Below are 144,179 nucleotides of genomic sequence, written 5' to 3'. Positions count from 1 at the left end.
GTTTTCAATATCTTGCTCTCTCTCATCTTCTGGCACCCCTATGTTGAGTGTGTTTCCTTCCACGACTCGCGTGGAGTAGGGTTCGGTATCTGAAAGAGGAGCCGCACAGCAAATGAGAGAAAAAGACACGAGATAATTTTGCAATACTGGGGGACCAGGCGGCAAGTCCCGAAGGACTTCTCCTCTTCGTGCTCAGGCCTCACCAAGCTTTTATTGATCTGGGATGCACCCATAGCATAGCCCTAGGCAGGTGACCCCCTAGTAACAAGCAGACTAGCCCATCAGCAAGGATTTACATAATAATAAATGGGGGAGTAGTTTCATCTACCACTGTCTGGACAAACAGAGGTGGCACCTAGCTCCGGGCTTTGCTAGGGCTTCAAAGGCACCCAGCCTTCGGGGGTTTCGGGAAGTGCTCTGTCTATGCTTATCAGATAGTGAAGGCAATAAACAGTTTCCCACACCCCTATAATTCTGATGTTAGTACGCTTGAAGCTGTCCCAGAGGCTCCTTACACTATCCTCGCATTTTCGGATTCTTTTTTCATTTTGCTTTTCCAGTTGGGTGTTTTTTGCTTCTTCGCATTTCGAATCTTTGACTTGATTCTTGCGCTCCTCTGGTCTGCTGTTGGGTGTCTGTATAATATTCTTTATTTCAGTCAGTGTATGCTTAATTTCTAGTTGGTTCTTTATCACAACATCGAGGGTCTCATTAGATTTCTTGAGGATCTCACTACATTTATCGGCGGTCTCACCAGTCTTTTCGAGGGCCTTGCTAAGTTTATCGGCAGCTTCTAGACAGTTCTTGAGAGACCTTAAAAGTGTGGTTTTGAGCTCTATATCTTCCATTTCTGACATTTGTGTCCTGTTTCTTTGTCTCCGCATTTTTATTTCTTTTCTTGGTGCACCCCCTACTGGTCTTTGTGCGCAGTCTTGTAGTTAAGCCTTGATTGTTGTCGGTAATACCAGAGGTGATTTGACCTCCAGGCTAACTGGCTATGAGAGTCAGCTGTGTCTGCAGTGGGAGAGCTTCTGTGCTGGATCTCTAGGGCGGTGCTAATCTAGCCTTTGCCTGAGGCTATCCGACAAATGGCCCTGCGCAGGGCTTGGGCGGGGTGGGTCCCCGGGGATCTACAGGGCAGGCGGAACAAGCAGTTATGGCTGCTCTCAGTTCCGTCCCTAGGGGCTCTGCCTCTCAGAGTCCCAGCTGCAAACCTCAGAGAGAAAGCTGCCTTCGAGTTCTGACCAAAGCCAGATAGTCCCGCTTCTCCCATTTGAGTCTGGGTCCCCAGAGACTCGCCTGGATCTGGAGCTCAGAGTCTGAAACTTCCTCCCGATTGAAAACAACAACCGCACCCTCCGCCACCAGCCTGCTCTGCGCGCGCACTCCGCACCTGAGTATTTCACTTCGGTACTGCGCCTCCTCTGAGTCTGGGTATGATATTCTCTTTCCTCCTAGTTGTAGAATTTCCACTCAGCCAGCCTTCCTGTGGTTCTGGATGATGTCTGTTTGGTCCTTTAGTTATATCTCTGAAGTGGTTGTTTGAGGCAGCAATCTCCGGCATTAACCTATGCCGCCATCTTGGTTTCTCTATTATTCATTTTCTTACTTGCCCACTAAATTGTACATTGTGTAAAAGTACAGTGTTTAGTTTCCTTTATCTCTAAAGTGAGGGTGCTATAAATATTTTCCTCATCCAATTAAATGGCATAATGAATGTATGTAAGGCACTTAGCACAATGCCTAGAATGTTATATTATTACTGAAGACCCAGTGCCTGAAATTTGTGCACTCAAATTCATCCCCTCAACCCAGCCTGCACCCTCTTGCAGTCCAGGAGGCCTCAGGGATGTCCAACTGACGGTTTAGGCCCAAGCGGGCCTAAGCTGTTAGTGGACATCCTTCGTACTGCAGCGGAGGCAGGAGAGGTTTCCGCTGCTGTTCTCTTCAGCCATGAGCCCAGGAGCTGTGGGAGCGACTGACCACCAGGAGGAAGCTCCTGCATTGAGCATCTGCTCCCTGGTGGTCGATGTGCATCATAGCAACCGGTCCCTCCACCATTTGGTTGATTTGCATATTGGCCTTTTATTATATAGGATCATTGTGCTAACTCTCACTTTCATAACTGTGGCAAACACAATGCCTGGGTCATGATAGTCCCCCAGTGTTTCTGGGATAAATTAATGAAAACATTCCGTCTATAAATACAGATAAGGGACATCAGTTCACACTTGAACCCAGACCCTCATAAAACAGGCAATATTTTTGTTCTTGATCTTGTTATTCTCTATTATCCCAGTGCTTGGCACTTAGTGAAAGTTCAATAAACATTGGTTGAAATTCATTAAAAAACTGAGTGAAATCTGTACAGGGAGGAAAGACTTCTTCAGATTACTCAGGGGTCAGGAAATTTTCTTGAACCAATTCCCTCCCAAATTGAGAAAGGCAATACATTTGAATTTATTCCTCTATGCACCTTTATAAATACATTACTTTCTGGTTTCTTGGATGATTTCTGTAATAGTAAAGTCAGTTCAATTTTTCTACCTCTTTAGTAAAGCCAATTCATTTTTTCTAGCTTTTTACTCCATTAACTAAAGAAAAGGTACATGGCAAACATTACTATTAATTGGAATCTCTATCTTCTTGTATTTAATTATTTATCTTTGCATGTCTGAAGAAATATATTGATCTGAATTCAAAAGATTTTTGATCCGTTAAAGGGTTGCTCTTCAAAGTTTAACAGAGTTACCTTTTAAACACTTTGATTTAAAAACTAATTCTAAAACTTTGATGTATTATGTACAAAATATAAAGCATAACTTAAAAATAGGTCAGTAAAATTATTCAATATTATATTAGAACGTTTATTTAAGTGTCATCTAATAATGTTCATAACATTTCAGGACAAATTTCATTTTTTCCAACCAACAATGTTACACATGCTTCCATTTACTTTTAAATAATTATATAAAAGTAATGGGTCGTTTTCAACAAGTAAATACAAATTGCACATTGTATCGTATCATTTTTGGTTTGGGTACCAAATTCATGCATATGCATAGTACACTTGAATTTAACTATAATTATAACATCAAATATGTTTTCATAAACTGATCTTATAATCCTTTTTCTGAGGAAAAAAAAGGGTATATTTTTATAGGTTTTTTTTTGGTGCTGTTTCTAAATTAGGGGGTAGCATTTTCAGGCTGCTCTTTGCAAGTTATTTTCTAAAAATAATACACTGGGGACATTTGTTCTCCACAAATGAAAAGACAATTTAGATATAATCATCATAACATTTTTTTTCTTTTCAACACTTGTTTTGGAAAAACTGAAGACATCCTGAGATGCTATACAAGAATTTGGATTAGATGAAAGCAAATTATTGACCTGATGATCAAGCCATCTTGACACAAATTTTCAGAATTGCCATCATTTTTATACATTTCAATACTTTTTGTATTTGACCATCAAAATTTTTAGACAATAATATGTGCAGAATTAGATTATCAACTAGTACACATTAGTAGCATTCAGCTATGTGCTTGATTCATTTTAATATTCATCTGGTTGTTACCACACACTCCCTGGAGCGGAGGCTCTCAAATAGCCACTTTATTTTTTATTATTTTTTAAATCTTTATTGTTGAAAGTATTATATAGGTCCTCCTTTTTCCCCTATATACCTCTTCCAGCCTGCTCTGCTCCTCCCCTCCCCCAACACTTCCCTAACCCTCAGGACCACCCCATTGTCTGTGACCATGACTTATGCATATATGCATACAAGTTCAAGCCAAATTTTTTGTTTGTTTTTCTGTTTGCTTTTTTATTAAATATATTTTTATTGATTTCAGAAAGGAAGGGAGAGGGGGAGAGAGATAGAAACATCAATGATGAGAGAGAATCATTGATTGGCTGCCTCCTGCATGTCCCCCCACTAGGGATCAAGCCCCAAACCTGGGAATGTGCCCTGACTGGGAATTGAATCATGACCTCCTAGTTCTTAGGTTGATGTCCAGTCACTAAGCCATGCTAGTCAGGCTGATCTAAACTTTTGATGTTTCCCATTAACACGATTTTAGTGGTTCTCTTATTCAGCCTGAGTATTTATCACCATACATCTCCTCCTTGCCTTGGTCCAGCCTGTTAACTCATAAGGACATTCCTGGCAGTTAATCTCACCAGTCCAAATTCTAGAATTTTGTAGAAGTTGAAACTATATATATTTCTAAAACACCAGATTTCCAATACTTATAACCACGTTTAAAGGTCACCTACTAAAATAGCTTTTGCTTTATGCAATATGTGATGATTCAGATGTAGCCATTTATCAGAGCATATCCCTACCAGATTGATCTTCTAGTTAAAATGCTGCTTTCATTTTATCATTACTCTGCTCACAACACAAGTCTATGTCTGTATTTCAAAGCCCTGCATCTAACAATTCAACAAATTCAGTTCAGTTTATTTCCCAATAATAAAGTAGAGGTAGAGTCCTAAAAATTACAGACATTAAAGGGGCTTGTAATTAAGCAGAAAAGAACACCTAGGGAGTATAATCACATTCATTTATTAATTATAAATTAAGACCTGAGTATTTATATTTCTTAGTCAAAGTTGGCTAGAAAGTTAATGAAGAGTTCAGACTGAGATCTATAAAGCCAACAAATACACCATATCCATTCCTACTCTTATGGACTTCACTTTTTATGTTTTTAAAAAGAATTTTTTGATTGAAATGAGTTTCTGTATGTGTGCTCACAAAAAGCATACACCACACACACACACACACACACGCGCGCGCGCGCGCACGCACACACACTCACACACACACGATCCTACCTATTCAAATCTCTCATGTCTTGATGAATGATATCAATATCTCAGACTACCTCAATAAAGCCCTATTATAGGATTGGACAGTGTGCTAGATCAGGAGTCAAAGAGGAATTTGTAGCCTTTGCTCAATAACTGTCTAGTCATGTGAAAGTAAGCAAATGTCATAACCATTTTTGAACTTCAGCTTCCTCATCTATTGTCAAAAATGTCAAAAATCTTATCAGTTTGCATCATCATACTTAGCAAGCATAACCCTCTTCAGCAGGTTGATGAACATATAAAGTTACAGCTGGTACCCCTCCCCAGCTAATTACTTACTATCACAATGCCCTATGTCACACCTTTACTAACAGGAAGTTCAATAGCTCCTTCTTGATATGTTCTTTCAAACCTAAGCACTCCAGAGATTGATGTAGTTCAAAAGTGATTAGTAGTACTTCCAAACTCTAGATAGAGAGAACTAGAATGTCAGATCAGTCCTCTAACATTGTTGCATTAATTGCTTCCATTTAGCATTGCTGTTGAACCAGCACTACACAGTCCTATGACTCTTAATGTGCTGATTCAAGATGCTCCTGTTTGTTCAGAACTCACCATAAGCCACAGTTCTAGAGATTTTTTAAAAAGAAGCAAGTATTACTGGAATAAAAAATGTAATTAAGGCTTAAAAAGTCTCCCAGATTTTAATGATCTTAGAGCTTTGGGTTTCCCCAATTGCATTAAAAACCAGGATGCATGCTTTGTGGTGATTATGGAAACTGTGGAGTTTAGGTTCCCCTGTTACAGTTATTTGATTGAGAGAACTCTGGAGTGAGCTGTGAAGTATGTTTTTGAAAGTTGGTATTTATTTGAATTGGGCGACTCATGTTATTGAAAATACATCATGCCAACAAATGTACATATAAATGCCTAATTCTGCAGACAGTTCTTATGAGGGTAAGTGAGTAACCAGAGTCAAGGGACACTAACCAACACTCCATAGAGAATCATACTAGCTACTGAAAATAGAGATAAGACATTTTAAAAAATAGATCATGTCAAGCTGTAATACACACACACACACACACACACACACACACACACACACACACTCTAGAGGCCTGGTGGACAAAATTTGTGCATGGAGGGGGTGTCCCTCAGCCCATCCATACCCTCTTCATCCCGGGACCCCTCAGGGAATGTCTGACTTCTGGTTTAGGCCCAATCTTGCGGGATCAGGCCTAAACCAGCAGTCAGATATCCTTCTTGCAATCTGGGATCACTGGCTCCTAACTGCTTGCCTTCCTGCCTGATTGCCCTAACCACCTCTGCCTGCTGGCCTGATGCCCCTAACTGCTCCCCCACTGGCCTGATTGCTCCCCGCGGGCCTGATCTTGGCCATAACTGCGTGCTCCCCTACCGGCATGATTGCCCCTAACCACCTCTGCCTCAGCCCCCACTGCCATGGCTTTGTCTGGAAGGACATCAGACATCTGGAAGATGTCTGGTCAATCCAGTCTAACTAGCATATTACCCTTTTTATATATATATATATATATATATATATATATATATATATATATATATATATATATATATATCCTTGGAGGGTCCCCACCAAAGATCGAGCCTACAACCCGGCAATCATGAATCCAACTGGCAACCCTTTAGGGCACGGAAAGATGCCTGACTAATCTAGCCATATTGGCCAGGACTAGAGATAAGACATTCTTTTTATATCCTTGACAAGCTTTTAATAGAGGAGAATAAATATGACTTTACGTTTATTGTTTTCTAATTTCATCCTCTGTTCCCCAAAGCATGGTACAGCAAGAATGACTTGAGTCTTCCAATGATTTCCAGCCTCCATGTCATGGTGTGCAAAGCTAGTTTTGCTGCAAAATACTAAGATCAAAATACTAAGAGCAGGTCATTAACTGAGTCTGAGCCTAACTTTTCTCCTGGGGGTGGGGGTCCTTTTTGGTTAGGGCCACCGAGATCTATACAAAAATGTGATCCCCTTCTAAGAGCTCCTCATAAAAATCAATTCTTTCTCCTTAACTGCCTGGTTCTAGGGGCCTCTTATACAGTATGTAAGTATATATTGTGATATATTTATGCATTTCAATCTTCTATGATATGTTTTGAAACTTTATTTGTTATATTTTCATATCACTTCATATTATTATTTTTTAACAGTTTCTTAGTGATTTCTTCCTCTATTTAAACTGTCCTTTAGTTCTTTTATTTTTCTCTTTCATGGATGCCATGTTGTTTGGAAGTTTGTTTAGACCAAGTTAATGGCCTTTTAAGATTCCTCCACATGAATAGGAGTTCACTTTTTGAATAATAAGAATTATATGTTGGGGGAGGGGGTACAGGATTTTGGAGATTCTTAGGTGGGGCAGCGCCAAAAACAAGGTTGGGAGCCATTGCTCTATTCCCCAAAGAAAAGATAGTTACCTAACTAGGACAACTCTAGAGAAGCTTTCCAAAAGAATGTGTATCTTACTTTGAGAACATAGAAAAACAGCTGACATTTTAAAATTTTATGTCCTCTTACCTGGCTCCTTGTTAGATAATAGTTATTGATACAAAATAAACGTGTTTTGCAATAATAATAATATACATTATTTATGTACTGTTCCCACTTTCTTTCGTTTTATTTTTTTTATTGTTGGCACTATTATTGATGTCTCCATTTTCACTTTGCCCACCTCCACCCAGCCCCTGCCCTCCCTTCTCTCTGGCCTTCATCACACATGGGCTATGCCATGTATATTCTTTGGCTAATCTCAACCTTTTTTTATCCAGTCCTCCCACCTCCTGCCCCTCTGACATCTATTAGTCTGTTACATATATCATGCCTCTGGTTCTATCTCGTTTGTCAGTTTATTTTGTTCACTAGATTCCACATATGAGAGAGATCATATGGTACTTGTCTTTCTCTGACTGCCTTATTTCACTTAGCACAGTAATCCCCGGGTCCCTCCATGCTGTCAGAAAGGGTAAGAGTTCCTTCTTTTTTGCAGCCGTGTCGTATTCCATGGAATAAACATACCACAGCTTTTTTTATCCACTCATCTACTGATGGGCACTTAGGATGTTTCCAGATTAAAATACTAGAACACATTAAATGAACCAAAGAAATTAGCATGTGATGAGGCACTCACCTATGCCATGTAGGTTTTATCCCTAATTTGATTGTAAACTCTCTGGGGAGAGGCAATGTCTGTACTCTTCATAAGGCACTGACAGTGTCATAGTGGGAAGAACATGTAAAAAGCTAGAAACACTTGCCAATTTATTGATTTATAAGTACAAGTAATTGTTGCTATTTTCAAATTGTTTCCTCAGGTAAACATTTTGCATACAAGGCATATTTTTTGTTCATTAGATTCTTCAGTATGCGCTTTCTGCTTTAAAGGGAATGCGAGGACTTTTTTAAAAAAAATCTCATCTACATGTTCATTTATATGGCAGTTTCCTAGGTGGCCGTTCAGTAAATATTATTGACTCTGATATTTACATTCCTCACAGCGGCCACATGAAGAAGTAAGCCTTGACACACTCTTTGGTTTGCAGGGGACATTTCAAATAACATGAAATAAACCCCCACTATAGGAAAGTACACTTTACAACCTACCCTACAACCTTCCTTCAAGTAAATACCCCAACTGAAGAACTCAAATGCCACGTGCAAAAGTTAAGACCAAGCCTGCTACTGGTGTAGAGTAGTATGTAAGTACAGAGCTGGAGTGTTTTAACATCTAGCGGCAGTTTTTGTTCCTTGTAATCCTTACTTTAGTGTCATCTCTGTATTCAGCAATATCTTTTTCTATGCCACTACATATGAGAAAATTCATAGCTCCTTGCATGTAGTAGCTAATCACTGCATTCTGTTTTTCAGGTAAAGGCTGCATTTTTCACACAATGTTTAACTGACTCAAGTGTCCACAGATGTCTCTGCCTTGAAGTGGAAATACTCATATGGGCCCAAGCCATGCTCATGGGGAATTACATGAAGGTGAAGCTGTAGGGGAGGGATGTTATCCTGTTTTTTATTTCAACTCAAAAGCCACATTTTTACTTACTTACCAGGACACATAGCTAGTGAACATGCAGTTTAGCCTTGGCAGTGAACCAACTCAGGCAGCCCAAACACCCCATGGGATTTCTGCAGATAACATCAAACAGGACAAGTAGAGCAAAAAACTAGGGTGAAATGGAATGTGTCTTAGGGAGGAAAAAACTAATCAGGATCAGAGGTTTTATGAAAATTTTAGATAATACAAACATTGCTAGGTTCAGGGAGTTTAATGAAATATGTACAAACTTTAAGGTAGATAAAATTATATATATATATATATGTATAATAGAGGCCTGATGCACAAAATTCGTGCAAGAGTAGGCGTTCCTTCCCCTGGCTGCCAGCACCGGCTTTCCTCTGGCACCCGGGACCTAGGCTTCTCTTCGGCCGCTGGCAGGCACCAGAGACCTGGGCTTCCCTTGCAGCCCCTGCTTCGTCCAGAAGGTCATCAAGAAGGACATCTGGTCTAATTAGCATATTATGCTTTTATTATTATAGATTCAGGCTAAGCTTAGTCTGTAAAAATGCAATTTTGGTCTCCCAAACAGGTAGGTTGTTATTAAGGCTTGGAAGGCCTAGTTTTTAAATATTAAAAAGTACATTATCTTGCCAAGTGTTAAAATAAAAATTTCAATGATGTGTTGTGGGGAAAAAAATATTTTTTAATCAAAGATGAGAAGGCAATAAGAACTGTTTGATAAAATAAAGACAGGATTAGTCAGAGTTTATAGCAAATACAGAGAGGAGTCGGGGATGGAATCATTGGGAAGACCACACTGGGAGGCCAACGGAGAAGTGAGTGTTGTGGAGCCGGCCAGGGAGAACAGTAATGAGGGCAATGCAGGAATTAAAGATTCCACTCATTGAGAAACCAGATCTGTTAGGGACATCAGCCTCGCCTATGTAGGTCATTCTCCATGCTCAAACAATCTTCCACAATGAAACAGCTTTAAATCCCTCTTCCCCATACCTTCATATCCCATTGACGTCTGCTTAAAATTCCTCTCACAGAATTTAGTCTGAGATTACCCAACAGTAAGTAATATGATGTACAGTGCCTCAAGGGTAACATTATGTAAAGTTCATAGTCAAATAAAATTAAGTATATCAAATGAAAGATTTTTGTATGATGTAGAATACAGGGAACCTGAAAGTAAGCAAAAGATGAGAAGAAGGGAGAAAGGGGCTTCTTATGCAAGAAGTTGGAATTCATGGGAAGTTGCTGATTTTTTTAAAATGTACCTAGCATGGTCTGCCCAGAAATATGAGTGTTTTAATTTCATCATTAAGGGCCCATGTAGTAAGCACCTACTATGTGCCAGATCTTCTACTAAAGCCCTGGGCATGTACTGAAATACAGGTAGTGTACATTACCCCAATCTAATGAGAGAGACACATCAACAAATAACCCTATCTATAACTACACAATGCTATGGAGACCCATGAATAAATCAAGTGCATACAAAAATATGTGACTTCTTCAGAGAGGAGACTGTGGTTCTACTTCCATATTTTATTTATCCTCAAACTAGTTCAATCTGGTTTCCCCCACCACCACTACTTCACAGCCTAAAAACAGTGAATAAAGTCATGAAATAAAACACAAGTTGACTTAAAAAAGAAGTTTTCAACACTCATCTTACTCATTCTTCCAGATCCAGGTCAAATGCTACTTTCTGTGCCTAGCCTTCATCAGTTTGCCTTAGGGCGATGAGCTCTCCTCAGTTTCTCCTTAGGAAGTTGAGTGTGGCACCCCTGCACTGAGCTTTAGGTTCTGCAGGTGCTGAACATGTCTCTCAGAGAAAAACTCAGCACACAGCTGGTGCTCAGGTGGACACAAGACTGAAAGGAGAGCTGGAACAGCTGAGTTGACAACTAGTTCAGTCCTTACTTCATTCTACCATTGGTTCCTCAAGGTCATTCCTCGGTAATGGTCTGTTCCATTAATCATAGTGCTATTACTCTTTTATCATTTACTTATTTATTTTCTAGGACTCTGTATACAAAGAAACACCCTTTGCATTTTCTGTTTTCTTCAAAATTCTATCAATAATCACATTAGTGATCATCTATTCAAAAGGCATCAAATGAACATCCATGTTGCATCAGCAGCAAAGGCACTCCATCCTAAGGAAGTATTGCCAAATTTGAGCCTTCACAAACACCCCAAAAGTTTCTCCCATTACCACCCCTTTTGTCATCATTTTTCTCCTACTCACCCCTGTTCTACCTGTTAAGCAAGCCAAGTTGGAAATAATGAGCATCCGAGCATCTTAGGAAATAATTTTTACACAGAGACCAGATGACTTATTCAAAAATCTCATAATTTAAGCCTATATACCTGCGTTATGAACTGAGGTTTATAGGTCTCATTAGCTCATCAATTCAGGAGTAGCATCACCATTCTAAGACACAGGCCTTCCATCTTTAAAGAGAGGCTTAGGATGTAATAAGAGTGAATAAGAGTGTTCTGGGCATCTTGAAGCTTGTAAGTATTAAAAGAGAAAATCCAGTTATTTTCCCATTTCCACCAGCCCTGTTTTCCCAACACTTCATTCCATGCATTCTTGAGCTAAGCATTTTTCAAAGAGAAATAAGCACCAAATGCAGACCAGCAAGGGACAGGAAAGGATTTTTCTAGCATACCTTGAAAGTTTTTCCAGTCCATACATATATGATTCCAAAGGCGATATATATAGTTATGACCCTGTACTTCCTAGGCCCTACCAAAATGCCTAGGAGATAGAAAATATTTATTCTGTGATTGTTGAATGGACAAATACTAGTAAGAGGATTAATAGTATATTGGAGAAAGGGGAAAACAATGGGGGTTTTCTCATATCCATAGTCTCAAAAATAAAATAAGTAAATAATAAAAATATTATGATAAATTATATAGCATATTATTGAGAAATGACTATGAGAAGCAAATGGTAGAAGAAATGACCGACAACTATCATTGTCAGCTCAGTTAGTGTAACTCTTATTAATTCAATTTTAGTAACACATCTTGCCTCAGTTTCATGACCTATTTTAAGGGTAGTGCAATTATTGGATTTCTGTGATCTCTAAAGTCTTTTAAACCATAAAATTTTATGTGTTTTTTTTTAATTTGTTGAATATCAGCATGACATGGATTTTAAATATTTTTTTTTAGGAAGCATAATGATTTTTTCAAATGAACTTTTATGTAAAACCATCATTTAAAAAAATAAATAAAAGCCAATATTGTTGACGTTTGGGACAAAGCCACCATTAAGAAAGAAAAGAAAAGGAAAGGAAAGAAAAGAAAAGAAAAGAAAAGAAAAGAAAAGAAAAGAAAAGAAAAGAAAAGAAAGGAAAAGGAAAGGAAAGGAAAGGAAAGGAAAGAGAAAAGAAAAGAAAAGAAAAGAAAAGAAAAGAAAAGAAAAGAAAAGAAAAGAAAAGAAAAGAGAAAAAAAGAGAAAAAGAGAAAAGAGATAGGATACAAGATAGAGGTGGAATAGGTAGATGTTACATCCACCTCCTCCCAAAACCAAACTGGAATTATAACTGAAATATAGGATAATCAATCTGAATAACCAACAAAAAACTAGTTGAACAGAAGTCAGTACCCATCAGTAGATGAGTGGATAAAAATGCTGTGATACATTTACAGAATGGAATACTACTTATCTGTAAAAAAGAAGGAAATCTTTTCTTTTTTAACAGCATTGATTGACCTGGAGAGTATTATGCTAAGTAAAGTAAGCCAGTCAGAGAAAGACAAATACCTTATGATTTCACTTAATTGTGGAACTAATGAACAAAATAAACAAACAAAATAGAAACAGACTCATAGATAGAGAGAACAGACTGACAGTTGTCAGAGGGGAGGGGGATTAGAAATCTGGGTTAAAAAAGATGAAGGGATTAAGCAAAATAAAAAACAAAACATCTCATAGACATAGATAACAGTATGGTGACTAGCAGAGGGAAAAGGGATGAGGGGAGGTGGAAGAGGGTGACTGGAGGAAACTTGACTTTGTATTGTGAACACACAATACGATCTATAGATGATGTATTATAAAGGTGTACACTTGAAACCTATATAATTTTATTAACAAATCTCAGCTCAAGTAATTTAATAAATTAAAAAAAAAATAAAACACCACACTGCCTTGCCCTAGCTGGTTTGGCTCAGTGGATAGAACATCAGCCTCCGGACTGAAGAGTCCCAGATTTGATTCTTGTCGAAGGCTCATACCTTGGTTGCGAGCTCAATCACTGGCCCTGGACAGGTGCATGCAGGAGGCAACCAATTAATCTAAAGATATCCTCACTGTCTTAAAAAATACCACACTGTCTTAATTATTATAGCTTTCAATTACATCTTTGTATCTGAAAGTAATAAAGCTATAGTAATTAACACAGCCTTTTTCTTCTTCAAGATTGCTTTGGCTCTTCTTAAGTCTTTCCCAAGCTTGTCAATCTCCACCAAAATACCTATTGGGAATTTTTTTTTGAAGAAATTTTTTATTGATTTTGAGATGGGGGGGGGGATCGATCAAGGCTATGCCTATTGGCATTGTTTTGAAATTAGGATTACATTAAAATGATGAGCAATTGCCCAGCCAGTGTGGCTCAGTGGTTGAGCAAGAGTTCATAGATTTTATTCCAAGTCAAGTCATATGACCAGGTTGCCGGTTTGATCCCCAGTAGAAGCCATGGAAGAGATAGCCGATCAATGTTTCTCTCTCATCCATGTTTCTATCTCTCTATCCCTTTCCTGTCCTCTCTCTCTAAAATCAATAAAAAATATATAAAAATTATGAGCAATTAATTTAAAACAAACAAAAGAAGGAAAAATAGACCCCCAACTCCACACCCTAGAGCTTGAGAAATAAATCAGAAAAAAAAATCAAATAGGAAGGTAAAAATGGAGTTGAAGGGAGTGGCTATAACTGACTAATACTGACCGTCTAAATTAAGTAATAATAAAATTAGGCAGCACTGAACTGTGACAGAAGTCAAGTCATGATTGGCGTAAACAGATCCTCTGTAATTCCTTTGAAATTATAATATGATGTTTGATAATAAATAAACAAATAAAGAAACAAAATCTTGAGAAGCCTTGGGTCCTAAATTGCCTGAATAGTTTACAACAACCAAAGCAGGTGCCCCAATGAAAAATCATCATTTCTTTTCTCCAAAGACAACTTCCTCTATGAATCTCATGGTGCGGGGGAGGGATTGCTATTCCTTGTTTCACAATGTGTAGGAATGGTACTTTATCATTTTTAGAAAATTTCTACATTTTTGGATTGGAAATAAGAAAATATATTTTGCCTTAAAGAAGGTAGAAAACCTCCACAGAGTTCAAAAATAATTTTTTACTTTATTTCTTGTTGTAAAATTGCTGCTTAATTAAATTTTGCATGCTGAGATTTTTTATGATACTTAAAAATTTTCCTTAACCTACATAATAATTTATAATTTCAAAAATATGTACATATACATTATTATGAAAAAATGTAGGAATAAAACTTATAATATTCTGTTAAATTTTAATTCAGCCTAGGGTGGTTTCAATTGTGCATTCTTAAAAACCCAGATAACTTTATGAGGTAAATAATTATCTTTCTTCTTGTGCATGAGTGAAATGATTAAGATCATCATACTATATGAAGAATCAATCTTTATTGACCTAATTAGATACATACCCTTAACATGCTAGATCAGATTATCTCTAATTTCCTGCATTAACATACTTGAGGAAGAGTGAAGAAATGTTTTGTTTTAAATAGTGCATTGTGGTAAATCAGGAATCTTTTAAAAACTGGCCTCCCAATTGCAAATTTGGATAACATGGATAAGCAACTCCATCATATTGAGCTTTTCAATTCTTCCACTTAATAAAAATTTTATACCAACATAATGTGATTAATCATTTACAAATTTTATAATTATAAAATGGTTCATTTGAGACAGGGAGTAAGAATTTTGATAGAACAAAGCACAATGTAGTGGATGGAAATAATGGAAGGAAACATTGATGAAGTTAATAAACAACTAGGCATATGCAGTCATAATTCTGATCCATTGTTTATATATCTGAGAGCTAACTTTAGAGTTAATTTTTTTTCCAGGAGTCTAAGCTTATGATTCATATTATTTAAATAATCCTAAAATAGGTGAATTCTTGTGATTGATATAAAAACATAAGAATGTAAATTAAATCTAATAACAGGATCTAAATAGCCACTGCTGGAATTGATCTCAATTAATGTCATGCCACCTTCAAATCAATCATGGCCTTAAAATTAAAAATGCTTATTGAGAAATAAAAAGCATTATCTCTTAAACTGCAGGGAAATAGTTAAACTAAAGTAAAAAGAAGCAATGTTAGTAGTGAACACTGAAGGGAAATTCTTAAATAGACTCTCATTATGCCAATCTAATTATTTGTTTCCAAGGACAATATAGCCCCAGTGTCTATCCCAATACTTGACATAGAGAACGTTTTCATTGAGGCATGCAGATGACTGAATATGTGAATGGGTGACTTGAGATATTAATTACTCCACAACCAGAGATATAGATATATGGGCCCATGGAGGAGAGACGGCCAGTGTGTGTGGCTGTGGGGGAGGTAGTAGAACAGCAGAGATAAAGGACAAAATCTTAGAAAATAATTGCCACATTTTGGGAAAGGGATGAGGAATGGGACATAGTGAAGGAGAAAATAAGTTTCAGGAAGTACTACGCTATAAGGAGTATCAAACATGAAGAGTTAAAAGACAGTGAGAACTAAGGAAAGTTTCAGGAACTCTAAATAGCAGATTCAGGAGAGTCTTGGGAACAGGCATTATGTTGTCAAAAAGTAGACCTTGAGGGTAGTGAGGTTCCAGAGGCAGTGAGTGGAGAGGAGGACTGCAGAGCAGGCCTGATGGGGTGTGGCAGGGGGAAGAGAAGCTCAGTACTGGGGCTTTGTAAACAGCCCTTCTTTTCCAGAAACACCTTGCATGCAAAGAGCTGTACTCAGTTAAAGCCTGTGCATTATGGGTAAAGGAAGTCCATGTTCATTCTCAGTCTGAGGGAAACGAGTCACTAGGGAGATTCACAGCAAAAAGAAGGATCTTTTTTAAAAAAATTAAAATTGGAATAATAAGAGAGTGCAAATACGTTTAATAAACTTTATTATATGTTTAAAGTTGTAAAGTTATCTGCATTTGTTTGCCATTAACAGTGATTCTCAACCTTCTGGCCCTTTAAATACAGTTCCTCATGTTGTGACCCAACCATAAAATTATTTTCGTTGCTACTTCATAACTGTAATATTGCTACTGTTATGAATCGTAATGTATATATTTGATATGCAGGGTGGTCTTAGGCAACCCCTGTGAAAGGGTCGTTCGACCGCCAAAGGGGTCGCGACCCACAGGTTGAGAACCGCTGTATTAGAAGAAAGAGTCAACACCATAAGAATAAAACAAAACAAAAGCACATAAAGGTAAAATATCCAAATCTGAGCCAGGACCTTTTTTCACACAGAGTTAATTTCAAGGAAATAATTCATCAACCAAAAGTAATTTCAAAAATTAAATCATTTCTTGAGTTCCTTGAAGAACATTAAAAGAGATCCAATTCACAGGCCATACTTCAAAGCAACTCTCCTCTCAACTCAGTTCTTAGGCATCTTTAAGCTGCACCAGAGTTTTAGTCACTGACTCCTAACTCTCCACCAACTCATCTTCAACTCAGCCCTCTCCTAAGGGCCTCTCCCTTAGTGCTTCTCCCTGACACACACAGGATCTCAGACCTACCCCTTTCTTCTCTCAAGTCTGCTTCAAGAAAGCCAGGAATATCTTGGAAAACATTTATCCTTTGCATACAAAAGTAAGGGTGAGTCAAAGTGATTAAAAAAAAATTCCTGCACATGAAAGAGGGGATAACATCATAATACAGCTAGCACTTTCACTCAACTATCAGTTACTTCTCCATGTGGGAAATATTGCCAAGTGAACAAGGACTTCAAGCTACCCACAACTCTTTCATCTAGCTTAAATGGCCCTTAGAAACAATACATCCATTTAATTTCCTCTATTTGTATACATTCCTTAGCTACTGTCCATTTTAGCCAAAATATGTGTTTAAAGGGGGAAAGAGAACAAATAAACATGATGAATGGAAAAGGAACACATGACTAATGAGAATGTAAAATATATTAGATAATTCTATTCCCTTCCTATGGTGTACAAGTACATGCCTGTGTATGAATGTGTGTGTGTGTGTGTGTGTGTGTCTGGTAAATGAATACCCTGTTTTTTTCACTTGGATTAGGGAAATATAAACCTTCCTTTATGTCATTAAATTAGCTCTAAATGACCATATGTCCTTTTAACCTGAAAGTTTGATCTTAATGAAAAACAGAAATTTCACATGGATAAATCCATTACACAATTTTAATTAACCTCATAAAGATATAAAGTGACCCAACAAAAAGATATTTTTAATGAAAGCCAAATTGCTATTTTAAACTAAATTGAAGAATTTAGCATGTCTTGAATCATATATAATGCCTATTTTGCAGGATTAAAACCAAAAAAGTCTTTACCTCAGAATAGTAGTAAATTATAGTATTAACAAAAGTGCATCCTCCCCCACCCCAAACAACATAGACTTAAAGTTCAGATGGAGCCATTTGGAGTCACCACAGTAAAACAGATAAAAGACATTTTGCACAATAAAATTGCATTTTTTTCATAATAAATTACAGTCTTTTTATGTTACATGAGCTTAAGACATTGCATATAAGAAAAGACTGTGCAGGAATAATGTGGCTCATAATGTTTGGGATCCAGTTTTGCAAAGGTAACTTGCCAACTACAGGCAAATCTATTGATATGAAAGTATATATTGTCTTTCATATAAATATTGCCTGAGCAATATGAATATACAGTTCTCAATATCTAGCATACGTGGTCTTAGGATATAATAACTTCTCTGCTCTGCACAGCTCAAGTGAAATGATATTCAAATAATGTGAGCTCCAAAATAAATATAAAAATGAAGGGGCTCTACTGGCCTAAGATGTAAAAGGAATGGTTTTCATGCAAATGTCGAGGAAAGCAAAGTTAATCTTTGAGGGTCCCTTTATTTACTAATCTCCTTGCTTTTGTTAACTCCCCTTCTTCCTCACAGGTGTCATTGTTTTTATTTCACATAGGGCATCTCTGCCTGGGTCTCCCTGGGAAAAGATGATTCTCTGACTATACCCTATACAGTGGGGCCTTGACTTACGAGTTTAATTCATTCTGAGACCAAGCTCGTTAACTCAAATTACTCTATCAACTCAATGCAAAAAATTGGACGAGAGACAGCTGGTATCTCAAAAAACTCGTTAGTTGGGACACTCGTAAGTCAAGGCCCCACTGTACTTCTCATCCTTTCTCACTCATTTTTGTCCATCCAAATTATCTATTTCCCAGGTTTTATTTTAGCCTATTCAAAATGTACTTCTGAGAATAACTTGGAGCATGGTACTTGGATGGTTCTGGTTTAGCAAGGAAACATATGTAATAGAATAAAACAGGATAGTTATATGTTTCAAAGAAGATGATGTAGTCAAGTGAGAGCATATTAAGTGAGAAGTTAATGCAACTTGGACTATAAGAAGCCCTTGGAATTTTTGACAAAGATTTGAAAACCAGGTACTGTGCTTGCTGTCTCAAATGCCATTGGGCAATTGAATAGCAGTTAGGACTCTTAGATTCAAGTGAGTGGAATGCAACTCAACTAAAGTGACCAGTGTCCCTCCTATCCAAGAGGTGGAGGTGGTCTCAGGTGGTCCTGGGCCCATGGGCACAAACAGCTCCTCTGTAATGCTGCCCCTCATCCAACTCACACTCTCCCTTTATAGCCAGGTTCTTCACTCTTGTAGCTCTCTGTCTCCCATTTTGCTTATACTAACCTCAGTGAAAGAATCTAATTGGCTACTTTGGGTCACATAATTCATCTGCAACCTAATAAGAACACAATGCAATGCTATAATTGGTCCAGTCACAGCAGTATGTCCCTTCCTGAAGTCAAAGTTAATTTTCCAGAGAAACGGTTGGAGAAATATTGTGCAACAGACAAGAAGCAAAACCAATAACTAACACATTTCACTGTTGAAGGCATTAAATAGATAAATCACTGGTTTATGCTGGGTTTGGGGTTTAACCTGACCTTGAGAATAACAGCAAAAATGAGAGGAGGGGAAAAGCTTTCTATTATGGAGAGAGATGGACTGGGAAAGGGCAGATGGGGTTCTCATGGATACCTTTGTCAGACCACTCTACCCCTATGGAAAATGAGTCATTGTACAGAAATGATCTTTAACCACCATCCAACTCTAAAATTGTCTTTCTTTATGAGCCAACAATAAGAAACAAATTTGGCAAGTACAAGAAGAAAAAGCAAGAAGAGAGAGAGATGTGTATTATGATGGATCAGACTGTGTCTTTGCTCTCTGTTCTCTTCCTTGCTGTCCATTTCTCTTTCTTTCACTTGTATTTAAAAAAAAAAAAAAAAGTTCTGTGAGTGCTTTGACAACCCAGGGTTTTCCATTACCCTTTCATAACCACTCTGTCCATAATTTTTATTAACACTCATCTCACTTTTCTTCTTGCATTTTGTCCTACTGTTTCGAAAAAGGAAATAGATAAAAGTTGGGGTACATAAATATGCTTCCAATAGACAAAATCATAGAGAATAAATTTTAACTGCAAACTAATCCATTGTAAATTTTGAGCATCAACTTCTATTTCTGAAACATTTCCAGTTCTCTTAGTGGGAGGGTGCACGGAGCACCCTGGGCTTAGAGGCAGAAGCTCTGAGAGTGGCCAGCTTTATCCCTCACTGGAGGTATAGAGGCTGCCCTAAATCTCATTGTCTTCAGCCATGAAATAGAAACAGGGCCTCTTCTCTCAAAGGGGAGGTGCAAGAATGGAGCAAGACACAATGTATGCAAGCACTTAATAAATAATAGAGAGCCAGACAAATGCAGGATGTTACATGATGCATCTGTGGGTCAGTGGTGGTCCTTCCACAATGTCCACCTTGAAAGAAGAACTCACTGGACCAGTTTCATCTGTCTCTAGGTGGCCTCAAAGGTAACATCCATCCTGGAACTCACCTGCCTGTAAGCAGTAATCTAGAACAGATGTCCCTTTGGACACAGACTCTGCTCCTCACCATTATCAGAATTGGACACATTTGTTCATGTCATTTTTCCTAATGACCTCACCAGCTCTGCTTACCTCCTTCAGAGGACAAGAGTCCTACTCCCCAGGCTCCAACTGCTCCAGAATTATCTGGTTACATCTGCTGCCCAGGTTTCTCTCTACACAGACCCTCGAAACTGTTTCTTTCTTGCTATTCTTTTGAGTAAAGGCATAAAAAATTGTAGGTGGGTGAGAGACAAAAAGAAAATAGAAATAATTGAAACAGACCATTATTGAGTGTTTTCTATGGGATAGCCATACTGAGAGGTGCTTTATATACTTTATTTTATATTCTCCTAATTGCAAATATTTAGATAGGTAATAATACATATGAATAAATTAGGACAGATAAAAGGTATCTAACTCACCCAAGGTCTCCCCGCTGGTGAGTGGCAGAACCCAATGGGCCTGAATCTACACTTGGTGCTCCTATGACAAGTATTAGAGCCTCACTTCCCAAAACCTAGCCCTGAACAGGAGTGTGGGCCTCTCCGCAGAGTGCGTTAGGAATGCTGACATTCAGGCCTTCCCCTAGAGCAGCCGTGGGCAAACTACGGCCCGCGGGCCGGATCCGGCCAATTTGAAATGAATAAAACTAAAAAAAAACTGTACCCTTTTATGTAATGATGTTTACTTTGAATTTATATTAGTTCACACAAACACTCCATCCATGCTTTTGTTCCTGCCCTCCGGTCCAGTTTAAGAACCCATTGTGGCCCTCGAGTCAAAAAGTTTGCCCACCCCTGCCCTAGAGCCTAGACCTACTGAATCAGAATCGGAATCTTCACATCATCCCCAAGCAATTCACAGGCAAGCTAAGATTTGAGCAGCCCTGAATTAGATTTCAAGATAAGAGGTAAGTGGATAAAGTAAAGATGTAGGAGAACAAAATCCAAATAAAACTCTTAGAGGACTTCAAGAAATATAAAAGTCATGATATGGTACAACCAATTACACTCAAATACATTCCGTTCAGCTGTTGAGCTGTAGCATCAATACTTAAAGGACTACTTAGAACCTCTGAATGAAACTATCAGAAAGAATATACCCGCTTCATGTAGGGAGATATTGATCTCTGTGGAAAAGAAAAAGTTTTTGAAAGGTTTGATTAAAAAGAAAAGTTTTTAACAGAGAGGTAAATGGATGGACAACACCCACAGATCTTGCATTAGTTAAAGGTTTTCACTCTCTTTTTTTTTTTAAGGAGTAGGTTGCTGAGGAAGAATAAAATGCAGAGACTAATGGCTCTGGCAAAGGGTATTCTTGTTTATCGATTACCACCAGGACTGGATTTCGGACACGTGTCCTGGTAGACATTCAGACTGCCAAAAGTGAACCTATGCATAATACATTGAGCAAAAGAGGCTATGAAATTTAAAAAGGCAATAAATTTAGAATGAGTAAAACTAAAGTGCTTCTTTGTATAGTACACTTTGTGTATTTCCCAGAGCAAGACAGTTAGATGATCCCTGAGGTAGGAATAAGAAATGAGTCCTTTCCCCACAGTGATTCATAGCCATATACAAGCGAACAAAAAATGGCCCGGGCAGCCCTGTGAATGAAAGCTTGACTCAATCCACTATGGAAGACAGGAAAACAAGTTCCAAATCAGGTAAAATGGTTTCACAAACATAATCCAGTCTATAACCAGAGGTTTTGGGTCCTGACCAGGAGGAAATGAAGATACATGAACTGTGATTGAAATGGACAGAGGGGCTCCACTGTCTCTCTTGGTCCTAATCCCTCCTGTTCCAGGTGAGCCCGTGAGGGAGGCAGGTGAGGGAGGCAGGATGCACAGACAGCTGGGGACCAGCTGCATTCAAAGGGCAGCCCGATGACCAGTAGGGGGTCGGCAGGGGACCTGGTCCATTTTCAGCAGCACTGTTTTTTTCTGACCTGGAAACAGAAGGAAACAGCTGCGCTTCTGAGCCTGGGTCCCTGTTTTAAACTCCAGGACTGGCCGTAGCTCATTTGTTCCCTAATGAAATCCAGAGTGGACACATTTATATTGGGAGTTCTCTATAACCTCCTGTCCAACAAATAAAAGTCCACATCGACATCTGGCCCTGCAGAGAAGCCCAATGCATCATTTACAAAAATGTAGGGATACTGTGAAGATTGATTTAGGCAGTGAGAGGCTGTTTTCAAATCTCTCCGCAGTGTAAGCTGCGCCTTTATTTAGAATAGCCCTAACATTCGAAAAGGAGGACTTTCATTACTCTGTAATGATCCCAGTTTTTTGTGTGTGTTAGTCACGTGAACTTCACTCTGCAGACAGAACAGTATTTGTCTACAGGTTTTAATTTTCTTAAGTGTGTGCTCTACAAACACTCCCTTTTTTATTGTTTGCTGTTGGTTGTGGGTGGGGTTGTTGTTTGATTTGCTTTGGAGCCCCCAGATACTGGAGCAGATAGTGCCGTCTGGTTAATCCAGGGTAGTTACGTGCCTCTCTTTATTAGTTTTCTATTGTTGCCGTAACCACTTACCACAAGGTAGGGGCTTAAAGCAACAGGCATTTATTATACCACAGATCTGTAGGTCAGATGTACGGGGTGGCTATTCTCTCTGCTCTGGGTCTCACAAGCCCAAAGTCCAGGTGTTGGCCTGCTGGGCTCCTATTGAATGCTCTGGGGAGGAATCTCTTTCCAGAGTCTCTCAGACTACGGCAGAGCACAGGTCCTTGAGGTTGTAAGACTGACGTCTCTGCCTCCTAGCTTTTAGCTGGGCCTGCTCTTAGCTCCTAGAGGTCTTTCCCTGGTTTTTACTGTGGCTCCTAATCTGAGAGCCAATAGTAGCACCTCGGATTCTGCGCATGCTTGGCATCTCCATGACGCCCCTGCAGCTGCATTCCTTGTTTCTAGCCTGAGAGAGTTCTCTTGTTTTAAGAGCTCATGCGATTCGCTTGAACCCACTGGAGAAATTTAGAATGGTTTACCTATTTTAAGGTCCATAATCTTTATCATATCTGTAAACACCCTTTTATCATGTAATGTAACATATTCCCAGGTTTCATGGATCCAGGCATGGAGATTTGGGGAGGGAGGGTAGGAGCATTATTCTGCCTACTCTAGTCTCTGGAGAAGGACAGGTGATAGATTGCTAGGCACAGTTAGTGTATCATGAAGGAAAGTCACCTCTGAGAGGAAAGATGATTTTATAGCAAAAATTATTTTTTTTCTGGGTCAATTGCAGTTTTAGAACAGTAAATATTTTATCTTTAAATTGCATAGTAGCATCTAGGTTGTGCTTAATAATATGCATCTACAGTATATATAATACTATGCATCCAATACTCTGTGTGTGTATATTTTTTTCTTCTCTTAAAAAAAAATAAATCCAGGAGGTACATTATGATTCTAACTTTTCAAATTAAAAACTTGAGATTTAGTAAGGGTAAATAACTGATCTAAATTTTCATTGTGAATGCGTGCTAGAGATAGTCCATAAATGTGGAGTCTATCTGAAACTCAATACAGAGTTTACTATATCACATGAACTTGCATTAAAATGTTATTCATAGAAACCATGATACATTGAAGTCATAAAAACTATATCACATACCATTATAATCAAAACAACCTTGTACTGGCATAAGAACAGGCATATGGACTAATGGGAACAGAACAGAGACCCCAGAAATTGACCCACACCATTACGGTCAATTAATATGTGAGCATACAATAAAGACAGTCTTTACAACAAATGGTGTTGGAAAAACTGGAGAGAAACATACATAAAGATGAAACTAGAGCACCAACTTATACCATACACAAGAATAGACTCAAAATGGATAAAAAACTTAAATGTAAGCCATGAAACCATAGAAATCCTAGAAGAAAACATAGGGAATAAAATCTCAGACATCTCATGTAGCAGAAATTTTGTTGATAACATGTCTTAGGGCAAGAGAAACAAAGGAAAAAAATAAACAAATGGAACTACTTCAAACTAAAAAGCTTCTGTATAGTAAAAGACACCACATCAAAATGAAAAGGGAACCAACTGTAGGGGAGAACACATTTGCCAATGATACATCTGATAAGGGGTTAATATCCAAAATATATAAAGCACTCATACAACTCAACAAAAGGAAGACAAAAAATCCAATTGAAAAATGGGCAGAGGACCTGAATAGACATTTCTCCAAAGGGGACATACAAATGGTCAAAAGACATATAAAAAAAGGCTTAAAGTCACTAATCATCAGAGAAATGCAAATTAAAACCACACTGAGATATCATCTCACACCTGTCAGAATGGTTACCATCAGTAAATCAACAAGCAACAAGTGCTGGGAGGACATGGAGAAAAGGGAACACTAGTTCACTGCTGATGGGAATGCAGACTGGTGCAGCCACTAGGGAAAACAATGTGGAGTGTTTTTAAAAAATTAAAAATGGAACTGCTGTTTGACACAGTGATCCCACTTCTTGGAATATACCCTAAACGCCCTGAAACACCAATCAGAAATAATATCTGTACTTCTATGTTCATAGTAGCATTATTTACAATAGCTAATATTTGGAGAAAACCCAAGTGCCCATCAATAGATGAATGGATTAAAAAGCTGTAGAACATTTCCAAATGGAATAGTATGCATCTGTAAAAAAATAGGGATTTCATACATTTTGGGATAGCATGGTTGGATCTGGAGACTATTATGTTAAGTGAAATAAGCCCATCTGAGAAAGATAAATATCACATGATCTCACTTATTTGTGGAATGTAATGAACTAAATGAATTGACCAACAAAACAAGACCTGAAGCATGGAGGCATGGATCAGACTGACATACCTGGATGTGGGGGTGAGGGAATGAGAAGAGATAAACCAAACCAAAGAACTTATATACTTATATGCATAGCCCATGGACACAGACAATAGGGTGGTGAAGATGTGTGTGTGTGTGGGGGGGGAGCCTTAGGGGATCAGAGGAGGGGGGAGAAATGAGAGACATCTGTAATATTGTCAACAATAAAAGTACATACATACAAAAATCTAGGTTATGGGTATTTCTTTGTAACTAGCCTTCAAATGTCATATTTAAACATAAATAAAGAAACCATTTTGTCTCCCACAAAGGCCCTGAGAAAGGGTGTAGTTTCTTATACAATATGATCAAATACACACAAAACTAGCACTTGCACAAAGAAGTCATTTTGAATGTTTTTTAAATTTAATTTTTAAAAATTATTTATTTTATTTTAATTAGTTCTAATGAAAAAAGGTGGATGCATTTACTTTTAGATAGCATTAAAACATTCTTGTATATATATAAAGGCAGTGACCATGACGACCAAAATGACCATTTGACCGGTCACCATGCAGTGCTATTATAAATGCATAGACACAGGTAAAGTCTATGAGTGAACTAAGAATGAACAAGACAAATGCTTGTCTTCACGGAGCTCACACTGTAAGAAGGTTAGGTCAGGGATGAGAATTCAAAATTGCCACCAGCACAGACCTGAGGTGCCGCTTCTCAGAGCCACCAGAGATACACCCGGTAGTGGACTGGGGGTGTGACTAAAAGGCTGGCACTGATGTGAAGGCGAGGCCATTCTGAATTTCCCAGAGGAATCAATGGCTGCCTAGGAGGCGGAGCTTTTGATGCTGACTGGCATAGAAACCAACCAATCAGAACCTAATCTGGGTGAACGGGGAAGACAGAACCTAAGGTGGGGCTGAGGAGGGGTTTTAAGGGCAACAGCTATTTGGTGTAAGTTGTAAGAAAGCGGTTCAATTTTTTAATAACCGGTTTGGCAGTATAGTGCATATGGCTGGCTATCAGTCCAGATATAGGTATTATGTGTTTTTGTCTGCCAAGAGCATCTCCTCCTGCTGAAATAGGCTTCTCCCCCACCCCCACCCCCCGCCACCCATTTAAGCAATCTTATCCTATATAATCTATCTATACTAATAAAAGGGTAATATACTAATTAGACCAGGTTGACTGGCCACCTTCTGGACGTCTGACTTCCTTCCAGACAAAGACATGGTGGTGGGGGCCGAGGCAGAGGCAGTTAGGGGTGATCAGGCTGGCAGGGGAGGGCAGTTGGGGACAAACTGGCTGGCAGGGGAGGGCAGTTGGGAGCATTAGGCAGGCAGGCAGGTGAGAGGTTAGGAGCTAGTGGTCCTGGATTGAGAGAGGAATGTATGACTGCTAGATTAGGCCCGATCCCTGTGGTTTTGGACCTAAACTGTCAGTCAGACATCCTACAAGGGGTCCCAGATTGGCAAGGGTGCAGGTTGGGCTGAGGGACACCCCCACCCCATGCACAAATTTCATGCATCGAGCCTCTAGTTAATAAATAAAATAAATAAACAGTTCTTTTTAAGTACCTAGTGAGTGACTGATACAGGATTAGAAATTTGTTATTGATAATAATTAGATCTGTATAAATCATTTTACATAAAATGTGTTGAGAGTCAGAAACTCAACTGGCAAAAAACATATAATAACATAACAATAAAAGAATGAGGTTTCCAAACCAACTTCAGATTAAATAAAACCCCTTCCTGAATGTATTTAATACCTATAACTAATTCCATAAAATGGTAAGAACCAGAATAATATAAACTATAACTAGCTGAGAGTTAAAAATAATTTTGCAGTGAAATTGGCAGAGTTTGGAACTAGAAGGAAAAAAGGAAGGGGAAAAAAGATTCGAAAAAGAATAGGAATGCAGCCCAGCTGGTGTTGCAAAGTGGTTGACTATTGACCTATGAACCATGAGGTCACGGTTAAATTCTCAGTGAGGGCACATGCCCAGGTTGCAGGCTTGATCTCTGGTGGATGGCATGCAGCAGGCAGTGATCAATGATTCTCTCCCATCATTGATGTTTCTATCGCTCCCTCTCTTTGAAATCAAGGGGGAAAAACATATTTTAAAAAATAGGAATGCAAATCTCTAACTCAGCACCAACTCTCTTGGAAAGAGAATATATAAAAAACAAAATGTAAAATCTCTGATCACAATTTTAAGAAAAATATATACAGAATAAAAATAAGTTTTTCTTCAAACTTTCCAGACATGAGTCAGGCAGAGAATAAATGTTAGTTGAATTTAACTGTGTATTTTCTTACTAAATAACATTGTCTGCATAATGTAGTTCCACTATTCTCTGGAGAAAAATCACAACTCTTGGAGGTGAAAGAATTGGCCTGGATTGGTTCTAGGTTTTCTGATTTCCACATCAATGCTTCTTCCACAGCTCTAGGCAAGTAGAAAACAAGTTTGATAAATGGCATGACAGACAGTAAAAAACAAACATAAAAGCACTCTTATTAAAAATAAAAAGAATCAGTGTTTGTCCTGAAAATTCTTCTCTCTCTCCTTTCTACTCTGCTGAAGGCTCTCCTTCTTCCATCAATGACACTAGTTTTTCAATCAATATGTATTCATTAAACATCTCCAATGACTAGATTATCCTCCACTTTTTTATAGAATAGGAAAAGAAATAGTTTCAATCTTTAACATAAAAAAATAAATAGAATCATTTTAATAATGAGATTTCAGAAGACAAGAATGGTCAATGTATGCTGTGTATTGAAAGAATGTGGGAAGAGAAGAATGACTCATTGAAAACCACTGTGTCTCATGCACCATACATTTTCCTCACAATATGCTAAAGAAATATGTTATATCTTCCAGGTATTACTTATTTTATAAAATCACAGTAATTTCTGACAGTGACAAGAGAAGGGGAATCTTTCAGGCATCTTCCCAGCTCTGTTGTTTTACTCTGGAGCAGATGTAAGTGCAGGTGAATCTTTTCTTAGTAAATGTCATAGTTCTTATAACAGGTGCTTCATTTTTTAATCTCTTGATTACCTCTAAAATATTTATATGTTTTAGTTAGTGAAGTCTTTAGTTTTAGAATCATTTGGCTGTGTTTATATTAGAAAGACATTTTACAGTTGTATATCTTGAGGGTAAATGTCTTTCATAGAACATACCATAAAGAAAAATGATTATGAAAACATTGGTGGCTTGACCACATTATATATGCATTTAGTTCTATAACTATTTGCATATAAGATACATTTTTTATGAGCATATAAAAACAAAAAAAACAAAAACACATTTGTTAATTTGTTCAGTGTGCCTGGCATATAGCATCAATGATTTGTGCATCTGAAAACCAAACACAAAATAAACGACAATGTGTGCAAAATTTATACACATAAGATAAGTGCTTTAAAATTTTGTAATAACACTGCAAATAAAATTGGAAAATAGTCACAGTAAATTATAAAGTGTTTTAAGACCACCAAACCAACCACTGTGACCAAAAACATACTTACTATTTACCTCGACAGACAACATTTGTGCATACTTTTTAAGATCAAATAAATAGTTTGGTAGAAAAATGCATGCATACACAGGGTAAGTTTTATTCACTATTATTCTATTTTAGTTTTATTACATAAATAGTTACTGACCACTCTTCCAAATATACAGATAAAATAATAAGCTACAGTTCCTATTGACAAGATGCTCAAATTTTAGAAGGTAGATAAGCCCTTAAAAATTAACAATAAGAAGAAGGGGTGAAGGTAAAAATCAAGATATATATTAAGGGTTATGGAGACAAGGAGAAAATCTGGGCTAACCATGGGTGAAGGCTTCATGGAGGATACCTTGTTTGAACATATGTTCCAGGATGGGTAAGAGGCCATATGGCACAGAAAGCATTCCAGGTGAAGAGATAAAAATATGTAATTTCAAAATAGAAAATGAGTAGCATTGTGCCTTAGACAGAGTGAAATTTTGGTGAGACTTGAACATGGGATGTGAGGGAGGGAGTGGTAGGAGGGAATCCCTATGAACACAGTCTGTCATTCAGGAAGGCATTTAAGGGAAGTTTTAAAACCCTGGAGTATTTTTTTCTCCCATAAAAGCTGTCTTAGAGTTGGCATGTAGCTGGTGTTGTTTAGTTACTTATGGATTTGAGTTGGCATCTCTGTTAAATCCCTTGGCCTTTGCCCCTGTCCTGTGGCTACAATATAGTTGCAGGACCTTCAAGCATCAAGTCCTCAAGCCATTACATTCAAAAGCTAAAATAAAGAAGATGTGACTCCAGTCACAGAGGAAAAACTCTTCCAGAAGCTCCCATAAGGTTCTTCCAAATATATTTATTACACGACAGAAGAGGAACACATGACCAAACCCAAAGAAATGAGATCAAGAAGTCTCTTCCACACATCTTATAAAACTGAATTTTATAAACAAAGAAGATGAGAGAGGTTGGGGGAAGCAATAAACAATGTTTGTCACATGTGGTTTGCTGGAAAAATTATGAAATCCTTATTTAACATGCTAAGTAAAAGGGGATTTATCAGGTAATGAATGGACAACCATTAAAAGGTATGAATGAAAACTGACCATGACAAGATTTGTAATTTAAAGATTACTGTTGGCAATGTAGAATGTAGACTGGGCAAGGACAATAATCGAGAAAGGAATAACAACTCAGAAGCACTTCCATTAGCTTAGGCAGGAGAAGATGAAGGCCTGAACCAGACAGAATCAAGGAGGGAAGACACTAAAATCATGATGACATTTTCTTGATGGTATTAAAGTAATTGATTGTGTCCTCGAGTTTCAGTTTTCTTTTGAGTGTATCTGATCTCCAATCTCCTTTGCCAGTTCTGACCTTTACCCCCTCCCCATCTATGTTTTTGTTGTCACAAATTATGCCAGTTTATCCTGTTGAGTTAAAAATAATAATAATAAAATAAAATAATTGATTGGCTGGGTGTTAGAGAATGCAGTCAAGTGGAAGAAAAGTCAAGTTAGCTGAAGTGTTTATTTTGTTTCTGTGTTTTTGTGTTTTTGTTGTTTGTTTTGCATTCTCAGTAACTTCTGAGGCCATTAGCACGAAAGGAAATAGTTCGGACGGAAGAGGTTCTCTAGTTGATAAGGCAAGGAGTTCAGGTTTTGATTTTGGGGTGTCTAGGGATATCTCAGGTAAAAGGTCACAAGGTAAGCTGGATATGTAGTAGTTAATGTCTTCAAAGTACTTTTTTTTTTACTTCATGTTTAAAACAGGTGAAAAAGAGGACCAAGGCAGAACCTGGGGGAAACAAAATCATTAGCACTTAGATGTTAAGAGAAAAAGATGCAGAGCAAAGGTATTCAAGGTGGAAATAAACTGAGGCCAGGAAGATTAGAATGTAAGGATAGTAGTCAACTGGATCAAAAAGCATAAGGGCCAAAGGAATGAGATTGTAACCGTACAAATAAAATTGAGTACAAACCTAATAGATTGATGGGAGCAATACCCAGATTTCAATAATCTATATAGTGTAATTAGAAGGTTGAAAGTAAAGGAAATTGATATTGTTATTTCAAAAAGTTTGCAGAAATATGAATGAATATGAAAGTATTTTCTGAAGATGGGAGGGTCAAGTAAAAATAATTCTAAAAAAAGATATTTATGTTTATCTATAGGCAGAGGGGAAAGATGATTGTAAGGATGATATAGATGGGCAAAATTGAAGGAACAGAGAGATTTGGACAAATAGAAAGTCTCTGAAAATGGATTAAACATGGAAAAAGCCAGGGGAATTTAAAAAATATTTAACTAACATGTTTTATTTAAAAACATATAATAAATTGCACAGACCTTATATACTGTTTTCTGAGTTTTGACAAATGAATTTCTCCTGTGACAATATCCCAATCAAGTTATAGAAATTTCTATCACCCCCAAAATTTTCTTCTTACGCTTTCCTCTGCCCCCAGAGGACACACTATTCTAGTAAGTTTTACCATAATTTTGTTTAACATATTCTAGAATATTATATAGATGAAATTATATGGTATGTATATTCTTTTATATCTGGCTTCCTCAGTTCAACATACATGCTTGCATGTCAATTTTACTTTCTAGTGTAGGGTTGAACTCCAGTATTTTGTCATAGCATAGTTTGTTTTTTCATTATCTTTTTTTTAAATATATTTTATTGATTTTTTACAGAGAGGAAGGGAGAGGGATAGAGAGCTAGAAACATCGATGAGAGAGAAACATCGAGCTGCCTCCTGCACGGGATGTGCCCACAACCAAGGTACATGCCCTTGACAGGAATCGAACCCGGGACCCTTCAGTCCAAAGGCTGACGCTCTATCCACTGAGCCAAACAGGTTAGGGCTCATTATCTTGTTGAATTGTTTCTAATTTTTTACATTAATGAATAAAGTTTCTGTGAACTTTTGTATGAAAGTCTTATTCTCATATATTTTAATGTTCCTTAAGTAAATACTTAGGAGTAAAATTGCTGGACCATAATGTAGGTGAATGTTCAACTTATTAAGAGACTGCCAAATAGTTCTCAAAAATGATAACATGTATTCACATTACCACTAGCAATGTATGCTCCAGATCCTTGCCAACACTTTGTGTTGTGTCTTTTTCAAATTTTAGCCATTCCAGTAGATGTGTAGAGGTATCCCATTGCAGCTATAATTTTCTTCTCAAGTAAGGACACTTACAATAGGCTCAACAATCTTTAGTAAGTGAGTTCTTCAACGAGAAGCAAGGCAGGAGAGAGACTATTTGGGTTAATTTTAATATTGACCTTTAAATGTTAGATAATATAAATGGAATGAGAAAAATGAATGTTCTAATGACTATGCAATCAAAATTATTTGCTAAGACGTCAAGGGAATATTGGAATTATAAATGAATGCACCGAGAATAGTGACTGGAAGAAGAGGTGTGGGTACACAGATAGGAAATCTTGAAGAATAAATTTAGAGAAGAAGGTAAATAAGCAAGCAGAGAGACAAGAACCATGGGTAGAATGTTCAAGAATTCCAAAAGTTCCAGATGGTGACAAAATCTAGATTTTAGTATGGAAATAGTTTGCTAAAGGAGAGAAGAGAGTGAAGTCATTTAAAGTGAAGGAAGCTAGAGATTTGTGCAGCTAGGGGCTCTACTATATCATGAGAATTTATAAGCAGACTATCAAATGTATGAGCTAAAAACTGAAGACTGATAAAATAGACTGTAAGTGGTTGGATATTTAATTTTCAAGAGCATCTCTCGAACTCACCAAGTTTTCCTTAATGCCACAGGATTGTAGAGACTTGGGGCCACTGACCAAATCTTCAGAGATGCTTCCCTACATATAAAATGCATGGGATACTGGGAGAAAAACACAGAGGGAGCTTTTACAACTTGTAGCAAAAACCAAAATCTATATTTGAGTACACTCTTTATACTATCTGGGTGAAAATATTTGTCTGCCATTCACTAGATAAAACATAATAAATATGAAGCCTTGAGTAACTTGTTAAAGTCACTTTTATATGAATATTTCAATCTAATTTTTCACAGGTTAATATTCACTGCACTGAGTGGTTAGGGATAAGTTGTGATTACAGAGTCAGTTTCAGAATAGTATAAGGATAGTATAAGTATAAGGATTTCAGAACTGTATAAGGATACTCAAGCATGATTAAATCACACCGCCTGCTTGTTCTGGCCACGACCAGGCTGGGCCACCATTAAAATACTGGCAGGAAATACAGAGGATCTTCATTATTTATTAGAATCAGAAAGTCAGTTCTGCTGGCAATGGCCTAAAGAGGCCAATTAGGATGGGGTGGGTAAATAACTCAATTCTCATTGGTACTGCCTCATGCTGATCCCTGTGGTGGCAATAGCAAGTTAATATATTCACTGCACCCCTGGAACTTAATGGAAAAGACTCATCATTGCTCTTATTCCACTAAAAGGAATCCTAGAAATGATTTTTAATATTATCCATTTACTTGAAGTACTTTATTGAATTGTACAAAATGAACAAGGCAAAAATTAATATCTCAATTTCTTAAGAAGGATTTGGAGCTACTTAGATATTTTAAAGGGGTTTTTGTTGTTTCAATTTTGCATTATACAGCTCTATTTTTGAGCCTACTATTCAAACACCTTTCTGCTTTTTTTTCTTTTTCACTCTGGAATTAAATGGTACTGATGCCACCCCTCTGAATACTAGCTGTTATCATTGGGAGGGTAGGAAGATGGGGTGAACCAAGAATTGATATTTAACTTGTAAAAACTAAAAATATGTATACATCTTAATATAATATTTCTTATGGTGATGATTTTACTATAACATCAGCTATGCTAATTTTTAATAAATACACTATTTTACTATATTGGATTATGTGATTTTGACATTACATTTCTTAAAGAAAGTTTTACGTTTTAATAATTACCTTGAAGTTTTAATTTTTAAAAAGGCCTTCAAGAACATGCCTATTTTGAAGGTGATATGACTCTCATCCTATATAATAAAAGGGTAACATGCAAATTAACCCTAATGGTGGAACAACCAGAACGACCGCTGGACCAATCACTATGAGGCACACTGAACACCTCTTGGTCCCTTTCCCTGGCCTGCAGGCTCTGATCACCTGATGGCAAGTGGGGAACCGGGAATGCAGGCAGCACCAGGCCAAGGCCTCCGCCCCGCAAGTCCCCCCCCCCCCGCGCCCCATACACAGAGGGCGACCCACAGAGGGGGCAGGGCCAGTGAGCAAGCAAGAACAGCAGACCTCTTGGTCCCTTCCCCTGGCCTTCAGGCACTGATCACCCTATGGAAAATGGGGGAACCATATGGAAGGTAGTGGGGGAGTGGGGCCAGCTGCAGGCAGCTGGGAAAGATGGCCCTGATTGCAGGCCAGGCCTAGGGACCATATCCGTGCATGAATTTCACTGCCGGGCCTCTAGTATTTAGATAATCTATATAAAGTATCACAGAGTCTGGGACCTGCCATTCCAGGTCACACTCACATTTTATGTGTTTGAGAACATTCTCCTTCACAATCTTGCTGGTGGATGATAAATTCAGAGATTTACATTGTCAATTAAATCAGAATTTACTTAATACATCATGAACATGGAACAAGGCTTGAGAGAAGACAGTATAAAAGGACTTTCAAATTGGGAATTTGCCACGTTTCTGGCAGGAATTGCCTTGAGGTAGGAACATTTGTAGATTCCCAGTGTAGAAAAGAACTTCCCCCGTCTGTTGTACTAAATGGTTTCAAATGCTCTTCCAAAGCCTAATTTCTGAGGTGGTACTGGCCACACAAGTTACACACCTTCTGTCATAAGAAGCTTAACAAAATTAGGTCATTAAATGGATCAAGCTAAACTCAGTTCCTTAGTGTTAACAACATGATAATTGCCCACCAAATCCTCTTCACCTTATTTTTGGGAAACTCAGCTCAAACATGGTCCCTTTCTTTTTGAGACATGGAATGACCACATGACTGAGATCTAGTTAATTGAAACGAGTAGAAGTAATGGTTTTCCTCCAAACTGGGAACAAGTCAAATGTCAGCAGGGAACTGTACTAATTGTGGTATACTCACACCATGGAAAATTAACACTAATAGAGAATTGCTGATTCATAAAAGCACCCACCTGGATCAATCTTAATGTATTTATGCTGAGTGAAAGAAGTCCACAATAAAGTATATATACTGTATTTGTCATTCATCTAAAATTCTAGAAAATAGAAACTAATCTATAGTGACAAAAAGCAGATCAGTGGCTGCCCAGGGAGAAGATGCAAATGGATGGCCGGGCATCGTTACAAAAGGACCTGGAGAAACTTGGGGAAATGTCCAGGTTCTCTGTCTAGATTATGATGATGTTTCCATAGGTTCATATTGGTCAAAATTTTCCATCTTGTACACTTTAAATATGTACTATTTATTATATTTCAAGTGTACCTCATTAAAGCTATTTAAAAAGTGCCATGCACTGGAGTAAAGGACAGACTAAAATATATCCCAGGCACTAAAAAATGGCAAATGCCAAGCTTGTGTGTCTGAAGGTTCACATGTGTATGCAAAGTGTTTGAAAATTAGTTAAAAACCATAATGATGCTTATTTATGTCTTTTTATCATATCAAGCCCAGACGTCTTACTCCTTTTTAAATTTTATCTATCACCACATCTTTCCAACCCACATACACCCTACATTTACCCGTACTAAACTACTCATCATCTCTTAGATAGATGATGCAATTTCATACTTTTATTTTGTTTATATCCTGCCCTCCTTTACAACACCTTTCTCCAACTTTCTCTGCAATGAATAAGTCTCAAATGAACTTCCTTTTTTTGTAGCTTCCCAAGTCTTTTTTAAAATTATTTTTTATTTAAGTTTAGAATTTTGTTACATGATACCAGGCCAAGGCAGGATGTTTTCATTTATTTCGCATGCTAGCCTACTCCACAGCAGTTCCTATGAAGTCCTCACAGGTCAGTGAATAAAACCATACATAAACAAATACAGTAATCTTACTAAATTTTAAATAAAAAATTACTTTTAGAAAAATAAATGTGGCAAGCACTCCAAATTGAGTACACCTAATGTCATAGCAATCTCACAAAATAGGTATCACTCTCTACCTTTTACAAATAAAAAAAAAAATCGAGGCTCAGAATGGGGAACAATTTTCCTAAAGCCACAAGGCTGATCAATGTCAGAGCTGGAATTGAAGGCCAGCTCTGCTCTCTATTCAAAGCCTGTACTGAGAGGGCAGCAAAGGAGTCTTCATCTATGTGCTGAGAATACTGTTTCAGTGTATGCATGCTTCCATCACCATGCTTATTCCACAGTTTATATTCTGGGGTCAGATTTCTTCATCGCCAACTCCTAACTTTTCTTTAAGACATTCCAAATTTGATTTTGGCAACAGGCACACACTCAGATATCAGCATGGTTGTCCCTTAACACTGCCCTCCACACACAAGCACCGGGACTTTCCAAAGACCCCACTGTTTCTAACACTTTCAAGTCATATACCATCTTTCTTCACTAGGAAAACAAAGTTAACTTTGTACAAAACATGTAAAAATATCCAACCGAAGCTGGGGACACTGGGACAAGATGTCTACACATTCCCTAACCAGGATTATTTAAAGATGTGTCTAGGCTCTTGCAGAGGCAACATATGTTGAATGGTGAGAAGAAAGGGTGGTATTAGCTGATTAATGGTTACTTGAGGTTTGTATAGTAATACAGAAACAAAGAGATTATTTGATCAAGATAAATGCAGATCATCTAAATGAATAACCAAACCACAAAACCTGTTGATGAGACGTGCCTTCAGCATGTATCCAGTTGTTTAAGCCAGAAACCAGAAGTCCTGTTGTACTTCTTTCTTTCCCTCAACCTCTACATCCTCTTTCAGAAAGTCTTGCTGATAATATCACCAAAATCCATCTGGATCTGGGGTCTCCTCTTTTCCAATGCAAGGGGCCACCATCTTTTTAACTATCATCTCATAGTCACCTGGGGAGGTCATGACCTCCTAATTGGTCTAAACAATTTCATTATTGACTCCTTTCCTTTTACTCTCTACCTAGAAACTGTAGTCATTTCAAACCACAAGCTAGATTGTGCCACCACCACTGTAAACCTCTAAAGGCTTTCTATCAAGCATAGGATCCAAACTCCTTACCAAGTCTCTCAAGGCCCTACAGGATTTGACCCCGCTTACCTCTGGACTTCATCTTTTCCTCAAGGCTTGGCAGGGCCTTTTGAGTGCCTCCACATTGGTTGTGAAAGCAGGCATTTTTCTTGCTCACAGAAGATGCAGTTCAATTCCTGTTGACTTATGCCTGCCTGCTTTGTACAAATGTTCATGGTGTGACCTTTTCAGGCACTTAGATTTTCTGATATAGTTGTTTTAAAATCTTCCTGGATACTGATATTTGTATCCCTTATCTTGACATGTGTAGGAGTCCCTTGACCCTCATTCTACTTCAAGGTCCAGAAGGTTAGATAAGAGCCCAGAGCTCCTGAACTACAGGGCACCCACTCTGCCCCTTGGCCATTCTACATGTGTCCCAGCCTGACACACAGGCTTCTACCTCAAAACCAATTCTGTACCTTCTTCCACACTGTGGTTGCTTGTCTATGGCCTTGATTTCAGTATCCAGTGTGGAGATTTCAGTCCTTGTAACTGGTGAGATTTACTTGACAACTGACTTTGAATTTCCAAGTATGGACTTCTCTAGAATTTTCAAACAATGGACCCCACTTTCTTCATGATCTCTGCAAGGTGTTACTCCTCTTCTGAAAACCATCCTGCCTTTTGTTTCAGAAATGGTTTGTTCTAATATTGCTAGATAGAGTTAGTACTAAGAGTAAATCTATTTCAACTCTTAATCAAGATTGTTTTAATTGGGTTGAGACACACTATGCTCAATATTAACATATAATTATGTTTTGCAACAAATGGGAGTGAAACATTTTATTAAAGCATGCTCAATTTTGTTTATTATGGAGGAAACAAACAACACTATATTTATGCTGCTAAGTATGAAGCACTAAAGTAATACGAAGGATTATTAGCTTTCAACTACAAACTTAAGAAATTGATTTATATATATTTTGTAGACATAACTTAGATGTGAAAAAACAAAATCAATTTAAATTAAAATTTTTCAGTTAAATTTCAAAATATGTGCATAAATATTTAATGGATTAAACCATAGTTAACGATGTATTTAAAAATAGGAGAATCCTACCATCCTATCTTGGACTAAGGTAAAAAATAATACTTAATATTTAAAAATGTCACAAATCACAAAGCCTGATACCTTTTCAAAGCCTTTCAGAAACTTGAGGTAGTCCAAAAAATTTAGTAGTGATAGCATAGAATTTATGACACTCGAATAAAATAGTTTAGTTTTATCTAAATTTAGCTTAATCTCTTCTTCTAGTGAAACCTGACATGAAGCTCAGACTGTCTGCCATATGTAGTCGACTAGCCATCTTGCACTTGTATGACATCTCTATTAAGATTGTAAATTCCCTGAGGACAGTATCCCCTTAGGTAATTTATTCCAATATATTCACAAGTTTGATCTCAGCTGTCACTCAAAAGGACCAAGAAGATTTCCAAAATTAAAAATTAGAACCCAATTAATCTTCAGCATAACGTCAACATGTTTCATATTTCCTTTAGTGAGCCAAGAAATTTTGGAAGGTGACATCATGTCTGCGAAAATGTCACACCCGGCAGGAAAGATTCTTTGACTAATTAGAGTAGCCCTTTGAGGTGATACTGTGCAGAAAAAGTGTTGAAAATGTGCAGTTGTCCAAAAGGGGATAGAGCAGTTCACTTTTCTTCCATGGTACACAGGATTTGAGATCAAGAACTCACAATCTTGCAAAATCATTCTTTTGGGGGCATATGCCACATAGATTAAAGAAATGCTTATCTTCTTGCTTTCCAGTACATTATATCAATGAGAACAGAGTGATTAAAGAGAATAATCACTACAGATCTAATAAAAATTAAATGTAGCAAATGGTTATTATCATTGTTAGAATGACCAATGAATTTTTGGTCCATTCCAGTTGCACAGTGCTGAGCACACAAATCAGCATTTCCTTTTATGCTAATTGTTCCTGGGACAAGACTTCTTGAAAAGAGAATGATGGTTTAACTGCAGTTAAAAAGCAGACATCTCAAATCCTGATAAAATATCATTGTGTGTTGTGGGTTATTTAAAAAATTATCAGTTTTTGGCTGCAAAACATTATAATTTACCAGAATGATATTAAATAGCATAGTTTTAAAAACCTTGCTTAATGTTCATTTAATTGCTAAAATAAACATGAAATAAAGGTGAAGGTTAATATAGGATTTTTTTTTTTCTCTAAGAACTGATTTGCTCTTATAGGAATAACTAGAGGCCTGGTGCATGAAATTTGTGCAGTTGGGCATCCCTCTCTCAATCCTGGACTCCTGGCTCCTAATCACTTATCTGCCTGCCTTCCTGGTCACCCCTAACTGCCCCCTGTTGGCCTTATCACCCCTCACTGTCTCTGCATGCTGGCCTGATCGCACCTAACTGCCCCCCACTGCTGGCCAGGTTGCCCCCAATTGCCCCCTCTGCTGACCTGGTCGCCCCCAACTGCCCCTCCATTGGCCTAGTCACCCCTCATTGCCCCCCATGCCAGCCTAATAGTCCCCAACTCCACCCCCCCCCCCCGGCCTGGTCTCCCCTGACTACCCCCCTTGCCAGCCAGGCAGCTCCAAACTGCCCCCCTTGCTGGTCTGGTTGCCCCAACTGCTCCTGCTGTTGGCCTGGTCACCCCTCATGGCTGCCCCACCAGCCTGGTCACCCCATGCAGTCTGCTTGTTCAGTCGTTTGGTCGTCCCTCACTAATCCCCCTGCTGGCCTGGTTGCCCCACACAGCCTGCTTGTTCAGTCATTTGGTCATCCTTCACTAACCCCCCTGCTGGCCTGGTCATAGGCAGCCATCTTGTGAGGGTGTGAGGGTTAATTTGCATATTACCTCTTTATTATATAAGATGTCAAAAAAAAAAAAAAATGTGTCCTAATCACTAAGTCCATTTCATTATGTTAAGGAAATACACTTTTAAAAATACCATGTGTTTATATTTTATAAAGCTTAAATATGTTATAAGATATACATTGTGTTCACTCCTTTAGTTATCTCATCTTTTTTATAAACTGAGACTGTTGTGGGTAACTCCAAAATTTATTTCTACTGATGCACAGACCACTTTCTAAAAGTTGGTCCTATATTTCCAATACCTACTGACACTTAAGCTTGGCTGTCTCACCCAGACTGCTCATTCAGCAAGCTCAGAGCTGAGCTTACCATCTTCTTCCCTAAGCTTGCTATTCTCTCATAAGTTCATGTCATATCTTTTGAGCCCAGGTTCAACATCCAGTCTAATTTAATTCTGATATAACAGTATGTCTCACGCTCATCTGCTTCTTGATTCCATACCACTTTGTTTCAGTCCTCCAGCTCATGTTATCTTTTATCTCAAATATGGGAGTATTTCTCCAGCTTGCATCACTAACTCCATTCCTTTCCTATTCTAATCAATCCTACACATCACTTCCAGTTTACCTTTAAAATATAAAATTTCTGTGTATGTATCTGTTCAGAAGTATTCCCTAGTGATCCATGTGTTAACAGTCACAGCCCAAGTTCACTACTATGACATAATCTAACTTTGTAGATTATTTGCTATGATGTTCTTTCATATATTCAAAGCTTCTCCCATTCTGCCATTCAGCATCCACTCATTGGCTCTACTGCTGTAGAGGCTTAAATATGTGTCCTTGTCATCTGTAGATACCCAAATTCTCCATACCCTAAGGCCCTGCTCAAATGCTACCTTTTCCATTAACCTTCCAGCCTCGAGTAATTCTCTTTTCTGAACTGAAATAGCAATGTAATAGAACTATTTCTGTCACTTAACATTTTCCATCTTGTGCCATATCATTTCTGTGTGAATTTCATCTTTCTCCCACAAGACTTAAACTTCTTGAAAAATAGAATCTTTTAAATTTCTATGTGCCATTTTTCTTAGAAACTAAAAAAAAAATCAGTAAATTAGTAAAGGTCGTTTGCATTTTGCATATCATAAACAGTAAATCATGTTTTAGCTCTAACAAGGAATTATAATTTAAAAAATTATTTTTCATCAAGGAATAAATTGATTCTTCAATGTTTGTCTTATTTTTAGAAATAGTCCATTGAAAGAAAAACACCTGTAGCATCTTAATTGATCCAGTACAACTGTAACAAATAGAAAACCTACTGATACTAGTACATTCAGAAAAGACTCCAGGCACTCTATTCTGCCTGAGATTTCACTTGTACTACCCTTACCAGAATATTAAGTGTTTTATAAAGCATGACCTTAAAATTATGAGATTGATTCCACAAGCCAAATAGGAAAATTGAAATCATTATTTAATGGGCATATATCAAATAATAGCAAAACATCATAACCACTGTGATTAAGAGCATTATGTGAAAGATGAAAATATATTGAATAGAAACATTTAGCCATATGGGAAGGAAATGAGGTACTAATATATATGGGTTCAAATAAATCATGTCATAACAGAATTGAAGTGGATTCTAACATTCATTACCAATCCTTCTCTCAGAGTAGAGACTGTGCTTCCCAAAAACCTGAGGAATAATCATTCACACTCTTCTGGAATATGTTTAAATGGTAAGAAACTAACAACCTTTACAGCAGACTTTTATGTTACTTATGCAATTCATACAGTTGTAAATGCCAACCTTACCTGCTCCAATACTGGTCAGACGCTGTCTCCAGTTCTATATATCTAGAGAAATGTATATTCTAGTGCACTTCCACTAAATGCTTTCAAAGCTATCAAGACAGTGATTGTGTTTCCTTTATTCTCGTGCAAACAAGAAACACCCTTCTTCCTTTAGTACTTAGATCATGCCCTTTCCAAGCCACACGCCAACCTGGTGAATTTCTCCTTACACAGTCCATTCTGTTTATTCATTTATTGAAGGGTTTGCAAGCATTAAGCTCTAACATGAGGAGGATACAAAGACAAAGAAAATGATTTATTTGCAAAGTAGCCTTCTTTATTTGTATGCCATTGTTCCATTATATTTGCACTGGGAATCCCAGATCATTTGTTTTTATCTGGACAACTGCAGATGTGACAGCCAACTTTGAATTATGTGGGTTGAGAATTTCTCCAAAAAATGCACCATTGGCCAAGAGTTCCAAGAAAAACTAATATTCCACATAAAATCCCAATGAAAGTTTTAAGTATATCCTACATACTCAAACAAATACTATATTGCTTGGCATATGCGTGTGGCCTGTATGGAAAGCAAATACACAATGCCATTTTTTAATATTTGTCCTACATGTGATAAGGTAAGAAAAAAAAAGCTATGCCATGTGTTCATTCCTGATTTTGATTTGGCCACCTGTACTGTGAGAGCGAGTCCAACAGTTGGCAAAAGCAGTCAATTTGAGCATAAGAAAACATCCAAGTGTGGCTAGATTTTGCAGAGGAAGGGACGTTTTCCAAGGATCACATAATATGATATGTGTACCCACTCTTGGGGATGGAAACCAGCTATATATTCTAGCTTTTACTATTTTTTTAAAAGCCAAGGCAGAGATGTGATGAGTCTAACTCATAAAAATTCAGGAGAATATGTACACATATATTTTTTAACAGATGTGGTGGCCTGCTATTTCAAACAGCCGAATTAGAGGAACTTGGAAGTATAAACCCTGCTCCCTGACCACCTCTCTGAAGTCAGTCATATAAATGATTTTAATTAACCCTGCATAAGTTGGAACTATAGAACAAAGTTTGGGGCATGATCACACTTTGAGCTGCTACTGCTAGCTTTCTGGGCTCAGGTATATGGCAAGTGAGGTTTTAAACTTTAAACTTTTGTTGGCCTGAAAGTGAAGTCTCTGTTCAGAACCTGTTGTGACACAGCTCCAATTCCTAATGCCATTCTCCATTTCTCTGCCACCTCCAACACTAGGTATGCACTCTTTGCATTCTCCTCACTACAACATCGAAAGGAGGGACTCGATAAACATATAACCTTATATTTATGATTTATAATCCCTCCCAGCATTGCATTTTTATAAGGGTCAAATGTGTAAAACATTCATTTCTTGGGGCGGAATTTCAGGCATGATTGGCAGAGCAGATTGCATCCGAGGCTCCCTTCCTGCCCCAGCCGGCCATAGGTGGGTCTCGATTTTGCCTACAAGCAAGGACAGCTCTGATAACTGTTGTTCCATATGATTCATAAGATGAAAACAGTTATTTTATGTGCTTAGGCTATAAGGACGGCTGAATAGACATATGTAAAATAACTCCAAAGTGTCCTCATAATTAAGGTGCCCTCTTTCTTTCCACAAAAATGTACTGGACATTTCTTTCTTTGCTGACAATGCCACAAGGTCCTTCACCCTGGCTGAATGGCCAGGTCATCAGTAGAACTATGTGTTTAGGCTTGTGACAGTGCTTGCTCTGACCTCTGTTTTGAAAACACTCTACGGATGCAGTTGATCCACAGACAGGCCATGAAATACCCTCAGGGACCTGAACATTCTTGGTAGACTAAAGACGATAAGATTTGACCTTTCATTAAGACTGGGTTTCTTCAGGAGCCAAATAACCGGTCCAGCTTACAACCCTCAGTGGGTGAAATGTACCCTTTTGTGTGATTAACTATATGATTTCCCAGCCACTCCATCACCACCAAACTTGAATGCACTTTTTAACTTTTAAAATCACAATGCAGATGAAATAAATACACTAATCTAAAAGTCTTCTAAAACATGAGGCTAAGAGTAACATGTAAGGGGGGTTCTATCATTTTGAACATTTAAAACAAAGCTGATAATGGGAAAAGACAACAGAAATAAAATTAATATGATCTCAAGATTGGAAACTGAGCCATTTAAAATAAAAACAAGATAAAACTCATTCAAAAAATAAAAAATTAACTTCCCGAGAACTAGGCTGACGGTATTTGGTTTGCCCCCAGTTATATGTATAAGGTTTTGTTTTGTTTGTGTTATTTCCCAGCTTCTCTTTCAGCCTTTTGGTGTATGCTTCAAACGGAAGTCAAAAGAATTCTTTCAATATGTAAACCAGATTATGTCTGGCCTTTGCTCAGTTCCCCTAGTTCCAAAGGGACCCCTATTTCTCTCAAACTAAATGCCAGGTTTTTACAATGGCCTATAAGGCCTTACTTGATTTGGATCTGGCCCTCACCTCTCTCCCTAGAGCATTGGGATCCAGCACACTGACCTCTGAGCTGCTCCCCAACACGTCACTCCTTCTCCTGCCCAGAGCCTTTGCATTTCTTGTCCCTCTGCCAGAAATATTCTGCCCAAAAGAACTTCGAGGCTTAATCAATCACTAAATGTAGGCTTTTGTTCAAATGGTATAGGACTTTTCTTGACCAGCCTAGCTGAAATTGCATATAAACAATCCCTGCCTCACTCCCCATTTTCATTTTCTTCAGAGGAATTAAGCTTAGCTGACAAGTGGTTATTTGTGTATTGTCTGCCTCTCCCAAAGTAGAGCCAGGGTGGAGGATGGGAGGGGGGTGGGTAGCCTTAATGGGTGGAAGATGGGAGGGGGAAGGGTACCCCCTAATGGAGATCGAGTCTGCAACCTTGGGCATGTGCCCTAACCAGGAATTCAATTGGTGACCTCTCGGTGCATGGGACAACATTCAACCAACAGAGCCAGGCTGGCCAGGCCATTTTTAACCTTTTTAATGAGCTTATGAGTCTGTATCATTAACCCCAAGCTCATAAATTTCATAAAATTTGCCTGAGAAAGAAACATCCAAAACGTGCAATAGTGATGCAAACATAGGTTTGTGGGCCCACCTCCAATTTCTGGACTCTGGCCCACACAACTCTGCTGACCAATGCAGGCAGGAGCAAAAATCACCAATGTTTATGCAAATTCAGGTGTTTATTGGTAGAGTTTCCTTCTGTTTATGATTATTATGTATAGAAACCTCTAAGGAAGACCAAAAACCTTTTGTAATTTTAAGGTTTCTCTGAACCATCCATAGAAACTTGGGTCTAACTCAACTGATGGCCTTCCAAAATAAGAGGAAGAATACTTGAAATTAAGGAGCCTTACGAGCTTACTCCCTTTGAAAGGGAAAAAAATAAAACAGAGCCAAAGAGAGAATGAAAGGAAGAAAAAAACAACTTCCCCTTACCAGATGCACTAAAACACACTGTCAAATGCAGCAAAATCTTGTAAAATGTTCCGCCGCTGTAGGTCATAGAATAGAACTGTAATAAACTCTGACCCATAAAAAGTCATGTAAACATTATAACCTGTTTTTACTAGTCCTTTAAGCACAGGGAGCAATTGATCTAAAACAGCTTGGCTCTCCTAGGTTCCTAAGTCTCCGAGAGAATCCAGCCTCCAACATGGGTGTTCAAATGCCTCCGGCATTGAAAGCCAAAAATAGGCCTGAGCTAGAAAATTGCAGCTATTTAGCTATTTGCCCTGGGCAGATGTTTGATATTTCCAAGAGCAAAACATCCAAAAGGAAAGCTCCCTGGCAAGAGCGATTTTGCAACACCTACCGCCATGGAATTATTTAATCCACAATGTCCATAATTGAAATAAGTAGCCACGTGGTCTTTCACTGCTGGTTTTAGCTGTCCCAGACTAAGAAAGTTCTTTGTATTGTGAAAGTAGTCATATCAATGCTTCAGGACAGATCATTTCTGACTGTCTCCCTACGGCTACAAAGCTTTACCTTATGAAATATAAATGTGGAAACATTCAAGTGAGATTTTTACAGGTGTCAACATGAACACTCGTTCCATTACCCATTTGTGGAATGCTAGTTAAGTCTGCTCTGCAAATATCTTTTCTTCTCTATTCCTAGAATCCCAGAGAGATCCAGGAGAGCAAGGGGAAACTGAACAGGAATCTGAGAGGTATGTTAGCAGATTCTCATTAGTTAGACTTTTCTAATCTTGTTTCTCATTATTCTTCTGAGGCATTTCATGTCTGGGAATCAGCCTCAGTTGAAAAGTGGTAGTTCCAGAGCATCAGCTCCGAGGTGAATGCAACCTCAGGATAGTAGAATGACCTTTGTCTGGCATTGAACTTTGCTGTCACTGCTCATCTCTGTGGTGGCCTCACTGACACTCACCCTGCTTGGCTGGTAGCATCACGTCTTGGGTGGATTGAGTGACTCAGTTCAGCAAACACACATGTACTGACTGCCTATAAAGAGCCAAGGACAGCACTGGATGCTAACTGATGTGTGAGGGACACAGGCCCGCCCCTGAAGAAGCTCACAGCACCGAGGGGTATTGCAGCAAGGGACTGGGGTCTGTCTCCTACTCAGACACTCCGGATGTGCTTGACCAAGGCAGGAGCTCATATTCCTGACATTTGATATGGGAAGCAGACACAAGAGGCTTGCTAAGTAAGTGCTCAGAGCAAATTGCCATTAAGCAGAGAAATTAGGACTGAGCAGATACATTTTATTCATCACTTAAAATTTGTAAGAATTTTCTGAAATTCTGAGAAAGACATCAAAGTTTTTGTCTTATGCATGCAGTTTACATAAATACATCCATGAATAAATTTCTTAATTGGGACAGCAACTTTCCCTAAGGAGGGCTTATGTTTCAAATGTTTCTGAATGTATCTCGACTTTTCTTAGCACTCAGAAATTTAGGAATATGCCTTACTGGATTTGAAGGGGGAAAGCATTTTTTTTCCCACCTTCTGGAATCCCACAAGCATTCCCCGGGGCTAACCAGACACAAAGAGAAAGAACAATCATAACTTCCACATGTACAGTCTCTGTAGATCACTCAACTAGACCAATGCATTTGATTTTCAAAAGAACCCTGGAAAATTGGCTGATTAAGGTATCCACTTTTTAGATATGCAAAACTGAGGGAAAATTGTTTTTATCAAAACCACAGAGTAAAGTCATGTTTTCAAACACAGTATTCTTCCCACAATAGCAAATTGGATGTAGGCTCTCCTGGTCCCCATGGCTGCTGACCCTTCTCTTTTCTGACTATGATTCAAGAAGGAAAGCAAATTGAGGCAGTGCACAGAGAGGAGATTCCAACTAAACTAACTGCACTACTTCTTACAACTAGGCTGGCATATAGCTCTACCTTCTACCCATAATGGGCATAGTACTTCTATTTTCTCCAAATAAAGAAACTGAAATATATTTATCATTATGTTTGTATTCTAGTGCCTGCTTTAGGAGAGTTGATAATTAAGGTCAAATGAAAATAATTAGCCTGGTTATTGTACACTGAGTGTTTGCTATGCGCTAGTCACAGTGAAAAATGCTTTCTATGAATCTCATTTAAACCTCATAAAATAGGTACTACAATTATCCCATTCCACAGCCTAGGAAACTGGGGCACAAAGAAGTTAAGTTACTTGCCTAGAGTTACACAGCCAGTAAGTGTTGAAGACAGCAGGATAAGTACTCTGGATTTAATCGCTATGCTATGCAAACAGAATTGCTATAGTCAGAAAATTCATATTGAAACCTCATTCTCAAGTTGATGGTGTTTGGAGGTGGGGCCCTAGAGAGCTCCCTTGCCCCTTTGGCCAGGGGAGGACACAACCAGGAAGATACTTCACCAGACACTGAACCTTCTAGTGCCTTGCTATTGAACTTCGAGCTTCCAGAACTGAGAAATAAATTTCTGTTTCAGTCTAGGATTTTTCTGTGATAGCAGCCCTAAGACAGAAAAATACTTGGAAATTATAGCCAATTAATGTTAAGAAATATATCAATCTATTTATTCATATAAATAGGTTGAGACATAAACCTAAGAACATTTGGGAGGATCAGGATATAAATAAATTAAGAAGTCTTTCCTCTCTACTTTGGAAAATGATTCAAAGCACTTGGGAGCAGAGAAGGTCTCCATGCCAATGTCTGACACAGGAATGTGACCATTAAAGAAAAGATAGGACATGGAATGTGGAGCAGAGAACTAAGGGAGACAGGTGGGCAGAGAGAAACTTCTCTGTCCAGGGAAAAAATCCCAAGCTACCCATTAACAATATTCATTTGCACAGCTACTGAAGCTGAAATTTCCTTTAAGTGATGTTCTAGATCAGAATCTGGGAACAGCACCAGCATATCAACTTGCACCTGTCTGGGTACAAACCTTGGCAAAGGGTGTTGGGCCAGAAAAGGGACTTATTCTACCTCTTCCGTGTAGTATTCTCCTTAGCACTAAAAAACAATGCTTCTCAGTATTTATTCATCCCTTGTGTACACATGGTGCCATGAAAAATTCTAAAGAGCCCAGCCAGTGTGGCTCAGTGGTTGAAATTCCAGGAGGTCAAAGTTCAATTCTCAGTCAGGGCACATAACCGGGTTTAGGGCTAGGTCCCCAGTAGGGGACGTGCAGGAGGCAGCCATCAATGATTCGCTCTCATCATTGATGTTTCTGTCTTTCTCTCCCTCACCCTTACTCTGAAATCAGTAAACATATACCTTAACAAATTCTAAAGAAGTGTGGTGCTTTGACTACAAGGCACCACAGATTCTTAGTAAGAAAGAAACCTGTCATTATCCCTATCAAACTGAAAAAAGTGATTAAGAAACTTGGGAATAAAAAAACATCCTAAGTATGATTCCATGCAGGAATAGTAAAAAAACAAAACAAAAACAAACAAACAAACAAAAAACAAACAAAAAAAAAAAAACCAATTACCTACTCTGGTTCTCTCCTTTTCAAGGTCACAAGTATGTAATATCTTAAAATGAAATAATTTTCCAGACTCATCATTTTATTTATTTCTGTGTTTTTATAAAGAGATTCTTAGTCTTTCAAAATAACCAGAGCAAGTGAAATGGATAAGCTCATTCATGCAAACACACAGAGGCAATGCAGACAGAGTACCATGTTGATGTATGGTATGGTGTGTGTTTCTAACGAAAGTAAAGAAGGATTCTAAACTACCAATATACAAGAAGCCAGAACTTGCCTAATGATAGTTATTTTATACAGTTTGGAGAGATTATGGTGGAATCTTGAGTGAATCTTTTTTGGATTGATGCTTGAAATCTTCTTGCCTTTGCCCTGGAGGAGAGAATGGACAACAAGTGTCACAAGAGGAAATATAAAGAAAATGCATCTGAATTTCACTGATCAATCACATTTGACAGACTGTTGCTTTAGCCAATGATCACATCTGTTGCCATTAAGAAATCTTCAACAAATCATGTACATCAGACATGTCATAGGAGTGGACTGAAAATAAGTCAGGGGGAGAACCAAGATGGTGGCATAAGGTATACACCTGTACGTGCTGCCCCCCACAACCACACCAAAACTACAACTAAAAGACAAAATGGCTATCATCCAGAGCCACTGGAAAGCTAGCTGAGTGAAAATTCTACAACTAGAAGGAAAGAAAAAAGCGCATTGAGGGTAGGAGGTGCAGAGGCGCCAAAAGCAGAGGTACAGAGGCACGTGAAATGGGCTGGCAACTCGGTGCACTTTTTTTTTCAATTGGAAGAGAGATACAAGTTCCCGACTGCTCTGAACTCGTTTCCGGCAAGACTCTGGGGACCCAGACTCCTACGGGGAGAAACTCGACTGTCTGGCATCGGGTCAGAAAGTGAGGGTGGCTTTCTCACAGAGCTACTCGAAGGGATCATTGTTACTGTGGGGGCGTGGGATTTGGGGACTCGGAGATGTGGAAACCCAGAGACGCAGAGATACAGAGACAGATGGCTGACAGCCATTGTTGTTTGCCCCACCCTGGTGATTCCCTGAGACCCCGCCCCACCCAATTTACAACCCCACCCAAGCTGTGCGCAAAGGCTTTTGCATATGAATCGCTAGTTGGGTCAGAGAGCTCCAAAGCTTCCAAACTCCAAACAAAGAGGAGAAATCTGCAGGTCTCGCTGTAGCTCCTGCTGGGTAGACTCAGGCAATGGCTGACCTTGTACCTCCTTGGAGATCTGGGAGCCAGTGTACCCAGTGGTCAGATACCAGATTTCAACTCCTCACATCCACAGGTGACACACTCAAGAGGCAAACTCAGTGAGCACCAAAGCCCCACTGAAGCAAGTCCTGCCCCATAAGGGTGTCTCCAACACAGCAGTTCTTCCACTATAGACACAGCGGGTCCTCATAGTCAATTGGCCTGGAGGTCATTTCCTCCCAGGGATACCAACAGCAATAAGGCTTAGCTACAATAAGACCATGCCCCCAGCCCACAAAGGGGTGCACCAAGAGTGTCTACCTCAGGTGATTGGGGAGGCTGAGCTACTGGGCTCAATAGGACACCTACCACACAAAGTCACTCTATCAACACAGGGAAGCAGCCAAAATGTGGAGATAAAGAAACATGTCACAAATGAAAGAAATGGAGGAAAGCGAACTATACAGTTCAAAACCACAGTTATAAGATTACTCAAGAAACTTCTAAAACCTCCGAGAAATTTAGTGAGACCTCCAAGGAACTTAATGAGACCTTCAATAATCTTAATGAGAATGCCAAAAATATGGAAAAGGACCAGTCAGAAATTAGGCACACACTGACTGAAATAAAGAATAATATACAGATATCCAACAGCAAACTAGATGATCCCAAGAATCAAGTCAAAGATTTTAAATACAAGGAAGCAGAAAACACCCAACTGGAAAAGCAAAAGGAAAAAAGAATCCAAAAATATGAAGATAGTGTAAGGAGCCTCTGGGACAACTTCAAACATACCAACATCCGAATTATGGGGGTGCCAGAAGAAGAGAGAGAGCAAGACATTGAAAACCTATTAGAAGAAATAATGACAGAAAACTTCCCCTACCTGATGAAAGAAATAGACTTACAAGTCCAGGAAGCACAGAGAACCCCAAATAAGAGAAATCCAAAGAGGATCACACCAAGACACATCATAATTAAAATGCCAAGGGCAAAAGACAAAGAGAGAATCTTAAAAGAAGCAAGAGAAAATGAGTTAGTTACCTACAAGGGAGTACCCATATGACTCTCAGCTGATTTCTCAACAGAAACTATGCAGGCCAGAAGGGAGTGGCAAGAAATATTCAAAGTGCTGAATAGCAAGAACCTACAACCAAGATTACTCTACCCAGCAAAGCTATCATGTAGAATTGAAGGTCAGATAAAGAGCTTCACAGACAAGAAAAAGCTAAAGGAGTTCATCACCACCAAACCAGTATTATATGAAATGCTGAAGGGTAGACTCAGGCAATTCTAGAAGAAGAAGAAGAAGAAGAAGAAGAAGAAGAAGAAGAAGAAGAAGAAGAAGAAGAAGAAGGAGGAGGAGGAGGAGGAGGAGGAGGAGGAGGAGGAGGAGGAGGAGGAGGAGGAGGAGGAGGAGAAGAAGAAGAAGGAGAAGGAGAAGGAGAAGGAGAAGGAGAAGGAGAAGGAGAAGAAGAAGAAGAAGAAGAAGAAGAAGAAGAAGAAGAAGAAGAAGAAGAAAAAGTAAAGATAAAAATTATGAACAACGAAGTGACAACAAATACATATCTATCAACAAGTGAATCTAAAAATTAAGTCAATAAAAAAATCTGATGAACAGAATAAACTGGTGAATATAATAGAAGCAGGGGCATAGAAAGGGAATGGACTGACAATTCTCGGGGGGAAGGGGATATGAGGGGTGCTGGAAGAGATTGGACAAAAATCGCACACCTATGGATGAGTACAGTGGCAGGGGGTTAGGGCATGAGGTGGGGTGGGAACCGGGTGGAAGGGAGCTATGGGGGTAAAAAAGAGAAACATCTGTAATAATCTGAACAATAAAGATTTATTTAAAAAAAAGAAAGAAAGAAAATAAGTCAGGGTTTATATGAAAACATTTCCCCACAGATGTTTTGTATTGCCAATTCATTGTGTGTCCTGTATTGGGTTGTGCGTTTTGTTTTTTTTTAAGTTTACTGGTCTGGCACTGGCCTAAAAGGGAAATCTCCCTCCTGATCCTCCCTGGAAGTCAGTCCTAAGGATGAGGAGGTGCCCTGCGCTTCTGAGGACAGACCCGGGTAGCTGCCTCACGACTCCCAGCACAAGGAACACGCAGACTCTCATGAGCTGAGGCTATCCATTGCTCTCAGCTAGAAACTGGTGGTCAGGATGTGCTCCCCAAAGTGGGGAGAAGTACTTCTCTCTTTTCCTCTGGAATATGTACATTCACAGATTCAACAGGGAAAACGGGCAGCATCCTGGAAGGGAGGTGGAGAAGCAAGACTGACAGTCACATCACCTGCCTCCTTCATTTTTGGTAGCTTAAAAGAATCTAGGGATTTCCAGCTCTTTCTTGACTGTAAAACTTAAAAAAGTGAAGAAAAAATAATGGCCAACACGAACTGGGTGTTTACCAAGTGCCAAAAAGTGTCCTGAGAGCATTGTATGCATTAACACGGAGACATCTATTAATTCTCTGCTAAAGGGATTCAGGACGTTCTACAGAAAATCTAAGGTAATGTCCAAATCACTGTGTGCAACTCTCTCTGTAGACAGAACCTATTGTGTTAGGGTTAGTGGGCTACCATCACTTCAGATAACCTAGAGAATAGTTTTAGGAATTCATTTTAATTAGAGATTCATAAAATATAGATGTTTATTTAGGGTTAAAGTGTTGATTAAAATAATAAAAAGTTTCACAGCTATCCACTGAGCCAAACAGGCTAGGGCTGAAGAAGCCTTCCCAATTTAAGAGCAGTTACTCCACGGCACCACTGGAATTTTGCGAGCATACACAGTGCCTTGACAAACACTGGCTGGGCTCTTATCCTGTGTAGGATGCAACCCCAGAACACAGTGAAATTGACCCTTTCATGCCATTTGTTACCTCTTGCGTCTGGCGGTACAAAGGACTGAAAGGAAACAGCAGGAACCTGAAAGTGTTGTTTCTGCAATCTGAAAGCGACCTGAAATTTACTCCCACATAGTTTACTCACCTGGAAGAGCAGCCCCATAATCACTGTGTTGAAGGCTGCCTGTCTCTACTTACATAATCCAGCAGCTCGCTGTTCCCGTCGGCTCCCACCCCCAATATTCCCAGCCAACATCCAGGCCCTTTCATCTCTGGTCAATTATCTCTGCCTTAGTTTCAGCAGCTTAGCAAACTGAGTTCATGAGAGAGTGTGGCTTTATCAGAATAACTCCGAGTGTGCGAAGGACAGAAAGACATAAGGAATGCTTCCAAGGCTTACCAGCTTCCTTCCTGCATTTGCTTGACTGTATTCTTGGAAGACCTCCAGGGGCCTAGACCGCCTGGGCTTGTCAAGGGATTTCTTTTCTATTGGGGGATGCCACCACCCAGACACTGAGTCAGAAGAGAGGTGAAATCCTCAGAGCCATAAATCTCTGCAACAAAAGGAAGAGCTGAGAAACCCTTACTGCATTCTGCTCTTTCCATGAGAAAAAAAAAAATTGTTTATAAGAACTAAATTAGGTAGGGCAAAAATTTAGTAAGATTCCTTTTTCCTGATCTTTATTTTTTTCCTGCTTCTGTGTTAAACACAAATTTCTTTGATGTTTTGCAATTTCTTTTGTTTCCCTGTGTGTGTGCTATTGAGTTTTTGCTTTTGTTGTGTTAAGAAATTTTGGGTGGGGGGAAAAAAAAACAAAAACAAAAAAACCTCTTCAAATATCAGATTTTAAAGTATAAAATTTGGCATATGATATTCCAAATGCTTTTGTTTTTAGGTGCCACAGTATGCTCAGATATTTAGAGAATATGCAGTCACAGTTTTAGGGACAATTCTAGAAGAGAATATTAAATCAGGAAAATTCTTCTAAAATTTTCATTCAATTCTTAGAGTCAGGCTGTCATTCTATGGTGTCTTCATCTTTATTTCCCCCCCTTACCTGGAAGACATCATGCTACTCTTTGGCTACTTAGGATCCCCTCAGTAGAGGCCCAGACTGAGATTTTCTCCCATCCATTTCTCATTCTGTGAATAAAGAGAAAGAGGAGATGGTTAAATGAATTTACATTAGGATAAAATTAAGACATGATTAAAAGTTTAATTCACACAGGGCAACTTGCACAACAGAAGACAGGGTCATCCTAAAGTTTGACAATGAAATATCTGGAAAGGAGTTTATGCATTCTCATGGAAAGAGCAGAATGCAGTAAGGGTTTTGCAGTAAGGTAGAATTCCTGCTTATTGCAAATTAGAGGACACAGATGAGTCCTTTTCTAAGCAGTATATATGGTTAATCCTCTGGTCACCTTATTTCCCAGTCTAACAAAAATATCACCAGCATTTTTGCACAGATCAGGCTGTTCATTCTGGCAGTGTAGATTGAAGATGTTATTAACCATCCTGCCTTTATAGTAAATGATTAACACCACATTAAAAAACCCCACAAATCTTTATAAAAGCAGCATCCAATGCTTCTAGTTCAATGAGAACAGTAGTAGCTATTTCACATCTTTTTAAATATTTCATTCTCACTCTATGGCTTTTCCAGCTATATAATTCAACAACAAAATACAGTTGGCTTACAGAAGTGTTTCCATATAGTTATGTCACTGAAACATATATCCTAATATATAAAAAGCCAGGGGCCATAATGACCGAAACAAACTGATAGATGACTGAACAGCAGGCTGTGTGGGGCGACCAGGCCATCAGGGGAGGCAGTGAGGGATGACCAAATGACCAAACAGCAGGATGCGTGGGGCAACCAGGCCGGCAGGGGGAAGAGTTGGGGCAGTTGGGGGCGACCAGGCCGGCGGGGGCGGGGGTGGGGGGAGGCAGTGAAGGAAGACCAAATGACTGAACAGCAGGCTGCGTGGGGCAACCAGGCCAGCAGGGGGGGCAGTGAAGGGTGACCAGGACAGCAGGGGGATGCAGTTGGGGGCAATCAGGCCAGCAGGGTGGGGGTAGTTGGGGGCAACCAGGCTGGCGGAGGAGGCAGTGGGGGATGACCAGGCTGGCGAGGCAGGGGCAGTTTGGAGTGACCAGGCTGGCGGGGGGGTGGGGGATTAGGGATGACCAGGTTGCCGGGGAGGGGGAAGTTGGGGCAACCAGGCTGGCAGAGGGGGGGCAGTTGGGGGTGACCATGCAGGCAGACGGGTGAGCGGTTAGGAGTTAGAAGTCCAGAATTGTGAGAGGGATGTCCAACTGCAGGTTTAGGCCCAATCCCGGGGATCCCAGATTGGAGAGGGTGCAGGCTGAGCTTAGGGGACCCCTCCCCCCTGCACAAATTTTGTGCACCAGGCCTCTAGTCTATATATAAATCAACATATCTAATAAAAGAGAAACATGGTAATTAGCATACAACCACTACCCTTCCCATTGGCTAATCAGGGCAATATGCAAACTAAATGCCAGCCAAGATGGTGGCCGGCAGCCAGGCAGCTTGAAACTAATATGAGGCTTGCTTGCTTCAGTGACGGGGAAACCAACGTTCCCCACCTGCCTTGCCGGCCTCTGAGCCTGCAGTTTGAAACATTGTAATAAATATAGAAGCTAAACAAAACCCGAGAAACCTGCTTTCAGCGAGCCGGGATCTCAGAGCTGGAGTTATACATAGTTTCGATTATAGAACCCAAACAAACCAGATACCTGCTTTCAGCAGCAGAGAGAGGCCTCAGAGCTGGAGCCAGAGCTAAAGCTGGCCTAGAATAAAAAGAAAAAAAGGAGCAGTTGGGAGCTTCAGTCACCCACGAGCTTGAAAACAGCCCTCAGCCCCTCACCCAGACTGGCCAGGCACCCCAGTGGGGACCCCCACCCTGAACGGTGTGTGACCAGCTGTAAACAGCCATCATCCCCTCATCCAGGCTGGCCAGGCACCCCAGTCGGGACCCCCAACCTGATCCAGGACACCCTTCAGGGCAAACCAGCCAGCCCCACCCATGCACCAGGCCTCTATCCTATATAGTAAAAGGGTAATATGCCTCCCAGCACCGGGATCAGCGGAGCTGAGAGACCTCCCAGCACCAGGATCAGCGTAACAGGGGGCAGCGCCCAAACCCCCTGATCGTCCTGCGGCTCTGTGTGTGACAGGGGTCGGGGCCACAACCTCCCTATCCACCCTGCTGTATTCGTGACAGGGAAAGGCACCCCAACCTCCTGATTAGCCCTGCTCTGTGTGTGACAGGGGGTGGCGCCACAACCTCCACATCGACCCTGCCTTGAGTGTGACAGGATGCGGTGCCCCAACCACCCAATCGGCCCTACCCTGAGCGTGACTGAGGGTGGCATTGCAACCTCCCAATCCACCCTGCTCTGTGCATGACAGGGGGCGGCGCCCCAATTCCCCAATCGGCCCTGCTCTGAGCCCGACAAGGGGCTGCACCTAGGGATTGGGCCTGCCCTCTGCCACCCGGGAGCAGGCCTAAGCCAGCAGGGCATTATCTCCCGAGCGGTCCCAGACTGCGAGAGGGCACAGGCCAGGCTGAAGGATGCCTCCTTCCCCCCCAAGTGCACAAATTTTTGTGCACCGGGCCTCTAGTATATATATAAAAGCTTAAGCGACCTAATGACAGATTGGTTGGTTATTATGATGCGCACTGACCACCAGAGGGAAGATGTTCAATGCAGGAGCTGCCCCCTGGTGGTCAGTGCACTCTGACAGCGGAGCGCAACTCAGCTGACCAATGGACACCAGACACAGGGTTCATGGCTAGCCACCATAGCCCGAGACTGCAGCAGAGTGGCAGCGAGCCTACTGAGCAGTGATAGTGGCAGATGCAGTGGGACCTGGATGAGCAGGAGCAGCAGGCAGTAGCGACAGGCTGCATTGAACTGCTGGTTTCGGCCTGATCCCCACAGGTCACACTGAGGGACCCCATCGGTGCATGAATCTGTGCACCGGACCTCTAGTACCAAAATGATCATAATAAAATAGATGGTACTTTAAGCCTTTATTAAAATTTGAAGTGTTTTGCTTGGCTCTCATATAAAAGATAGTTGAAGTATTAATTGCATTTGTCAGGCATTTCTCACATTAAATATTATTTAATAAGAAATAATATCACATGTGTTTAAACCAATGGTTTTTACTCAAGTGGTGTTTTATTTGGACATGCATTGAAATATTTATGGAGCCTAATAGAAAGGGGTAATATAAGAGATCTTGAAAAACTACACTATCAGAGATTCCATCTCTGCTAACACCTTGGGTGGGCTGGTATAACATACAAATTACACTATTAAATCCTGAAGGTTTGAAGAAAATCCGGAATGAATTATAAATATTCAGACTAGCGTCAAATTACTTTTTAAAATGAAGAATCTAACATTTAAATAAGTTATATATCATTTGGTTAATGGACTGATGTTATGTGAATATATACCAGAAACTAAAAAAATAGAGATAATATTACTTATTTCCACTCAATACAACTCACATGTGTATGGCAAGATTGATGTGGTAGGAATCCTGACTGAGAGTTTTGCCACCTTTAATTAAAATTAAAAACACCAAAGCTTACTGACCAAGATATCCTAAATCAATCTGTTATATAAAATTATCTAGGATTTCTTAAAGCTGTTAAAGAACAGTCTCTTAAACAGGGTAAATAACAGTGGGAGAAAAGAAAAGTGATGGGAACATAAATTTGTTCTTTCAAAAATTTCTTTTTCATCTGGGGAGGTATGAAGAAGAGAAAAAGTGTTTGTTTTAGTATGTCACAAAATTTTAACTTTATGAAAATAGCATAATCATACTATTATTAAAAGAAACTCAAAATATATTTATAATTATTTTTATGACTGTGCTTGTGCCTTTGGTAGTTGGTTTTCTCTGCTCTTTCTCTAGTCTTGGGACTGGTTCTGGAACTGTGATTATAGGAGTCAAAAGAATGGCAAGCTGCCCCTCACCCAGCCAAGCATGGAAACAGAATTGCCTTGGGAAATTTTTGAAGCAGAGGAAAGATTTGGGATGCTTTCTTGATTGCTCTCTTTTCTCTGACATCAGATAGACCTACTGCTTCACACCCTCCCCTTTTCTAGTTATCTATCCCACTCCTTACACCCTTGAACTCCTAGGACCCATCTCCTTTTTGCTAAACACTGCTGAAGAATGAATTATAGTCAACACATCCTATATAATAACAGCCTAATATACAAATCAACCGAACGACCGGTGGAAAGACTGGTCACTATGATGTGCACTGACCACCAGGAGGCAGACGCTCAATGCAGGATCTTCCCCCAGCCCACAGGCCCCAGGACAGCCAAGGCAGGTGCCAGTGGGGGCCCCCTGATCACCCCGCCGGTCACCCCACTGATTGGCCCTGATTGCTGGTCAGGCCTAGGGACCCTACCTGTGCACGAATTTCATACACTGGGCCTCTAGTTTATGATAAAAGCTCAAGAAGAGGCATTTGCCAATAGTATTGACACTTGCAGAATAAGGATGGTTTTGGAACTGTACTGAGAAGAATGACACAGATCTACAGTGTAATCAGTGGGGTTGCATAGAACACTTTTGGGATAGCAGGTCCCATTTTCAAGATGTCAATGGCACACTAGAGGTGTGCATAACACATCATACACACCCAATCTCAGAAATCCCCAATACAGAAATCTCCCAGTGTGCTGAGGTAGGGGGGTGGGGGGTGGGGTGGAACAGATAGAGAGCCAGCCTTCAGGTACTCAAGATGCAACCAAAAAGGTGCTTCTTTTATATATTTAGGTATTGAAGTTCTGCCTGGGATTTCCTCTGAATCAAAACTTCCACAATGAAAAAATGTATTGAAAACCAAAAAGCCTCTTAAGGCCTCAGAGGAATAATAGAAAGCAGAGTTGGGCAGTAGAGGAGCCTGGGCTTTGAAGTCAAGCACTTTAGGGGTACAGTCTGGGCTTTGCTGTATATGAGCTGTGTGGACTGCAGGTGCCATTTCTGCAGAAACTACAAACTGCCTCTACCTCTGAACAAAGAAATGAGTAAGAGTGGCCAAGGAAAGGGACTCAATTTGCACATCTGCTCACCAGCAGGACAGACCTTCCCAGGACTAGATGCTCTTAGGGTGCTGAACTAAGGACTGCTACAGAGAGCCATAAGAGAAACAATCCAGAGTGAGCTTGTGGGATCACCCATATCTGATATGTCCTACTCTGTACTTCTTGAAGGAAGCAATAAACCTCCTCTTATTTGAGTAAATGCTGATTGGGCAGTTACTTTTTTTTTTGCTTGGCCAACTCACAAAGAGAAAAATCAACCCGAATGTTTTACAAATGAGGAAATAAAATAGGAAGATCGGGTTTTGCATAGAAATGCATTCCTCAGGTCCCCAAATGGACACATGTAATGATTGGACATAGAATATCCTCAATAAGAGGTCCAGGTTATTATGGAAGAATGGCTTGTTTCAGGAACAGAGACTGCTGTCTTTTTAGAGCCCCTCAAGTCACTGTATACAGGAGTTCACCTATTCCTTATTCATCAGATTAAACTTGCTACATAGGATAAATGTAAAGACAGGTAGAAATCTATCAACCAATGGAAATTGTGAAACCAGAAATAGTCAGTAGTTCAGGATTCATTAAGAGAGGGAAAGAAAGAAAGAAAGAAAGAAAGAAAGAAAGAGAGAGAGAGAGAGAGAGAGAGAGAGAGAGAGAGAGAGAAAGAGAGAAAGAGAGAGAGAAAGGGAGGGAGGGAGGGAGGGAGGGAGGGAGGGAGGGAGGGAGGGAGGAAGGAAGGGGACAAGACTACCCACATATCAAATTGGAGGCAAAGAATCATCCCCTCTCTCCAACCTACTTATTTATGGAATGCAATATTCACAAACATACAATGATTGAGAATCTCCACACATCCATAGTAAACTTTAAGTTCAATACTGGAAGCTTTCTAGAGATAAGCACAGATTAGTTTGGTTTTGAGTCTTCAGTTGAAGAAAAAAAAATGTAAATAATTCCATTATGGAAATTCAAGGCAAAGAGCAAGGGAAGTGTTCCTAGTGCCAAAGATGGAAGATTTCATGAAACAGCCAACCATCAGTTATCAGCAATACCCTGGCATTAAAGCTTGGCTCTGCCTACATGCATCCTACATATTTTATTCACATTAAGCACTGGAATATTATCCTCTTTTAACAACTGAGTTATACTTGCCAATTCATTTTTAATCTGTGCATGACGACAATTCTCCAATTTGTAGAATTTTAGTTTGCCTATATTTCTACAGCCTAATTAGATAGATGACTATTAAAATTTATTTAGAGTTATTTTTGGCTATCCCTTAAAGCTTTGTGTATTTCAAATATCTATGGCAGGACTATAAAGAAATGCGGCTTCCAATACTGATTGGTTATTAAATAAGTTCACCAATATATTACCTTGTCAACAATATACTAATCTTGGCAAAGGAATGAAATTCTGAATGCATTTGTAGTGCCCCTGCTGATAATTGGCTTGCTGAAATCTTGTTATAATTTGTCACCAGGTCTCAGGTAGATTTCGAAATAGGTGATTTTCTGAATCCTTTCTCTTATGAAGTGGTTCTCTCATTGTAAATTCCTTGGCTTTGACTTAAGAGAACTTCAGAGCCAAACTAAATACATTACTGATAATATAGAACACCGTTCCCACCTGAATGAAAATTTCAGAATATCAGAGCCAAAGGTTCCCCAACTTTTCTTCAGAATAATTTGATCACAAGAGCATTAAAACGTGAAATGAGCCCCAACAAAAACAATGTGTTTTTTGTCTTCCCACCTGGCTATTTATTTGCGTTTACTCTGCTCCAGCCTTGGTAGTTGAGTCACACCCATTCTGTAGGTGTGTCACACGCCCATTCACTCTGCCACCTTGGCAGTCATATGCCTTCTTGATCCAAGAATTAGGAGTAGCCAGAATGCTCGCTGTCAGCAAATATCTAATCTCAGAATGAATGAGCGGCAGAGGTTTGGGGTAACCATTTTATAAGCTCCATGCCTGTCGCTCTGAGGTTGACTGCCTAAGGAGAATCAGTGAGCTTACTCACAGCGTAATTAAGTGGCAATGTCAGGGGGTCAGGCAGCATCATCTTCTCCAGCCAAAAACATTTGGAACCCTCATGTGGTGATTTATGATTGTGTTGCCTGGCCAACCACCAGGAACCCAGCTTCCTTAACTCATCAAGGCCACACTCTGAAAAGCTAATCCCTGTCTTTTTAATGACATCTCTTCATTTATGGAGTCTCACACATTCTCAGGATGCACCCCGCCAATTACATGGGTTGAAATGACTGGTGCTGGCCTCCTTGTGATGTTCATGAATTATGGCTTCCTTGATATCTTCTCTGTGTGACCTTTTACTGTAATCTACAATGAAGTTATTGCTGAAATTGCAGCAAGATTATGCCATATTTCAACTATCTATGTATGCTTAGTAAGAGCATTTACACAATTAACACTTCCTTGTTAAACCAAATGAAAAACGCATTTTACCTGGGCATTCCACAGGTAAAACCTCCTCTTGAGTTATCTTGCAGATTTCCTCCGATAGGAAAATAAGGATAGAAAACTGTTATACTCTTGTAACCTACAAACCACAAAAACTCTCATTTGTATTCCTATGTAACTAAAAGAAAATGGCATCCTAAATTTTGACAAATAGGCTTGCAATAATCCACCTGGTTTCTTCAGCTACTCCTTTGGAATCTAAGTAGTAGTTTTATTCATTGAAATAAAAGTATCAAGCTAAATTATAAATTGAGTCTCCGGAGGGGACCAGTCCTGCTGACATCTTGACTTTAGGCTAGTGAAATTGACTTCAAACTTTTGTCTTCCAAAACAGTAACAGAATAAATTGTGTTGTTTTAAGCAACTAAATTTGTGATAGGTTGTTACATCAGCAAGAGGAAACCAATACATACTCATCTGTCAAATAAATACAGTAGTCCTCCCTTATCCATGATTTCATTTTTCACAGTTTCAGTTACCTGGGTCTACCAAGGTCCAAAAATATTAAATAGACAATTATAGAAAAAAGTAATTCATAAGTTTTAAATTGCATGCTATTCTGAGTAGCATGATGAAATCTCCCACTGTCCCTTTCTGGCCTACTCTGGGAATGAAGCATCCCTTTGTCCAACTATCTACGCTGTTTACATTCCTGACCCAGCTCATTAGTCACTTTCAGTTATCTTATCAAATGTTGTAGTATCACAGTGCTTGTGTTCAAGCAATACATCACTTAAGAATGGCCAAAAAGCCATTCACGTAACGTTTTTTAGAGTATCTATATATATATTTATATAAAAGCCCAGCGACCGAACATCTGAACGACTGGAATGACCAGAGTGACTGGTTGCTACAGTGGCCAGCAGGCCCGATCAGGGCCCAATCTGCGCCCCCCCCCCCCGCAAAAAAAAAAACTCTCATGGCCCCTCCCCCTGGCCAGCCCCACCCTTGGTTGCCCTCCCATCTCTCTCCTGTTCTGAGGTTCCCAAGAGCTGCCCTGAGGCCTGGAGCCCCAGAGGGGAGGGGCTTGGTTCCTGGCTGTGTTCCTCCAGACTTTGAGAGCTACAAATTACAAATGTGGCTGCCATGATGGAGGCCTGGCTGGGAAGTGGGAAGAATGCACAGCAAAGAGGGTGAGAACTGAGGAAAAGCCTGCTGGGAAGAACCTGCGCTAGGGGAAGCCACACCCCCCACCCCCAACTCCAGCCCAGCCTCACAGGCTGGCTGACATATGTTTCTGTGAAGCGGGTGCAGAGAGGGCTCCTGGGGCACATGAGGGGGGCGCACTGCAACCCCTGCATATCACCGTTCCCCTCACTAACCTGTGCCTGCCGCCGCATGACCGCCCACCACGCTGCAGCCACCACCTCCTTGTGCTCACACAGCCACCAAAGCCTTCTCCTGCACTGCGCCCCTGGCTGGCCTCAGGCACCTCATTCTCACCCCATCCTGTTTATAATGATTGGGAGGAACAGGATAGGCTGGTCCAGCATGCAAGCGCATTCCCTCCTTCCGCTGCAGCTGACTTCCTGGGTCCTCCATTCTGTGGTGACAGATAAGGCCAACCTGGGCAAATGCCTGGTGCCCTCGTGTGAGGCATAGTTCTTGAAAACCCAGAGCCCAGTCTACAGGAGGGCCCTTTGTGGAGGAAGCACTCTTCAACTCCCAGGAAGCACCACACCTCCTACAGCCCTGAAGCTTGTGGAGGAGACTGAGAAAGTGTGTGAAAGAATGTGCTGTGCTGGTGCTCTGGGTGGCCCCTGTGCAGTGCCTGATCTTGGGGGACCAGGTGGGACATACACTAACTGCCTGTGGCTCCTCCCCCTAGTTGGCCCCACCCCTAATCGCCCCCCTCATCAGGGGCAGGCTGGCAGACCTCCCACAGCCCCTCCCCCATGCTGACCTGGTCTGATGGCCCCCATTAGGGCGAGCCAGTAGTACCCACCCATGCACGAATTCATGCACCTGGACCCTAGTATTGTTGTAATAGTTATATTTTATTATTAGTTACTAGAGGCCAGTGCATAAAATTCATGCATGGGGGGGAGTCCCTCAGCCTAGCCTGTACCCTCTCCATTCTGGGACCCCCGCCTCTCCATTCTGGGACCCCTTGGGGGATGTCCGACTGCCGGTTTAGGCTCAATCCCTGTGGGCAGTCGGATAGCCCTCTCGCAATCCAGGACTGCTGGCTCCTAACTGCTCACCTGTCTGCCTGCCTGGTTGCCCCTAACTGCCCTCCCCTGCCAGCTTGGTTGCCCCTAACTGCCCTCCCCTGCTGGCCTGGTCACTCCTAACTACTCACCCCTGCCAGCCTGGTCGTCTCTAACTGCCCTCCCCTGCTGACATTGTCGCCCCTAACTGCTCACCCCTATCGGCCTGGTCACCACTAACTGCTCTCCCCTGCTGGCCTGGTCACCCCTAACCACCTCTGCCTTGGCCCCTGCCACTGTGGCTTTGTCCGGAAGGACGTCCAGAAGGATGTCTGGAAGATGACCTGTCTAATTAGCATATTACCCTTTTATTAGTATAGATTATTAATTTCTTACTGTGCATAGTTTATAAGTTGAAGCTTATCCTATGGTAAAAAAAAACCAGGATTTGCTACTCTCCATTCTTTCAGGCATCCAAGAGGGGGATGTCTTGGAATATATCTCCTGCAGATAAGTGGGGAATACTATAATTCAAAAGACTTCCTGTTAATTTGGACAATATCAATATTCATATTTTCTGCTTTTTTTTCATTTTAGCCATTTTTGGGAGTGGACATTTCATTGTAGTTTTAATATGCACTTCCCTGATTACAAATAAAATTTAGCAATCTTTACATGATTAATGGCAAATTAGATTTTCTCTTTTATGAAATCCTCATTTATGTTTTACCCATTCTTTTATTGTTATCATTTTCTTATTTATTTGTAGGTATGATCTGCAAATTCAATAAACTAACCTTGTTTGGAATATAAATATGGATATAGATTTGGATATGGATATTGATCTATAATTATCACTCACTACATAGTTCATCTTTCCATTCTTGTATTGTTTCTTTTGATGAACCCTAGATCTTTAATGCAGTCACTTTTCATCATCTGTTTTTTAATGATTAAGGAGGTTAAGAAATTAATCTCCTGCCTTGAGACCATGAAGATAATCTACTATATAACATTCTGAGAGTATTATGATTTTATTGTATTTATCCTTTTCATACAGCTAGAATTGATCTTGGCTATGTTGTGAGATAGGTATCAATTTCATTTTTCTTCATACAAATACCCAATTTTCTTATAATCAGTTGTTGAAAATGTAGTCATTTTCTACTTCTGCAGCACCAGTTCTGTATGTGTATATGCACATATTTTTTCCATTGACCTCTTTAAGTATCCTTATTCCTAAACCCCATTTTCTTTATTACTATAGTTTTATAATAATTCATGAAATTTGTTAGATTGAGTCCTCCCACTTAGTTCTATTTCTTGAGTGTCTCAGCTATTCTTAGACTTTTGCAGTTTTATGTAAATTTAACTTGTTAATTTCTACCAAAAACCTATTTGTATTTGTATTAAATTATATAGATTATAATTCAATTTAGGAAATTTGATATTTTTAAAACACTGAGCCTATTTAATCTGTATAGACATGAAATATCTTTCCATACATTTAATTCATTGTTAATGGCTATCAATGAGGCTTTATAATTTCTTTTATAAATAAGTTTATTTTCACAACATTCAATTTTGTTATTGTATTCATTTCTATATTATATAATAGGTGATGCTATAGTAAAAGGCATCTTTGTTTAAAAAATCAATATTATTAAAATATTATAGATATTTTAATAAAAATATGTACTTAATTTTATGCTTAATTTTAAACAAAATATTCCTACTATAAGCTCTAAGTGGGTTCCAGAACTGCAATCACATCAAGCGCAAAGTCATGTTACTGTGAAGTTAATCAAATGACTGATGGAGCCTGCAGAGGCAGTAGCTCTAGAAGTCCAGGACCAAAGGACTGGGAGCGAATTGCTTGTTGCATTCCCTCTAAATTCACATTAGCACTGGAGATCACTGGATCATCAAAGCACTGAAAACGTTTTAAAGACTGAAAAATAAACTGATGAAAAAGTAGTTCCAGAGGCACAGATGCATGGAACAGACTGACAGATCTCAGAGGAAAGGGGTTGGGAGACACTGGAAGGGATTCACCAAAGAATATATATGCATAACCCATGGACCCAGACAATAGTGCAGTGAAGGCCTGGGCAAGGGCAGGGATGGGTGAAGGGGGCAAAGGGAGAGGAAATGGGGGACACCTTTAATGCTGTCAATAATAAAAAAAATAAAAAATAAATGAACATATTTACATTAACTCTAATAAAATAAACTGGTGACTTTTTAAAATATTTTTTTATTGATTTCAGAGAGGAAGGACAAGGGAGAGAGAGAAACATCAATGATTAGAGAGAATCATTGATTGGCTGCCTCCTGCATGCCCCCTACTGGGGATTGAGCCCACAATCTGGGCATGTGCCCTGACTGGGAATTGAACCATGACCTCCTGGCTCATAGGTCCAACCATGGAGCCACACTGGCCGAGCTAAACTCGTGATTTTGAATTCTAATTTCCACACATAGTTAAAGAAATGTAAGTTTCAAGAACAATGAGTTTCTTTTTTTTACCTGACAATGATAAATGGTGGTAAGAGTATAGAAAAACCAACCCTCTCATATACTGATGTCAGTTTTGTAAATTGGTATAAACCTTTTGGAGAACAATTTAGCAATTCCTACCAAAATGTAATATGCTCGTACCTATTGTACCAGCAATTCTACTATTAGAAAGTTACACCATGGATATGTTCACACACATGCACAAAGAGTATGGACAAGAATGCTCAATGCAGGTAAAATGTTCAATCCTCCTAAATGACAATCAGAATACACACACCATTTTATATTCATACTAGAGGCCCTGTACACGAAATTCATGCACTCGCGGGGGTGGTGGTGGTGGTGTCTCTCAGCCCAGCCTGTACCCTCTCGCAGCCTGGGAGTCCTTGGGGGATATCCAATTGACATCTTTAGTGCTGCCGCAGAGGTGGGAGAGGCTCCTGCCACCACCGCTGTGCTCGCCAGCCATGAGCCTGGCTCAGGGCTTTTGGTTGAGTGGCATTTCCCCTGTGGGAGCACACTGACCACCAGGGAGCAGCTCCTGTGTTGATTGTCTGCCCCCTGGTGATCAGTGCATGTCATAGCAACCGGTCATTTCTCTGTTCAGTTGATTTGCATATTAGCCTTTTATTTATAGGATGAAGCATGCTCATATAGTTGAGAGTAAGGTAGAAATACAAAGCCATGAGTATAGTATAAACCCATAATTATTTTTTTAAGATTAGATAGATAATAGATGATAGAGAGATAGAATATTAAGGTGCTCCAGAGAAAAAGGACCAATAAGATTGATGGATGGATGGATGGATGGATGGACACATAGATGGGTGGAAAGAAATGCTTATACATTCATGGAAATTTTCTTAATGAAACACTGGAAACTTAAAAGTTGCCTCAAGTGAGGCAAACTGGGGAAGATGATTGATTTGGTTTTATCTAGTCTGGGTGCAGATCTTGTATTAGTATTTGACATGTCTGCTTCAGCATCTGACAAAATGCTTTATCTTATTGTCTCTGGTTGAGCATCAGAATCATTGTGTGCAAGCACCTAAAAATGCAAAATTTTGGAGATTCTATGGCCCAGAAACCTGTACTTTCAAAGATATCTACAAAAGCTAATTAGACTCCATTCATCCTAAGACCTCCTATTTTAGTTACTACTTAAACTTCCTGTTGACCATTAATGGTTCAAATCCCCTAGTGCTATTTGAATCACCTATTTTCTCCAATATTTTTGCAATCTGCTCATCAGCTGCCTTTGCTTTTTCCTTCTTTGAAACTACCATTTATTGAGTATCTACTATGTGGCAAGTGATCTGCTGGAAACCGTATACAAATGAGCTCTAATCTTCTCAGTCATACAAGGTGAGTATCGCCTGTGCTGTTTTTAGTTGGGGAAGCTGAAACAGCGAGAGAGATTCAGTAGCTTGTCCAGGGGGATACAGTGGAAGGAGCTCTACCTGATCCATGTGTGTTCTTTCTACTCCATCCTGCTGGCTCTCCTGAGACTCTGCAGCACCATGGAAACCGCCACTATCCACTTTCTTTGATGTATCCATCTCTCTGCTATGTGAGTTTCTTTTTTTGCCTCCTACCTCTTGAGGTGGAGTTCCCAAGGGCAGAATTCCTTGTAAAGTCAAACTCTTCTCTCTGACCTCAATTCCTGTTTCTAGAGTAGTGATTTCAACCTTTTTCATCTCATAGCATATATAAACTCATTACTAAAATTCTGCAGTGCACCCCCAAGAAATTATATTTTTTGCTGTCCTGACAAAAAAATAGGTATAACTTTGATTCATTCACACTGGACAGCTATTGTTGTAATGTCTTTTTTTTTCACTCTATGGGAAAAGAGGTCAGTGTCCCTGACTAAATAGGCATTGCATGTTTTAAAAATTCTTGAGCCCTAACCAGTTTGGCTCAGTGGATAGAGCGCCGGCCTCCGATCTGAAAGGTCCTAGGTTCGATTCTGGTCAAGGGCATGTACCTTGGTTGCAGGCACATCCCCAGTTGGGGGTGTGCAGAAGGCAGCTGATTGATGTTTCTCTCTCATCAATGTTTATAACTCTCTATCCCTCTCCCTTCCTCTCTGTAAAAAATCAATAAAATATAAAAAAAAAAATTCTTGAAACACACCAGGTGAAAATCGCTGTTCTAGAGGATAACTCCTGGATCTATGCTGAAAATGATTTATAATTTTATTCTGTTTAGAATAAATTATTTCTAAAATCTAAAGTTTCTTGAGTATCATTTCTATTTTTCTCCTAAAACCATCTCACTCAGACTTTCCCAGCCTCAGCTCTGATGACATTTTGGATCAGATAATTCTTTGTTATCGTGAGTCACTTGTGCATTATAGAATGTACACCCACTAGATGCCAGTAACACTCACTGCCCCCAGTTGTGACAACTAAAATGTTCTCATACATTGCAAAATATCCCATGTATGTGTGTGTGTAAAATCGCTCCACTTGAAAACCACTGAATTTTAACTGGATGCCATGACAGCCCATTTGACCAAATTTAAAGTGATAATCTCCTCCCAAAGATCTCCTTCTCATTCCTTAATGTCTATTAGTGGGCCCAATTTGTTTTCTCAGTTATTCATGCTTTGAACCTCCATACCATTCATCTCTGCCTCAGCCTTTACTCCCAATCCTTCACACCCAACTATCACTCTGACATATTGCATTGATTTTAACTTCTGAGTCTCTCCTTTCATTTTCTATTTCTCTCTCTGATTCTAGCCTCCATTCCTTCACACTAAGTCATATAACCTTCTTATGTCCTCCCGACCTTTAATCCATCTTATCCAATGATGTCAGTTAAGACTTTCTCAAGGGTAGCCGGTACCATGTTCCTTCTTTTATTGGGACCTTCAGCACTTCCCTATCATAGACCTAATTAAGAATAATTTGCTCACCCTTGCATTTCAGGGCCTCCGCCATATGGCACCACCACCCTTTCCAGCTTTGTTTCACACATTTGCTCCACTTGCTTATTGCTCATCAAAAATGGCTTGTGCATATGGTCCAATACCTTTTATTCATATTCTTACCTCAGTTGGCGAGTCTTCTTCCTTAATTTTCCCTAAAAAACAAACAAACAAATAAAACAAACAAACAAAAAACCCTCACTCTTCTTTCAAGGCCAATCTGAAATCCTACATTGCTCACAAATCATCTTATGGTTGACCCAACCAAATGTGTTCTCTTTCTCCTTTCAATGCCTTTAATTGTTCATATTTGCCTCTCTTGTTACTTGCACATCATCCCCTGATGTCCTATTTGTGTGCTAATAGCATCCTTCCTGCTAGATTGTATCCTTATTGATGGCATAGTGTTGGTCATATTCTTTATGTATATAGCAGTACCTAGAACAACTGTACATAGTTTAGATTTTCTTAATTATGTGTCTGAATAACAAAAGTGAACTTATTTGCCTACTATCTTAGGTCAGCTCATCACCATCCTTCTCTTGAGTAATTGGTCTCTCACCTGGCTTTCTGACTCATATTCCTCCAACCCATTCTCTGCCTGCTACAAAAGTAAGCTTTCCAAACACCAGTCTGATCATGCAAGACATTGACTTAGAATAGTTCCCATCGCCTACGGGACAGATGTGAGGCATACAAAACCCTCCGTGTTCTTGCTGCCCTGATTTTTCTAGGCAGTTCTACCTTCAACCATATTCTTGTGACATGTTGGTGAGTTTCCAGTTCCAGCTGTTATGTCAAGCTTCTTTCCTCTTTTCTTCCATACCTTTGCTCACACTGCTCCTTCTGCCAAGAGGGCCTTTGCCCAACTATATCCACCTGCAACATCTGTTCATCTGTCACCACTGTGCAGAGAAAGCCCTGGCCCTCCCACAATCAACCTCTCCCTTCTTTGAACACCCACTGCATCCAACATGCTTCTATCACAGTACCTGTAATACTTTGCTCTGCTTATTTTTACGTGTCTGAACCCAACTACTGCACAGTAGACACTGAGAGAAATGCACTATGTTATACAGAGCTTTGTATTTCTGAAAAGTGCCTAACAATGAAGGAAGCTAATGAAAACTGTCTTGCTGAATGACTGACTGACTGGGTGAACCCATGAATCTAAACCAGAAAATCTATTTTAGTTATTGATTAGGAAAGTAAGAAGTCAATGTCTTAAAATGCCACCACCTAGAAAAATCTATTTATTTTTGTAAGACTTGAGTATGTGACATCATAAAGAGCAGAAATAATCTAAATGAGTCAATTTTATTGCCATTTGTCAGTTTTATATTTTAAAAATCCTAAATGATTTACATATTTCCTTGGCTTGGTTAACAAGATATTCAGGAAATCATTTCACTCTCTTTCTATACTGGAGCTATTATGAAAATAAATTTCCACATGGGTTTTAACTAATTTCTGCCCACAGATACCATTAAAGAATATCCCTCTACTGAGAAGCACCAGGAAGTTTGCTTCTTTCTTCAGGTTCTGCTTTGCCAGCAGCTATTCCTTTTCACTGTGTTAGGGTGTCTACTTAAGATACCACTCTGCTTGGCTCCTTCCACCACTTCTTGATCCTTCACCCCTCTCTCACATCTATCTTATGATTAAAAAGAGTTTTAGGACACACCAGAAAAGCAAATGTGTTAAATCACATACTTATGTAAACATCTCTTTATCAAAAGATACTGTTCTGTGATTAGTATATTTCTGTTCCTGTAAAGAAAATAGGTGAGCTTTATCATTGTTGACCTCATGTGCAGCAATGGCTTTTTAAATGTATTTCTGCATTTGAACTCTGGCCCTGGTTCTTAAAACTGACAACAGCCCGCCTACCAGAGGTTCATCTTCCTCTGGAGAAAGAGTGTCCAAGTATGATCAATGAAGATCGTTTTATGTTTACAATTTGTGGTTTAATCCTAAGAAGTTGGAAGGTGAAAATAGGAAGGTGCAAGGTTATGCTGACTTGTTCTGGGCCTCACACACCTCAGCTGCACCTGCTCAGGTGTATGTATCAAATGCAGGTAATCTAGTCCCCTGTATTTGGTGATGGGCAAGCTGACAGGTGTTCTAGGATTGCCTCAGCTATAGATATAGAGCAACTCCGATGGGTTCACATGTCCACCTTCAGCACACTACCTTAGGCATGCCCTCTCTGTGGCTGTGGCAGAGGGAAGATTGCAAGTAGAGACATAAAGGTACCTTTCCAAGTTTCTGCTAGCATCCTATTGCGCAAAGAAAGTCCCACAGTCAGGTCTAGAGTTGAGGCGGACAGACATGGCAAGGTTACCTTTCCACAGGTGTGGATAGAAGGTGGCGTAAAGAATGGGTCCTTGATGTAATCAACTGACCACAATGCAGATGAGATCAACTGGGTCACTTGAGAAAGGTCACCGACTCCTGGGAGCCTGGAGTCCCTACCAGGCCTCTCTGACTCCCGCCCCCGACTGTTAGCGGCTACCATAGACAGAGAGTCCTTAAAGTGTCCGATGTGACAGCCTGCAAGTCAGTTAGCAATGTATCCAAGAAAGTATGGGGTCACTAAAATTTTAAAGAGATGGAATAGAAAGTCCAATTTTATTGTTAAAGTAGAAAACAATGAAAGCCAAGAATAAAATTGTGAGGACAGAGCCACAGTGAGAGAAGTGGTTCTGAAGCACATGCCTCTGAGTCTGCAAAAAGAACAAAAGCTGTCTGGCTAGGAGGGCAAAGCATTTTACAAAGGAATAAAGGAGGAATGAAATGAAAGGATGAAAATCTGAGTTTATACCATTTACATTTCAAACGTTACTAATTTCTGTGTCTGGGTATTATTTTTCTAATTTATTTTTGTTTCAGCATTATTGAAGTCTCATTGACAAGTAAAGTGGTAAGATATTTAAAGTATACCATGTGATGACTTGATATGCGTACACATTGTGAAAGGATTTCCACCCTCCAATCAAGTTAATTAACATTGAATTTTCTTTTTCACTGGGTAGCAAAGTGTGCATTTAAAAAATAGATTTCCTAATAAAAAATACTCTACAGTGGACCTTCCTAAGATTTGTTTTTAAAAAAAGCACCTTACAAATTATGAGCCCTTTAGAAATTCGGAGAAATAGTCATAAGGGTAGAGTCAACCATTTTTCTTCAGTGAATTAGACCAGCAAGTTAACCTTCTGAGTCACCTTCTGTTTTTAGGATTTTACATGCCTTTGAAGGAAACAAGATAGCTAAGGTAAATAAATATATCTGATGACTACTTTCTTAAAAGTAATCTTGATTGTTCCGTAGAGTAGTGTCAGGGCTGAATAAAATTAAGAGCACACAAAGAGATCTTTAGTCTTAATTCATCTAAAATAGATGCTTCATGAAGGGACCAACGTGAGGTTATTGCCACCTACATTCAAATTCAACACAGAGTAAAATAGACAGGTAACATTTTTCATAGCTGATGAGTGACTTTGAATTTAATTTTATCCTGTGGCTAACTTCTAACTCTGTGTCTCGTCTGACACAACCGTTTTCATTACAGGGCTCATCTGAATGTCACAATGACTTTCAAGAGTATTAGTGTCACTATTACTTGTCACTTTCACCTATATGTCCTGCTGTGTTGACTTTTCACCTTCAAAGTCTCTGATGCTTCCTTATAGGGTACATTACAGGCCACACAAGAAAGTTGTATTTTTTCTTCTTAGAGGCAATTGCTTAGGCTGGACAGGAATGTTGCGTGTTAATGGGATAAGTGCCAAAAAAGCCAGAATCTACAGTAGGTTATCCAGGGTTTCTCTTGTTACCATGGCAGTCATTTTCAACTAACTTGTCCACACGAATTTGTCATATTATCATTAGTAATGATAGTAGGAATAGGAATAGTTAACCATATTTTGCATGCTGAATTTGGCATTTCACCCATTTTATCTTATTTAATCTTCACAACAGCTTTTCCAGAAGTTACCATTATGCATATTTTTCAAACAAAGAAATTGAGGTTTACAGAGATTGAATTATTGTTCCAGGTCAACAACTGAGTTATTGGCAGAGCTTGCCTTCAATTTTAAGCTATGGTTCTTTCTCCATGGGAAACTGCTCCTTTTCTTATTCTTGCACCTTAACTTGGAAAGATAAAGCTATATGTCAAGGTCCAAATCCTATGGATTTCCCATGGCTTTGTATTCACTGTACAACCTTTAAAAAGTCCAGCCAACTCCTTGGTGTAGTAGAGCCTGGAGGTTCAGGGACTCAGTTCTGGTTCTCTTATTTAATTGACTGTGTGATCTTATGTAGGTCATCTACCCTTGCCCAGTTGGTGTCCCCACTTCTCTGAGCAAGTTACTATTTTTGTACTACCCACTTCTCAGGATATTTTGTGAGGACCAATGAGAATTAAGTAGGTGAAAGGACTCCGCAAACTGTATAGCAATGCACACATGCTATTGTGAATTCTGCCTTATTAATCTCCTGCTTGGGCCTTGGAACAGCTGTGTCATGTTCTCTTTCCAAAAAGGATGCATAGCTGGGCAGTCAGGCTAATATTATTCCACCTTTAACTCGATTACCCTCCCGCTGACCCTCTGCTCCTTTCCCATGAATGTTGATGATTTATCTTTTCAAAGCAAAACAGTATGTTCTGACCGCTTCCCTCCTCCGACGGCACTTGTCGCTCTGTGCGCGCCTGTTGTGTTTTTTCTGCAGGACTCAGCGAATGGGAACCTAATGCAAACACCACTGCCAATTAACACGCGCTTACAGCTCTTGCAAATGATTGTTCCCTGTCGCCCAGAACTCAAAGGGCGCAGTTTCTCATCTGTGAATTTTTCACGGCCCTATGAAAATATTCAGCTATGTGATGCAGACATTCTGCACTTAAAAGCAAGCCGTTTCAGTGATTGAGATTTTACAATTTATTAGTGATGTCCCGAGGATCCCATGAGGCATTCTGCAAAATCTCCTTATCCTAAAGCCACCTTGTTTAGAAAGTGTCTTTGATCTGATCCAAACCAGGATATAAGCCTCCCCTACCTCAACTGAGGGAAATGGCCATAGGGTGACCAGCTGTTCTGGTTAAGCAGACACTGCCCCATTTTTAGCACAAGGTCCCGGAAAACCCCTCAGCCCTGAGTGCACTGGAGGGTTAGTCACCCTGGAAATGGTGCATCTACCTCCTGCTCCTGCCCTGGCTCTTTGCCCTCTGCATTTGTCAGGCTCCCAGCGCCGTGAATAATTTTCACCTACCTGTTACTTGCATAAAGTCTATTTGGAACAGCATTAAAAAATAAAAATAACTTAAAACTTTATTTTTGCTCTCTCACAAAATACCCAGAAGCTGTGGCTGAGCTCCCGCTGTTCACACCTAAAGAACACAGGAGCCAGTGCTGCTGCCTGTCACCTCCAGAGTCACTAGGGTCCTCGCTGCATATTTTGTATTCAAAACTCTTGATAAATTATCGGGTGGTTTTCATGGTTGTAGTCCTCGCAGAACAATAAAGCAAAAATGTTTGTCATCCATGTAGTACAGCTGCAAAAAGTGTGTGGGAGTGATAATTGGATGACACCCAGGGAAGGGGAAAAACATGAAAAAAAAAAAGCTTTTCAGGGAGGATGCGATGGCTTGCGGAAGGCCAGCCAGTGGCTGGACAAGCTCCCTGGCTGGGCCCTGCCTGAGGAGCGCCCTTGTCTTGCTGGCCAAGGCAGGTTTCAGCAAGACCCTGGTCCCAGGCCCCAGGCCACACCCGTGGCTGTCGGGTTCAATGCTTTCCACTCACTTTGGCAGCCGGGGTAGCCTGAGGGAAAACTACATTTCTGTTTCCAAGGGGGCCACCGAGCTATAAAAGGCCAATTGCCTTTAACCCTCAAGAAGACCCTTTGACGGCAGGGCTTTGATCCCCATAGGCTCGTGTGCACCGGGACAGGCAGCTGTCAGGACTGCGCCTCTGGCAGAAACACGGAGGGGAACGTGGGCTGCCATGAAAGAAACACTACAAATGTTTGATCCTCTTCTCCCCGCCCTCCCCCTCTCAGATTCCTCCTGGACAATGGAGGACACTTGGGAGAATCAGTAAACAAAGCAGCATTCATTCGCTCTCATCTGAGCAGGGTCGGTTCCTCTTTTCAATCACTACTCAAGGAAAAGCTCAAAGGTATAAAAATCATCCCACTAGTTTCTTAGCTTTTCTAAGGTTGCATCCTAAGCCATCAATTGACAGTTCATGACTTAAAGGTAAAGTCCTCCTATTTTCAAATGGTGTGGTAAACAACATTTGTGTGTGTGTGTAGTATGGGTTGTTCTTTACAAAATTCACTGGAGGATGCTAAAGGCCAGACTTTAAGGATGAAGAGCTATATCCCCTTAACTCTGGAATGACTCATAAGGCAAAATTTAGAAGCGACATTAGTCTATTTCTGAGGGCCATTTTAACCTGTGGCATGGGATTCCTACAGAGAAGATGAAAACAGGGTGGGGGGTGGCTTTGACTTGAGCTCCTTCTACTTGCTGAATTATCATTTCATGAGATATCATCCTTACAACGGGGGGGAAGGAACAATATCTGTGTCCTCACTGGGGCAATGAGTCAAGGGCCTCGACATGGACAACCAGATCCCAGGAGATTCCTAGATCTATAAGCAGAGCTTAGAAGACAGTTGCAATAAATAGGAAAAATGACAGTCCCTGTGCAGTTCACAGAAGATTCTGGGAATCCTTAGGGTATGTGGCTGCTGCAGGAATGCAAAAGCTTACCAAGGCTCTGTGCAATCTTCTTGCAGGCTGAAGGTATACTTTTGTCCCTAGACATGGGTTTCTCAGCCTTGTCACTATTGGCATTTAGGGCTGTATCCATCAGGGACTGTCTTAGTTTGGGCTACTATAGCCAAGTACCATAGACTGGGTCGTTTAAACAACAAACATTTGTTGCTCACAGTTCTGGAGGAGACTGCAAGTCCAAGATCAAGGTGTTGGCAGATTCATCCTGGGTAAGGGCCCACTTCCTGGCTTGCATGGGCTGCCACCTTCTTGCTGTGTCCTCACATAGCAGAGAGAGATCATCTGTCCACCTCTTCTTACAAGGGTACTAATCTCATTCATGAGGATTCCACCATTATGACCTAATGACCTCCCAAAATTCCCAAAGGCCCTACCTTCAAATACTATTAACTTGGGAATGTAGGCTTCAACATAGGAACTTTGGTGAGAGACATTCAGTCCATAACAGGGTCCACCAGAGGAAAAGAACCAACAGGAGTTATATACAGTTGACCCTTGAACATGTGGGTTTGAACCATGAAGGAAATCTACATATAAGTGTACCCACACATTACAAACACTCGTTCTTCAAGGGCCAAATATATTTTCAATCCACGGTTGGGATTTTGCATATATTGAGGGCCAATTTAAGTCATACTCAGTTTTCTGGCTGTGCAGGTGGTTGGCACCCCAACCCCCATCTTTTTTAAGGATCAACTATATATATTTTTATATATGTATATATGCATGTGTAATATATATATATATGTATATATATATATATAATCTCACTGGTTTCCCACTCTAGGAAACCTGAGGCCTTTAGCAGATCAGATGACGCCCACCCACATGACAGAGAGTATCTGCTTTATTTAAAGTCAACTGATTGTAGGTGCTAACTACATCTACAAAATACCTTCATAGCAACATATAGAAATAGTGTTTGATTAAATAATCGGGTTCTGTAACCTAGGTAAAATGATACATACAACTAACCATTGCAAGGACCAACTGATAATCCTTTGCTGAGAGAGGCTATCCTGGGAACTATAGGATGCTTAGCAGCATGTCTGAGCTCTATTTGTTAGATGCCAGTTAGCATCCCCACCCCTCCCATTCCAACAAAAAAGCCTCCAGGTATTGCCAAAAGTCCTGCAAACATCACTTTCCTAGGACATGGAATAAAGAACTTTGGTTTCAACTGTCACCCCACAAATGGTCCTGTTATCCATAGCTTGATGTAGAGAGCCAAAGTAGGAATGCTACGTTTTCAGAATCATATATTTTCACTCAGACGTTATTTTAACACACTGAAGGTTAAAAAGCTTAATTGATATTTTTATAAGCTCACAGTGGGCAGGACATCTAAACCTTTGGGTGGGCATAGTCTTAATATAAGAAGTAAACAATGATTTCTACCTCCAGCTACAGTCGTGTACTCTCTCCCTAGAGTGACAATTACTGTTCTTCTGAATTAAAAATGAAATCATAATTTAACCAAAGCTGAAATTTGTCCCAGAAGGCTCAGTTAACCTGTTCAAGCTGGGCCCTAGACTCAAAAGAAGAGCTCTATCAAATATTCTGGAAAAGCTTAATATCATAATTTTGCTATTTCATGGGACAGAATATTTTTACTTACTAAATACATAAAAATAGCTTCAGGCTTGAAATAAATTAAGACAATGTGACAAACATCCACTTATCATAAATTATAGATTTTTCCCCATTTTTGTTGCATTGCTATTAACAGATTTTTATATGTATCCTTCTAATATAACAAAACACGTCCTGTGCTCTTTCAACCATCTGGTGTGATATGACACATGGATGGCAAACTGCTATTTTAAGCACTGAATGCATTATCTGTAACCAAGCATGATTATCTCCTGCATTGTTAATTTCCCACTGTGCTAGTGTAATTCTGGTATTTTCTTGGTCATGCACAACTGTATCTTGCAAGCAGCCCACATATCTTAACAATGAAAAAAAGCAGAGAGTTCTCTAATTGTACTTTAATCACAAAGTTCTGGTGCCTGGGTTGGGAAACAAAGACTCCAGAAGCCTAATAACCAATTGTTTGTAAATGAAATGTACATATCTATTTAGTTGTTTCAAGCAATGCAAAGAAAAATATCCAATTTGAAATTTTGACCCATTAAGCATCATGGCAGAATGCAGAGATTTCCTTGGCATTCTTCTTGGCCCATTAAAAACTAAATAAACTTTTTACTGGACTCTTAAGTGAGCTTTATCTTCTGTCTGATTTACAGTGTGGTTAGCTGAAAACCAGATGTTGAATGTGCACTGGACATTGGCATTGCCAGTCCAATAAAGTGTTCACTTTTCTAATAAAGTTTTAAGAAGCCGAGGTAGAGCCAGGCAGAAGCAATACTATAGGTTTATTTCTGAAGGAAGACTTCTTTGTTTTCTCCAAACCCACCTAGATGCTAATGCAAGGCTGCTCCCCTACAATAGGTGAGTGATGACAACTTCTATCCTCTTCCAAATGTTTAAAGAGAAATGGATCTAACTGGCGAGAGAAGGAGCAGCCAGGATGTTGAAGGATTTTTTTTCATCCTTCACCTTAATCCTCTCTGTGTGGCCCTTTTCATCCTGCCTTAGGACAAAATGAAAGTGATTTATGTATCTTTATGCACTGAGTCAAACATAAATACATGCTCTGCATCAGTTAACTAGTATAAACTCTCCTAGGTTACAGGTTAATCTTACACGCTCAAAAATAAATTATAAGCAATAGTTTTTATTATGAGGATGTCACAAATTAATAATTATATTCACTTTGAGCCTTAGCGTTGCACAGCAGTATATTATTTGCCTGAGGAAGTCAGTAAATTATGGTCTCACCTATTCTCAGGGAAATTGCATTTTTAGCAAACTGATTTTTCACTACACTTTTCACTAAATTTAAGTGCAAACATTTAACCTTATCCTTCCCTCACCCTTACCCCCCCCCCAAAAAAAAGACAGACATGTTTTGGCTCATTCTACATGAAGATAAGCAATTCCTCCTTTAATGAAGTAAATAACCTTTTTGTTATGTCTTTATAAATTCATTATAGCTCAATGATGAAAGGTGAACAGCCTGGATTTGTTGTTTCACATGGTTATTCTCATTTATCTCTCATAAGAACCTTGAAAATTAGATATAATTATTCTCATTGCCAATACAGTAACTGAGGCTGTCTAAGAATGTACCATTAATAAGGGGAGAGATTTGAAAACATATCTGGTGATCAACCCCATGATCTTGTCACTCATTAAGTATGATCTGCAGTTCATTAAAATGTTTGCATGATAAGCTCTGGACAGTTTTACCCTCAGAGCTCGGATATTCTTCTAATTCTTGGCCAGTAGACATTGAAAGTTGTTATACCTAAGACATTACAATTACATATTAGATGTCTAATGTTAAAATATCTCAAAATTATGGGAGAAAACACTAACTTGGAAAGAGACACACAGAATGGATCATCAGATGACTTACTATCTTTCCATAAGGAGATTAAGAAACATAAACCTATTGCTAGTCAAGAGACCTAATCTTGTATATTTTTAAAACAAATATTCCACTCTAAGAGTCCGAGCTGTGCTACAGAGTATAGTTCAGCCGTGGGCAAACTACGGCCCGCAGGCCGGATCCAGCCCTTTTGAAATGAATAAAACTAAAAAAAAAAAAAAAGACCGTACCCTTTTCTGTAATGATGTTTACTTTGAATTTATATTAGTTCACACAAACACTCCATCCATGCTTTTGTTCTGGCCCTCCGGTCCAGTTTAAGAACCCATTGTGGCCCTCAAGTCAAAAAGTTTGCCCACTCCTGGTAGTCAATTCTACCTGGGCACAGTTTCATTGAGATGAGTCATTGAATTACAAGTACATGGACTAACAAAAATCAAAATTGTCACTATAACTCATCTGCATCCTCTTTTTCTTTCCCCTTCATACACATATATCAAACCAACCCTTTTTACCTTGTCTCTGGTTTAAGCCTCAATCCTTTATGTGAACACAACAACCACCATGAGTGCCAGAATCTTCTCTCTTCTGTTCCTTGTTGGGTTTCTACCACCAAACCAGTTTCTGGCATGGAAAATGTACTCAGTAAATATTTACCAAATGACTAATTTAACAATGGACTGACATATGAATAAATGTTTTATGTCATGAAGATTCAAGATGGTTCGTATTATGACTTTTAAAGAAATGTTTCAAATAATTGATAGTTTGCAAATATCAGTCAAGGGCTTTTAAGAATTATTTCTGGCTAAAGAACAACCTAAAACATATTAGACATTAAGTAAACACTTATTAAAATGAATAAAGGATAAATGAAAAAATGTGGGAAGTATTATTCATATAACATGAGTTGTCCCAAGAGGATTGCACCATACATCTAAACCTACCTTGTAAATGAATACTTGGCTATAGTAAAAAGAAAAGATAAGAAAGCCTTGTAGTTCTGCCAATTTTTCCACTGTTACTTAGCCATTACCCACTGTGTAATACATAATTGGCTTACAACATGTGGAAGGGGGAGGTTCTAATTATGGAGAAATTAATGATTCAAAAAATAATTACTCCAGATCCCTTTACATTGTGTGGTTTCCATTGTATGGTTTTAGTAAAGAGAATGTGACATTCATCACAGCCATATCCAAATTCCTTTAAGATGACAGAAACGTAATACAACTTGACATGAAAGAATTTTGTTCAGCAAGTCCACATGCAGCACTCTTGCCAAACTCCTGGCCTTTCCCATCCTGACATGGATTATTTTTAACTTTTTTTTAAAAGACTGATTTTAGAGAAAGGAAGGAGAAGACAGAGAGAGAAACATTGATCAGTTGCCTCCTGCATGCACCCCAACCAGGGATCGAACCAGCCACCTTTCCGTATACAAGAAGATGCTCCAACCAACTATCTGAAGCATATGCATTTCCTCCCAATGCACTATTTCTCCCGAAATATCACTCGACTAGTTTTCTATATCATATTCCAACTATTTCATATTTCCCATGTGTCTTGCCAATACCCTTGTAGGTGCATATCCTAAGCCCATAACCCTTAGACAAATTCCTAGAAGTTATATTCCTTTCCTAAAGTGTTCAATGATAATTCAGTCATTAATTCTAAAATTGTCTTCTATTTTTCCCCATTTTCTCTTTTTCTTTTAATTGCTGTGTCTCTAAGCACAAACTTCATAAGTTGCCATAAAAGTATTCATTTTCCCAAAATTGCTTTACTGTGTGTGGGATTCTACTAAAAGGATGGTGAACTTTCCCTTCAGTTCTGTACGCCCACTCAAGACTGAACAAGAAGTAGTATTAAACAGAAGCAGGAGATATTAAATTCATCAGGAACTTCCCAACAAAGTAGAAATTGTCTCTGTAATGAGCAAAAGTGTAGAATTCCTCCCTGAGGACCTGTAGGGTTGGGAAGGAAGCAGGAATATCTGGAATAATTTAGATGAACCTCAGTAGAGCAGGAAAATATTTTAGGAAGTCATTTTTATCCTCATGTTTTTCCAAAACAGAATCAGACAACACAAAGCATTCTTATTATACCACACCTACTATTGATGCAGGTAATCAAATACTCTCACATAGAAAATTTAGTCTAACCTTAAATTGAATAAGAGACAAATAATATCATGTTTGCTCAAATTTGATGTTTCCACAATTACAATTATTTTTATGAATTAGTGATTTCAGAGTCCTAGCTCTGAGTTTTCTTCTTTTTTTTTTCCTTCTTTAGCCCTCCCACAGCCTCGCCAATAAACCAATTGCTCTTGCCTAAAGCTTTCACAGCTAAATGACACCTTCATTAAAAATATATAAAAATATATACAATTTAATGTTAAATTAGAAAGTGTTTTTATCTTCTAAAGCCATGTGTTCTAAATTCTGAAATCTAGGTTAATTCTAAAATCTAGCCTGCCAAGGCACTGAAGCACACTATTTGAGCAGAACTGAATGGAAGCTTGGGGAAGTCTCAGTGCTTGATAGGTATTTGACTTCTGCTAATTGCAACACATGGCAGTTGCCAAGGTTGGAAGAGCCATGGAAGGTAGGAAATGACTCTAAATCCAGTGCCCAGGAATGCATTAGGAATAAACACAGGCCATTCTGGTAGAAAAAGTATGAATAGTCAAAAGCATGGGATTTAAGGAGGAAAACTGTGGTCATGAAAAATTCACCAGCATAGCTCTGAAAATTGCATTTCAATTTGAGGAGACACCCTCAGAGGTCACATATAGTCCAACTTCCTGCTCGTCTTACACATCAACTAAAGAAAAACAAGCTGAGGCTGTGATGCCCTCTCCACTTCCTTCCCAGTGTCACATAGCTAGTTTCATCGCAGAGTTATGCTGGGAACATGTATCTTTGGAATTCTAACCCAAGGTTCATTCAACAGCTCTGTGGTGCCTCTTAGGAGTGAGAACAGACTCCTTGGGAAGAAGGAAAATATTTCCTGGCTTCTTTAAAATACAAAATGTGTCATATGGAACTGAGCACTAGAATTCAGTTTTGAAAATCCTTCTATCTCCAAGTATACATTCAGATCGCCTCAAAAAAACTGAGAAGTAGTGTCTTTCTCTCATTTTTACCAGTTTCCTGCAGAGAAACAAAGCATGGAGCTTTTTTCTAAATAGCAAATTCCCACTATAAGTTAAAGCTCTCAATACCACTAGTCTTGAAAAAATATGGTTGTAATCCTTTAGCTATGAGTTACCTGGCAAAAAAATGCCCTTATATTTTATGGCTGAAAAAAAAGGCCAGCTAACCCTGGCCAGGTGGCTCAGTTTGTTGGAGCACTGCCCAGTACCCCAAAAACTTGCAAGTTCAATTCCCAGTCAGGCCAGGCCAGTGTTGCTCAGTGGTTGAGAATCAACCCAGGAGCCAAGAAGTCACTGATTCGGTTTCAGGCTCCATCTCCAGTAGGTGCATGCAGGAGGCAGCCAATTGATGTTTCTATCTCTCTATCCCTCTCCCTTCCTCTCTCTCTAAAATCAATAAAAACATATTTTTTAAGAAATAAAAATAAAAATAAAAATAAAAATCTCAGTCAGGCCCAGCCTGCACGGCTCAGTGGTTGAGCATCGACCTGTGTGAACCAGGAGGTTGCCATTTGATTCCCTGTCAGAGCACATGCCTGGGTTGTGGGCTCGATCTCCAAGTGTGAGGTGTGCAGGAGGCAGCCAATCAATGATTCTCTCTCATCATTGATGTTTCTATCTCTCCCTCTCCCTTCCTCTCTGAAATCAATAAAAATATATTTTTAAAAAATCCAAGTCAGGGCACATACCCAGGTTGGGGGTTCAAGATCCCTGTTCCGGGTGCATACGGGAGGCAATTGATCACTGTTTCTCTCTCTCACTTCTCTCTCTAAAATAAATAAACATATCCTCAGGTGAGGATAAAGGAATAGAAAAAGTCAGCTAATTTTTCGCCCTAACCGGTTTGGCTCAGTGGATAGAGCATCAGCCTGCGTACTGAAGGGTCCCAGGTTCAATTCTGGTCAAGGGCATGCACCTTGGTTGCGGGCACATCCCCAGTAGGGAGTGTGCAGGAGGCGGCTGATAGATGTTTCTGACTCTCTATCCCTCTCCTTTCCTCTCTGTTAAAAAGTCAATAAAATATATATTTTTTTAAAAAGTCAGCTAACTTTTAATTGTCTTAATCATTCTATAATGCCAGACAGTACAATATGGATAGCCCTTACCAACAAGTCAATTGCTGGGGGCCCTTGTCCATTGTTGGATGACAGAATTAGCTTAGTTCAGGACACAAATGCAATCACATGTCATTTTGTAGCTTCTACTTTCACCCTGTGATACTTCAATACCCAAGTTAAATTATGTGGTGGGAAAAGTGAAGAAAAAATTGCCTATGTATTTTCATTCAAAGGAAAGCAAGGGTTTGAAGGGAATCAGGTTTATTGAGATAAAAAGCACATTCAACAAAACGAATGCTTTTTAGGTAGACAGTTGTAAGAAGTTTAACAAGCACACAGTGGTGTCACTTTCACTACAATTATGATATGGAACAACCCGTCACCTCTGAAAAGTTCCCTCTGTCCCCTTTGTAGTCCGCTCCTCCCTCAGCCTCACCGGTAAGCAATGATGATTACTGTGACTTCATGTTTGTCTTTTCCAGATGTCATATAAAGAAAGTTATTCAGTATCTAGCTTTTTAAGATACGTAGTATCAGAAGAAATGGAAATCTGTAACAAAACTCCAGGGAGGGGGAAGGGACAAATCTACATTTCTTAATTTAGGCAAACTTTCAAGAGTATGTTTCACTCTTTTCTCCTAACACTCATAGCATTTTCTGTCTTTATTATGGTTCTTGGGTATCCTCAACTGAATTGTAAAGCTTTGATTAATTTTAACATTTGTACACTGACATTTACAAGGAGCTCTGTGATAGGACTTATCTGCTCAACTAGACTATAAAGTCCTTGACGGCAAGACTTTTTAAAAGTCACCTTTGCATCCAACACAATGCCTAGCACAGTGTCTGATGAAGGGTACATGCTTGGCAAAATCTGTTAAATGTCTTGTGAATCCACTGATTAAAGATACAGATGGAAATTCTGCTTTAAAAACCTGCACCTATATTTTCAAAGAGTAAATATAATTGTAAATGTTCTCTCTGGAAGATCGCTTTAATCACCCACTTTGTATTATCTTTTCCCGCTTGATCATTTTCTGGTTTATGTAAACAATAATAGAACTCCAGATGAAAACACAGTGGAAAGGAATCAGTGCCAGACATAGACGGATAAATCCACCTCTGAGAAAACTGAATCACAATGGTTTGTGGACTATGAAATTTTGTAACACCACCAGGCATATGTCACAGAGCTTCATGCAATGATCATTCAATAAAGCATCATTAACTTCTAGAACTCAATGAATAGAGCTCACTATAGATAGCCATTTGTTTCACTGTTCTCCAATTACATTATATTATTGATGCATTCATAAAAATGCTGCCATTGACCTACCACCAACTGTCCATGCACTAGATAGAGGCAGCTTCCAGTGCAGTGTAAATGGGTCTACTTACTTTAGAAAGGCATCCAGCTTAGGTTGTGGTCATAGAATACCCCAGTCCAAGATGAATGGTTATGTAACTTGAAGCAAACTCAACTATCTCCATCATTAAACCGTAGATCAGTGATGGCAAACCTTTTGAGCTTGGCGTGTCAGCATTTTGAAAAACCCTAATTTAACTCTGGTGCCGTGTCACATATAGAAATGTTTTGATATTTGCAACCATAGTAAAACAAAGATTTATATTTTTGATATTTATTTTATATATTTAAATGCCATTTAACAAAGAAAAATCAACCAAAAAAATGAGTTCGTGTGTCACCTCTGACACGCATGTCATAGGTTCACCATCAATGCCATAGATGGTTGCATGTTAGGCTCACCATAAAACATTCTATTACTTTCTTCTTACAGAGAGTGGTATGAGAACAAAATGCAGAACACCATAATTTCAAATCTTTTTTGAGGCCTATTTGTTGCCATCATCAAGTGAACAGGTTAGTAACTGGACCCATTTCTTTCTCATTGGTTCAGAGGAACATTCTGGAAAACAAAAGTAAAATAAAGATGGCATGCCTTTAGATCTCCATTATATTATAAACTCTATTTTCTTTGAACAAAAGGGTTGGTACTGATAATTTTGCCTTCAAAAATGAGTTTATTTTAAAATATACTTCTAAAATAAATTGCTACTGAAAATTATTATTAGTTATTAGATGTGTGTGTGTGTGTGTGTGTGTGTGTGTGAGAGAGAGAGAGAGAGAGAGAGAGAGAGAGAGAGAGAGAGAGAGAGAGAGATATTAAATCAAAACTTTTCTTCTTGGCATTTTAAAAATTCTTTATTTTGTACATAAGCCATGAGGAGAATAAGAGGGTAAGGTATTCAGTTCTTCATTGACTGGCTGCTGAAATCCTAACATAACTCATTCTTCTGCTCATGTTGTTAATTTTGCCAAGTTTGAGAAGTGGACTACTAGGGAATGGGTCCTTAGGTTCTTGGTTTCTTCAACCCTGGTATTCCTGTCCACCTTTCCTGAAACTTACTCCTCCTGTACTTAAAGCTTTTTTTTTAAAATCTACTGCCCTATTAGTTCTTTCTTGGGCTCCTTGCCTAGCTTCTCTTCCTATGACTTATTCATTAAAGGTAAATTTCCTCAAGCATCGATCTTCAGCCCTCTCCTCTTATACTCAATGCCTCAGAGACTTATATGTTCTTCCATAGTCTCCACCTCTATTTTAATGGAAGAACCACTGATTGAAAGAGTATTTTCAAAAAGATGTATATTTTTAATGGTAATTACTTTAAAATAATTCTGAATAAACAGCGTGGTGTCCGTGGTGTTTGAGATCTGTTTGGTTTGCTTTGGTAACGTTTTAAATCTCAATCAGTAATTCACAGTCTATATAGTAGCAACAGAAAATAATTTAAATACCATTATGTAAATTAAACAGGTTTATTTGTATAATTATGCAAGAAATAATTCGTCATTGGTAAAATGTATAGCATTCATGAAACATTTCATAGAGCCCACTGTCCTCCATGATGAGGCATAAGATATAGCGATGCAGGAATCCATCAACGTAACTTTATGCAGTCTCATGCCTAGCGCTATGTCTTGCCTTATTTCAAACCCCTAATCCCTCTCTCATCTTCTGTGCCTGGTTCCCACTCACCTTATCCCCCTGCCTGGCCACCCCTATTCCCAACTACAAAGGAGGACTCTATTTCCTGGCCTGACTAGAAGTCTGGCCAATCATCTGTCAGATCCCCATTGCCTTCATCTCTGAATTAACCCTTTAAGCAAAGTGCTTGCCAGAAAGCAGAAGACAGAGTGGTGATGCCTCTGCAATCACAAATATCTCCATGACTTGTATTTTTTTTTCCCCTACTTGCTAACAATGTTTTCCCCTTGGGAGGATTTCAGTCTGGTAGTTGCTTTAATTGTAACTATCTATGCTATAATAATATATAAACACATAATGAGGTTGTGGTAGAGACAGTCAGGCTGTAGTCAAGAATATATGTAGCTTCTGCCTACGGGTAAATTGCTACGGATCCCCTGACCATTGTTGAACGATGGAACTGACTTAGGTCAACTCACAAGTGCAATCCAAATTTCACTGATATTTAAACCACATTATTGAGATCACTTAGTTTTCCCTTTCTACCATACCAAATGCCTAACTCTTCAGGTTTTATATTTTCTTCCCCTCCCAGACTATAATTATTTTATGCCTCCTCTCTCCTATACCTGTACATTATAGATCAATTCTGCCTTGGTATTACATTTCCTATTAGACTCCACAATCCATTCTTGCTATGGGTTGAATCATATCCCCCAAAGTGATATGTTAAAGTTCTGATCTCTTATATCTGGGAGTATGACCTTACTTGCAAATAGGTCATTGGAGATGTGATCAAGTTATAATGAGACCATTAGGGTAGGCTCTAATCCTATATAACTGGGGCTCTTATAAGAGGAGAAGGTGAGACAGAAACGTGGAGGGCAGACAACCATGGAAAAATAGAGATGGAGATTGGAGTTAGGTTGCCTCAAGCCAAGGAATGCCTGGGACTACCAGAGCTGGAAGAGGCAAGGAAGGATCTCGCCCCAGAGGCGTTATAGGGAACTAGGCCCTACTGACACTTCAGAACTAGAGAAAATAAAGGTCTGTTAGTTTAGGCCACCAGTCTATACTTTATTATGGCAGCCCTAGGAAACTTACACAGTTCCCAACAATTTGACCCAAGAACAAGTTAGTGCTAGGCATTTGTCTATTGTACAAACAACTAACCATTGGTGGCATCAAGGCTCTGATCCCATTCACTACTCTTCATGCCTTTATAATGAAATGAGATTAGTTTTCCTATTGTATATCTTTGACTCTTATTGTTATCCTCTTGCTAAAAATCTTTGAAGATTATCACCTACGTTTAGAACAGAATCAAAATCCTGAGCCTGGGTTTCCAAGGACCAACCTCTGCTCTTCAACTGTATTACTTACTACGCTGCCTCAGACCCTCTACTGAATACTGGTTTCCCTCCCCTTGCTCTCAAAGCCGTCTGCTTTTCAACGTCTACCCCATACTGCCCCTCACCTTAACTGCTCTTGCACCCATCTCAACCAGAAGGATCCAGGTCACATGCCATTGCTTGAGTGGTAACTTTTGTAACCCATTCTCCAAAAAAAAAAAAGCATTTGTATCACCCTGCTTCATAAGATCATATGTATGTGTGCTTGTATAACACTTAACATATTCTGTATTATACAGGGTGAATTATAAACATTTTCCATGTCTTTGATTAGTTCAGACTCTCTAAAGGTTTCCATTTTTGCAAACTCTGCATTCATTTGCATAAAGAACTAGCATATCCTATAATATTGGTTGGGTTGAATTGGGGGGAAAAGTGAATTGTGGGTTGTCTCAATAAGATTAATAGCCACTTGTTCATGAAATAGCATCTGTCTTCTTTATCCAGAGGTATCCATTGGCTTTTGTATTCTCAGTTCAAGCCTTTAATTAGTAAGGTACTGACTAGTGCAATGCCATTTTATAGGACTTCTTCAGTTCAATAAGTGTTCAAGCATTCTCAGTTACTGTATGTGGCTGATTAACTAGGCTTAGCAGACTTTCCTCTCTAAGTTCTATTGTTGCTTTTGGCTCTATGAGTTTATCCTGGCTCAGCTAATCGATGGTCTGTTTCAAATGCTCAAAGTAAATGGTTTTCATGTAGGAATTGTTGTATTATTTTCTAGAAAGAATGAAAATGAAAAATAACTGTTATGCAAGATCCAGGCAATGACTAGGAGTGAGGTAAAAAGTGTTCACTAATGTGCTTTCAAAAATTAAAATCTTAAGATAAGACTTTAATTATGAAAGTCACTGTCTAATATGGATCAAGTGACCTCATTTGAAAAAGTAAAAATGAATCTCAAAAAAAAAAAATCAATCTATTGCAGATCTTGCAAACTCTAGAAATATGCAGTATTATGTGTAAAAGGAACACTTACCCTGTTTTGGCTTAATAAGTCCATTAACTGTAAATTATAATGACTAAATCAGAATGGCTCTTAAGTTAGTTTCTAATCATTGAGTGATTTGGCCTGAAATTGTTGTAGTTTCTCCTTTTCAACATCTACACTTATTGGCTTAGAACTGCATCTGTACTTATTAGTTTAAAATCATATTCCTTTTTTGCTTAAAAATTGTGTATTTCCAATGAAACTAAGGATTTAGGAATATGCAAATAACTATTTCCACCAACATTCTCAGTGGAATACATAATTATTAGGAGTTAGCCATTAATGTTGACTTTCTTATTCCATAATTAGTATTGTTTTGATTGTTATTGATTTCCCCCCCTCCTAGGTCTGAAATGTAAGTCAGTAAAAGTCAGACAGTACTATAAAAGGTAAACATTTACACTAATGAATGGGCATTAATTGATATGCACTCTCAGCATTGAACCTCAAGAGTTATCTTGAAAATGATGCAGCTATTATCTTAAGTGAGTGTTCTTGAGAGAGCCAAGTTTAAGTGGGATCTCAATTCTACATAGCAACTGGAAGTCCATAATTTTTAAGTTGACTTGTTTAGATATTTTATATCATATAGACCAAATTTTAAAAATGAGTATTTCATAATTTTGATTTAGTTTCAAATCAAACAAGGGCATATTTTGTGCATCTTCTTTTCAGTGCCTCTGCAGGTGTACCTCAATTTATGATTCTGCCCATTACATTATCTTTTTTTATATATATATACATTCTTTTAAATATATTTTATTGATTTTTTACAGAGAGGAAGGGAGAGGGATAGAGAGTTAGAAGCATCGATGAGAGAGAAACATTGATCAGCTGCCTCCTGCACACCCCCTACTGGGGATGAGCCCACAACCAAAGTACATGCCCTTGACCGAAATCGAACCCAGGACCCTTGAGTCTGCAAGCCGACGCTCTATCCACTGAGCCAAACCAGTCAGGACCCATTACATTATCTTTTCAGTAATCTTTTATTAGACTGAAATAGTAATTCTTTACCCTGTGGTAAAGAATTGATGCCAAATTTCTTCAGCTATGCTTAAATACAAAATTTCTACTGCCCACATTTATCACTTTTTCTTTGCAACAAATAAAATAAAGTATTTCCCTTTATCAAAATAGAAGCACATAAGAATGGTGATGAAATTTTTTGAAAATGATAATAAAACAAAATGAAAAATGGTAAGGACACAAATTACTGCAAGTTAAAAGTAAATAATAAATAGCTTGAAAAATTCTTGAATTTAAAATATACAAAATGGAACTGATATTTCTGAAATGAACATATGGTGTCTTACCCTTTAATAAATTAGTGTTAGTATCAACAGCAATAAATGAAGTGAATGCTTATTCAAAGCCAAAGCCAAACTACAGACTAGAAGAAAATAGAGTCAAAGTAATACTTAAAAACAAACTCAGTATTTGCTGTTGTCATTCTTGTTCAAATAGAAAAAAACAAAGAAGTGTCAATCTAAGGACCTGTGTAATTGTACATGGAGAAGTATTATTGGGGCAGATATAATATAATGAAGATAAATAATAAAATGATAGATCTTTCCCCTTGATCCTTACAGGATATAATTTATTCAAACACCTTATTAAATAGCCTCAAGGAAAGAGCACACAGAGCTTTAACAGAGAAACCTCAAGATTTCACAATCCCACCTGATATAAGAAATCAATAATGTATTGAAAATGCATCTTAACACTGTGGTTAATGTCAAGAAATTTAGGAAACACAAGAATCCGTCTATATAGAGTACCCTTTTCACTACAAACATGTATAATTGTAGTAAAAATTGAATCTAGATGCACACCTCTCTAAAAATATAGAGCTTATTATTTACAAACGATACTAAGAAAACTAGTAGGAAATAGAAATGGAACATAAGCACATACACTCACTTTTTAGCTAAGTCAGCAACATTGTCTATGGTTGATTTTTTTTTTTAAGATCACTTTATTGAGGTCTGATTGACATACAAAAAACTACACATTTAATGTATACAAATTAATGAGTTTGGAGACAAGTACACACCCCTGAAACCATCCCCATGATCTGTGTCATAAACATATCCATCATCTCCAAAAAATGTCCTCTTGCCTTCTTATTATCATTGCTATTATTATTATTATTACTTATTACACTAAGATCTAGCCTCATAGCCTAACAGCAAATTGAAAGTATGTAATATAGTATTGTCAAATACAGGAAATATGCTATATAATAGATCTCTAGAACTTATTCATGTTGCAGAAATAAAACTTTGCACTCTTTGACTAATACTTCCCCCTTCTTCTCTCTCCCCAGCCCCTAGCTCTGCTTCTACTATTTGACTATCTTAGATTCCTCATGTAAGTGTTACAATGGAGTATTTGTCCTTCTGTGTCTGGCTTACTCCACTTAGCATAGTATCCCTTAGGGTTGATCTTAAAGTGATATTTATTTCAAAATTAAAATTTGATTTTAGAGGAATCATTTCTAACATTTTAACAATTAAGGAGTTCCTTTATTAGTTTATGAACTGCATGGTCTAAAAGGTTTTTAATTTTCTTTTCAAGAAAAGTTGAATTTATTTAGAATTAATTTATTTTCCATTATATTAATCAAAGATAAATTTAACTGAAACTGCAGTAAACACAGAACATAATCAATAGTATATAAAGTGCTTGTTTAATTAAGTCTTATTTACATTGAAATACTCAAAAATCTTGTTTCAATTTAAGATTCTGAGAACCAGTGTGAGGGATCATTTGACTTAGAATCAAGAAATTTTGATGTAAATCTGAGTTCTCATACTTACTAGCTATAAGCCCTAAAATAAATTATTTAAAACCTCTTCAAAAAACTCAGTCTTTATGTCAGTAAAATTAAAGTTAGGATACTATCATACCAGTATCACAGGTTATTGTAAGGATTAAATAGTTTTAAAAGACTGTATGTTTAACAACATATATAAATACGAGACACAAATTAGTTTAGTATTGATTTTTAAAGTACTAGTATTTAATACTAAAATAGTATTTGATACTAAACTTTAGTATTCAAGTTTAAGTACATTGGTTAGTACTGCTGACATATATAGAAACCATAAAAGATTCAATCATTAAAATATAATGCTGAAAAGTTGTGGGGTTTTTTCTTTTTTATTTTTTTTCAGCCAAGTTTTACAAAGGAATAGCAGACTATACAATGTTGAGGAAATGCAGAACTACACAGTGGCATCAAAGTGGAAAAAAAACAGAAAGTATCTACCTTTAAGAACTGAGAATTATCATAAAGGCAGACTTTACCCTTTTGACATTGAATTTTTTAAATAACAGTGGGATAACAATGGCAAAAATATGTCTTATCAATACAAAGCACTGTTATTAAATATTATGGTCGTAAAAGCAGGAGTAATTAGAGGTATTAATGAGTTAAAGGTGAGAAACAGAAAAATATTAAAGGTGTTCATAATCAAATGTGTGAATAAATACTAACACAATTTGACCTAAATTTTATGTAATTTCATAAAAATATGAATCTGTATATGAATAAAGGAAAATTAGTGTTAAATAAAAGACTAAAAGGAAAACATAGCTTCAAAATACTAAAGCAACTTAGCTCAACAAAGAATTAAGTACATACTATGTACAACTTTGTTCTATGTAAAAGAAGATAAAAATTTAGATAAGAAATACCATTCAGTTCTGGCAAGAATGAAGGAAAATTGGTCTTCACAGATATTTCTGGTAGGTGAGTGAATTACTACATCTTCTTTGAAAAATATTTTAGAAATATATTTTTAAATTGAAAATACACATTGCCTTTAACTTGGTTGCCCTTGTAGGAGCTATACTGCAGAGATAAGCATAAGAAAAGATATATGTAAAAGGATATTTATTACAGTATTTACAGTGGAAAAATAACAGCAGTAACAAGTACAACAAATCTGAAAACATATCTGATACTCATCATCAGTAAATCAGATAAAAAGTTTGAACATTAAATATTATCAGTTAGTTCAATATATACTGACCTGCAAAGAAGTCCATGACACACTGCTAAATTTTAAAAAAGGGCAGTTGGTGAAAATAGAGGAGTTTGATTTGAGCACCTGATTATTAATTTTTTAATAAAACTTTATATTATATAAGTAAGAGCTGCTCATTTTAATTTTAATCAAATAAAAATAATTTTGAAAATATAAAAAGAAGGTACTGAGATGACTTAGAGTTTATATTCAAGTAGTCTAAGATAAATGGATAAGACATATTTTTTAAACAATTAACTCTAAGTTTTATAAAAGCTACTTAATAGGAGATACTCAAAATTATCAAAATACAGAAAAGTGTCATGAAGAGTTGAGTGTTTATAAAATTGAACTGGAAAGGGTTTGGGTAAAATGATTGGATTTTACTCTTCCAAGAATATTCCAGATCAAATGAAGCCAGAGGTAGAATCTGAGAATAGCTGTATCAGGCAACATGAGACTGAATTGAAAGTGTCGTTCTTTGCAATGTGCTCTGTTCAGTTGACCAGCTCTGATTAAGTTAAGGAAACACTAGTTCACAAACCAAATGAACTCTTGGGAATTGAACCCATTGAAATGTCTGTTTAAATCTTATTTTTTTATAATTTTGTACATGCAGCCTAAGATTATTAAAATAATTTGGAGGAAATACAGGCATTAATTAGCATTCCTAAATGAATTTGCCTGAATTATAATCTTAATTGGGTAATATTCTAGCTAGGTTGGAAAGATAATTTAGTAACAGAAGAAAACACTTATTAACAATCAATCTCTAAAAGATAAAACATCCTCAGAACTCATAGATACAGATGGCACACTTGTAGTGGGATCACAATAAAATGATAAATAAGCCAATTTGTATCTGATCTTCATCTCACATAAAGCATTTGTCTTTGTGGGATTCTAATTTTCAATATTACCCCCCATGCAGACCTGAACATCAGTCAGGCAACTGCTTAGCACTTAAATAGCTTTCATAGAAACAGATGGCATTAATAAATAAATCTGCATATCAAACACTGACTGATAAAACTATAAATTACCTAAGAAAATTAAAATCTAAGCAAAATAGGTAAATAAAAAAAAGCAGAATTCTGAGCTCACAAATACAGTAAAAAAGAACCCTGAAAAAATTCTTAAAAGGACAATAGTTCTAAATTTTATAAAAGCACAAATTAAGTCAAGTAAAAATGTCTCAATGTTTAATTAAACTTCAGTCAAAGTTTATTAACTATAGATGGAGTGGAGAACTTAATGTTCATAGATCATGCCATGTGGGACTCAGGCTTGATATCTTGGTGGCATCTATACATTAATCTAAACTAATGCAGCCCATCCAACAACAGTTATGAAGAAAGAGTTTCTCTCTAATTAACAATACAATGATCCTCTCCTCCACATTTTGAGTATCCAAGAATCTAAGAGAGGCAGTATATAGGGTAGTTAGTGATTTATCTATCAAGACAGATTTGCAAATATGTACAAACTAGAGGCCCGATGCATGAAAATTCCTGCACTTCGGGGGGAAGGGTGGGAGTCCTCAGCCTAGCCTTCATCCTCTTGCAATCTAGGACCCCTCAGGTAGGGTCACTAGGCCTGGCTTAATATCAGGGCCTATTGGGGTTTCCTTCCCCTGGCTGCTGGCAGCTGGCCCACCCCCACCATTACCACTGCTTGCCATCTGTGCAGCGCTGCCCACCCCCTCCCCACTCCCCTGCCACCGGTTGCCTCCCTCTGCAGGGCGATTGATGGCAGGGCCCCCAGGTTGATCACCCCACAGAGGGAGGCCCTGCCCACCTGCTGTAGTGCCACTGGCCAGGTAGCCTGGTTCTCCCTCTTTCTTTCTTCCTTTTTTTTTAAATTAAGAGTAATGTTTACTGAGCGATACAGAAGTGAGTACTATGAAGGGTTTACCAGGTTGGAAATGCACCTCACCCCAGCCCTTGCCACCCCCAACACCCAGAGACTATAGTAGTTAGAAGTTACACGCAACAGCCATAACTGCCGAATATCTGCTCATAACAAACAAACCATAGCATATTTATACTGCATCATATCGAGTGATAATAAAAATCCATTTATATATTGCTTGTATAAAATCTTTTTTTTTTGCAAAAAATATTTTAAAAAAAGAAAGAAAGAATAAAAAACATGTGCAGTTGAAAGCCCTGCCAGGACAGCCAGTCTGTAAACATTCAGTGAGTATGTGCTTTGGAAGGGCGCCCATGCCTCGTTCCTACAGCAACACCAGCAGGGCCAGCGAGGGTGCTCTCCGGATGCCACTCCGGGCAGGACTGAGCTGGAACACAAGGAATTATGTGATATAAATGACATAGATTTCAATATTGCAGTTCTGAAGATACTCAATGCGATGTGAGAAAATACTGACAGGCAATTCAGTGCACTAGGAAAACAAATCAATGAACAAAATGAGTATTTCCCCAAGGAAATTGAAAAAAGAATCAATCAAAAATCCTGGAAATGAAGCATGCAGTTAAGGATATTATGAGCGAATTGTTGAGCATATAAAATAGAAGGAACCAGTTAAAGGAAAGAGCTAGTGATGTTGACGATAGGAATCAAGAAATGATGCAGAGGGGAAAAGAGAGAGACCTGAGAATAAAGAAAAATAAAAGAACTCTATGAGACCTCTCTGACTCTATCAAAAAAGTAATATCAGAATCATAGGCATTGTGGAGGAGGAAGAGAAGGAGCATGGAATGGAGAGTTTATTAAAACAAACAGTGGATAAGAATTTCCAAAATCTATGGAAAGAACTAGATCCTCAAATCCAAGAAGCAAACAGAACACCTAGTTACCTCAATTCAAGGCACTTGGTAATGAAACTGTCAAAAATTAATGACAAAGAAAAAATTTTCAAAGCAGCCAAGGAAAAGAAGGAAGTGACTTACAAAGGAAAACCCATCAGAATTTCATCAGACTTCTCAGCAGAAACTCTACAAGCCAGAAGAGAGTGGAATCTAATATTTAAATGTCTGAAAGAAATTACCAGCCATTAATAATGTATCTAGCAAAATTATCCTTTAAATATGAAGGAGAAATAAAGATGTTCCCAGATATATTGAAGCTGAGGGATTTTATCAACAGAAAACCTCCACTGCAGGATATGCTCAGGGAAGTTATTCTACCTGAAACAAAGAACATAAGGTCAAAACATTACTAGGAAAAAACTTACAGCATAAACAGGGATAACTTTTGACAAGAAAAACACACAAGAGGAAGGGGAAAGTCTGAACTGGCAAAGGAAAATGAACATCAGATGCACTCAAAAGGGAAAAAACTATGGTATATATGCAATTTCATTTTTATAAACCTAATGGCAACCACACACAAAAATCCCCAAATTAGGACATATAGCTTAAAAAAAAAAAAAAGAAACAGAGGAAAGATGTATGGAATACCACCAAAAAATGCAATAGACAGAAACATAAAGAAAAAGAACCAATGGAGGCATAGAGCTACCAAAAAACAAAAGATAAAATAGCTATAGGAAATCTTCATACATCAATAATTACCCTAAATGTAAATGGTCTGAATTCACCAGTAAAGAGGCACAGAGTAGCAGAGAGGATAAAAAAAAAACAAAAAACAAAAAAAAAAAAAAAAAAAACAACAAAAAAAAAACCAACCATATGCTGCCGTTAAGAGACACATCTAAGCAGTAAAGACAAAGGTAGATTCAAAGTAAAAGGGTGGGAAATGATTCTCTAAGCAACTCACATCCACAAAAATGCAGGTATAGCCATACTTATATATAACAAAGTAGATTTCACGGTAACAAAAGACAAAGATGGGCACTTTATAATGATAAAGGGAACACTACATCAAGAAAACATAACACTTCTTAATATATATGCACCCAACCAGGGAGCACTGAAATATATAAAACAACTACTTATAGAACTAAAGGGAGAAACAGATCAAAACACAATCATAGTTGAAGACCTTTATACTCCATTGACAGTTCTAGACAGATCAACCCAACAGAAAATCAATAAATATCACCTTAAATGAAATAGTAGACCAAATGACATAATTGACATTTACAGAATATTTCATCCCAGAATATCAGATTATAGATTCTTCTCCAGTGCACATGGAACATTCTCAAGGCTAGACCATATGTTGCGTCACAGAAGTAGCATCAACAAATTCAAAAAGATTGAAATTACACCAAGCATAGTTTCTGACCATGATACCTTGAAATTAGAATTCAACTGCAAAAAAGATATAAAGAAATCCACAGATATGTGGAGATTAAATAACACACTACTATAAAATGACTGGGTCAAAGAAGAAATAAAAGATGAGATAAAAAAAAATATAGGGAGATAAATGAGAATGATAACATTTCAAAACCTCTGGGATGCAGCGAAAGCAATAAGAGGGAGGTTTATATCATCACACGCATATCTCAAGAAACAAGAGAAATTTCAAGTAAACAACCTAACATTGTATCTTAAAATACTAGAAAATGAAGAACAAAAGCAACCCAAAGTCGGTAGAAGAAAGGAAATAATAAAAATTGGAGGAGAACTTAAATAGAGAACAAAAGCCTGTACAAAAAATATCAATAAAACAAAGAACTGGTTCATTGAAAAGATTAATAAAATTGACAAACCCCTGACTAGCCTCACTAAGAATAAAAGGGAAAATACCCATATAAACAAAAACAGATGCCGAAACCGGTTTGGCTCAGTGGATAGAGCCTCGGCCTGTGGACTGAAAGGTCCCAGGTTCGATTCCGGTCAAGGGCATGTACCTGGGTTGCGGGCATATCCCCAATAGGAGATGTGCAGGAGGCAGCTGATCGATGTTTCTCTCTCATCGATGTTTCTAACTCTCTATCTCTCTCCCTTCCTCTCTGTAAAATATCAATAAAATATATTTTAAAAAAAACAGACATAAGAGAGGAAAAGTCACCACAGACATCACAAATATACAAAAGATCATGCTAGAATATTATGAAAGACTGTATGCTTCCAAATTCAATAACCTAGAAGAAATGAATAAGTTCCTAGAAATATATAACCTTCCTAGACTAAATCATGAAGAATTGGAAAATCTAAATAGACTGATCAGCAGTGAGGAAATTGAAACAGCCATCAAAAACCTCCCAAAAACAAAAGCTCAGGACCAGATGACTTCACCAGTGAATTCTACCAAACATTTAAAGAAGAATTAAAACCTACCTTTTTAAACTCTTCCAAAAAATTGAAGAAGAGGCAATCCTTCCTAACACATTCTACAGGGCAATATAACCCTGACACAAAAACATGGCAAAGATAACACAAAAAGAGAAAACTACAGACTAGTATCTCTGATGAATACAGATGCAAAAATCCTAAATAAAACACTAGCAAATCGAATACAATAGTACATCCAAGAAATAATACATCACAATCAAATGAGATTCATTCCAGGGGCACAGGGATGGTTCAGCATTCCAAAATCAATCAACATAATACACCACATTAACAAAAGAAAGGTTAAAAAATCTTATGATCTTATCAATAGATGCTGAAAAAGCATTTAATCAGATACAACATCCACTTATAATTGAAACACTCAATAAAATAGATATAGAAGGAAAGTACCTCACCAGAATAAAGGCCATATATGATAAACTCTCAGAAAATATAATATGCAATGGCAGAAAAGCAAAAGATTTCCCCCTAAGATCAGAAACAAGACAAGGATGTCCCTCTCACCACTCTATTTAACACTAGGAGCCCAGTGCATGAATTCATGCACCTGGAAAGGAACTGTGGGCCACGAGGCTGCAGTGGGCACAGGGGCAGGTCTTAGCCCATCCTCTGCATGCCTGCCCGGCCCCTCCCACTGCAGCTGTGGTCCACTGTCTGCTGGTAGCCCCTGCTCCCACCACTGCTGCCACTCCCACGTGCTGAAGGCGTAGGCTCCGCTCCCACCCACTGATGGTGCAGAGCGATTTGGTTCAGCCACAGCAGTGGATGCGAGCAGGGCCATTGCCAGCAGTGGGTGTGAGCAGTGGCCGCTGCCCCAATTGCCACTCAGGAGCAGAGGGAGGTGGAGAAGCCCTCAGAGCCAGTTGGGGCCAGCAGCTGCCGCACACACCCACTGATGGCCCTGAGCGATCGGGGCTGGCACTCGGCACTGGTAGCAGGTGCAAGCGGCGGCTCTGGTGTTAGCAGTGGGTGCAAGTGGGGCCAGCTCTGGCAGCAGGTGTGAGCATTGGGTGGGACCACAGCACGTGGGAGCAAAGATTTTTCAGTAACCACCAGAGGCTCTCCCTGATGACAGTGACTGGCTCCCTGCCTTGTTCTGGCACCCCCGCTCACCTGCTCCACCATCTCACCATGGCCAATGCCTGCCATGTTCCACGCTCTGCTGCCTGCTGCTGACGCCTGCCATGTTCCGTGTGCACCCCCTGGTGGTCAGTGCACGTCATAGCAACTGTTTGTTTGGTTGTTCCGCCATTCAGTCTATCTGCATATTAGCCTTTTATTATATAGTATGGTGCTGGAAGTACTAGCCAGAGCAATAAGGCAAGAGAAATAAATAAAAGGCATCCAATTAGGGAAGGAAGAAGTCAAACTGTCACTTTTTGCAAATGACATCATTCTGTATATAGAAAACCCTAAATATTCTACTGAAAAACTATTAGAAACAATAAACAAATACATCAAGTTGCAGGATCCAAATCAATGTGCAAAAGTCCATTGCCTTTCTGTATACTAATAAAAAAAAAAACACAGAAAAAAATGTATTTTGCAATAGCAACCAAAAGAATAAAATACCTAAGAATAAATTTAACAAAGAATGTGAAAGACCTATATACTGAAAATTACAAAGCATTATTAAGGGAGATTGTAAAAGACACAACAAAGTGGAAAAATATCCTGTGTTCATGGACTGGAAGAATCAGCATAGGTAAAATTGCCATATTACCCAAAGCAATATATAGATTTAATGCAATCACCATCAAAATCCCAATAACATTTTTTAAAGAAATAGAATAAGAAATCATATTTGTACGGAACTACAAAAGACCCCATATAGCCAAAGCAATCCTGAGGGGGAAAATAACAAAAACAAAGCTGGAGGTATCACACTACCTGATTTCAAGTTATACTACAGAGCTATGATATAATCAAATCAGCATGGTATTGGCAGATAAACAGATACACAGTTCAATGGGACAGAATAGAGAGCCCAGCTATAAAACCACATGTATAGGGACAAATAATTTTTGACAAAGGAATCAGAAATGCACAGTGGAGGAAAGATAATCTCTTCAATAGGAAAACTGGAAAGCCACATGCAAATGAATGAAACTGGGTTACAGTTTGTGCCCATGCATAAAAATTAATTCAAAATGGATCAAAGACCTGAATATAAGATTCAAAACAATAAGTTACATAGAAGAAAATATAGGTATTAAACTTATGGACCTGGATCATAGAGAACATTTTATGAACTTGACCCCAAAGGCAAGAGAAGAAAAGGCAGAAAATAAATGAGTGGAACTATATCAGACTAAAAAGCTTCTGCACAGCAAAAGAAACTGCCAATAAAACAAACAGGCAGCCAACCAGATTGGAGATGATATTTGCAAATAGTAGCTCTGACAAAGGTTTAATTTCCAAAATATATAAAAACCTCATAAAACTCAACACCAAACAATCCAATTTAAAAAAATGGGCAAAGGACCTGAAAATACACCTCTCTCAAGAAGACATATGAACAGCCCATAGACTTATGAAAAGATGCTCATCCTCACTGGCAATGAGGAAAATGCAAATCAAAACTACAATGAGATAGCACCTTACACCTGTTAGAGTGGCCATTATCAACAAGACAAGCATAACAAGTGTTAGAGAGGTTGTAGGAAAAAAAAGGAACCCTCATTCACCGTGTTGTGAGGCTTAAAGTGCTTAGAATAGTGCCTGCTTCTTAGGTTGTATTAAATAGCTCATCAACGTAAATTTTAGGTTTGTTAGAACAAATTAATTTTAAAATTTAGATTTTAATCTATGTATCACTTCCATTTGTCATTAAAGTATAGTCAGTCACCTTTGTTCCTTACTTTTTAAATTCTTAGATGCTTGGCATCAGAGCCCTTTGGCCTACATTCTTCTACTCTATACAGCATCAAATAAAACTCAAAATCGTGTTTCCTAGAAAAATAAATAAATAAATTACAAAAGTATATCTATAAATAACAAAGACCTACAGAATATGATAATTATTCCAACTTCTGAGTAAGCATTCACTAACGTGGAAGTCATGGGCTTGAGCTTCAGATCACTGGAAAAAAACTGGCTAAAATTCTTTTAGAGTCTCTGAATGTTGTATGTAAATGTTTGCAATGCAGTTTTCATTGATAGTATGGTGCAGGAGACATGCTGCCTACCTTATATAAGAAAAGGTAAAGAAAATTTCATGATTTCTTTGTCAATTGCATCTAAAAAAGCTGGGAAATAAGGTTGTTTCATAGTTTACCTTCAGGTTATCATCTCTATTGTGGTTAAAACTGGTGTATATATTAAATAATGTCTTGAACAATTTATCTTCACAATAAAACAAGTCTACATTGAGTGTTTAGCAGATGTACCAAGGATATAAGCAGGCTAGGAAATATGCTTTTTGGACATCTGGAAAACTCTCCCAGTTTTGTAGCTAAGAACATCATCAAAAGATCTGGAAGGAAAAATCCCAAGTTGGTGACTTTGTTTCTGAAACAATAACATATACAAATAACGAATGAACATTTTTTAGAATGAGCCATATATTTATGGACTTTTGAGCTCAAATATCACCCTGCCCTATACATCTATACATCACCCATTTCACTAATTGCTTTCACAGTCAAATGCCCTGAGAGAAGAGTCTGTGCTCACCTTCTCTCCATCCTGACTTCCATCCTGACATCTGTTTTCTTGGCAGCCTTTTCTCTCATGTTTTCTGGGACATCACTCCACTGAGTATCAGGTCTTCTCTTCAGGCCACCTCTCCTCCATCCTCTTCTTCTCTTTGTCTCCTTTCTTCTGCTTGGTCTTTACAGGTGAATAATTCCCTAGAGCTCTGGCCTGGATTCTCTCCTTTTCTTAGGCCACCAAGAGGCTCCATGGAGAAATCTTCTCTACACTCCCCCAAATACAAATGACTGCTAAATCTTTATTTGCAGTCAAGATCTCTGTTCTACTATCAATCTCCATGTATCTAATTGCTGCTGGAAATATTCACCTGTAGTCCCATGGAAGCTTCAATAGTTCTAAATCTAACATTATCAATATCTTTTCCTTCTACCACTCCTCCACATCTACTTATGCTTCTGTATTTCTTGTCTTGTTTAATGGGTATGGACCTCTTTTTGACCAAGGAGACATACTCAGTCACTGAAGAGCTTTAAGTCATGGAAAATAGGAGGCATTTTTTATTCATATTTGAATTTGCAGCATGATGTGACAAATAGCTGATGATAAGTAAATGATTTTTGAATAAGAAACAATAAATGGATTTTATAATTAAGACCTTTGAAACATAGACAATATTCAAAAATAAAATAAGCATAAAAATGTAGAACATTGAGACCAAAAAAAGCCATTTTTTTTTAAATAAGAAACAAGAAGATAGAAACTTCTGCCTACGCAATAATAAGCTTTTAGGGAATATCTATAAGACCTGGTAGCAACAAGCACTTAGTATTTGTTCAATGATTTCAGAAATTCACTCACTAGTCAAAAAATCTATATTTTATGCTTTAACCCAATGATTGAGTGACTAACACTTTAAGGCTTTCTAATATTTGTTAAGTAGTTACTTCTAAGCAATAAAAATTCTTAAATAGCCTACTGCATTTAGCCTACTGTGGGCTTTGAAATCTGTAAGAATTGGACACATGTTTTGGTTCTGACCTTAATTTCTATAGGATCTCAAGCAAGATGCTTACCATCTTAAGCCTCAGTTTCTTCATTTATAAATTGGTTTAATTGCTCTCCTCTAGCATGTCCCAATTTTATCTCAGAAAACTTCAGAGTTGTGCATGGAAACTGCCACACCAAATACAACACACAGCAATGGAATAAGAACATCAATTTCAGACTAGAAGACCTTAAAACAAACCTCCTGTGAGGGCTTACCTGTACCACAATCAGAATCTCAGGAAGTGGATCAGGCACTGGCATTGCTATCAAACTCTGAGTTGACCCAGTGCACGCAAACCAATTATTTGCGGACCAGTGCCTTGGGTAAAAGCAGTCACATGTACTTTATAGTCTTCTCAATTATTTAAAGTGCTTTCAAACACTTTCACACCATCCAGATCTTACAACAAGACTGGAAGTCATTGATCCATTCATTCATTCATTCATTCAACTGGTAGTGACTGAACACCAGGAATTAGGTTGGGTGCAGGGGGGTAGGATAGGAAATAAGACCAGACATTCCTTGGTCATGCAACATACAATTTACATGGCAGACCTTATTCAAATGCTAACCTGAATAAATCTAAAATTACATTGTGCCACGAGTCAGGAAGGAGATGCACACATATCACTATGAAATATTTATTCTGGTTGTGCTGGCAAGGAAATTGTGGTTGAGAAAGGTCACCATACATCTTAAATCAGCCTCACCAACCATGACCAAAAATAGTGAAAAACTGACTTTATTTTATGATGAGTATTCTACCATCTGTGAAAATACTCTTATCAAATTCTGGCCTCGAAGTGTGCAGACAACAGAAAGCAGTAAGGTTCCCAGAGAGCTTGTACATGATGGGCTGACCTTGAATTGCTGTGATGCAGGAGTTCCAAAACAAAAAAATAAAATGTCCCAAGGATTCCCTGAGATGGAGCTTCAAAGCTGTGGCAGGGCCAAGGTCTAGAGATAAACAAAGGGCAGACAGACCAGCATTACAGAGAGCAGCCAGAAATAGGATATTCTCAAGCACTCTTAGTCAGTGTTGGTCAGTTTGCTCTTCTTGAGAAGTTTGACTTGATAAACATTTTAAAGTTTTTAAATTGTATGCATCCTTGGACTGAGAAATTCTACTTCCACATATTAAAATTTCAAACATATACTCGATATATAACAGCTAAATGTGTTTTTGATGTTATTATAACTTTAAAAAAATCAGAAACAACTTAGGTGCCTAACACTAGAAAGAATATTTAAATAAGTATGGTCAAGCCATCAACTTGAAAGTGTGCAGCCATTAAAAATGTAGTTATCTATATATATAAAAGCCTAAGCAGCCATTATGACTGAACAACTGGAACAACAGAATGACTGGTCGACCAGTTGCTATGATGCCCACTGACCACTAGGGGGAAGACACTCAATGCAGGAGCTGCCTCCTGATGGCCAGTGCACTCCCACAGCCAACCTCCTGCTGCCCCTTCCCCTGGCCAGCCAGCCAACCTCTTGTGATCCCTCCCCCCAGCTGACTGGTACCCCCGATAGGCCCCAGTGGGGGTCTGGCCAGCCAATCTCCCAGGGTCCTTCCCCTGGCTGGCCAGCCCCCCGATAGGCCTCGATTGCTGGCCAGGCTGAGGGACCCCACCCAGGCACGAATTTGTTCACCAGGCCTCTAGTTTGAGATATAATAACCATACTCACTGCATAAGAATAAGTGGGAAAAAGTATATACATTGTTTGATTTGGATTTAAAAACTACAAGCACAACAGTTGTGTGTGTGTCTTTGCCTGTTTCAGATGTTTATGGTAATACACAAAGAAACAAACAAACATGCTAACATTGACCAACCCTGCATTTTAAATTCATTCCACCTTCTGTCTCCCCCCTTTCCGCATACACCCATGAACATGTATCTATGATAAAAAGGAAAGGAAAAAATGGCAGGTATTTATAAAAAGAACAAAGTTACTTCTGAAAAATCACATCTCTTCTGGCTGACCTGGAGGTTCCGGGACTAAAATGAACACAGCCACCGGCTTCTCAAAGAGCAGCTGCAATGATGAAATTAATGAAGAGTAATTTTCACATGTGATCTGAACAGGAAGACCTTAGAGTAACAAGATGATCTTTGATAAAGGCAGAAATTTCTTTCAGAAGCCCAGCAGCATAATACATATATTACACACCACACACTCATAGATCATTAAGGCTAATCGTACTAAAAAATCTTACTTTAATAATTTTGGGACAAAGTGGTCATAGTAATATGGACATATTTATTAGAAAAGAATAAGCCTATCCCTTAAACATCAAAGTATGCCTGGACTCTAGTCAGGATATATTTCTTTAAAAACTCAATATCTTTTTTTTCTCTCTCTCCATATATCTTTTCATTAAAGTAACTCTTGATGCTTTCATGTGTGCCTTCTTAATTAGGAGAGTTGAATTACGTAGGTGTATTAGCTATATTCTCTCATACAAAGCCAATATGGGATACTATGACATCAGAAAAATGCAACATAAGATCCCAGATTCATAGAGGAGGTCCCTCTAGAAGCTTTCAGGTGGTGACAAGTTGACAAGTCAGTATCTGAGCTTGCCGACCGCCTAATGGAGTGACGTGGTTCACTTTCACATGAGGTCTGCTGAGCCCCACGGATCCTGGGGGGAGACATACAGGCTGCCCTCCCAGCTGGTGGCCATCTGCCTAAGTGACAACTGCCAGATGGGGAGAAAAGACTGAAATGGGGATCAAACATTGAATAAAAGAGGATTTCTTGGAAAGCAGCATTGACATCGATTATTCATATGACATTCTAATGTCTTGGAAGTTTTCATTTGAAATATTTGGGTAAGAATTTTAAAAAAAGACAGATAAATTTCTGGATGAATGTGTCTAGTGTGCTAGACATGAAATGCTTTGTGCTTCCTACAGAAAACACACTGAATTGATTTATAAATGTCCTTGTTGTTCCATTCAAACTTCAAACTCAAGCAGATCAAAGAATCAATAAATAGGTTTTTCCCCCCTCTCTCTGCCTCCATGGGATAGGAGCACTTTGCCTCTCCACAATCACATGTCCAGTTACTGTCTGTGATACAATTCCCCAAATCTGTTCTCAAATGAACCTCTCATCTGTAGGTTATCTAACTTTGAGGACTGAACAATGAGCAAAGGAAAAGATTAAAAATTAGGAATTTATCTTTATCTCAATTTTGTTGTAATCCTGAAACTGCTCCTAAAAGAATAAAATCGTTAAAAAAATCTATGGGAGTTTCCTCAGCTCTCTTACCAATTTGCAAGTCATGACCAGAAAGGAAACCAAGTCATGGAAGAACCAGAATAAATAAAAATAGCTCCTTTTCTAACTTTTTTGTATCCCATTTCAAATCATGTCATAAGAAAAATAAAATTATTCTGTATCATCACAATTTTCTCTTTTAATGTTAGTTTTGATGTTTAGCACAAAATTCTAGATTCAGAGTCTCAAATATAAAGAGTTGAAATAATAGTAGAGAGTCTCCTTGCTAATATTAACAAAGGAAAAGAGTAATTAACAGTCAGAAGAACAGTAAGGTAGATAGATTTTATTTGTCCTTTAAAGAAATTGGAATTCTAGATAAAAGAAAATATAACAAGGCATTTTTTACTACCATTCATCTTCCTAATCAAATCCAGATCAAATACATTCATGAACATGAGTTTAAAATGGATTTAAGAATAGAATTCAGAGTTAAAGAAATTAATTGACAACTGTGGATGCTCAAGTCTTTTTTTATTATTAGAAAAACTAGTTACCCAGTGCACGGATTTGTGCACATTGAAAGGAAATTAATTAGAAGGTGGCCGGCGGGGCAGGACTGGGCCAGTCTTCCATGGTCCCTCCCTGGCATCTGCGGAGTGAACAGGGTCCCTCCAACAGGTGGGGTCCCTCGGCCTGGCCTGCGGGGATTGAGCCAAAACCAGATCTCTGACATCCCCCAAGGGGTCCCGGAGTGCCAAAAGGGCACTCTGCAAAGTTGCTGTCATACAGGGTGTGGAACTCAAACACAAGTGTGCAATAAACCAGATTGGGGCCGACAATGCCCCAGCAACAACATAACGCATGGCCAAAGGTGGAATCACCTGGCTCTGTGAGGAATCAGCTGCCCTCCTCTCTGATTTCAGGGTGCATTATCCGAGAATTGCTGCTGCCAAGTCACTGCAGCTCAGCAGCTCCTGCATTGAGCATCTGGCCTCTGGTGGTCAGTGCACGTCATAGCGACCAGTCCGACGGTCAGACAGTTAGCATATTAGCCTTTTATATATATAGATTCATGCACATTGAAAATAAATTAGAAGAAATATTTTAATGTTACTATTCACTCTCTCTCTATAATAGAAGTGTTAACCAAATTCATAAGCAACAATGACAGATCAAAACACACACTTGCAATTGGCATGAGTGAGAGCTTTATTGTATTGCGCATGCACTAGTCAACTTAGCCTTTTATAGATATAGAATAAAATTGCTTAATTAGACCTGCTTCCTAATTTAGCTAAACTTTTTCCAGCCCAGTGAAATGCCCCAACTTCTCTTTCAGGAGAAGCAACACAGCAATAAATATCAACACAGAGCAGATTATTATTGTAGATCATGCAGGGAGAACAAAGGGTAAATATTTAACTGTAGCAATGTTTGACTATATTCTGCATAGTGACAACACCTGAAATCATTTTCAAGGTCCACCATTTCTTATTTATTTTCAGTCGGGTCAAGTTTCTAAGCTTCTAAATCTCCGTTTTCCCTCTAATGAAAAGAAAATAGGATTCCACCGAGACTCCTATCTACCTACTCCAGGACTTCTGTGAGGATCAAATGAGATGAGGCACGGGAAAATGCCTTACAGACATTTGGTTAAAGTTTAAAATGTTTGCACCTGGCTATAAAGCAAGTCATGTTCCTGGCTGAGGAAACTCCAAGGAAGCTAATGACTTGGGAGAGGAAGCCGGGCGTTGCTATGTGGCATCATTACCCAGCGCCCACAGCCACCGTTTGCGGGCTGGGATGGGCTGTGGGCTGCATTTTGCACCATGGGGTCTAGGCAGCGTTGGCTGCAATTTGGTGGGGTGTCGCTCCGGGCTGGTGGTGGTGCCAGTGTCCCACTTGGGGGAAGCCGAGTGTTGCTTTGTGGGTGCCAGGTCCGTGGTGCTGTTTCTCTGTAAATGGCCAGTGCGTGTTACTGCAACTCCTGCATGGAGCGTCTGCCCCCTGGTGGTCAGTGCTCATCATAGCGACCGGTTGGATGGGTGGACACTTAGCATATTAGCTGTTTATATATATAGGCAGGGATCATTGCTTATTACCAGACCCTAACAAATGTGATTCAGCCTTGAGAGCTTATCTCTAAGACAAGTGCATCAAAATGTATGTTTGATCTTCAGTGGCTTGTCTCTACTGTTATGCCAGTCAACACAGTGGTTTGTAGACACAGTTTTGTTTATTCCCTTCTAAGGACTGACTCTATTTCTCCTACTTCAGCAAGTGATTAGGCCTATGCAAGCCCAGGCTTTATCTAAACTGGGAGGACTGCGGTGAAAATCTTAACGAGAACTGACAAATGCACATCCTCCCATTTGTTGTTTTCTGAAGTGTTCGATTGGTTTCAAAATAATTACTAGAAGAAACTTTAATATGTTTACTTTTTTTTTTTTTTTTTGCAATATTGGAGGACCAGGCGGGCAAGTCCCGAAGGACTTCCACCCATGCTCAGGCTGCTCCAATCTTTTATTGATCTGGAGTAGCCCTTAGGGTAAGGAAGTTTCAATGTTTACATTTTTAAATGCATGCCTTAATGGCTTATATTTTTATTTGTTATATAGCTTCTTTTCTTTTCTAGTGGTTTTATTATGGAAACAAACATGAATATGTACCTAAAAATGATACAAAGCAATCAGTATTTACATGGAGATTTTGTTAAAGAAACTAAATCTGAACATTAACATTGTATAAGTTTTTTAAGTTCTACCATGAAAAAAAAGTTCAGTATAGGTTTGATGTTCAGTTGTCAGCTTTACTTCTAAGAAAATAATAGATACCAGAATATCTGGAAATCTCTCATAATTTCTTCTGAAACAAAGCTATCCATCTTTTATAATGTAATGATTCTAGATTGGAAGTATATACAGATGTCTATGTGTTATTGTAAAGTTAAGAAATATGAAGAAAAGAAAAGATAGGTAAGAGTGATTTTATAAATGGCTAGTTTATTTACTTTCATATATATCCAGTTAGGGGGGCATAGGTCAGACAGCACTGGACATAAACAAACAAGTGTACTCTACAGCGATGACCATAGACATACATTCTTAAGCTGTTCTCTGGTAAAATAAAGAAATGATGACATCATCACACATGCAATTTTTACTGAGATGGTTAAATTAAACAGTAACTGGTGTGACATTTTCCAAACCCTCAAAATAACATAGTCAACTCAACATACTTCTAGGGGGTTAAGCAAAAAAGCACTGGAAGTTGACACCTCTCTTTATCTATGGCTTCATTACTTTTGGATCATCTATATTTCCTTCCTACCTTGAGGTGAGAGAGAGATAGTATTTTCATACAAAAAAAGGGAGGATTCACCCAGAAAACATAAATTCGGATGCAGTTCCCTGAGTTACCATATAGTAGTTCAGCTTTGTAGATATTATAAACATCCACGGGCTCTGCATGTCAACATCAGCTACTCTTACCTCACTTTGGATAATCTGAGTGACTGATATTTTCCCAGTTTTTTTCATGGTATGTCACATTTTCTCAAATGCTATGCTTTAAAAAATATTTCCTATTTTTTAGCAAAAAAATTTTAACAGAAAATATTATCAAATTTCTGGTGAATTGTCTAATACCAAGACTAGCTTTTATTTCATATTACAGCTGCTGTAAACCCCTAGTGAATAGAGATAACTCGGTACATTTCACCCTTTTGACCACTGCTCCCAGGTTTGCCAAAGATAACCATGATTTCAAAGATGCCCCCATTTCAGAATTTTTTTTCAATAGTGCTGAAGAATGTAGATTTAGGTATCAGAAAAAAAGAATGTGTTTAGAAGCATCATTCTGACACTTAGCTAGAAGCTTTAAACCAAGATATCCCACTTTGCCAGTCTCAGTTTTCTTATCTGAGAAATGCTGACTAAATGAGATAATTTATGTAAAGTGCCTAGAACTAATGTCTGTCTCATTAAATGCTTCTTATTGGTAAAAACATTTATCAACCAACCATAAACCATGTCATCAAAATTTCTCTGAATTAGCAAGCAGGTATGACACAGATATATGGTGCTGTCTGACTAGTTTTTCACCCACACGTCTAGAGAATAATCTACGAGTCAAGTTGAGAGTAGTGGCAATACCAAACATGCTTATCAAAGCAGGTGCTCTGCATCCCGTAGCAATGTTAAAGTGCTTTTAATATATGTCAACAAACTAAGAATTCCCTAGTTCTCTGTTAAAACACACCATCCCTCTAGCACTCCCCAACTAAATATCATCTATATATATAAAACCCTAATATGCAAATAAACCAAACAGCGGAACAACCAGTCGCTATGATGTGTGCTGACCACCAGGGGACGTGCGTGGAACATGGCAGGTGTCGGCAGCAGGTGGAAGAGCACAGAACATGGCGGACATCAGCCGTGGTGGGATGGTGAGTAGAGGCAATAGGCCAAGGCAGGGTGCCAGTCGCTGTCATTGGGGCGAGCATCTGGTGGTTACTGAAAATTTTTTGCTCCCTCACACACGCCACAGTCCTGCTGGGCACTTGTACCCACTGCCGGCACTGGATCTGCCACTCGCACCCCCTGTTGGCACCCAGTGCTGGCCCCGATCACTCGGTGCTGTCAGTGGGTGCGAGTGGTGGCTGCCAGTCCTGATCATCCCTCAGAGCTTCTCCACCTCCCCCTGCTCCTGAGGGGTGATTGGGGCTGGCAGCTGCTGCTCACACCCACTGCCTGCGCCAGCCCCGCTTGTAACCACAGCTGGTGCTGGCATCAATTGCTCCATGCCATCAACGGATACAAGTGGGGCTGGCGCCATTAGAGTGTGGGAGTGGCAGCAGCAGGTGAGAGCAGGGCTGCCCGCAGACAGGAGACTGGGGGCTGCAGCGGAAGGGGCCAGGCGGGGGCATGGAGGATAGGCTGAGACCCGCCCCTGTGCCCACTGCAGCCTCGTGGCCCACAATTCCTTTTAAGGTGCACAAATTCATGCACTGGGCCCCTACTCTCCAAATAGATGTATTTAAAATAGGAAATTCTGGTTAATTTATCAACAGTTCATCAAAAGGCAGATAATGCTCCCTATCCTCACTAACATTTAACACAGTCAACTTTGCAGTAAAATCACCCTTCTAAAAATCTAAAATTCCTGTCCCACCCCACCTTCAGGTTAGTAGAGAAAGTCTTTCCGTGCTGATCATGGCAAGCTTCCAACTTTTCCTTACATTTTTCTTTCTCCCAGCCATTATCACACCCAGGATGCCACGGCAGAAAACCAGTTCCGTTTAAAGAGATGACGTTCAATTGTGTAATGACTCAGTTATAAACCACTGGCATAAAGAGTATAGAAGCAAATTATTTCAATTTAAATGCCAGCATGCACTAATACTAACACAGAAGAATAAATACACCAAACCATCAATAAAATATTGATAGAGTTGAAAAAATTTTTTGAAAAATCTGTACCAAAAAGTCACACAATTAAGGATAACAGATACGTAAGCCAGAAAAAAATGCAATTTTCTTATATACAAAGAGCTGTTAAAAAGTAGGAAGAAAAAAAGGATAGACAAAAAAGGCCAGGACACATTTTTTAAATCCATTCTGTTATAAAAAGAAAAATGCAAATTGCCTATAAATAGATTTTTAAATGTTTTGTCTCAACATTGAATAAATCAATAAAGTAAAATAGAGTAGCTATTTCCTAATAAATATAAAAGTTAAAAAATATTGACTAGTATTATTAGGTATGTGAAGAGAAAGACATCCACGTAAACAGGAAGTACAAATTTACTCAATCTTCTTGAATATCAACCATAACATTTAGACAAATTCCTTTTTTTTTATATTTTATTGATTTTTTACAGAGAGGAAGGGAGAGAGATAGAGAGTTAGAAATATCGATGAGAGAGAAACATCGATCAGCTGCCTCCTGCACATCTCCCACTGGGGATGTGCCCGCAACCCAGGTACATGCCCTTGACCGGAATCGAACCTGGGACCTTTCAGTCCGCAGGCCGACGCTCTATCCACTGAGCCAAACCGGTTTCGGCGACAAATTCTTAATATTAGCAACTTTTAACTCAAACATTAGAAAAATTCTTAAGGTATATGCATAAAAATGCTCATCAGAGTGTTATTAATAATGCTAAAAAACTGAAGATAATATATAGGTTCATCATTAGGCAATTGGTTTAAACAAGTATATTAAAATTGGTGGAATGCTAATGTATTTAAAATACATAAAATATGTATTGGCTTAAAATGTCATATTGTTAGTAGAGAATTATAATTTGTAATTTCATGTTACCACTTATATAAAACTAGAGGCTTGGTGCATGACATTCATGCACTGGGGGCAGGAGTCCCTCAGCCCGGCCTGTGCCCTCTGGCAGTTTGGGACCCCTCGGGGGATGTCTGACTGCCGCTGTGCTCACCAGCTGTGAGGCCAGCTTCTGGCTGAATGGCGCTCCCCCTGTAGGAGTGCACTGACCACCAGGGGGCAGCTCCTGTGTTGAGTGTCTACACCCTGGTTGTCAGTGCACATCATAGTGACTGGTCGTTCCACCATTTGGTAGATTTACATGTTAGCCTTTTATTATATAGGATTATGTACAGCTAAACATTATTATTTTTAGAATAATGAGTGCCAAAGATGTGATTATTTTAGGACAATGGAATTTCCAATGATATTTTACTTTTAAAATAATATTCTACACTGTGCATATTTTGGGCTGAACAGGTACTATTTTAAGGTAAAGTTTAGTTCTTCCCTGATCTTCTAATATAAGCTAGCTTACCTATATGCTATCATTTTCTCTTTTTGAAACCTTCTTTCCTGAAATTTATGACAACTTATGTTTTCATATTTGTCTATGAAATTACATATTTATATTTGGCTCCCCACTTAGTAATGTGAAGGTGGAGGACATGTCTGTTTACTTTATCAATGGAGACTGGCACCTTTCAAACTTCTTGCTTGATTGTCAGTCTTTAATTGAACAGAGAGGTAACCCAAGAAACCAATCTAGACATCCAAGATACCCAATAAGGGAACAGATACAAATACTACACTCTCCCTGCCTCAAGGAACTGTATACAAATTGGTTAGAGAGAGACAAAATGAAAGCTGCAAGGAAGTATCAGTTGCCCAACTTCATTCTGTAGTAAAGGAGAAGAATGGAATCCAAAGTAAGCAGGATTGGGGACAGGAGGAGTCCTCTACTGCTTTGAAAAGAGGGCAAAGAAGAGAAAGGGCAAGAGGAAAATCCTAAGTGCTGACCAATAAGGGTTCCAAGAGTTTTCTTTTCAGTGGTCTCACTCCCTCACTGGGGTGGTCCCTCATATGTATATTACATATTTATGAGAGTTAAGTATCCATTCAGTGTCTTTACTGAGTGTCTATTATGTCCAAGACAAAAAAAAATCACAATCCCTGCCATTAAGTAATTAAATTAGAAATATTGCAGGCACATAAGTAATAATATCATAAACTAATGCCAGGTATTTTAATATTATACTTCAGGTTCTACACAGCGCTTTCATGTGATGCTCTCATTCCAGGTAAAATGTGGTCAATGCCATAAGAGTGGCATAACCAAATTAATATAGAAGCATATTTTAGGGAATTCTCTATGCTAAAATAAAAACTTGAAAAGCTATATAAAAGGAATCCAAATTACTCCCCCAGGTTCTGGTTAGACCCTAAAGAGGAGGTTATTTCTGCAGTTAGAGATATATTTTCATTGAAAACATGTGGCATTTAGCCATCTCTCCCTGGATAGTTAATCTAGGCAATGTTTGCTTAAAGACAAAACTCTGCTTCAAAGCAGCTGGCCTGCCTCAGTAGGTGCTGACATATAGTGTCTTCTAACACAGGAGATTTGGACAGTGGTTGCCTTCATGGCTACCACATTATGGACAAACTGAGAACCCCCATTTGCATCTTTTCAATTTAAAACATAACTGCTTTATTTACTGGTGTAATCCCCCAACAACTGACTGAACTCCAAGAATTTTTAAAAACACATGGGTGTTTATACATTTCAAGTAAACAGGAATATTTTCCTTTGTGATTTCTGACTCCTTGCACAGATGTTTTTTACACCATCCTACAAACAATTTCTACTGATAGGTAGAGAGAGACTGGATCTCTTGTAATGATGTTATCTGGAAATCATGGTGGCTAAGAAGATATGGGCAGCTCCTCTTCGCCTAACAGTGGTAGCTGTGATTGTGATAAAGAATCCTCTTTTGTCCCAGTGACTTAAAGTTCAAATTTACTCACCTGCCACATGCTACTTTTCAGCTGTTCAGTTATCCATTTAAAATAATCCTAAAAGGTAATTCCACCAAGCACTGTTAATTGACTACAATAATAATTTTGTTAAATGTTATTTTCTAGTAATGATTTTTTCCTTATCCTATATAATAAAAGGGTAATAAGCAAATTGACCAAACATTGGAACAACCAGTCACTATGACACACACAGATCACCAGGGTGCAGACACTCAATGCGGGAGCTGCTCCTTTGTGGTCGGTGTGCTCCCACAGGGGGAGTGCCACTCAGCCAGAAGCCCTGAGCTGGGGTTCACAGCTAGCAAGCACAGCAGTCCTCTGTAGCAGAGCTAAGGATGTCTTACTGCTGGCTTAGGCCTGCTCCCCTGTGGACATCCCCCAAGGGCTCCTGGACTGTGAGAGGGCACAGGCCAGGCTGAGGGACCCCAGCCATATGCATGTTGGGGGCGACCAGGTTGGCAGGGGAAGGCTGTTATGGGCCACTAGGCAGGCAGGCAGAGACAGTTATGGGCGATCAGGCAGGTAAGGGAGCAGTTAAGGGCATTAGGCAGTCAGGCAGGTTAGTAGTTAGGAGCTAGTGGTCCTGGATTGAGAGAGGGATGTCTGACTGCCAGTTTATGCAGGATCGGGCTTAAACCCACAGTCGGACATCCCCCGAGGGGTCCCAGATTGGAGAGTGGAGGCCTGGCTGAGGGACTCTTCTCCCCTCTTCCCCGCCCCCACCCCCCCCCACATGAATTTCATGCACTGGGCCTCTAGTTTATTTTATAATAATCCATAAATGTTAGATTCAAGCTTAATCTTATTGCATGAAAATAATTTATATGACCTAAACACAAATTTACACACATTCTTGTAAAACTTTAATGAAACAGATACTTCTGGACTCAGCCATATAATACTTTACATTTAGTTCAAATTGACCTAAGATCAAAATGACCTGCAGATAAGGGAGTAACTTCTTTTGCTTTTCAGCAATTGAAATCAATCTCTTTAATATTATATTCATTTGGAAGGGAAGAGAAAAGAAAAGGTAGAGAAATATTTATTGCATATCTTTAATGAACCAATCTCTATACTCAGAGATCATATATACTTCCTTCTTCAATGAGTCCAACCTCATGGCAAGGTGAGAATTGTAATTCATGTTTTAGAGCTAGTGAAACTAAGGCTCAAAGAGGGTAAAGGCCTAAAATATGTGAACCTAACTTTATGGTAGCACACCCATATACACTCTTTAAATGTAGTGTTCAATGGCAGCAAAAGAGAGACAGGTCTGCACGACCTCAGACTTCTTGGATAAGAAACATAAATAGATTCACCACCATACTCTACTCTTTGAATGCTCTTGATATATTCAAATTGCAAGGTGTGTTCAAATAAAAAAAAAAGACATATAATAGCTGTAATGATGTCAGCCCAATGTAAAACAAAGAGGGGGAAAATATTTTTGAAAATGCATCCCATAATGCATAAGAGCAAGTTCAAGGCAAAGCTATGGTCTGGCAGTTTCATGGGAGGTTAGCAGGGACAGCTGTGTTCCACGTAAATTTGCTGACCCTCATGAACTCCCCATGGACAAGATTCTCTCATCTTCCCATTATTGCTGTTCAACAATTAATCAACAGCTGTTGAAACATTATAAGCATGCTTGTAATTTGGGGTAAAATTAATGATTGCCTATCTATTAAAATGCTGAGGGAGGTTTTGTTTTCCAGCCTTGGTGTGAACTTGCTGATTTATTCTTCAAATCAATTACCCTCCTGAACTCCCTTGCCTCCTGCCTGTTGGCTAAGAGCATCCCACACCCCATGCTTCCCCTAAGTGAGCTTGAGACATACATAAGATTGGTTTGCTTGTCTGGTCATGTGGATCTACAGAACACAGATATATGTTAGTACAGTAAAAGATAAGCTTACTTAGGAAGAACAATATTTTTGTTTTGTTTTATAGCTATCTGAAAGTAAATTTTCAGAAATAACAGTAGTTATCAAAGCACCATTATTGTGGTCACTGAATCAATGACTCAAATAGTAGTGAATCCATATGACATTTTATATAAAAATAAAATTTAAAAAGCCATTGGAAACTGCTTTAAATGGGTGTATTCCTCACTGGCTAGTATTTTTTTTTTTGCAAGCTATTTTATGATGTACTTAATAGCTGAACCTACTAATGACCTAGGACAGTGATGGTGAACCTTTTGAGCTTGGCATGTCAGCATTTTGAAAAACCCTAACTTAACTCTGGTGCCGTGTCACATATAGAAATTTTTTGATATTTGCAACCATAGTAAAACAAAGACTTATGTTTCTAAAATTTATTTTATATATTTAAATGCCATTTAACAAAAAAAAAATCAACCAAAAAAATGAGTTCGCGTGTCACCTCTGACACGCATGTCATAGGTTCGCCATCACTGACCTAGGAAGTTAACACCGCTAAGTGTCCATCAGAAATTTAATTTCAGGAAAGTGGGTATCTTGGCAGTGGCGGTGTTCTAAGTTCAGGCAAGCCAAGCATTGGGATTCTGCTTTCATGTCAAAGAGTCTGGACCCAGGTCCCTCATATCCACAAGGTTGAGAGACAAAACCCTACCCTCTGCTTCCTCAGGCTTATTTTAGGAAATGTGCTGGACTACTTCAGTTAATTATCAGTCATTGAGGAATAAAAGGATCCTTTAACTTAAATTCTGAAAAGTACTAGTGGAACATAGTTAGATGTGAATCACTGCTGTTCCCTCTACACTAGTCTCCATACACTATTGTGCTATTATTACCTGTTTCTAAGTCAAGTAATAGTAAGTATTCAGTTGTCATATTTCCAGCCTCATAGCTCACGCATGTACACACTTCAAATCACTGATCCAGAGAACTACCATGAGATACTCAGTGAAGCCACTACTGATCAAACAAATTTCAGCTCTGCTGCCACCTAAACCAATAAAAAACCCATTTCACTGTTTATATGTTTTCAGATTAATTACATATAAGAAGGGAAAAATACTGGTATCAGAATGTTTTTCAAAAATAGAAACAGCCTTTGCTGTGAGGATATGAAACACATAATCTGGGGTGAATAAAAATTTTAGTTATATAATGGGCTACAGATTTCATTCTCTTCTATATATCTGAAATGCTCAGTTCTCAATCTGACCAGTCTCTTTTTATTTCTTCAAAGTACAATAACAAAATATTTTTTTCATCTACAAGGAAGCAATATTTTTTCTATAAACTACACCTAATATATTACTAATAATGGTGTGCCACTTCAAACAAATTGCAAACTGATGTTAGTGTTCTTACCAATGGTACACCAACTAATAACTCCCTGCAGGCCAATTTGCATACAAAATGTAATATTTAAAGCCAAGTTACAATTAGCACTTTATTATGGAACCCTGTGATTGTATTATACTGAAAATTATTTATACTCGCTACAAGGATTTTCATTTATGAAAAATTATACTATTAGAGTTGCCATTACAACAAACCAACCTGCAACCAATTACTAAAAACTCAAAGACCAGGAGTCTTTGTTTATACTTAAGGAGTCAGAAAATATAATGCATTGCACTCCCTTCAGTATAAAGGTAGAAAATAAATAAGGATAACTGAACAATTACGTATTTAAATTATAAATGTAGTGACACCACACAGGGACACACACACACCCAAAATCCTATTCCAAAAAACAAGCATGGAGAAATGCATTTGAGTAACCTCAATTGAAAAAGCAAAAATTAAGAATACCACTTGCCTTTCAAAGTGTAGGATTTACTAATTAATAATATTGGATATGTTGAGTTTTTCACAAAAATTTACAGAACTAGATTATAAGTAATGCCACCAGTACTTCCACAAAAATGGAAGTCATAATGGCCTGTGTGTATTTACCAATATTGATTTTTCTCACTATTCTCCCAAAATTTATACTTTCACCTTGCTAGAATCTATTCTTCAACTCAAAAATTCTTCACTCCAGTTAAATGAAGTACATTTCTCAAATGTTCTAATTGCCTGGTTCTTATGAAAGAGGGATATGTGCTTTATAAAACCTGTTAGTTGCCTAAAATCATAATTATGCCCTTCAAATTAGCTTTAGGTTAATCACATTTTATGTTTCACCTCAATATAAAAAATAAACATACCGAAGTTGAATACGTTTACATTTCTGGTTTGGTTTGTATAATAAAGTGACAGAGTAGCTTGATTTATTAAGATTATCCAAACACTCAGAGAAACCACAGAGATGGTCACATAAACCAATGCACACATATATCTTGTATGCACACACACAGACATACATCCACACACACTCACACATTTCATTTAAATGAATCTCAGAGATGTTGCACGTGCAAACCAAAATTCCATTTAACAATGATCTCAGAGTCTTTAAGCATCTATTAACAATCAAAGTTGATTCTTCTTTCTCCTCATTTCAGCTTGCCTTTTTGTACATTAAGAATGATACAGTCCCTTAATCTTCCTCATTCTTCCAAGCATAATTTTACACCCCCACCCCTCATTTCAAATATTATTAGTCAAAGTACATGAGTAAGCTGTGGGGGATGGGAGCTACCCTTCAAAGGCAAATTCTATAAATACTGTGAGCTAAATTTTGTTCTGAGATAAGCACCAAGAGTTACAGCTGCCATCAGCAAGAGGAATGAAGGCTGCACAAGAGAGAAAATGTTCTCTAGTCATATTTTTATAGTGAACATAACACTGCAAAGTAATAGAAATTATAGCTTCCTGTGAAGGGTTAGCACCGACTTTAAAGTTATAGTCCTTGCTTCCTGCTGATTTGGGTCACAACCTTCGACAAGTCATTGAACTGCTTTTTGACTCAACTTCTCAGATATTAAATTGGCAGAAATCCCATATGACATCTTCCTATCAGCAGCACAGTGAATATTACAGAGATAATGTGGGTAAAGCATGTTAGATTCCAAAGGAAAAAAAAAAAAAAGACAAATCCATCAAATGTTAGCATATACTTGATCCCAGTCTATTTATAATAATTTAAGGAGTAAGAAGCACTTAATTTCCAGGTTAAAAGAAACCTGGGCGTTTTTATTAATTCTGGTACTTCTGTGCAGTATTTTTATTTAATAAGGTACTCTCTTATTGGTGACAAAGCCATGTTAAAATATTTAGTGTAAAGTTCAAAATTAGTAATCCTCAGTTCCTAAATAAACAGGTCAGTACTGTGTGAATGAAATACTATTAAAATTACCATGTTTACTAATGGATACTTCATTGTTAACAAAAGATAAATAAATTCAGGATTTTCATTATGGAAAGATTTTTCCTCCCAATTTTTTTTTGTACACATTCACTTCATAGAACAGGATGAGAAAAGGTGCACACACTCAGCACATCATAATATGTTTGTTGTTACTAGACCTAAAGCTGGTGGCCAAGTGATCCTGGAAGCCCCTCTTGGGATTTCTGACTTTCTGAATAACTGGGATGTCTCAAATTAGATCCTGAAAAGTCCTTGATAAGATGCTCTCTTCACCCAATCTTTGATTTTATTTGACATAGCTAGATAAGTAGTTGAGAAATTTCCAGCAAGACTGAGGAAATTTCCACTGGCTTTATCAGAGTAGTCACCAAAAGCACAGTCAGAGATTATTATTAGGTATTTTTTGACTCCTTAGGAGCAAACTGCAGTGCAAGTATATAATTTAAAATTGATTGTCTTACTCTAAGAACAACTCACAGGCAACAATCAGCATTTTGTCAGGGTCTAGCAATTTAAAAATGGACCCCTGGAGTAAAAAGTTTTAAATAAAACATTTTGAATCTTCAAGGTCTAGCACAGTGCCTGGCCTATGTGTGAATAAATAAAAGTATGCCTGCCAAGAATATAATCCATACCTGATCACCTACATTGATAAAAGCCCCCAAACCTGGGAGGAGCTTGATTCTTGGTGGTGATTCCATTGTGACTTTGAATTCATATTTTATCTAACTTATTTCATGTTCATTCAAGGTAAGTTAATTCCCCTGCCCAAGCACTGTTAGTCACTAAATGTCTGATGGAGGTAATAAGACAAGATCTCTTTTCTCAAAGTACTAACTTCTAGGACAGAAGCTAAATATGTGCATAGCATAGTGTCTGGCATAAAGTTAGCATTCAATGAATGTTTATATGAAAGACTGTAAACCAAGGCTTTAAAAAAAGTTCTAAGTCCTATATAATAAAAGGCTAATATGCAAATTGTCCCCTCGGGAATTTGGCTGATGGTGAGTTCGACTGCCCACTATGATGTGCACTGACCACCAGGGGGTGGTGCAGAATGAAGGAAGGCCTCGGCCGGCAGCCAGTAGCCAGCAGCCAGGGGAAGGAAGGCCCCATCAGCCCTGATTGCCAGCCAGGCCTAGGGACCCTACCTGTGCATGAATTTTGTGCACCGGGCTTCTAGTAAGAGTGTAAGCACCCTTGAGGAAGTATGGCAAAAGTCTTGAATATTTCTAATTTTGACATTTTAAAAAAAGGAATAATAGTTAAAACATAGGGGGATTTAATTGGGAAGAATGAGAGAAATTAATAGGCAAATGAAATAGTATAGGCAAATATATGGAAATTACATGAGCTTTTAGGATCTGTTAGAGAAAACGAGATAATCTCCTAGGTCATGATGTAATGGGCATGGCAGGATGTAGAACCTCCCTGGACTCTCTAATTTGTAGAACCCCTCTCCAAACTTGCTAGTCACAGGGTTGCTGTACCTTGCTCTGTGTTGCATTTCTATTCAAAATCACCCAAGAATGATTTAGCAATCATATTTTTCTATTGCTTTGTAAGGAATTTTCAACCAATTAAAATCTGTACATCTTTCTTTCAACAAATATTTAAGGCTTGTCACACTTTTTTGTTGTTGCTGTTAATCTTCACCTGAGGATATTTTTCCATTGATTTTTTATGGAGAGTGGAAGAGAGAGGGAAAGACAGAGTAACATCAATGTGAAAGAAATACATAGATTGGTTGCCTCCTGCACTAGCCCTGACCAGGGCCCTGGCCTGGGAGGAGCCTGCAATGAAGTTACGTGCCCTTTACCAGAATCGAACCTGGGACCCTTTGGTCTGCAGGCTGACACTCTATCCACTGAGCTAAACCAGCTAAGGTGGTCACACATACTTGTGTAAATGATCTTTTGACCTAATGCTGAATCTGACATTGCTGTTACATTTCTTTTTTACTGTTGTTATCGTGATTCATTATTTTAATTTGTCAAAATTTTCTTTGCATATTGATTTTGTCTTACTCTGTAATAATTACTCCTCCATGCTTTGGGTAATGAAAAAAAAATAATTAGATTATACATTTTGAGATGGTCAAAGACTGAACCTGGTGGTACACCACTAGAGACCTCCAATGATTGAGCTCCATCATTGACTTGATGAACTATTCATCCACATAACTATTTGTTTACCCAGCCTATGTTTCTCTAGCTTCTACACAATGTTCATGATATACTGCTGAAATTAAAGCTCACTCTCTCACTCCCACCCAATAAATACCTAAGACTATGCGTGTTCTGTGTAGGACTATGTTCTCTGGATAGAAACAAAACTTATATTGAATATTTCTACATGTCCTTATTGAGTCATTTATTTATCCTTTCAACTAACATTTATTGATTGCCTACATTATTACTCCTTGGTTGACCAGAATTAATTTCAGAATATCCCACAGTGCTCTGTAGCTGGCTTATACCAGCTCACCAGAACCAATTGTGTGCATCTCTTCAAAACTCCATGGTCAATGATATCCTCTGGTAGGCTAAATCAAACTGGTAGGAATATTTACTGTAAATGAACTATAACACAAATTTACTCCAAGTAACTTAGTTTTTATTCTTCTCAAATCCAACACCCCATTCTGGATTACTGATGTCAAGGGAAGTCCCCAAGAAGTAGATTATAAGCAAGTTTTTATTTTTATTTTTTGGCATTTTTCAAATTTTCTGCAGTGCATTCATATTAGATTTATAATTTGTTATAATATCCTTAATCCCCCCCAAAAAATACTTTTTGCATAAACTTGGATTTTCATTCAAAACGACATTTAGTTTGCTTTGTTTTAGCAAAAATACAGCCAATAAGATATATATGTTCCATTAAGAAACTGAATTTATTCACAAAAGTAAATAAAGTCATTTGGAAGATCTTTATTTTACAATAAGAATCAATTGAACTGTAATTCCATAGCAAATGTTGACAATTTTTAAAATAGAATGGATAAGGGCCAACATGAAATGCCATAAATACAAACTTCTCACAAACAGGGATGTCATTATCAAGAATGGTATAAACCAGCCGTGGGCAAACTACGGCCCGCGGGCCAGATCCAGCCCATTTGAAATGAATAAAACTATTGGAAAAAAAGACCGTACCCTTTTATGTAATGATGTTTACTTTGAATTTATATTAGTTCACACAGACACTCCATCCATGCTTTTGTTCCGGCCCTCCGGTCCAGTTTAAGAACCCATTGTGGCCCTCGAGTCAAAAAGTTTGCCCACCCCTGGAAACCATACAGCCCACCCCTGGAAACCATACAGCCCCATACAGATCATCTACATGAGTGGACACACAGCCCAACTCAGCTTACATTGCCATCCATGAGTGATTTAGGAAGAGCTTTAAAATGCTGTGTTGATTTGTACGCAAGGGTGTAAGTTTGGTCTGAATTATATTTAATGTATGGAACAAGATTATTTTTCTCGTCCATGATTGATCTTTTCTTTTGCTCGGTTCAAAATATATTACTCATTTCTGCCAACAAAACCATTCTTCCAGCCACAGATGTTATGTCATAAAGAGAGACTTATGTGTGCTGGTATAAATAACAAAGGTGTTAGCTGGAATTAAAGGGAGACATTTCCTGTTTACATATATCTCTCTTCAGTGATTACTGAGTGAGGGTGAAAATCTGCTATAAATAAATTTTATATAAACAACATGTTTAAGGAACATTGGAAAGTTTGAGAAAGAAAATGTATCTTCAAATAAATGACTGTTTTGTTCACCCCATATAGAATTTACATGACTGTTATACATACACAGATTCTAAGATATCCATTAATCACCAGCTTTGAATTAAATCCCCATTTGAAGAGAGCACATGTGCTTCTGAGTGTGATTTCTATAAACACCAAGATGTCTTTACACCCTTCCATGTTTTAGGATCAGTTATTGCTTCCAAAACCTTCCCATGAAAAGAAATTCCAAATGGGGGGAGATTTTCTTGCCCTCTCCCTTGGCCTGCTACATGGAGTAAACCTTTGCCATCCTGCTGATACGCTATCTTACGCGGTGAGGTATTCTCTGCTCACTCAGCAGCTTCCAACAGCTGCTTTCTGACACTTCTAGAGGGCTATATGAAAGCTGAATTGCCAACAGCTGTGGGACTACCAGCTCTAGAATAATGATTCTCCTATCAATCTTGGAGGGAGCCTTGTAGAGATTCTAAGAACAAAACATAGACAAACATTCTCACTCATTCTTCACAGATCCCTTTACAATTTTCCCCCAGCTATCCAGAGGGTAGCATAGGAGAACACTGTGGCTAAAAAACATGAGCTCTACAGATGGAAGGTTCAAATCCTACCTCTTCCACACAGCTGTGTGACCTTGAGTAAGATGCTTAGTTTGCTTGTGCTTCAATTTCTTCTCTTATACTTCAGGAATGATGATGATAATAATACTTACCCCACAGGGTTGTTATAAGTAATTTACACATAAAAACTTATAGAGTACATAGAAAAGAGTCTAGCACTGAGTATTTATAAAAGAAAAATAAAATTTTATCGAGTCAACATCATTTTCCTGTATTCTCTTACACTTAATTTTTTGGACAAACACATGAGGGTAACATTATTATTTCTATTTTATAGGTAAGAAATCTGAGGCATAAGAAAGTAGCCAACTTGTCAACCAAAACCTAACAGGCCCTCAATTGTCTACAGAGAGAATGCATTTTCCACACCTCCGATTAAATAGAACAAAAATGTTTAGAAGAACAACTCCCAAGCTATTGACTAAAATATTCACCAGAGTCATTGTTTGTGCACTTATATTCTAGCTTGCTCCAAAATAGATTTGGGACGGATGTACAAAGTACAAAGACTGGTAAGTAGATAAAGATGAGGAAATATGTGCCATCTTCTAGGTGACATCTTCCAGAACTAAATGACTGGAGGTCAGTGATTAATATTCTGTGGGTCATGAACAACTCAATATTCTCACTGAATCTCCGATCCTACCTGTTGTTCAGGATTGAATATCTGTGGCCCTCTCCCCAATAAATTCATATGTTGAAATCCTAACCACTAAGGTGATAGATTACCAGGCCTTTGGGAGGTGATTGGATATGAAGTTAGAGCCCTCATGAATGGGATTAGTGCTTTTATAAAAGGAACCACAGAGAGTCCTCTGGCCCCTGCTTCCACCATGAGAAGACACAGTGAAAAGACATAGGAGCCACCTGAGAACCAGGAAGCAGCTCTCACCAGATAGTGAATCTACCAGCACCTTGATCTTGAACTTACAGCCTCCAGAACTGTGAGAAACACATTTTTGTTGTTAATAAGGCACCTGATCTATGGTATTGTGTTTAGCATGCTGAACAGACTGAGAAACCTGTTCAAAGGAGGCACAGTGAGGAAGGCGTCCTCTAGTCATCAGTTCTAGCAAGACTGGTGGGCATCTCACTGGAGATAAGTAAAGTAATGGAATCATCACCTGTTGTCTTATTATCCTGCTGTTTCTCCTTTTCACCTGTACTTTGAAATTGAAAATTATTTTTGAAACTATTTCAAAAATAATTTAAAATATTGGTGACAAAGTTTGTCTTGGACATGGACATGTAATTCTTCATGTAAACACTGCTGGTTAAAATAGAAGCCTGAACCTACTCAGAGTCCACACACATCCAAAACAGGCAAATGTCCATATAAGGAAGGTGTTCTCATAATAAGATCATGGTTCTGGATGTTCTTTGTCAAGGTGGATTCCATAGTCATATCCTGGTGTGATATTCAAAATATCTAACAGTGTGATGTGTCCATTGACTTGATCATGAACTTGAGCTGTAAATGCCAAGTATAACTACACAGGTACAAACCAGTGCATCATTGGCTCTGTCTATATTTCATAGCTGGACCAGTATTTCTCAACTCTGCTGCACAATCAAATCACCTGGGAACTTTGGGGGATAATGATATGTCAGTGTAGTCTCATCCATTGTGACAAATATACTCTGGAGAGGGGTGGGGAGGCTGTATCCTATGTCAGGGCAGGGTAATATGAGAAATCTCTGCTCAATTTTTCTATGAACCTAGAACTGCTCTAAAAATAAAGTCTACAGGGGTTGGGGAGTGGGGGGTGTGGAGAGATTAACTGGAGAATTTAAATGCATACTTGTATAGCCCATGGACACAGACAATAGTGTGGTGAAGGCCTGGGAGGGGTGGGTGTAGGATGGATTGGGGTAAATGGGGAGTAATGGGGGGGGGCATCTGTGATACTTTCAACCATAAAGATAAATTAAAAAAAATAAAATCCTTTAGAAAAAAATTACTGATGCCCAACTCCCATCCCAGACATTCTAATTTGATTAATATTGGTTGCTATGTGGGTGTGATTCTACAATGCAGTAAAATTTAGGAATCCTGTGCTGGATGATTAGTGTTTTTATTAACTATTATTATTTTATTTTTAACTTCAGAGGGATACCAGTGATCATGGTGTTTAAGTGATTTTTTTTTATTTAAAGCACACAAATGAGTATTGATATAAATATTGCATTTTTAGTGATATTCAAATACCTAGATCAAGAGTGTACAACCTAAAATTCTAAACTTATGTCAGATTTTGAAGAATCAAATGATTCAACTGTAAGTCAACCAGTCCCTCTTTCTGCTCCAACTACCTTTCTAACAAAAAGAAATTCATAAAAATTGAATATGTTTCCTTATAGGCTTCTTGTCATTCAATGTGTTTAGTTAAAGGTCCGGTGCAGAAAATTTCTTCGCTGATTGATAAGTTGATCTCAATGACTTTTTGGCTTCCTAAAAATGCTCAAAACCTCTAACACACATCCTTTATTTCTTTAAAGTGTTTTTTTTTAAGTTATCAAAAGTTTAAAGTAAAAAACATAATAAAATTCAGCTCAACAGAGAATCAAAGTAAGGAAGGCATTAATAAAAGAAAACCAATGAGATGTTTTAAATGTGTTATAGGATGCTAAAATAAACAGATGAGTACAGTTGGAAAGCTTACTTCATTAAGTTAACTGAAATATAGTTGAAAATAAGGGAATTCTCATCTTTTAAGAAAAATGGCCATAATTACTTTCATAGTTGATATGTTTATGAAAATATAATTTGGCATATCTGTATTCAACTGATTCATCACCTAAAAATAATAGCAAATGTTGTCAAGACTGAAATACTGTGGAATGGAGAATTACTTCTCCTAATGAAACCTCACAGTGTCTAGTGTGATTACAGACTCAGAAAGTGCCCAATAAATATTTGCTGAAGATTTAAGGATTACAACAGGGTGACTTTAGGTATAACACTATTAACACTGACAGAAGTAAAGTGAATATACATAACAGCACACAGAACCTCTTTTTCTGATCCTGATTATACAGGGTAGGAGAGTTCAGTTTAAAATAGCAAATGTTTCCTCACCAAGAATGAGTTTCTACTGACAGTTTTAGAGGTTTCATTCACTTAGAGTTTTTATTCTTAAACAGAGCTGTATACTAACACCACTAAAAAAAAAAAATCTTAGAAAAGAATGAACAACAGATGATCTGAATAGAGTATAAAATTGTAAGGTACCTACAGTCAAAAGTATCAGCATGAATAGCTGCAATGGTAACTGTTTTATAAGCCTCAATGATCTGGATAGTTAATAATCTACAACTCTGGCCAAGTCAATGTACAATTACTCATGATAAATGCACTAATGTCCCTCCCATATTAATATTCTTACCCTGTGTACATTGATAAAGTCACTAAGCAAAGTGCTGTTTCAGCAAACTAGGCAAACTGTAGCCATTGGGCCAAATCTGGCCCTTTGTGCGTTTCTCTTTTATTGCCTCTACTTCTCATAAGTAGACCTGCATTACAAGATATTGTACTCAATTATTGTATTTTAAATTTCATCAATAAACATTGTGCAAATATGTGTCTGTTTATGTTATATAAGTGCCTACATCATATCCTTGACTTGGCCTTTGGCTAACACAGCCTAAAATATTTCCTATCTGGTCCTTTACAGAAAGAATCTGTGGACCCACAATTTAGATAATCAGTAATTTTAAAAGATAAAACCAGTATTCCAAGAGACCAGGCCTCACAAAATAGAGAAAACTTCATTGCTCCTGGCACTGCCCTTCTTCAGCTCTCCCTCCGCCCCCAAGAGACCCACTTCATCAGTCTTTTCTCCTTCCTCCACCTCCAATTTTAAAATAGAATCTCCAGCAGGTATTACAGTTTTTCCTATCACTCTCAGGAAATAAACCTATTGTTCTAGTCACAGTAACTCTCTCATTCCATTAATTAAAATCTCTCCTTCCTTAGAATCATTAAAGCTTCAAACTTCACTTAGATTGGAGGCTTGTTTGTGTGCCCCAGCCAGACCTGCTTCAGGGTCATGGTCACCTCCCTCACTCCACCCCCACCATGCACCCAATTGTTAGCTGGTTCCAGCCTTAAAAGATGGACATGGGGTTGGGAAAAAAGCAAGAGAGAGAAATTTCTTTAATGAGCTTCCCTGTAATCTAGACATGAGTGATGCTAAATAGCTATCTTAAAAACAGGCACTAGAATACAGAGATCTTGATTTCCAGTCTAGAGATGTTTTCTAACTCTTTCTTGTTTCATTTAGCTTTATGTGTAGTAAGAAAGCAGTGGTCAATAGAGATTGCTGGAGCATTAACAATTTGACAGCTTGCACTTTATCTGTAATAACTCATCACAGATAGAAATTTAAGTTCAAACCCTGCATTGGACATTTGAGCACCTCCACATCCTGGCCCCCTGCCTGCAAGCTTTGCCTCTTACAATATCACTACTTTCCAACTTTGATGTCAGGTACATTTGACTCCTTGCTTAATTTCCAAACTCAAATCAAGCTTTGTGCCCCTTTAGCCTTTATTCTCTTGGTACCTAGAATGCCTTCCTCGGGTTTATTTGTTGTTCTTCAAAGACCACCAGGTCTTTGCTCCTTTTTGAGACAACCTGTACCCCTTTTCATTACATTCCCTTTCATCACCCAGCCATCATGCTTTGTGGTCCACTTATGTTGTTATTTGCATCCGTCATGCATGTTCAGGTACCATTTTCTTGCTCCTTAAACCTAAGCAGAAGTTCTGGGAGATCATGAACTTGTATTATATTTGTCTGCACCACTGTGCTTAGTGCTGTGATTTACACATCAGTTAGTGACCAAATGAGCTGATTCATTTTTATCTCTACTCAGATGTCATTGATACATAATGTTTGGTGTATGATGAATGGCTAATAATCATTAGTCTTAAGTTATGGTCACTGATAGCCTAAGATTATGAATCATTGCTTTCAATGTTGCTACTGTTGATTAAATTTGAGTCGCCTTTTCTAAATTAGAAGAATACTAAAGTCAGATTAAAATTTTTGAGGCTAAAGATAACAGTAATGAGAAAATCAGATATACAGGGTGTCCCAAAAAATGTGTACATATTTTTTAACAGCTAATAGCTCAAATTGGAAAATGCCTTTATAATTATTCAAAGTATATGTATACATTTTTGGGAAACCTTATATAATTCCTAATAAAATCATTATGGGTGACATGGAAAATGGATTTGACCTTAAGATAAATATTGTTTATATATTTATTGAAATATCTATACTGATAAAAGAGTAATATGCTAATTTGACCAGGAGACCTTCCGGACATCCTTCCAGACAAAGCCATGGTGGCGGGGCCTAGGCAGAGGCAGTAAGGGGCAATCAGGCCAGCAGGGGAGAGCAGTTGGGGGCAATTGGGCTGGCAGGTGGGGCAGTTGGGAGTGATCAGACCAGCAGGGAAGGGCAGCTGGGGCGATTGGGCCGGCAGGTGAGGGCAGTTGGGGGCGATCAGGCTGGCAGGCAGAGGCAGTTAGAGGTGATCAGGCCGGTGGGCAAAGAGGTTAGGGCCAATCAGGCAGGCAGGCAGAGGGGTTAGGGGCAATCAGTCAGGAAGGCAGGTGAGTGGTTAGGAGCCAGCAGCGCCAGATTACAAGAGGGATGTCACACTGCCGGTTAGGGATCGGGCCTAAACCAGCAGTCAGACACCACCCAAGGGGTTCCTAATTGGAGAGGATGCAGGCTGGGCTGAGGGAACCCTCCCATGCACAAATTTCATGCACCGGGCCACTAGTTAGATTATAAGATCAATTATGTTTATATGTATGCAGAAAACAACTCTCCTATGTACTTATCCATTTCAGCAATATAAAGACAATTTTAAATGGCTTTAGATTAGTTCCTTTATTCTTCTAGCACTGAAAAAGCATATAAGGTCCCTATGAGCTAAAGGCATTATATATTCACCTCCAAGCAATTTTCTGTAATGTTTTGTTATTTTTATGGCATCATTGATCCTGATTTTTATTCTTGCTCCAATACTTGGAGAGTTCTGATCTTTATTGTCACACACACTCACAAAATAAAGCTTTGCAATATCCCAGTATTTTGCCTCAAAGGTATTTTCTTAGGTTATGTTATGCAGAAAAGTAATTATTGTACTTACTACTTAAATTAAATTTAAATGTATAGTTTGGGTTAAAATTATAATTTGAAAAAGCAATTGAAATAAAGAAAATAATTATTTTCTCCATTTAAAGAGAAAAAGATTAAGAATGCTGATTTGAGTTCTTAACTGTTTTAGTGTCTGAATATTTCCATTCCAGCCTGCATGGGCATGGGTAAAGAATAATCTTAACACTCTTCATAATCAACTCCCTGCATTTATTTCCATTTGCAATTACGCAATTTTATCATGTTCTTGGGAAAGGGAGAGAGAACCTACTAATAGGTTGCCTCGAGTATAGAAGAGATTGGCCAAACCAACAGAACCATAAAAAAACCTGAACACCTATAGAAAATGAAACTTTAAAAGAGTGGCCTCTCAGGTCACAAGGAACATGAGTAAATGTAGTATTTTCCCCACTATTTTGCATGAACACCTGAACATCCAGCTTGAATACCTACCTCTCATTACCTACTATTATGCAGTCAGTGCCACTCACAGGGTTGAGTTCATTAGATAGAATTACAAGAGAAAAGAGTATTCTAAATAAAATTGAGAAACTGAATGAAGATTTGAATTTTGATATGTAAATAGTTTATTTAGAGAACAGGTATTATACAAATCTCATCAACTTTAAAGCGGGTTTTTTGTTTGTTTGTTTTTGTTCTGTTTTGTTTTGTTTTGTTTTGCTGCACTTCTATACCACCCTACAACACAGACCACATGGAGAGTGTCTGCTTGGACAATACCAGAGGGTAAGGCCATGTAGTGAAGATAGGCACATTACTATAGTCATAGAAGCAGTTGCTGTTGGCATGGAAAATTTTCAGATTCTTCCTAGATTCTTAGAAAGGGGTTTTTGTCTGAAGGATCTATTCTCAGAACTGATCAAGTAAAGAACTTTCAAATCAAGAAAATAGAAATTGACTTTCACAGAATGAATTATGTCTTTTTCAGAGAAGAAAATATGGTACCTAATTGCTTCTAAAAGATTGATATAAAAAATATGCTAAGCAAAATAAGCCAGAGAAAGATAAATATCACATGATCTCACTCATTTGTGGAACATAATGAACATCATAAATTGATTAACAAAAATAGATACAGAGACAAAGAAGTATCGAACAGACTGTCAAACTTCAGTGGGAAGGCAGGGGAGAAGTTGGGGGGTTAAAAATCAAACACAGGACTTGTATGCATGCATATAAGCATAACCAATGGACACATACACTAGTGGGTGAGGGCATGTGCGGGGGGGGGGGTGTGTAGGGGTGGCTGAGGGGAGGTCAATTTTGGGGGGGGAGTCATGTGTAATGCTATATGTAATACTTTAAACAATAAAAAAAGAAAATAGCTAGAATAGATGAATATTTAAAAAAAACACAGAAAGTTGATTAGTGTTTGCCTAAGAGTAGGAAAAGAATTGAAAGTAGATATGTAGTGACTGATATTGAATATAGTAACAAAAAGTTTATAAAATTAGATTGAGTTGATGGTTGCATAACTTTGTAATATACTAAACATCATTAATTATATATTTTAAATAGGTGAATTGTATCAAGATAATTATATCTCAATAAATCCATTAATTGAAAAAATAGAAAAATGAAGTATTATAGTCATCCCAATTCTCAGCCCTAGGATAAGAGAGTTGTTCATCAGCTCTACAAATAGACTTAGCTTTGTGATATTTTGTTGTGTCACGAAACTGTCAGGAAAGTGAGTTAATAAAATCTGGTGAAGCATTCTTTAAACAAAGAAGTTTTCTTCTTTTGGCATATATCCCCAGTCCTATAAAATGTATTCATTCTCAAACATTGCTAGAGGGAATAACAACAAAAAGTTATAATTCTACCTATAGAAAGAAATCTAGAAATACCCACCAAAATTGTGGATTCATATGTCCCTTTGATTCAATTGTCACACTTTAGAATGCAGTATAATTACACTTTCATAAAAATAAAATTCAGCCAAACCGGTTTGGCTCAGTGGCTAGAGTGTCGGCCTGCAGACTGAAGGGTCCCGGGTTCGATTCCAGTCAAGGGCATGTACCTTGGTTGAGGGCACATCCCCAGAGGGGGATGTGCAAAAGGCAGCTGGTTGGTGTTTCTCTCTCATCGATGTTTCTAACTATCTCTCTCCCTCCCTCTCTGTCAAAAATCAATAAAATATATTAAAAAAAATAAAATAAAATTCAAAATATATAAGTCTAGCAACAGGGAATTTAGCTAAATAAACAATGAAAAGCCATTGGTGGGTGGGTGGGAAGAGATCAGCCAAAAAACTTGTACACATATATGCATAGTCCATGGACACAGACAATAGAGTGGTGAAAGCCTGGGGCGGCGGGCAGGAGCAGACTAGAAGGGGTCAATGGAGGTAAGAGGGGAACACATGTAATATTTTTAACAGTAAATATTTAAAGAAATAAAAGCCACATAATTAAATAAAATTCAGCTTTAAAAAAGGAATGAAGTAACACAAGTATGTTTACCCGCTCATCTGAAACAAATAAAAAAATTATAAAACAATAATCAAGACAGTAGACATACATATTCGTTCACAGAGAAAAATGATCCCTGAGAGTCAGGAAGAAATAAGGTAAGTTCCACAAATGCTTCAGCTTATTGGCTTGATCAGCACATGCAGTTCAGGAAACTAGCTGAGAGTGAATAAAGAACCATTGGAAGTGATTATTAATAACAGTGCCCAGTGTAGACATAGGACCAAAAACAAGATTTGTACCCATCAGTCAAATGGGTAAATCTCAAGACTTACAGCCATTGAGTAAAATGCACAGAAGGGCATTGTCTCAGGAAGGAGAAATAATTAGCCTTAAACTAAACATTGTTCTCTGGACCTGCCTAACAAATCTTAAAAACAATATCCATCAACCAATAAGATAGACTGTGCAATGTCTGGTATCCAAGCCGAATTACCTTAGCATCAAGGAAACAGAAAAAAAATGGCCCATAATGAAGACATAAAATCAATTAAAAATGCCTCAGAATTGACATTAGTGTTAGAATTAGCACAGAAGGTCATTAAAATAGGTATTATAAATAAATATATTCCACAATTTTAAAGTGAAGTAGAGGCAACAAAAAATATTTTTAAATGATCCAACTCAAACTTCTAGAGAATAAAATGACAATGCTAAAGATTTTTTTAAAAAGGATAAAATTAATAACTGATTAAATTTGCAGAAGAACAGATTTGTGAACTTAGGTTTCAGCATTTAAAACTATCCAAAATGAAACAGAGATTAAAAAAATCTTATATAAAAAGAGCATCAGTGACCTGTAGAACAACTTCAAGTGGCTTAATATACATGTATTTGGAGTCCCTAAGGAACAGAAGATTGGGAAAGGTGAAAAATAAAATGTTTGAATGAATAATGGCTATAATTTTTCTAAATTTTATGAAAACTATCAACCTGCATGTCTAAGAAATTTTACTAACCTGAAGAAAAGAAACATGAAGAAAACAACACCAAGGCACATCATAACTCATAAATATCTATGTACAAAAAAAACAGAACTTTAAAATATATAAAGCAAAAATTTCTAGAACTGCATTGAGAAATATATAAATTCCCAATTGCAGAGAGAATGTAATATCTTCTTAATAATGGATAAAAAAGTATACCTAAAGGGTTACATAATATTATCAATTAATTTGATACAGTTGACATTTGTAAAACATGCCTCCCAACGAAATCAGAATAAACATTCTTATTAAAGTCACACAGAACATTTACTAAAATAAGTCACCTTCTGGGCTATAAAACATGTATCAATGTCTTTAAAAAGATTTAAGTCATATGGAGGATAAATTTTCTCTGAGCACAATGTAACTAAAAAATCAATAATAGAAAGATGATTGGAGAGCCTGTAAATATTTGGAAAGTAATACACGTCTAAAGAATCACAAGTTAAAGAAGACATCAAAAGCAAAGTTAGAAAATACTTTTCACTGAAGGAAAATTAGAATAAAAATGTCATAATCTGTGATATCCTACATATTAACTTACATAATTTTTATAATAAACATCTTATACAAAAAGGAGAACAGTCTCAAATCAAGAATCTAAACATTCTTCTTAAAAAATTAGAAGAGTGAAGCAAAATTAGTACTCAAAGTAAGAAGTGGAAATAAAGATCAGAGTGAAAATTAATGAACTAGAAACAAACAAACAAACAACCACAACCAAATAAGTCAATAAAACTGCAAGCTATTTCTTTGAGAAAAATCAATAAATTTGATAAACCACTAGTCAAACTTAACAGAAAAAAAGACACAAAATACCAACATCAATATGGAAAAGAAGAAATATCACTATAGTTTCTACATATGCTAATATGATAACAACAGAATATTATGTATAAGCTAGAGCCTCAGTGCATGAAATTGTGTGTGGGTAAGGTCCCTAGGTCTAGCCTGCGATCAAGCCCATCTTCCACCCGCTCGCCAGTCCCCAGTCCTGCCCCGCCACTGTTCACCTCGGTTCCCCATGGTTTCCCGTTCACCAACAAGTGATCGGAGCCTGTGGGCTGGGGGTAGGGACCGAGAGGTAGTCAGTGCACCTCATAGCTACTGGTCGACTGGTCATTCTGGTTGTTACACCATTATGGTTGCTGGCCTTTTATTATATAGGATATGTGCCAGTAAACTCAAACTAGATAAAATGAGCAAATTTTTTGCAAGACACAACTACCAAAGAATGAATATGCATAGTGTACATTCTCTCTCTCTCTCTCTCTCTCTCTCTCTCTCTCTCACAACACACACACACACACACACACACACACACACACACACACACACTAAAGAATCCTGTATCACACAAAGGAAACTCCAGATCCCAGATTCCCAGATAGTGAATTCTAGAAAATATTTAATATAGATAATATTCCAGAAAATAAAGGGGAGATTACCTTGATAATGAAAAGATGAAGTTATTACAAGAAAACTATAGACGAATATAGCTCATGAACATGATTTTAGCAAGTAGAATTCACTAAAATATTGAAAAGGATAATATATCTTGACTGTGTTAGACAGGATTCTGAGATGGTCTCTAAGATACTTGTCCCCTCGTGTATATGTCCTTCTCTCCCTTCATGTGGGTGAGATCTCTTAATATCATGGGATTGTCATTTCTGAAGTAGGAAAATTTCATCAATCATATAATTTAGCCATTTAACTCCTAAGTATTTACTTAAGAAAAATAGGTGTATTTATTCATATAAATTTACACTAATGTTCATAGTGGCTTTATTTGTAATAGTCAAAAACTGGAACCAGTCAAATTTTCTATGAGGAGGTAAACTGATTAACAAAGTATGGAATATCCATAACAATGCTATATCTCACAGCAATAAAGATAGTCAACATGGGGGATTTTAAAAACATTGTGCTAAGTGAAAGGAACTAGCCAGAAAAGACCATGTATTGTATGAATCCATTTGTATAAAACATCCAGAATAAGTAAATCCATAGACATAGAAATTAGGTTAGTGGTTGCCAAATAGCTGGGATGGGGGTGCAGAGTGACTGCTAACTGGTATGAAGTTTATTTTGGGGGTGACAAAAATGGTCTAAAATTAGATTGTAGTGATGATTGCATATATTTTTAAATATACTGAAAACCACTGAATTTTATAGTTTCAATGATGGAAGGTATGGTATATGAATTGTAATTTAAATAAGGCCATTAAAATATTGCTCTCATGAATTTTTATTGAAATTTACAAACTCTATTTGGAAGCTTTGTTTACATTATTTTTTTATTTGTATATTTTTTTATAGTCACCTATTGGGCAAAATGGATATTTTAGTCCCTGTTTGATAGACACAAAGGAATCATGCATTACTGTTTCCATGTCTATGAGCAAGCATGTCTGGCATAGAACCATTTGAAAGCCTACACTGATATACTTTAACCCACACAGGATCATATAACTACCCACACTCAAATGTATAGTTTCATTTGTGGTTCCACTATTGTTTCAATGCCACATTTCCTTGAAGTATGTATACTTTCTCCCAAATTGGACCCTACCAGCTGATGGACTCAGATATGCTTCTCATACTGACTCCTGCTGACAGGTGACAAATAATCAAATAATGAATGCTGGTTGGAATGCATAGGAGGTCATCCTAGGGTTCATTTAAGTATATTTGAATTGATCAATTAATGAGGTAAACTTAATATCATGTGCCCTATCAATTATATATCTATCCCAGTTTCCTAGACTGTGTTATGGAACAGAAAATCTGAAACCTTAAATCCAGATGGGTGGTCTAGGGACAAAACCAGCTGTGCAAAGAAAATGACAGGATGACAGGACACACCCCCCAAAAAATTGAAGGTAGATAAACCTGCGATGGCAAAAGTTACAGAATTAGGTCAATAAAATGTCATTTCGGTACAGAAAAAGTACAAATTAGGAGCTTTGAAATAACTTAACTTGATTAAGTTAAGAGACTATAGGATAAGAAGACCACACACAGCAAGTAAAAAATAAACCCAGGTCTAATTATTGTTCTTTCCAATTATTTAGAGAATCATTACAATTGGAAACAAAATTTCCATGCTGACAGAGGTGACAGGATTCTTCAGGAACTGCCACCCCAATGCAAAACCACAGAATTAGAGAGAGCTTCTGCTTATCATCACACTCCAAGACTATTATGGAGGCAAAAACTCGGGACTTAAAAGAATTAAAAAAAAAAAGTAAGAAAAAGGAGTAGAAGGTACTTGAAGTGACCAGAGAGTCAGAAGCAGAGTATTTTCCCCAGAAGCATGAACATGTTAGCTATCCATAGAAGGTGATGGTGCTATGTTTTCTAATATATTATTCTTAATTTAGGAACCTACTAAAAACTGTGACATTTTTCCTGTGTAAAGAGTGTGTGTGTGTGTTGGGAGGGGGAGTTCTGAATATTTTTAAATACCTGGATTATGTCTATTTCCGAATCAGCTTCCTTTGCTTTCTTTACACAAATATTAGAATCAAGAAATATATTTATGTGTAGGAAAGAAGAAAGGAAAAGTTTAGAATTTCCTCCTCGGATATAAACACAAAGAAAATCCTTCTCCCTGGCTTACGGAGCCAACGGGAACAATAAATGGATTGTCAGATTTAGAAAAAAATAACTGAAGTTCCTGAACTTGAGAAAACATGCAAGAGTAGGCTCCCATGAGTTCATTGTTGTCTAAACATGGACCTTGACCAAGAGCTTTCTCTTTCCCTGGGTACCACTACCAGTTTCAAGAAAAAAAATATTTAAAACAACTTATAATCAAGGTGCCACAGAGCTCAGAAATCATGTGTTTTAAAAATGGTTAAGCCATTTCCCAAACTCTTCTTACTCTAAAAAGTATCAGTTATTCAGGCTCTACATCATATTCAGTTGAAGACAATTGATCACCAGTAAGTATCCCTTATAAATAAGAGGTTTTGCTAGAAGAGATACAGCAAGGGGTCTAGTCACGCGGTCACATCAGGGTCATGTTGGTGACCCGCCTTTCTTTGTTTCTGCAACCACTTTGGATTTCCCTTACTCTTACACGTGTCCTTTCCAGACTCCTCTTTGGCCACATTCCCTAGAAACATCCATCTCTCCTCTCTCCATCCTTGTCCATATTTCTTTCATTGCTCCAGACTGCTCTAGAACAAGAGCTGCAGTAACAGGACATATAGTGATGACCGAAGACCTCTTTCTTCCTACTCCATCATTTCAACAACTCAGGACAATTTCCTTAGGAAATACAGCATCAAGAATTTGGAAGGGTCTGAGCATTTACCCTGCATTTTTAAACTAACAGGTTAGTCTGTGACAAATTCATGGATACCAGCAAAAGACACAATATTCCTGGGTCTGTTATATACAACAATCACTGTAACCAGAAAATTAACATTTGTGCTGGTTGCCCAAGCCCCAGTACCTACAGGAAGTGTGAAGACACCTCAGACAGTGAATTGTGTTAATAGGAGAGGAGCTCTGAGTTCAGGGAAACTGGATATTTTATAATAGGTACTAAGTACCCTAGGGGGAGACATTTCTATTATACCGGGCAGCAAGCAAGCCCACCTTTTGCTCCAGGAGAAGACACCAGTTCTGTCTTCCATGACTATTCTCTATATAAAAATTCTTAAAAGGATAGTCTAAAACAGTGGTTCTCAACCTTCTGGCCCTTTAAGTACAGTTCCTCATGTTGTGGCCCAACCATAAAATTATTTTCGTTGCTACTTCATAACTTTAATGTTGCTACTGTTTTGGATCATAATGTAAATATCTGATATGCAGGATGGTCTTAGACAACCCCTGTGAAAGGGTCATTCGACCCCCAAAGGGGTCGCGACCCACAGGTTGAGAACCTCTGGTTTAGAACAATGGGGTCAGCGCCTCTCCCAAAAGATATGCAGACAGACACAAAGCCCATGGACAATTGTCTCCCAACACTTCAGTGCACCATTATCACCCCTGAGGAAAGAAGGAATCCTGGAAGGAACACTTTTGTCCCATAAAAGTAGTTTGTGATAGTCTGAAAACAAACAGAGAAGAAACACAAAACAAAACCGTTAGAAAAGTCACAGGAACCACATATTGGCATTGAAAATAAGACAGAAGAGGACTCATTCTAAATAGAGTCCTATTTTGGCATGTATTTGCACAAATCAGTCAGCATCCGTACCTGTTGGCCATCAAAAATAAAGCACATGACCTTGGCATTACTGGAGGGAGAGAGAGAGAGACAAAGAAAAAAAAAGAGAGAAAGAAAGAATGGGGAAGGAAAGGAAAGAAAGAAATAGTCATTAAAAAGCAGGCTGAGAAAACTAATAAGTTAACCATTTTCTTTGAGGGTTTACAAATGCCCAAATTAGGACTTTCCCCTACCACTTCTTTGTCCTAAGGTCTCTTGGTAGCCTCAGCCCACCTCCCCATCTCCACCATGCTGAAGCCCCCGTTTTGAAACTAGCACAAGTGACTACTGGGATTGTAGGCAGCTTATCTATCACCACTCAGAGAAGGTGAGAGGAGGAGGAGCTCTCGAAACCATAGCACTGATGCATCTGGAACAGATGTTCTGGAAGCTTCACATTGGAACCCCAGATCATCTTCCCTTGGAAGCCTTGTGACAGCTGGTTTTATGACCTGCTGTTGTGTGATTTTTTATTCCTCACCCGAGGATATGTTTTCATTGATTTTTAGAGAGAGAGAGGAAGGGGAAGAGAGAGAGAGAGAGAGACTTCCATGTGAGCAAGACACATTGATAGGTTGCCTCCTGTAAGCTCCCAGACCTGAGATTGAACTGAAACTCAGGTATGTGCCCTGAAAGGTAATTGAACCTGCGATCTTTTGGTGTGGGACAACCAACTGAGACACATGGCCAGAGCTACCAATGCTGTTATTAAGACAGTGTTATTAATTCAGGAATATCCCAAGATCTTCAGAATCAAAGGATGGGCTACAAACACAACCACCGTGTATGTAACTTGGAGAGGAAAACATTTTCTAAAGAAGTTTCCTGTAAAGTTTTCGGATGTAGCTATTTGTTGGTTAGAGATTGTCTTTTTATATCAATTATATGATATTTATAAGGTTCACTAATTTGATAATGCCTGGAAAAGTTTTTATAAGATTTGAATAAATATATTCAATTATCATACAAACATCTTTAGTCTGAAGAAAAAGGCAAGTATAATGGAATATAACTCAACTACAAAGAGGAAAAACAAATATGGATTTTTTAATGTTCAATTACTAATGAATATCCAGTGACTTCAGTGGAGCATGCTGTAAAAAACAAACAAACAAACAAAAAAGACTGTAAATAACCTGCTTTCCTTCTCTATGGCATGAATACTGAAACACCTTTTTATGTATCATATCTATTCTACATTTGGCTGCAAACATTATCAAGGCAATAATAACTATCAGGTGGATGCATGTGATGATGAGGAGTGAGTGAAATTCACAGAACTTTTCTACTTTTGCTTGGAAACAAGAAGCAGTTGAAATGATGCATATATTTCTAAGCACTTTATATAATGGGGATCAGAACTTGCAAAGAAATGAATATAATCCTGACTGATTCAGGTTCATATCCACCTATGAGAAAGCAGAAGTGAGACCAGCCAGTTCATAGGAACTTCAAATCAAGCAATTAATGAGTATAACTCTGCTTGCTGTCTGGTTACTGAATTGTGGCGCCATGTAGGAAAGCAAGCCTAAAAACTTCCTAACACATCTTTTTTTCCTTCATCATTCTGGCTAGCTGTCTTACTCCTAAGGTGTGACTAAATTAGAACCTTCTCAGCTACAGGGAATTCTGAGTGAACATAAGCTGTTGCTTTATGACCTGTATTAGATTGTGCTGGGTTCGAAAACCATTATGGACTCTATACCTAAGACAAAAGGTCCTATCTACTTGTCCATGAATAAGTAATTGCAAATTATTACATCTGCAAAGGGAACTGAGACATTCTACCTGGTCCAGGAATCAGATTTGAACTGTTAAAAGCCAAAGAGAGAGAAAAAAATAAGTATTGCTTGCTTTAAAGAATAATAAAAGCAACAGTTAAGAAAATGGAAATCTTGAGTGAGTGCATTTAAATTATTTGTTGTAAAACATTACAAGCAAATATCAATAAATCTGCGTTCTTACATAAACCCAAATACAATTTGATTTATTACTTTTTTCTATTTTAGAACTGCTAGGTGTCTTGATAGATTGTCTTTTTGGTCCTAGAGAATTTTGAAGGCTTAAAAATCATCGTAGTAAGGTTAAATAAAGGAAAATAAATTGTCTAAATATTAGATAGATTATTTTTGCAAGAATATGCAGAAAGTATTGCAGAGACTTAATTTTCTTCTAAGGAAGGAATCTCCATACGGTCAAAATCAACTTGGAACAGGCTCTCCCCTTTGCTACCTCTCCTATCACAGGAAAGACAGGTGAGAGTGAGACTGGAACAGGGTCAGCCTCCTGACAAGTGTTAGCCTGAGCATCTTGGAGGAAAGCAAATTCCTTTAAAAGAAAGCGAATGATGATTCTGTAGCAAAGGGCTGAACCCTCAGGAATGGAGATGACACTTTTGAAATGATCACCAAGTAGAGTGATACAAATAAAAGTGAGCAGTCTTGAATGACAGAGGAGACCACAAAGAGAGGCCATACCTGAGAAAAGGGGGAGCTAGTTCTCTGAGCCATCAGCAATCCCTGCAGAGCACAGATCATGGCTCAGCCACAGGGCTAAGTAGCTACATGGCTATGCTTAAGGATATCAGTCCTAAAATGTGTAGAATTCCCATAGAATGCATTCATTGTCTACAAATCCTTGTGTTGTCTCCCCAGAGTCTCAAATTATAGAAACCTTCTGTATATTAAAAATAACTAGCCAGCCAGTGTGACTCAGTGGATGAATGTCAGCCTATGTAGGAATCAGGGGTTTGAAATTCGATTCCAGGTCAGGGCACATGACTGGGTTGCAGGCTCTATCCCCAATAGGGGGCATGTAGGAGGCAGCTGACCAAGGATTCTCTCTCATCATTGATGTTTCTATCTCTCTCTCCCTCTCCCTTCCTCTCCTAAGTCAATAAAAATATTAAATAATAATAATAATAATAACTCTGAACAGGTATACCTCACCTACCAAAGTCAAGTGACATGGGTCCACAGAATTAGTCTATTCTCTTTCAGAGGAAGTCAACTTAGCGAAGCTCTTTCCTCTCATAATATGCTATACTTTGTGTATAAATCAAGCAAGAGAATACATTTGGCATAACCACAATATAAATATTTCACAAGGAGAAATATTAGGGCTGAGTATTTTTGTAAATATGCCGTTAGATCCCGATATTTTTGTCTGATTTCAAAGGAACTTTGTTGCTTCGGGAAATGCAGCTATTAATAGAGCACGAGTCCTACTGCAGAAGGTGTGCCACAGAGAAAATACAGAAAGAGTGAAATTAATATATCAATCAATTACCCCCTTAAAAGAAAAAAATTATTTAATAAATTTACACCTGGCTCTAACACCCACTCCCATCTGAACATAGTGGCAGAAAACTTAATCCTAATTATTTCTGGATCAAGTCTCTCTTGGTGATGTGTTTAGATCCCAGAGTTCTATGTATTATCAAAGATCTGGAGACCAGTTCTGAAAAGTGTTATCTATCCATTGTTGTTGTCACTTAGTTACCAAAGGTCTCAGTATGCCTGGCCTTTGAGATCTCACAGCTCTTCTACCTCCAAGCCATGGCTGAGCCACTGAAAGTCCTTGAAAAGCCTGAGGCTGTCCAGAGGCTGGCATGTTCAATGCATGAATTTCTTATCCCAAAAGGGTGCCCTGCTGCCCCCTCACTGCACCTAGGAGGCCCCTACCTTTTGATCTCTCTCTAGGTTGAGAGGGAACATCATCCCTCAGTTAGTCATCAAAAGTATTTATCCCTAACATCTTCACTTCAATAAATTTAAGCTGTAACAAAAGATAGGAAAAATTGCAATATTAAAGCAGTATTTGCTTTGATATCTATGAAAATCTGAGGCAAGTACAAAACCTGACCCTTCAAGAGGTACCTTACCAGCTTGAGAGAGGTGGGAAGAGAGGGCTTGTAGAAAGTGTGCCACAGTGAGAAAATACAGGAAGGCCAGAACAATTAGTTGATCAATAAATTACCCCCACATTAGTTCTTGCTTTGCCCCTGGCTGTTCGACCCTGAATAAGGCATTGATTTAATCTACTCTTCCATTTTTCTATCCGTAATAAGTTAGAATCAAAAGTTCTGTCCCTCCTTTGGATGTAATCATTTTGCTTGTCGGTTTTATTTACTCTGGCATTCTTGTTTAAAACTTATTACTCAAATCTATGTATTTTTACAGCTTTAAGTAAGAAGTCAAACATTGTATATAGAGATGAGGAAGGACTACTGGCTTTATATTATCATCATGGTTCTGATTATTAACTTAATCACTGAGTACTTACTATAAACTAGATACTTGGCTACCTATGTGCATGTCCTCATTGGGATAGCCTACAGTTCCCTAGGTGGCCCAAGCCAAGCCACCCCAACACATCCATGAAAAAGCAAGAAAGATGAAATAGGAATGATCCTATGATTCTGTTTGGAGAGAGATGGTTTAATAGCTTAATATTAACAACAAAAATGAGAAAAGAAGTTTAGACAAGTTTCAAATGCATAAAAATATGGTTAAAATTGTGTCAAGTTATGGCACTTTATAAATAGAAGACTATATATTAAAGAAAATGTGTATTTTTAAAGTATTAAAATATTTTTATAAACTCAACATAAAATATATATATTAAGAAATATTAAAACGGTTCTCATCACAAGAAAAAAATGTCTAAATACGTATGGTGACAGATGTTAACTGGATTTATTGTAGTGATCATTTTGCAATATATACGAATATTAAATGATTATGTTGTACATCTGAAGCTAGTATAATATTATATGCCAATTATAGCTCAATAAAGAAAGAAAAGAAAGATAAGGTGAAAGTTGAAAAATAATGTGAAGCTTGATGTTTATGACAGCATACATAAAGTTGACATTCTTGCAACTTAAAAAATCTGCTCATAATCTTCTAAGAATAAAACACAAGACAGATTCTAAATATAGGGTGTGGGAAGAGACTCAAAAACACTTAATCAAAAATGGTTAGTGGCAAGAGACTTCTGAAAGCAATTAAGAGAGGAAATTGGGAGATCAAAGATTGAAGGGAAAAGTGTGATGATGGTATGAATGCAAAGGTGGTCTTACATATGGAGAGAGGGTAAGATGTCAACATGGGGTAGGAAGGAACAGAGGGATTAAAAGTCAGACAATTACTGCCCTGGGAGTTCATGTTCCTTGGCCCAGCTGCAATAGCAAACATAGGAACTAAGGTAAGGCCAAAGAACCAGCTATAATTTTAATTCAAGTTAGTGGAGGGATAGAATTAGAAAGATGATTATCCCTACAGATGGGAAGTGGAAGAAAAATGAGAGCAAAAGGAAGAAAGAAGCTCATAAATTAAAATTTGATAAGATAAATTCTTTGTTATTTTACAGATATTTTGTTTTGTCTGGATTGTAAGTTTCTATCTGTTCTGGTCATAAATAAAAGTATAATCTTTAAACAGATAAAAACAAGGGTAAGTAAAATAATGTGTATTCTGCATTATTTTCGTTTAGATTTTATAATTTTATGTGGAATACCTTCAAAATCTTCTAAAATTTTTGCTAGGAATGGTTAACATACAAAAATAAATCTTGGCTTTACCAAGAAAAATGAGATATAAATAATTAGGATAGTATTATTATACAAATGTATTGTGGAATTAACTGCAAATTAATTTAAAATGTCTCAAAAATGATTTTTTATAATTCTATAGTATCTTAGGATAATATATCATTTTAAAATAAGTATGTAT

Source organism: Myotis nattereri, assembly GCF_964212035.1.
Source record: "Myotis nattereri genome assembly, chromosome: 2".
NCBI lineage: Eukaryota > Metazoa > Chordata > Mammalia > Chiroptera > Vespertilionidae > Myotis > Myotis nattereri.
The sequence above is the reverse complement of the archived record's forward strand: the minus strand, read 5'-3'. Positions refer to the sequence as shown.